The sequence below is a fragment of the Varanus komodoensis genome, unplaced genomic scaffold, assembly GCF_004798865.1.
Source record: "Varanus komodoensis strain SLA01 unplaced genomic scaffold, ASM479886v1 scaffold15, whole genome shotgun sequence".
Taxonomy (NCBI): Eukaryota; Metazoa; Chordata; class Lepidosauria; order Squamata; family Varanidae; genus Varanus; species Varanus komodoensis.
In genome coordinates, this window is record NW_025335440.1 from 10,214,309 (window position 1) to 10,358,487 (window position 144,179).

A 144,179-nucleotide genomic window follows, 5' to 3' on the forward strand; every position below is an offset into this window, starting at 1 on the left:
AGAATGTTGCCTGTGTTGCTAATAACTTGAAGCTTGGCGCCTGGTGAGATCTACCAATGTGTAAAGGTAGTCTTTGAGCCATGACCATGACCATATATGCCCAGCCACCCCCTGAGATCGGCGGGAGAGGCCCTTCTCCGGGAGCCCTCCATGAAAGAAATCAGCAGGGTGGCTACTCGGAGGAGGGCCTTCTCTGCGGTGGTGCCCCATCTGTGGAATGCGCTCCCCAGAGAGGTCCGCCTGGCGCCGTCGCTATTTGTTTTTCGGTGCCAGGCGAAGACCTTTTTATTTAAGCAGCATTTTAAATGTTAATACTATTGAATTTTATCTGGCCAGGGTGGCTTATTTTATATTGTTTGTGTGTGTTTGTATATATTATTTTAAATTATTATTATTATTATTCTAATGTATATATTTTAATTTTTATTTATGTGGTTCTAATTTATTGTTGTAAGCCGCCCCGAGACTTTGGCGAATGGGGCAGCATAAAAATGTTTTAATAAATCTTTTTTTTAATAAATAAATATAGCCCGGAGACAGATGTAGTCTTCACTGAGAAATGCATTGTTTTTGTAAGAGTTCAACTGTTGTGGTGTCACACCAAGAATCCTGGGAACTGCAATGTGAAGAGGGTGCTGAGCATGCAGAGAGTTCCCCATGCCCCCCTCAGGGAACCACACTTCCCAGGGCTCCCTGCTGGAGAGGGAGGAAACCAACCACTGTAAGTCTTCAGTGCTGATATACGGCCATAGCTGCAACATTTGCAGCAAGAAATACAGTTAGAGATGAGAGGGAGATGGTTTGCACCACGCTCGAGTGGAACTGACCTCTCTCGAGCTTAGCCCAAACACCAAAGAAACAATGGAACTGACTATTTCTCTATATTCAAAATGCTGCTTGCATTCCCTGCATGAGGGAAATGGCCTTCCAGCTCCTTGCAAGCTCACGTGACTGGAACAAGAGGATTAGCACCAATTCTGCACTTGAGAAGCTGTTGCCCAGCTATTCCTGCCCCCCCACCAACGCCCTCTTGCCTGTCACCCACTGCATGTCATATCAAGCCCTTCAATGGGGCTGCGAAGAACAGCATGTCACCAGGCAAGCAACCCTTTGGAAAATATGGCCGTCACTTATCTGAGCCCAGCATGGTGTGGAGAAGGTGCTGGCTGATGGGAGATAGGAGCAGGCGTGCCTGAAAAGATTTTGGAAGGAGCTTGTCCTCTGCTAGCAGTGAGCACACAGTGGTAGCTGCAGCCTTCCTGGCAAGTTGCTTTGATATTTAGCTTTCATGGATAACTGTCAAAGCAAGTATGGCAATTTCAGAAAACTAAAGGATGAGCCCAACAGACGTGTTTAAATGCATGCCCTACCAGATCGAAAGAGTAATGGGAAAGTAGTTCTAATGCAGCTATAATACACAGACATGTCTCTTGTTTATGTGTTCCCCGGATGTTCTGTTTTCAAACTGCCCCAGAGCAAAGATGTGGGCTGGGTGACCCTGCGGATGTTGTTGGATTGCAGCTCCAATCCACTGCAGCTGTTGGGATGATGGTAATTGTAGTCCAACAACAACTAGAGGGTTGTATGTTCCCCAGCACTGCTCTGCAGCAAAGCAAGGACCAGAGGATCCAAAAGCAGGCGAGTCACTCACAAGTGAGAAGAGGCTCAGAAAAAGGTCTGAGACGAGGGCTTAACAGGGGCTGCTGTCCAGGGAATGGCCCTTGTGTTCAGCTGTCTGAGCCTTCAGATAGCCTTGGGACAGCCCAGAGTATGGTCTGAAGGCACATAAGGCATCCACCGTGTTGAAGCTCAGCAGGTCTGGAGCTGGCCTGAGCTCAGAGGGGAGACCACCTGGGAACCGCCTATAGCCACCTTAAGTTCCACAAGGGGAGAAAGGAGGATATAAATATAATAAATAAAATTTACTCATCTCCAAATAAGGAAACAACAAAACAAATAAGGCCACAGATCTGCCTGAAAATATGCCGATTAGTATGCAGAGATGCACTTGAAGCAATAATTACTATCATTTAAATAGAGATACACTATATCTCATCGTAGTGGGGAAAGCTATGACCTGACCCATGGATGCTGGTGGGAGGTCCAGGTGTCCGCTCTCAATGGCAGCTTGGAGGCAGCTGCTTGGTTATCCCTTCGCATATTCCTTTCTCCTTGGTTATGCCTTTTGCATATTTCTTTCTCTTTAAAGCAGACATTTTGACTGAATTGCCCATCACCTGCAGACACTCCTTTATGGCTGCCATCGCTGCTCATCTGCAGAGACTAACAACTAGGATTTGCAATGTTCAGTCCCTGAAAGTACTTTAATCCCACCCCTCAGACCCCACATTTCTGGCAGCAGTTTACATGCAACCGATAAAACAAGACCATCCCTGCCTGCAGTCTTACAGTCTAGAAAGTTTATAACTCAGTGGTGGAGCATACGTGTTCCAGGCAGGCATGAGCAGGTCCAACCCCAGCAGCAGCAGAGACTGGCAGTTCCACGGTCACTGGGGCAGAAAATGCCCCACAAGCGGCACTCTGAGCTTTATAGGAGTTGTCCGTGGTGCTGACCTTATTCTGGGGGGGCCTATCTAGTACCATGGATAAGAACATACAGCCCTGCTGGATCAGACCAAAGGTCCATCCAGTCCAGTGCTCTGCACACACAGTGGCCAAGAGCTGCCCCGAGGATCCTCCCAGCAGATGGGTTCAAGATCTCCGCTTTCACAAGTTCCTCAGCAGCTAGTGTACACAGCCATGTTGCCTCTGGTAAGAGATGTAGCTGATAGCCAGCAGGGATAGTAGTCCCTGATGCCCCCTCCTTCATGAATCTGTTCGATCCCTTTTAAAGGCATTCAGTTTGGTAGCCATTTCCACTTCCCATGCCAGCAAATACCATAGTTTAACTATACTTTCTTTGAAGAAGTACTTTCTTTTATCTATCCAAAACCTCCCGCCAACCGATATGGGACCCTGTGGGACTCCACGGGTTACACCTTTCAACTGGGAAAGCTCATTAAAAGTGTGCAGTGAACCCTGGAAGGGATCCATGCTCTGGAGGGGACCCACCACCCACCGCCACTCCCTTGACATCTCCAGTTTTCGGGGGAAGGCTGTCACTCAAAGTTAGCACACCTGTTTTGAACACAAAAACTCCAGCATTGAATTGCTGGTGACTCAAGGCAGGACTGAGAAAGACTTGGGTCTGAAGCTCTGCAAAGCTGTGACAGGACAAGGTAGTTTTCTAGAGCTTCAGACTGATGGTTAAAAAACTTTTGACGGCCTCTTTCAGTGACGGTTGGTGTCCAAGGCAACAGGGTAGGGCTAAACTAGCAAAAAGATGCCTGTGTTTAGCCTAAAGCTCCCAGCACCAGTACCTGAGCCTGGCATTTAGAATAGGGGAGAAAGCTGCACAAAAGCATGGAAACGGCACAATGATTGGTAGTTGAGGGGAAGGGGTGTGGCTAAGGAAATCGATGTCCATGGCCATCTGAGGAATGCTGGGGGCTGGATTGGAACCCCAGGTACGCTGGATTTGACCCATGGGCCTGAAGTTCTGCAACCCTGTTCCAGAGGTGTCTTGGAGCACGGCGTTTCTCCCCGCAGTGGTTATGGTCTTCCTGAGCTGGGAGTTTGGAAGGATGGCAACTCTGCCTCTGCCTTACTACAATGGCCGTGGGCAAGTTCATCTCTCTCTCTGTCTAGTTCATCTCCTCATTTGCCTACAAGATCTCTGAGAGCAGCAAAGTGCCAACCAGGTTGCAAGGCCAGGAGGACCTGCGCATGGGTTAGACTTCCGAATGGGAAAGTTGGGCAGGGGCCCTGAGGGGAAAAGCTTGCCTCTTTATAGGGTGTTGAGGTGTCTACTTTACAGTGGACATTCTTCTTTTTGGGTGTGTCCTTTGTTTGATCAACTTTCCAGTCCAAGGCTGGTTTATTTATTTATTTGAGGTTTTTGTATACCGTCTGACTACCACTGTCTTGGTTTAAAGCCTCAGTTTAAAGTTTTGTCTCGGTTTAAAGTCAAAGAACCAAAAGCAGGGAAAGCCGCAGGGCCTTGAAGTTGTCCATCAACATTTAGCTCAGACACTGCATTATGGTGAGATGTCGTATACTTCTATTTTAATTATATCATATTATTATGTTATTATATACACATTCATATGCAAATATTATTCAGATAGGCACCTTCTTTTGTCCTCTCCTTGTGGGGATGCATTTCCTCTGTTTTGGTGATATCTGAGTGGCTGTCCTAATGATGCAACTCAAGTGACTTGCAGGTACAGGAAAAGGAACAGGCAGTGGGGAATCCTTAAAGATTTGTGAAACGGACCTGGTATTATTGTGGCATTTTCCTAAGGGGGATTCTATTATGGCATTGCTCAGGTAACTGGTGCCTCCTGGATATTTCTCCATCAATCCATAGCTGCAATGGTTAATTTGATTTCTGTTAAAACTATGGCGTCCAGATGCATTTTCCAGCGGATCCGGCCTTTTCCCTTCTCTGCCATAAAAAGGCCTGAAATGAGCACGCTATTACTTAGCAACCAAAGCAATTAACGTGACGTTGTTTCCCTCCAATGGGGGGGGGGGGGTGAGGGAAGAAAAGGTATTGTTGAGAATGTGTAGATTGCTAGAGTTTTGTGCCTTTTTTATCATTATGTTATTTCACAGGGTCACGCTGACATGCAGGTGATCTGTTAGGCATCCAGATAGGTCTTTTCCACCCTCTTGGGATAGATAATGGTGACTGCATTTTTAGCTCCATTACTGAGAAACGTCAAGAATCACGTTGGACCAGAAACACTACAGATTTAGAAGTGCCCGTTTCTGCTGCTCAGCCTAACCCTTTAAATAAGCATCTTTGGAAATGTGTTGGGGCCAAGAGCACCCAAGGCACAAAGGGAAGAGCATGATTCATTTATGAACTCTGTTGCCACACGCTCTTGATGGCTGGGATGGCTAGAAGGGATCTGCGCGTCCAGGGGGGTCGAGCTGCTAACCATAACAGCCAATTAGGCGATCACTGCTCGCAGAGGGGACTACCTTCCTCTGCCAGGAGATCCTAAAAGCAGGCAGGCACTTGGGATGCTCTTAGCAGCTTGCAACACTCAAATGGGGAAGTGCATGCAACTGCCAGGTTCGCAGCGGCAAGCGGGCCATGGAGCACCAGTGTGGGAATGCCATAAAGCACCAATTCGTCAATAGTATTAATCACAGGATGCTGCCTCATGCCAGGCCGGTCCATCTGGACCAAAACCAGCTACTTTGATAGGTGGTGGCTCCCCAGGGCATCCGCTTGAGAACTTCTGCATGAGGCAGAAGGCGATGCACCCTGCTGTGGGCTCCCAGCCTCCCTCCAACAAAAACGGACCAGAAGAGTTTCTTTCTGGGCTGGTGTTCCTCTTCCTAATTTCGGCTTGAGGCCGCATCTGGAAGTCACCACTTCCTAGTGTTCGCACAACTGAACGGAGTGCTTGGGGCCATGCTAACCCTTCAGAATGGAATGAATAGACCATTTTATCAGTCCAACAGGTATTTCACACCTGTGCACAGTGCAATCTGGGTGCAGGCAGACTCTGTCTTTGTGAAAAAAATATAATGCAGCCTTGCAAAAGCCATAAGGGCACAAAAGTATTAGCTCACAAAGTGTTTTAGTGGCCTGTTAGGGATAAGTAGAGGAAAGACGGAGAGCCCTATCTCCTGCAGCATCCCATGGCATTTCTAAGCTGAAAGCGAAGGAAGGGATTCCCTGCCACAGCCTTGGGCAGCTACTTGGTTTTTAGGGTTTATCCAGGGAAGAACAGGAAATCCCATCCCTCTTCTGCCAACTGCTTCACTTGCAGGCAATTCTTTGTCACCAATGGCCGTCCACACTCAGATCCCATTATTGTGTTGTTGTGCCCAGTCATGCTTTCATCTGAGCCAACATGAATCTTTGTGGAACAGAACAGAGGAACACAGAACCAGCGTTGGAGGAGTTGGTGCTATGAAGCTGTTCCTGTAACTGAGCACTCACTTGCTTTTATTATTATTAATACCGCCAAGAACATTGTTATTCAGTGGTGGCGGTGATCAGTGTATTAATTGCCTTTCTACAAGCCATACTCAAGGTATCATTGGATTATCTTTAAACAATGGCAACTTGTAAAAAGAGTTTCTTCACACAAAAGCATTGCAGTCATATCATATCATATAGGGACATTGTGACCTAGTTGAATAAACCTTTAGAATGTGTGTCCACAAAGCTGGAACAAATTTATGGAGTGCTCCATACATGTCAACTCTCACAAGCCTCTGCAGAGGGCTACTGCAGTGGGAGGCATGGCCCGGAACCAGATGGACCTGGGTCTTTGGGAGGGTTGTTCTCCCCACAGAGTTCTGTGTCAAGTTCTACACAGCCAGAATTTCAACCTAAATTCCAGCTCTGGCACCTAAATATTGTCCCATACTGAACCACATCCCTAAGCCCAAAATGCAAATAACAGCTGAAAATAGAGTAACCAGGACACATGTCCCATTTACATCCAAAAGAGAAACCCAAGCAAACATTAAATGCTTCATCTTTTGGCAAAAACCCTGAGAGAGTGCAGCAACAATTAAAACTGAATGCTTGATGGCTTTCAACATGCTTTCATTTTTCTAGATAGCATTAAAATATGTCAGTGTTAATTGTAGCAAGCTATATTTCTCCCCTGATAGTGCTTTTCACTTAGCATTTGATGAAAGGGTTTGTGTTTTTTTAATCTTTTTTTTCTTATGGAATGAGCTTTTCCTTTTTCCCTTTTCGACTCTCCTCTGGACCACAATATTGTTGTATATTTCCTTGTGGGTATGCTTGCTTAATTTGCTGCAATTCATAATCTTGCCACACTCACAATCTTCTTTAAATGGTTATTCTCTTTAGCCAATCATGCGCACAGACCACCACACTAATGTTTGCATTAGAAGGAGCACAGCTATCCTGAACCTTGATGAAGCTCCTTAATAACTGGACAGCTTCCATCCACAAATGATTATATAAACTGAGTAAAAGGTAAGCCAGGATGAATCAGTTGCTACCCTGACTGTGCTGGTTTTGCATACATTCCACTTATGTCTGTTCCATCCAATTTCTGCCTCCAACTGATATTTTGAAAAAGACATGAGAATTCACTTTTTTTCAAAGACATTCACATTTTTCTCTAAAGTACTTGTTTTTGGATGTTGCTTTCCTGAACACATGCATTTTTGTATGCAGTTTTTGAGCTGATAGTGGAAATTTGGAGCATTGCAAAATGTGGAGCAGTGTGCACTCTGAAGCATAATTGTGTTCTGACTCACATACAGGTCTGGAAAGTACTAATTAGGTCAATTCATTTAAAAATGTGAGCCAAATAAAATGTTTCCGCATCCCTAGCCAAAAGAAAACCTAGAATGGCTATATTTTAATTAAGTTTCTGCCAGATGTAGGGCAGCATATCTGGAAGATACCAGACAGGGAAGACTGGTCCAGACTAAGAGATGCAACATTTAAAGAGTGATCCTGTCATCCCTTGACAATATCTTGGGGGCCACAGAATTCTATGAATTCCATGTTCCAAGGCTGGAAATGGAGCTCCAACCTCAGAGTTGTGGATCCACAATCAAATGTCTGGTGTAGTAATCAGCCATCTTACAGGCTGGCAGGGGATAAGAAGCAAGCAGGCAGAGTTCATCTCTGCTGCTGTCTCTGCTTTGCAGAAGATACTTGTAAATCTTGAAATTTGGAGGCTTATGAGCACAGAAGGTGCAAGCCACTGGATTGTGTCCAAATGAATGACTACATTTTATGGTTCTCCTTTTTCAGTAGCAACCATCTCACAAGAGGCTGAGTAGAATTCCCCCCATGCCACAACCTTGCTAAACATCTCTCGCCCCTGCCTTCCAAAAACAAGGGATGCTGAAATCATTTTATTTGCAAATTCTACTCCAAGCTAAGGCAGTGTGCATCTGGACTGGCCTTCCCTATTCTGGATCCCTGCTTTGGACTTCAAGCCCCACCAGCAAGGTCAATGGTTGGAAGGCATCAGATGGGAAGAAAGCTTCTAGTTTAGCAGTGCAGATCACAACTCTAAATATGTACCACAATGCATAGAAAGATGTGCATTGTGCACACTGTAAGAGAAAGCACATATAATGCATACATCATGCCCAAATAGACATTCAAAAGCACGTGCTTAAACAAAATTTTCATGTGGATTTTTTGTAAAATCACAGATTTGTGTGGAACAGGATGGAATTAGGAATGTACATCTGCAAAACTGATGCAGATGAGAAACAGACTGACTTGCCTATCCCTAACCAAAACTGCTAATGGCTACATCACTATCAAGCAGCACATTTAATAAATTCACTGGATGGGATCCAGATTTTGGCACATACCACTGTACAGGCAGGAGCAGATTTTCCTGCTCCTGCTCCGCACAGGAGCTCCTCTGGTCCATCAAAACGCTACCTCCTGAAGGCCAGGAGAGCTGCTGAATGAGGCAGGCTGCCCTGCAGGGAGAAGGGGGATCCCTGGAAATCAAGCAGAGTCTTATTCCTTGAGTGGCACTCTCAGACAGCGCCACTGCGCAGTGTCCGGGGCTCTTCTGGCCCATTCTGCTACCTGCCGTGCAGTCAATCCCTCAGGTCACCCACATCATCCATGCGGACACCAAGGTGTGCACAGACCCCCTCAGCACCTGGCAAGCGCCTCCCACTCCTGTTTATTTTTATTTATCTTTTGTCTAGATTCATTCACATTTTTTTAAATGTGCAACCAACTGGGAGGCAGGCAAGCCACACTACCTTTATTTCCAAGTTCATTTCCACAGCGTATTCTTAGAAAATAAAAATGAGACTGGGTGCTTCCTTTGGAGTGTGCCCAGCCACTGGGTAATGCAGGGAGGAAGGCAAGTTGTGGAGAGGTAGGGAATGTCACAGTGGGCTAGATGGGCTTGCTGGGAGCGATGGGGATGTTTTAGGAAAGCAGGGAACTGCCTGAAACTAACGCAGCCCCTTGGTCCATTCAGCCCAGGATGGTCAACACTAACCGGCAGCTGCCTTGCAGAGCTGGAGGCAGGAGACGTCAGGAACCGCAGCTGTGATGTTTGGTGCATAAAGCAAGGGCTGCACCATTAAACCATGACCATCTCCAACATGTGGGGTGCATCATGTTTGCCTTCGAGAGTTACCTCATTTGTAGCTTCTGGTATAGGGTGTGTTTTGTTTGTGTGGGTTTATTCTGTGTTTCGTTTGGGTTTGCAGTGTGAGAAGGGTCTGATGTGCTCTGTGCTTTGCACCAGGGCAGAGATGCTCAAAACAGCTTGCCTGATGCTGGTGGGTTAGCAGCGGAGTTAAGATTCAACCCAGGAACTTCCCAATTCATGACTTACTCTCATACCCACTATAATAAGACAGCTAAATGCACACATTCCCTGCCCCCACCCCAAACCAAGGTTTCATCTGGCCAAAACTGTCACTGTCGCCCTATTTTCAGGTTGTCAAATTAACATTTGCATCAAGTTAATTTTCACATGAGTCACTGCCAATCTGTATTTGAACAGCCTGGAAATGGAACCAACCTTTCTGTTCGAGTTGCAAGCACAGGTAAAGGTTTTAAAGCAGTGTGTGTGTGTGTGGGGGGGGGAGCTACTGGCACACACAGGGGCCAAGGATCAAACAGCCAGCGTGCACACACAAATGCAGAATTGCTAGCACCCCTCTGATCTTTCGTAATCCACTGGCTACCTTTTCAACACTACTCCTAAAAGCATTTTAGACAAACAAACACAATGGCAGGCTTCAAAATGTTAAAAGTATGCTTTGGGCAAGCTCCCGCACAAAACCACACACAAGCATGAGATTGGCATAAAAATGATAACATCTGTTTCAAAATTATGATTTAGTGCAGTCCGTTCCTTTTCATGGGGAGGGGGTTACTCTGAAAAGGGCACTGGGCATGGAGTTGCCAATTTCTCTGAAAATATTGAGAGCCAGAAGCTTCCTCTGTTTCATTATTGTTTCATTAAAACAAGAGGAAAAGAAAGAAAGGGCGCCCCTAAAGCTATTGTAGAATAGTAAAGTGTGCCCTGAAAAATTTCCCAGTAATTCAGCTCGGATGGAGAAGGCAGAAGCTAAGCATGCTGTTGAGTGGGCTTCAATCTGTGGTCCCACTAATGCTGCAGAACAGTTTCTTAGAGGACACTATTTATTTTCCAGAATAATATATCCAACAACAGCCTTTTTAAGCCTTGTTGACAATCTTGACTTCCTGTTACCGAGTCATCTCTGCCCAGCCTATGAAAAATCTGAAATCTTGTTGGATCCCGTGTTGCATTCCTAGTGAACTCCCCCAAAAGGCTTGGAAACTTTATTCCTGACTAACTTCCAACTAGCCCCAGGGAAGGTCCCTGTTGTGTCCTGTTAACTGAAACTTTGCATTCTGGGCCTGTTTTCAGAAGTTTGTTCACTTAGGAAGTGGGGGATATGGAAATGTGTAGAAAGGAAGAACAACGAGAGCTGGAAACAGATCAGATGAGCTCCCTAGGCGGCATACAACAATAAAATACAACACCTAATCACAGCGGCAAGGATTGCATTTGCTCAATATTGGAAAAGTGAGGAGCTGCCCACCGATGGAGTGATTGTAAGAAAGATCTTGGACTGTGCAGAAATGGATAGACTGACTTTATCGTTGAAGGAGAAAGAGGATACTGACTTCTATCAAACTTGGGACTCTTTCTATAATTGGCTGGAGAAATGGGACTTGGCGTAAATTTAGAGATGTTTTTCAAACTATGATAAATTAATTTGAATTTGATATTAGAATGTTAAAAAATATGTAGTAGGAGGTTGACCCAGTGAATCCAATGTTTGTGATGTTTGATTTTTTTAGTGTTTGTTTAAAAATTTAATATATATATATATATATATATATATATATATATATAAATAAACAACCAGCCAATTAAAACTTTCATTAGAATAACAGATTAATAATAATACTAACATACTAAGATAGGTCAGATCAATTCCAAGAAATCCATCCAGGTGAGATGGACAACCACATACAAAAACACAGTAAAAATTTAAACATCTAAAAACCCATTAAAATCAGCAATCAGCAACAAGAAAAGTTCAAGACCATATTAAAACCTTTTCCATTGTTGCCAAAGGCCTGAGAGAAGGAGGTCTTAATCCACCATTGAAAGAAAAGTAGTTTCAGGCCTCACTGGGGAGATCAATCCACAACTGGAGGCCAGTGTTCCCCATTTCCACAAACCAATCATGGTCTCCAGGCCCAGGCAAAACAATGGTGAAAAATGTTTCCCCTGCTTTCAACCTTACATCTGCTTTCCCTCTGTCCTGCATCTAATGCAGATTCCTATTTTGCAAGGAGATATTAATTGCAACCCTGAGGAGTTGCCTTCTGAAAGTGGTGGTGGTGGAGCTTGGCCAGAGATGGTCTCCACGATGGTGGGCAAAGCTAACTCTCCCAGAGTGCTGACTCCAAGCTGAAGAACCACTGAATGGCCTTTTTCCCTCAACAAATGAATAACACCGAATCTCTCAAATGTGAAGCAATGCTGTTATGATTTGGGGCTAATCTAGTTTCTTCACCCTTGTGATCCCAGGCAGTAAGACTCAATCTGTGCTTGTTTATCAGTTACATTTAATTCCAAATTCGCCCAAGGAGTCCACCCACCGCCGCCATATCCTTACAACAAGCTTGTTCTGTAGCCTGAGAGACAGAGGGAAAAACGGGGTGGGGGCGGAAATGCAAGGTTTTCCAGTTGGCTCCATACCTGCTTGCCAACCTGAACTTAGATTTCCTTGCTCCCAGGCTAGACCTCTCGAGCAATATACTGCATTGCTTCTCAAAACAGATATTTGCAAAGCATTTTTTAAAATGTTGGGAAACATGTACTTGTTATTTCTGAGGGCTGTGCTCAGTAAAGAATCCACAGGTCTCACCATAGGATGTTCTGCTCCTGAAATCTTGATAACAAAACCATCTTATTCCCCCTCACCCCCAACCCACCCACCCCGCATGTTCTTTTCTACAACACAAGTAAAGCTCCTTGCCTAGAGGCGCCCTTCAAGGACAACCCTACTGAAAATGTCAGATAATAAAAATCCCCAGGAAAATGTGTCTCCGACGCATGGCATGACAACTGCCTAGCAGAAACCAAAGGTGACCCGGGGGTGGGAGCTAGGCACCAAAGTGCAGAATTTGCAAGCCCTCTGGATGGGAAAACAAAACTGATCAATGTGCGCTTTGAGTCTCTGCTCTCACAGGGTACCAGAGGCCAAGGAGAGCTCAAAGAGACATCATCCATCGCTTTATCTTTGTTAGCTAAAAAGGGAGCACCGCAGCTGTCACTGCATCCGGCAGTCAACGTGTCTGGGGGGAGCTCCACACTGGAGCCCCTTCCACTTACGAGGCAGCACAATCGACATGTTTATGCAGAAGGCATTTTTCACTGTTGAAGCACCTGCTAACACACGCAATGTAGTTTGCACGGTCTTGGAAGTGAGATCTTGTGCCACACACACACGCAGTTGCTGAAGAAGCTAGCCCAGCAGGAAAGGGGAGGTGCGCAGGGAAATCTTGTCTTTGTTTTAAATCTGTTGGCTGTGTGCAAGGGTGCACAAGTGAAGGAGCAGAGACTTATATCAAAGAAGCTCCTTCTGCCCCTCACAAAAGTCATGGAGGAGGAGGAGGGCAACGCAAGGTGGGGGATTCGTGTTACTTGCTGTCGTTCTCTCACTTCCCACAGGGCAAGGCTAACTGGTGCAGCCGCTCCACTCAAAAGCGGAAGAGCAAGCGAGGGCACCCTGCCTCCCACGCTTCCACTTCTTCGTCATGTGCGGATGTGACGAAACCACAGACACGTGCAGATCACATTGCATCGAATCCAAGATCTGCCACCCAAAGTGGATGGGCCCAGCCCAGTTGAGGATGGTGCCCCCCCCGCCCCAATTCAGTAGGTTCTTTTGTGTTTGTATACTTTTTCCAGGAGGCCAGAGTGGCTACCATGGGAAGGAGGGCCAAGGAAGTCCACTTCCCCCAGCACTGTTGATCCAGTGTAATTTGTTCATCCAACCCTCCATGTATGAGCTTTTTTACACAAGGCAATTATCACGAACTCATCATTCACTACTCTCAGTTATTCATGGGTTCATTAGAGAACATCAGGACCCTCCAGTTTTGCTTTTGCGTCTAATCACTTTCAGTGAGCTCTTTTTTAGAGGAAGGAAATGTGGCATGAAGTTATGAAAGCGAAAGGGAATGCATTATTTGTGTGTATATTTGTGCAGTCTGATTATAGCAGAGTGCCGCCTAGAGGTTATGTAGCAAGAAAGCAGGAAAGGAAGCGCTCTGCTCTGTGCCAAAACGGAAAGTTAATGCAGCCAATTAGCAACCTTGTGTGGAAAAGTGGAAACTCAGTGAACTGTTTGAGGGGTTTGAGTTTCAAATGCACAGGCAGGCATGTGTGCTTGCATGCGCACGCGCGCGCGTGCACACACACACACACACACACTCGCTCACTGGAGTCCTCCCTCAAATCTTCTCTCAAATGCTAAAACACTAATCAAAATTTGCTAAGTTCTGATTGTCTGGAAGCTGGATTTCATATTTCCTTTCTAGAAACGTTCAGTGCAATTATACCGCTAACTCCCAAATTAATTTCATTAATTACTTTCCACTTCAGCTTCAACAACATAGCCTTTCAAAATCAGTATCTTTGCACGCTCCCTTTTCACTCATGCAGGAAATGTGATCTCCCCCCGCCCCCACCACACACACACACACACACCCACACACACACCACAGCACTTGCTCATTCAGTTATCGAACTGGGGAAAAGAATGGGGGCAGGGGAGACTGGCATACAACCGCACCTTGCAGCAGAAATCCTGTTGCACTGGGAAGCCGCTAATGGGGCTCTCTCTTCATTTTAGGATCAGCACAGCTGCTCAAATCCATCTGGGAGAAAAGACTCTTAATGCAACATAATGAAAGGTGATGTATTTCCTTTGCTGGTCCCCTGTGTTTGTTGCCTCGATTGTTTAATGCACTCAAATGGCCCACAACTCATCATCAGCGGAATCCGTGCTTTTTCATAGGGAGATCTTTCGAAGCCAACAGAGGTAGCGCTTCAAGAATTGTGCTTTCCTGGCTGAACAGTTCGGCGTAACCTTGTAGAGAATGACTGGGTTCACACAACATGCCAATTCATGTTTTTTAGTGGGTTGTCCCAACCCAGCATAATACTGAGTGGTTTGTAAGTCAACAAACCATGGGTTATTGTAGGGTTTACCTGATCCTGTCTGTCTTGAGAAGAGAAGACTGAAGGGGGACATGATATTCCTCTATAAGGACCTCAAAGGATGTCACAAAGAGGAAGGTCAAGATCTCTTTCTCACTGATACTAGATGGTAGGACACGGAATAATCGATTCAAGTTGTGACAATCCAGATTCAGGCTGGACATCAGGAAAAGCTTCCTCACTGTCAGAGCAATATGGCAGTGGAACCAGTTGCCTAGAGAGGTGGTGGACGCTCCCACACTGGAGACGTTCAAGAAGAAACTGGACAGCCATCTGAGTGGGATGGTGTAACTTGGTGTCCTGCAACAGCACGGGGTTGGACCCGATGGCCTTCTGGCCCCTTCCAACTATACTATTCTATGATTCTATTACAGGGCAACATTCTGTTCCTCAGACTTATATCCCCTTGATTCCATGGGGCTTACTTGGAGTGAAGGGTAGCCTAAGATTAAAGCTTAAACCTTCCCCAGTGTCATGAGCTGGACTTCAAACTGGATTGTGCACCTAATATCAAAACAACATGTAAAATAATCAGGAATCAACTAAATTCATATTTTAAAAAATAACTTAAAATAGCACCCTAATAGCAACATTTACCAAAAGTCGATAGAGGAACAGGAAAGCTTGCCTAAGGAAGAAAAACGCTGGGCACAAATTAATTTCAAATCACTATTGCAATTTTGATTTGTAGTCTGTATTTGAAACTGGCCGTGTTCATGTAGGATGGCTCACAGAATCAAAGAACAGAAACCATTTGTGAAAATGGCAAATGTCTGGATCAAAAGACACAAGACATGGATGCCACAGATTTAAATAAAACTTCCCTTTTCAGCACTGCCATAGCAACTGATAGTTATATCTGCTTGATAATGCAGTGGCTCTGTCTATATTTATTACACTTAGGCAAACTGTTAATGTTCAAGCTGCTTTCCGAAGGGTTTTAGGAAGGATGTGTGAAATGGAAATGAGGGGAATCCTGTGGCGAAATTCCTTTTCTTAGGTCAGAGCACCCAATTTTTGCTTCGGAGGACTGCTAACAAACAACTTACTCATGTAAATGGCACCCTTTCCAGATGTTTCCATACCTGCATCCACAGCTCTGTCACATCATAAGCACTGCAGTTTGAAGTATGCTGTTCCTTGCACACGGATCGTTTGCTCATGTCACAAAGCCATGTGGGATTTCTACGCTTCGCCTGGAATGCAGAGCAGGTCTGATTAAATCGGCCTGCCTTCTGTACTAACAGGAGCAGACACTGTGGTCCAAATACTGCTGCAGGTGGGATTTGGCTGCAGTCAGGGGGCTGTCAGGAGCAGGTGTGGTCGGGCACCTGAAGGGCCCCTTGTTCTTGCAGGGGCCCACAAAGGAAACCTTCCTGGAGTTGCGTCTTCTCTCAGCACTGCAACCTGCTTGCTCTCTTGCCTCTTCCTCAGTGGTCAGAAGATGGAGCAGAAGATGCCGTGGCAGATGTGCTTGCTGGTTCCCCGTCATGCCAGCAAGTGGCAGCAATTATGGGAAAAAGGATGAGGTGCAAGAGCTGTTGGTGACCATGGTGGCCAGAACGGAGGCCAAGGGAGGCCATCCATGCAGGCCGTCTTGCCCCCAGCCCCTGAAAAGTGCAGCTGGCTTTGCCGCAGTCCTGCTTTGCAATGGCATGCTGAGACCCCGAGAGGGCGAGCAAGGGAGTGAATTAGCAAAAAGGCGCACGAGTGGGGCGGGTGGCTGGACCTGTTTTGTTTGATGTGCTATGCTAAAGTTCCGCGTTGATTGTGCACTTCCGCCGTCTCCTGAGCTGGGCATTCAGCAGCAACCCGCACCTCCACTCCAGCCTGAGAGCATGAATCCGGAACCCCTAGAGCAGAGGTGGGGAACCTCAGGCCCAGAGGGCAAATCCAGTCTCCCTGGGGTGTCCTAGGTGGTGACATCCCCCTTTCCCCTGGCCTGACCCACCCTCTTTCCCCCCACTGCAGATGGGTTGCTAGTTTCCCAGTTTTTATGCAGTTTGTCTCCTGTATTTAAAGGCTGGAATGTCTCTCATATGAGGCTGAGTTCCAGGCAGGAAAAGCTTTTTGCTACAATTAACTGGCCTTCTTCGATTTTTGTCACCACTCACTTTGCCATGTGGCCCCTGAAAGCTTCTCCAAAAGGGAATCCAAATCAAACTTCCCTCTCCTTGCCCTGGGCTCGGTCCCATTAAAAATCCCGCCTCCTCGTCTTCAGCAGCCTCACATCCCGTCAAGCTGACTTCCCTGGAGATATGGCTGTGTCCCTGGATCTGCTCCAAAGGGCCACCCCTTTAGGAGTCTACACTCTTCAACCGGGAGGCAAACCCTGCGAGGAGCAGACTGAGCTGGGAAGCATAAAAGGGCTGAGCATTTGCCAGAACGAGCCATCTGCTCCCTGGACTCTGTTTGTGGTCCTGGCAGACTTGCCCGGGATCGCCCTTGTCTTTGGGACCTTTGTTCCTTCTCAACCTCTGCCTTGCTCTTCCCTGCTTGTCCTTTCTCTCTGCTTGGCTAACCCGCCTGTGGGCTCCAGCTTTGATGGGACTGGACCCTTTGAGTGGATTGCTAAGCAATTCCACGTGGCTATTCCCCCTGCTCGCCTTCTTACCAAAATAGATGTGGCAATGTGCTAGTCCCTAAGGAAGGAAGTGACACCTGTCCCTAAGTGACACCTGAGCAGGAACTGTTCCAGCCAGTGCTTGTGGGACAGTCACACGTGAGTGAATGTCATGCACCCCACCAGGGGAAAGCCGCTCCGGTGTGCTAAAAAGATCATGCAAGAGGCACACAATCAACACACACACACCAGAGTTTCCTGATCTGGCGTGTTCTTCACCTCTTCCAGCCACACCCTTTGTGCTACTTATTAAATCTTGATTGAATTGGAGAAGCATTTCATACCAGACACAAACAAATGGCCGGGCCCATTTCCTCTGCTCTGTCGTAATCTAATCACGGTCGGGTAATTAATGTCTCCCCGCTCCCCGTCCTCTTTCTGGTGTGTTGGGCTTTAGGCATGTCCCAGGGTGCAGAAGGGCACTGGCTTCCTCTTACCAGCCTGGCTTGTTAGCCACATCTGCATTGCAGTGTCACCTCTGTGCATAGTATTTCATCCTACAGCTTTTATCCTTCTCATTTTGCATTAAACTGACCCAGAGATCACCTTGCAATCCAGAAGGAGGAAGCACATTGGATATTGCAAATACATGCTGGGGTGGGGTGGGGTGGGGTGGGGGGGAGATATTATTTTACATTTAAAAAGAGGGACTTGGTAGTAACCCCCCTCCCCTCCCCTCCCCTCCCCTCCCCTCCCCTCCCCTCCCCCTGCTGCTGCCCAAGTTCAGCCCGCACACACTGCGGAAGGCTTCACTGTTCACAGTGCAATGGCTGGTTCTGAATAGTTTTAAAAGTAAAGCAGCTGTTTGGGTTAAAGAAATGCTAGAAAAACACAAATGACCTCTGATCTATTATCAATGATTCAAAATGAGACTCAACTGCACGTGAAAAGAACCCTGATTGCGCTGCTTGGCCTGTTAACATTCATCCACGTGAGGCTACCTACACACACATCTTGTTATTTTATTTGGCTGTCTTTATATAGTTGCCCCATCGCTGTGTGATGCGCTGGGAATTAAAAGAATGAAATATCAACTAATAGGGAGCAGCATTAAAGGTGTTCATTCTAGCAGAGGAAGAACACAGAAATGTTGATCATCAGGATACGTGATAAAGTAAAAACAGGTGTTGTGTAAAAGGGCTAAAACGCTATAAAGGTCAGGCCTGGCAGGGTGCCACCAAGAAGAACACCCTTTCCCTCGAAGCCACATATTTTGTGTCATTTGATGGAAGCACTTAGAGTGGGACTCGTGAGGAGAGAGGGCCACTTTAGAGACAGAATGGAAACGATTCAGAGATTTTACTTCCAGAAGGAAGTTTCACAACACACACTAACAGGTCTCCCACACCTTCCCCACACTCAAAGGCAAAACCAGGAGCAAAAGTGGGATAGTGGTTTACCCAAAGCCATGCTGGCTCTGGCAAATGGGAATTAGAATCCTACCTAACCAGGAACACAGGAAGGCTTTATCATTTCTATATCACCCAATAGCCAAAGCTCTCTGGGCAGTCTGCAACAGTTCATAAAAACTGAACGATATAGCAAAACATCAAATTACAAATATTGTAAAAAGAAAAATCAGAAACAATTAAAATGGCAATGAAGAGTAGCCTGAAAAAGTACTTGGGGTACAAAACCCTCAAGCCTCTGTCTACCTTTCAAAGTTCAGTAAAAAAAAGGGGCTGTCTTAAGCTGGTGCAGAAAAGATGGCGAGGTTGGCAACTGGTGGACCTCAGTGGGCAGGTCATGCCATAGGTGGGGAGGCACCGCAAAAGCCCCCCTGAGTCTCTTCCCACTTGGAGTTAGCGCTTGAGGCATCCAGAAGTTGAACATAGTGTCTGAGTAGATTGTGGTTCAGAGAGGCACTCCGTCAAATACTGTGGTTCCAAACCACGTAAGGCTTTATACTCATAGGTTAAAACAAACACCTTGAACTGGGCCTGCAAGTGTAAGGCAGTCAGTCCAAGCAGCCCAGAATCGCTCTGATATGTTCAGGTCTCTGGGTCCCAGTTATTAATCTGGCTGCCATATTTTGCGCAAGCTGCAGCTTTCGTACAGTCTTCAAGGGCAGCTCCATGTAGAGTTTATGAACCATGTACAGTTAATCTTATTGAGAGATTACCAGAGCATAGTTCACTGAAAGCAGGCTACCCCTGTCCAGAGAAGGGAGTAGTTGGGCCAGCAGTGGAAAATGGTAGAAGGAACTCCATGCCGCTGAATCCACCTGTGCCTCGAGTGGCAAAGATGGATCAGAGAGCACCCCAAGCTACAAATCTGCTCCTTCAAAGGGAGTGCAACTCATTCCAGAACAGGTTGAGCACCCTCCATCTGCTCAGAAAAACGACTCACTAACAGCACCTCCATCTTGTCTAGACCACATTTGTTTGTTAACCCTCATCCAGTTTATTTTCACAGCCAGGCACTGGTTCAGCCCGTGTCCATATCCATGTTCCAGTCCCATGGGAAAGCTGCTGCCCATGAGATTGAACTTCCTGTTCTTTTGAGAACAACATATTTTCCATACTCTTGGCTCCTGGGCAGCTGGCTTCCTGGCTGAGTCGACTTTTCAAAATGTCCATCTTTAATCTCTCCTTTGTTAACCGTGCTGGCAAAAAACCTGAACTATTGTGCTCATAACATGCTGCAGCGAGAGCTATAATCTGCAGGCTTTTTGCAAGGCTGTCCTCAGCCTTCACTCATGTGTTTTCAGATGTGATTAAGGGCAGGGACAAGTTTTACTGCTGTGTTGCAAGGGGTGTGCGGGGAGCCAGTCTGAGGAAAGGGACTCTCTCCAGAAAAATCAATTTAATACACCTTGCATCTTTAATACATCATAATAAGCACATTATTTGCGCAGTCTGAAGGGTGAATGCCTGGAAGAGCTGAATCAAGACATCGAGGGGACGTCACTTAAGCTGAAGTAAATGGCCAGGCGGTTTTCATGTTAACAAGTCCCAGTGTGAAGATGAGTACCAGGTTGGCAGCTCCCCCAAAGCGATGCTTTGTATAGCTTCAGCTACTTAACTGGAAGGGGCTCTCACCACAGCTGGTCAGCTAGGAAGGAGTGCATTATGAAGAGCCTCTTAGCAGGTCGTTAGAACCATTCAGAACCAGAACCAGATGCCTTCGCCCACTTCTGATCCCCAGCCGAGAAGTGTGCAGGTTGCTCTGCACCCGTTTGCTTCTACCCTCTGTTAGGGTCACTATAACCCTACTAAAAAAAGTCCTTTTTTTAAAGAAAAATGTCTAGTGTCATAGGAATCTTATTTCTTTCTTTCCTTCATTTTTATACCGCCCAATAGCCAAGGCTCTTTGGGTGGTTAACAAAAGTTAAGAAAAATATTAAACAGTCCCACAAACTCCAGAGAAGATTAACCTAAAACAACAAAATGACAATAACAGTTGCAATTGAATCAGCATAAAAGCATAGTGGCAGTAGAGAACAAAATGGAATATTAAAAATGAAGCTAAAAATTATACTGTGAAAATGCTGGGGGAATAAAAAGGTCTTCACCTGGTGCCAAAAAGAATACCAAGTAGGCACCTGGAGCACCGCTCTAGGGAGCTCATTCCACACTCGGGGTGCCCAACCAAAAAGGCGCCCCCTGGTAGCCACCCACCTCACTTTGGAAGGAGCTCCTGGAGAAGGACCACCCGCCCCAAAGTCATTTCGATTCCCTGCCATGTGCCTGCCATCTACCTGCCTGCTATGATGTAGGAAAAGAAAGTCATAAGGACCTGGAACTTGATTTGAAGAGAAGAGACGAGATAAGGCAAGTCCCAACATGACCCAAGTCCCAACATGGTGGCAGCATATGTTGCTCCATCGGGTAGCCAGTAGTGTTGTGGCGAATTTTCAAGCACAGGGAGGTCATCGTGACCGTTTTGTCCCACAGAGAATCAAAAAATGCAGGTATCAACAGACCACTGACCCTGAAGTCTCTGCACAGGTGGCCCCAGAAGCCAGCTGGAATATCCCAGGCCCCATGTGGACGTTCCATCCAATTAGGCTCTGCGGTCAAAGTAATGTTGCTCACTTACTAGCCACACCGGTCTGGTCCTGACCTCATCCCCTCGCCACTTCTGACTACTTAATTCACCACCCATTAACAATTTTATTATCCTCAGTTGTGCCTGAGATTTTTCTTTCTTTCTTTAAGGGTGCCGGGGGGGGGGGGGGGGGCACACACACAAAGGTGGCAGCTGAAAAACATTTCCTGAATCATCACTGTGTTTTAATCAGAGGAAAGTCCTGATGGACATCTAGTCAAGGCTTGGGCTTATTTTGAGGCGGAGAAGAGTCAGATTGGAAAGGGGGCTGCTGCACCGGAGTTCCTCGGGGAGCTGTAAATCCAAGCTCCGCTCCAGGAAGACAGGATGTCTTGCACTTCACTTTCTGCCAAAATCTAATTTGAACTAGAATTAGACAGGCATTACTAATGTGTAAAGTAACTCAAATTGATTCGCTGGCTATTAGAAAGAGTTGGTTGGTGGCTGCAGTCCCCCCCCCCCCGTCCCCCCAAGAGCAAAATCTGGTACAGGAATGGATTTACCTCAAGAGGAAAAGGAACCCTCGGGGTTGTCTGCAAGTTTGAAAACATGCCAGCATTATGGTGGAGATCTTAAATTTTGCAATGCATGGGCAAGGGAGGGAAATAAATTGCTTGGTGGGGTCTCTTTGCCCTCCTTGATTAGCAGTCCCATCAGAGCAGGAGATACTATTCTCGGTGCATTCTCACCAAGGGTCTGCTGGTTCACTCCCATTCTGAGCACCAATTTCCTATTGCCAAAGGGTTAAAAATCTGCATTTTTGCAAGTTGCTCACATTCATAATGCAATTACAATCCCTGCCCCTTTGCTGGCCTTTGGTGCTATAGAGAGAGATGTAAGGAGCCAAAATGGGGTGGAGAGGAGCCCAGGCAGATTACCTGCAAAGGCATGTGGCCCAAGGCATCCCAATAATGAATTCCCGTAATAGAGTAGATAAATTCATGGAGGATAAAAATCCCTGTAGCAAAGTGGATAAATTCACGGACAATAAGGTTGTTATTGGCTCTTAGTCCCAAAGGGCACATGCCACATCTTGGATGGGGTCAGCAGGCCTTGGAAGGGAGTTTTTGGAGCTTGGATGGTGGTTACCATCTTATGTTCTGCTCATGGGCTTTCTGTGGGCATCTGGTTAGCCACTGGGGCAGAAGGAGATGGGCTACATACCTCTTTAACCTGGCCCCAAAGAGCTATTCTTTTCATTTGCAAACACATGCGAGACATCAAGCAGGAATGGGTACACTCAGTATCTTCTCTTTTCATACTTCAGGAAACTAACAGAAGGTGGGACACTTGAAGTGTTGCACATGCAAAACATGAGTGGGCCCATCAAAATTAATTTGCATACATCACAGAGATGAGCATAAGTATTTATGGAACCCAAAGGGGAAAAATTAGGAACAGTCCTCTTTAAGGCACTTGCCGCTCGCTTCTTGGTAGAGGAGCATGTTCTGTGGAGCTGAAATCCAGGATGGAAAGGGAATGAAGCCAACCAGCCTGCCTGCCTGATTTTGCCCCATTATACACATCCATCTGGTGTGTAATGCCCTGTGAGATCTGACCTGCAGCTGCCCGCCTGCTTCCTCACTTTTCTCATTAGCTCAGAGCTAATGAGGCTGACTCTGTCTCACTTTCTCAGGCAAAAATTCAGCAAGGCTTCCTCAGAGCTCTACACCCTGCTGGAATTTATAAAAAGCATTCCCGAAGCCTCCCAACCCTCATGCTCACTAATGCTTTAGACTACATCTCCCAGCATTCCTGACCAATGACCCTGTTGCCAGGGTGGTTCAAGTCCAAAACATCTGGAGGACATCAGGCATAAGGTCCAGGACGTGGGTGGCAAGCCATGAAGGCTGGAGCCAGAAGCATCCGCCAGGGAGATGGCAGATCCAAGCAAACACAGCCCAAGATCTTGCAATCCAAAGGCACAGTCCAAAAGCACAGTGCAAAGGTCAGGTTCCAGAAAGACAGTCCCATGGAAGAACAAGGTGAGGACTGGTGCAGGTACCTGGGTCAGTCTGAAGACAAGGATGGACGCAGGAACAGGAAGGAGTGGGCTGGAGCAAGGCGGGCAGGAACTGGGATTCAGGCAAGGCGAGTCAGAGCACGAGGGAGTCATGAGGGCGGCTCGTGCTGCTGCGGCAGAGCAGCAGTGCAGGGAGGCCTCTTGCGCTGCTTGCCAGGCCCTCCAGCTGCACCGCACAACGGCTCCTCAGCTGCTCCCTGCAAGCACCTGCGAAGGGGTTGCTGGTTGTACAGGTGTTTGCAGGTCCTGATTCTGTCACCAGGGTGGCTATCATGCAGCATGGATCCTTCCTCAGCTTTGACTGGGCCCAGTGACCAATATAATCAGCACAGGAGTGGGCATATTCTTACCCACTGTTGGACCAGGCAGAATGTGGAGCAAACTGAATTCCCCTTCCTCCTTCACAAATTATGCCCCAAGATGAAGGGAACTTGAGGTTGACAAAAGTAGCTGTTGAGCAGAAGCACTGTGAGAGCTATTCAGTTCTAGCACTCAGAACAAATTCTCCAAAACTTTACTTCCTTTGGCGCCAGCCCCAGGAAGTGTGCCTGGTTAGCGTTTTCATGAAAATAGCATGGATCCCTTTAGCCTGAACTGACCCACTGCTGCATTACAAGGTGGACGAGCATTGTGTCACAAATGGTATTTGGTCAGCCTTGGTGCTCACCAGAAGTGCTGGACTACTACTCCCATAATGCCCAGCTAAGCATCCCGTAATTCTTGTTGTAAACGAACACATTTGCAGGAAACAGGCTCGGAAAGCCTATCCTAAAAAGTATAGGAGGAAGAAGGCAATGGCTGATTCCTGGAGTGGGGTCATGACTAGACTGCCTCTACACTGCTACAGGCTCATTCAGGGAGGCAGCACATGGAGAAAAGGCACTTTCGAAATCGCTTTGCAAAGCAGCTGTTGGTGCACAATGGCCCGACGAGTGGGAGCAATTCTTACCTGTTCAATAAGCTGTCTGGAGTGGCATGGAGAAAGCGACTGCATTTGCAGGCTAATGCTACATTTCCATGTGCTGAGATGTTTGTTACGCTGAAGAGGCCACTCAAACAGGTACAGTCTTTGTGCATCACAAGCGGAACTCTGACCTCAGGCGGGTTCATCAACACATGGGCTTCAAACTTGCTTTGTTTCTGAAAAACTGCAGAATCAGACAAAGCTAAATCCATGACAGAACGGAGCGCGAGCGAGAAACTGACCTAACCCGTGGCAATGATATAGCTAGGACAATCCACGCCTATGCTTCAGAGATTCTCCCAGGCTAAAACTGCCCTAGTTCAGAGGCGGTTGGTTCTTTCGCTGCTCCTTCAGCTTTGCAATGGTAGCGGCAAGGACAGCGACCTCAGAAGAGCACTCTTCACTCTGAAACATAATGGGAACAAGGCATGGTGTGGTACCAGGACAAGGGAGGGGTGACACCACTGCCCTCAAGATGGGGCCCGGGTGAATGGCTGCAGTGGGGGATCCACGGCTGCGTGACAAAGTGCAGACAACAACAGTGTGGTTAAAAGCAAAGAGCTAACCATGGAATAAGAATTTCACCTGGGAATAAGAACCCTTGCTACTGCAGTTAGCAGCATCCAGCGCCCCCTTTCAGGTGGGTTCAAGACAAGAGTGCAAGCCTGCAGCAAAGGCGGGATCCAGGTGAGGATGCTCAGGTCTGAGTGCAGCAGCCAGGCAAAGTCAAATCCAAAGGCAGGTTTTTAAATGGTCCCGGCACAAAGTGGGCATGTCCAGGGAAGTGAGTGCTGCAGGTGGGGGACACACAGGGAGGGTCCAGAGCGGATGTCCCACCCACTGTCTGCCTGAGATGCAGTCTTATGTATGAGCTCCCAGAGCCCCACTCAAGGTTCAGCTGCATGTCAGAGGTACTCTAGAAAGGGGCCTACTCATGAGAAAAGCCATGCTTACGAGCTGCTTTTTTTACTCAGAAACTCTCTTTTCTTAGCAGGCTCTTCTTCATTTGGTTGCCACCCTTGACAGAATCCTCTAATGCCAGTATTTCCAGAGGCTTGCAGTAGCAACGTTTACTTCCAAATCAAAAACAGATGCCTCCACCCAACAGATGTCCCATGAAGTAGCCATTCCTGGGGACATCCACCTCAGGGGTGCCTAGATCATTCTCCAATGAGGGATCAGGAGTCTGTCGTTTTTTGTTAAAATAAAATATTTAAATGCATTTGTAAGAAGTTCTAAAGAACACCAATGAGTCTTCAACAGACAAATCAGATTTTCTTCTCAAAAGTTGTGATTGTCAACAACAAACTAGACATTGCTGTTTCTCAGAGTTAGAAGTTGTATTTACACCCTAAATGCAAACCAGTCTGCTAATCATTTCCTCGCCCCCTCAGGAGCCCTCAAGACTAGTTTTGTGAAAAGAGTTCGGAATCTCTGGCAGAGGATTTTCAACACCTTCATTCAAATTCTCTCTCTCAAAATTCTTTGTGGGAAACTTGACATTTAAACTGGCATAATGAAAAGAACATGCATTCGTATCTCTTTCTACCCAGAAGTATCTGATTTGTATCATGGAAATGTTTAAGCTACATTAAGCTGTAGTGAGAGCCAGTGTGGTGTAGTGGTTAAGAGCCTGGGACTGGGACTCAGACAATCGGGGTTCTAGTCCCCGCTCAGCCATGGAGCCAGCTGGGTGACTCTGGGCCAGTCACAGACTCTCAGCCCAACCTACCACACAGGGTTGTTGTTGTGGGGATTCGATGGAGGAGGAGAAGGATGTAAGCTGCCTTGAGCCCTTCGTAGGAAAAAGGCAGGATATAAATCGAAAAATAAATAAATTTCAGCTCAGTTCTCCCTAAAGCAGCATGTGACGATATAAAATATGCTAAAACAAACTGTCCAAGCTCAAAATACGTAGAATCAATCAGAGCCAAACTTACAAATGTGAGGAAGCTGAATAGCCAGTAGTGAAGGCCCAATGAAGAAGAATATTCTTCACCAGTTCGCCAAAGGTGAACAGGGAACAGGCCCGACTGGCTTCCCAAGAGAGAGTTCCAAAGTCTGAGCCACCACCTTTATATCAGACAGCAATGGAACACAGACAGTCTCCCCTGAAGATTTCGACAGACAGGTACGATTGTGGAGAAGCAGGCCTGCCTTTTACATGCTTCGGCCTGGGCTTGGCATACTCACTGGTCTAATCCAGAAAATACACCGCACACCTATGTATCTATACTGCACACCAGTGCATGCAGAGCGACCTGCTGGGTTCAGATTACACAACGATCCAGTATGGGTTATTGTTGAATTGTGGGGTTATTGTGGAGTCTGAACCCAGTCAAGAGCTTTACTTAAGACAAAGACAAGGGGACATAGTAATGGAAAAACATGCAGGAAGGAGTTACGAACTAGAGAATAATTTCAGGCAAACCCTGTGATAACATAGAAACAGCGCGCATCAGAAGGGGCCTCCCAGGCCATCTAGTCTGACCCCCGTCTCCAGCCTGCTCTGCTCACGATAGGCCCACCATGTGCACGTCCAGCCTATCCTTGAACACCCGCACCGATGGGGCCTCAGCCACCTCTCGTGGAAGCCCATTCCGCACCCTCGGGGTCCTGACTGTCAGGAAGTGCTTCCTGGCATCCAAATGGAACCTTGGCTCCCTGAGCTTTGCTCTGTTGGAGTGCGTCCTGCCTTCCTCTGCAGGGGAGAACAGGTCTCCACCCATAACTTTGACTTGAAAACCCTGTGATAATTTTGAAATGCCTTAGCACACAACTCCTTCTGAAACATTAATGGTGTTTCAAAAGGAATTTGCCATGTAATAGGGAGGGGCTGTTGAAGAAGTGCATGTTTAACAGTTTGGGATGTAAAACCAGCAATGTGGCGCACCAGATTGTGTCCACTGGACATCGCCTTTCCAGAAAATCCACTCTGACTCATGTGCACCATGCGGCTGACTGATGCAGTCCTTTTGGGTGGCGAAGCTTTATCAGTTGATGACCTGATGCCATGGTATCATTTCCAGAACTATAATGCTGATGTGAGGTAGGTTCTCTAGGACTGAGGTGACTCAGCAAAATTGGCTGTTTATTAAGGAAAAAACGCCACACTTGACAGCATTTTCCACGAAACAGTTTAGGATTTTGAAAATGGCTGGATAGATTAAGGGTCAAATTACATGTGTTTGGCTTAGGCCATTGTCCATCTGCCACCATCTTGTTCAAAACCAGCCATTTTATGGGTGTCAGCAGAACATGTTGTCTGCACGTCTTGTGCCTTGCTGTTTTTGTGCCTGGATCAGGAAAATGAGCTAAGCAGAAGGGTCACCACGTTCCCCGCACTGCCCCATCTAAAACGTTGCAAGAGTAGAGTGAAAACTTTATTTTCCTTCATTTTAGGTTAAAGCTGTAGTTGGTGAAGCATACATATTAATCAATCACCTTATATAACAAAAGGGTGTAACTGTTGGAGCAGAGCTGGGCAACCTTTTTTCTGCTGAGGGCTGCATCCCCTTGCTGGTAATCTGTCAGGGCCACATATCCACTGCTGAGCCAAAGCCAGGAGCGGGTGGGTCACCTCTTTTCTTTGTCTGCCACTCTATTTTTCTTTCTCTCTTTCTGCCATCCCCATTTCTTACTCTCCCAATTCCTTCTCTGCTATCTAGGAAGAGAGAGATCGCTTTTGTCAGAGGTCTGAACTGGTCTCATTTGCAAAGTAGCCTAAGGACGGCACAAAACAAGACCCAGGGCCTTGAGGAACTGGGTTAGGTTTCTGCATTTGCTTGAGCAAGAACGCTCATTTCAGTGTGAATCGGAATCCCACCAGAAGGTCCACGGTCACTGGCCAGCACTGTTGCCTCTTACAACACTTGATCGGTTGTTACTGGTGTTGAGTTTCACAGTCGCAAAGTGATTCAGTAACCATGAGTGTTCAACAGTGCACATTTTGTCTGGAGCAGAACTTCTAAAGGGCAAGAGAGACTCCTGGCTTCAGTGGGCTGGTGGCCTGTCTCAGCATATCGTCACTTCTGGTATTCATAATTGGTGCAACACATACCCGGGCCAGTGGTCTCCAACCTTTGGGCTCAGCAGGAATATCTGGAATGTCTCAGGGGTGCTGTCACAAAATGGCTGCTATGGGGTGCATTGCCCAATCATCAAAGGGCTGTCATGGAGGGCTTGACCAGTCACACGCATTTCCCTAAAGACAAACGGGTGAGAGTAAAGGCAGGTCGGTTGCCCTAGAACCTGAGGACAAGGCAGAGGCTGAAGCTGAGTTCCAAAACACAAAACCACTCTCCTCAACCGAAACAAAAATGATGAGTTTATTAAGAACACATAAATGAAAAGGTCTTGAGAAAAAAATTAAATCTGGAGGGCAGAGTCTGCTAAGCGCCAGGCACTATGCTCCTGGCACCCAGAAATGCCACAGCAGCGACTAGAGGCCTAGGCTGAAAACTGGCCTGCACTCTCAGACCACCTTGACTTATTTGGCAGTGTCAGATCCTACGAGAAAAGAGTCCAGCCACCTCGGAGGGGAAAAATCAAGCCAGCAATATTGATCAGGAATGGCTCAACAGCAAGGCAGTCGACAAATTACTGCCCATGCAAGATAGAACACCTGAAGGCTCCAAGTGGAGCTGACCCTGCGGAAACATTCCTATTATTTTGCTTCCTTTTTCTTATATTTATTTATTAGATTTTCATCCTGCTCTATTAGTCCCAAGGATCCTTGGACAGGTTCTTCTCTGTCTCTCTCTCCTTGAGAATTGTCCCCAAACTGTATCAGTGCAGGTTGGATCCAATCCTTTTCCTAACTTGGAACTGGAGGGAAGGCAAAAGTCCTCCTTCAAAATCAGAGATTGGGAGAGATTTCTTAGCAGAACCTGTGCCTGAGAAGGTGTAATATACACTACATATTTATAGGATATAATATGTGCTTATTAATATTATCCCCCTTAGAACCTGTGGCTGGAGCCCTCCGAAGGCTGCTTCCGGTGTACGAGTCTCCTCTAGAATCATGCTCTTGGGGAAGTGCTGCATTGTTTATATTTAGATGTTGCCTATGCAGCAGCATTTTTGAGTTCTCTGCATCACAGCAATTCTGGGTGCAAGGAAAACACTTATCTCTGACACTCAGTGAGGCACGGCGACTTTTGCTAAGCGGAGGCTGCAAGTATTTGACAAGAGTGAAGTAGATCGTGAATGACTGTTTATTTGGCCTCAAGGCAGATACAAACTCCCTGTCTGCTGCGATTCTTTACTGCATGTTTCTTTTTCTTCCTTTATCATGGTTTTGCATGCAGGCTAGGTCATAAGTACACCCACTGAAATCCATGGGACTTCAAATAGTATGAGTCAGACTGAAGCTGGCCCAGGGTGTGTTAAGAACTTGTATCTTGCATCCCTTGTGGCAACTATCTGGTGTTTCGTATTGCCACTCTCAGGTTTCTTGGTCAGTTGCAGCTGGAGCTGATGGGAGTTGGAAGACAAGAGGCTGGAGCAGGCTTCCTTTTCAGTTGTTTGCTCAAAAATTCTGCTAACTGGATCTGAGCTCCTGCCCCCACTGAGAAATACTGTTTCCTGAGGATCTTTTGGCATGTCCTGCATAATGTGCATCTTGCTCCTAGCTATCTGGTGTGCAAGAAAGAATGAATTCCTGCCCGAATCCCCAAGGGATCCTGAAGAAACTTTAGAATCAAGATAACAAGATCAGCCATTGGTACAAATCCGTATAACTCCAGCAGATCAGCTCTGGCCAAAGTAAGAACCAGACTGAAACCAGCTTGCCCAAAATTATGACCCAAGTAAATATGACTGAAGTTTGGTGTTACTTTTCTCAAAGTTTCTTTAAACCCAAACACAGCTTTGGCAGGTTTTCCATCTGAAGGGCGGGCAGGGAGAGGCTAAGTCATTCATTCACTTCCCACCATTTCTGCTGAGTTGCTCTTCTCATGCTGCAGAAAAAATTCTGGAATCCATCATTTCATCCTCCCTTGAACCCCATGAGTGGGAAAGCAGTTTGAAGGACGTGAGTTTGAGTGGACAAGTGGGAAGGTTCAAGCAGCTTCCCCTTCTTCTGTTCTTCTTGATTAAAAGCCTCTAATCTGTTTTTTAATTGAAAGAAAACCAGTTAGGGGAAAGAGAAATGGGAGTGCCCATCATGAACTACCTGGGTCTCCATTGTAGCCAATTCCCTCCTCGTATTTTAACCTCTCGGAGCTTTTAACAAGATTTCTTCATCAGTCCCTTGCAATTCAGCTCCTTGTCTTGTCTATGTTACAACAGACCCATTCTGCTTCCGACATGGGACGGAAACGTCGAGGCTTCACCAGCTCTACTCCTTGCCTGGTCGTCTTTGAGCAGAGGAGGAATCCAACTGTTGCTGCATGTTCAAAGTGTCATGGTTTTCATTCAGGCTTTCTTGATGTGATTATTCTGGGACCATTACTGTTCCACAACTGTTAATTTTGCCCTCCCCAAGCACCAGGTGGGAGAGCACGTAGATGCAGCCGTTTGAAGAGCGCAATGGGAGTGCATGGCACAGAATCTCACGGAACTGGAGAACAAGCCCAGTGTGTTTCTTATTTGACTCCCTTGACCTAATCCACTGAGTGGACTCTCCAGGTATTTTTAGACAAAGATCTGGAGCCATTGTTCAGCACATCTTTGCGACTTATGCAAGCGCCAGGTATTCCATTAATTATGGCAGTAGATGGCTATTAAGAAATGGCACTGCTAGAACTGTGTGTAGGTGGGCTTGATTAGACAGACCTGAATCAAAGAAGGTACATTTCTTCCGTCCCCGCTGATTTCAATTCTTAAACAGTACAGCAAGGAAAGCTTTCCCAGTGCACTTACAGGAGGAGCCAGTTCAAAAATAACTTGACTAAAGATTGCTGCTAGTCTCCCCAGCAGAGTCCAAGCCCCTGCCGAGCACTTTCTGTGTGTGTGTGTGTGTGTGTGTGTTTGCATGCTCTTTCTCTCATGTACACTTATTGCTAGGCAACGAATGTTGCCAGAAGAACAATTAAGCTGGGCAATACATTTAAATGCAGATGTCTTGGCTTGGGCTAATGTTTCTTCAGATTTAATCTCTGTGAATTAACTGATTAGCTTAAGTAAAGGTTGAACAGAAGGATCACTGAGGTTCAGAGACAACATGCTACGGAGTATCCGTGAAGAGCATGGGGAAATAAGGAGCGTGGTGCCGGAGCAGACCATGGGCCAATCTGGCCCAACCTCCTCTTCCCACCCTGAGCACTGAGATGCCGACGGGAAGACCACAAGCCTGGCAGAAATGCCACAGTACTCACCCAGTTGGGTCCTCCAGCAACTGGAGCACAGACATGCACTTCCTTTGACCAGAGGACATGCAAAGCCATCATGGCGCTTTCTTTGTCCTTAGGGTTGGACTAGAGACCCGGGAGATCCAAGCTCTGGTCCCCACTTCACCATGAAGCTCGTTGGGTGACTTTGGACCAGTCACAAATTCTCAGCCAAGCCTCCTTCATGGGGCTGGTGTTGTAAGGATACAGCTATACACACCTCCTTGGAGGAAAAGGGCTGGGTATAAATGAAATGTTACAACAATAACTAGTAATACTAGTGATAATGTAATCCACTCTTCAACACAATCCAGGGCAGTGTACAATATTTGTTAAGAACAATTAAAATTGAAATTAAAATCCACAGTGAAGCAGAAAATCTAACAAAGCTAGGCAGTAAAATAAACATAGGCTTACTTAAACAAACACAACTTCCACAGGCGACAAAACATGATTGAGCTTGGCACCTGTTCCATTGCAAGAATGAGAGAATTCCTAAGGTGGAAGCCACAAGCAGAAGGGCCTCCCTCTGGTGCCGTGTGCAGGTGATGCGCAGCCAGGAAGCCCTAAATGGACAGGTCGATTTGGGAGAGTCACCAGAGGCTACTCGATTCCAGGTTGCTTGCGGTGTGGTCAATCACATCACCAAGAACTAGTAAGTGAAGCCTCAGAAAAAAGCCAGAGAAAATGAGGGGAGAGATGGATACATTTCCAAAACACTGGAAAATGGAAAAAATGGATGATGGAATCTCTTCTTTCAGAATGACAAATAAATCATTTCAGGCAAAGGTTTCATATGTTCACTCCCTCAAAATGTTTTCTAAAAAACCCCCCAATGCAACAGGTGTTCATGTAAGACTATGTCCAGTGTCAGATCATGCCAATTCTCCTGCAGTGAGGACAAGCGAGTCCTATCCTACGGTGCGCAAGGACAAGGTGTCCCTCTCCCTCTGGGAGCCCTTTGTAGGAAAAAGGCAGGACAGAAATCGAAAAATAAATAAATAAAATAAATTGTCACACAAGAAGGCAGAGGGCATCCATTTCTTCTTTGCTGGTGGGCTTCCTCTTGTTGGCAACCTGTTTCTGGCTTCTTGATGAAGCAGCAAAGGACTGGGAGAAATTACAAAGCAACCAAAAGCAACTGGAAATATCCCTGCTGGAAAGCTAGGAGCATAAATTTATCTGAATTTAGAATCCTTAAAATGCATTAGTTTATCTCCATGTCCCTTTTGTAAAACCTAATTAAATTCCTATGGATCTAACGCTTTGTTGCAACCTTTCCCTGCCACAGTTTAGTGTGTTCATTGGCAAGCCACTCACTAACTTATTTTTTCTCCCCCCCCCTTACAAAATATAGCATATGGAGGCATTTGCACACTGCAAGTTCTGAGAAGAAAAAAAGTAATTTGCAAATACTGTCAAATGAAATATGCATTTCCAAATGCTACTAGGATGACAAAACATATCTTTGTCCCATGTAAGAAATGCCCGCAGACATTAAAAAACTCTTTCATGGATCTAAGTGAGGATGGCCATACTGATGAGAGGGGCCTTCCCAGATTCTTTTGTTCCAGAAGCTCTCGTTCCGCACCAGCAGAATCTCAAAGAGTTTCTCATCAGCAGTGACACCTTCAAGTAAGCAAGCATTGCAAATTACGACTTCCAAAAAATACTCAGTGCCTTCATTTGTAGAAAAGATGCAGTACCTAAAGATTGTGAAGGGAGAAGGACCCATCAACTTGGTGATCCTAACAGGTCAACCAGAATTTTTCAGAAGCACTGAAAGAGGAGAGAACAGACATCCTGCACAGTGTGACAGTTGCAAAATATGCAAAGTCCTACAAAAATTGAGAGTGGTGGAACATTTGCTTCCAAATATGAGATTAACTCATTAAGGGAAGGCATATGCTTGAATTTGCAAGAGCTGAGTAAGGCTGTCAGCCATAGGAAATTTTAGAGGGCTTTTGTTCATAGGGTTGCCTTTTGTTCATAGGGTATACATAAGAGATGACTTGATGACACCTAACAGCATTAAAGCATTTGCTTTGCTGACTGACCAAGACATGTAACACGAAAGCAAACAGGGGAAATCATAATGTATAAGTATCTACCTGAGCGGAGCCAGCTGGAGCCAGGGGTCAGACTAGATGGCCCGGGAGACCCCTTCTGACTCGCTCTGTTTCTATATTATTGCAGCACACGTGTGTGCCACAGGTTCAGCATGCTTCACAATGACATCATGAAATTGGACATTTGCCAGAAGATCTATAGAGGAGCAAAAGAAACATGTGAAATAATTCCTATTACATTGCATTCATATTCTGCCTTTTTCTCCTTGTAAGGAACCCAAGAAAGCTTACACAGACCTCCTCTACTCCATTTTATCCTCACAACAACAACAAGAGGTGGCTCAGGCTGAAAGTGAGGGACTGGCCCAAGGTCATCCAGTGAGTTTCACGGTCAAGTGGGGACTAGAGCCTGCATCTCCCAGCTCTGCAATTCAGCATGCCACGTTAATTGCAGTCTTCAAGACAAAGCAAGAAGGGGAAAAAATGCAAGGAATACAATAGTGATGCTGAAGTTCTGTAGTAAAATTCAAGTGTGATCTCCTCAGAAAGTTTACTAAAAAAACCAAAAACAAAGCTCTTCAGGAAACAGTAATAGCTGAGGATCTTAAAGTACTCATAAGTGTAAGGACCTCTGTCCTTGATGAGGATTCAGCTGCATAACTCCCTAAGGATTCTAAAGCCAGTTTCTTTAGCAATCACTGCCTCTGAATCAGACAGTGCCCTTTTGTTAGAAATTCCTGACCAAATGGCCCAGATAAAAAGAAGTGATTTTGAGAATCTAAGTGTACCTCCACTTACAAGTACAAAAGAAAGTGAAATGAAAGATTTTATTAAGAAACAGGAAGAATTTTGTTGCCATCCAATTCACGCTGTTGGAAATCTGTTGGATCCAAGAGTCAAAGGCAGAAATGTCCATGAAGATAGCGCTGCTGCTGCACCCCCTGATTGGATTGCAAAACAAGCGGCACATTTAGGACTCGATGCTGGAAAGGCTGCAGAGCACAGAACATTTGCAGGGGTTTGGTCCAGGGATGATGGAGGCCAGGATCCTGCCAGACATCTCCTTCCTGCAACATGGTTGTAAGGTCTCTGCACAACTGACTCCACATTCCACAGTCTTCTGTGCAAACTGGTTAATGTTTAGAAATACACCATAGCAATAAATAAACTGATGTGTCAGAAGCTTTTAGAAGTTTATGATATCTGTGATGAAGACAAAGTAGAAACTGAAACTGAGAGCAATAACTCAGAAAATGAAACTGATCAATTTCATGTATATTTACTGAGTATTGGTTTAATCCTTCCCCTTTTTCTTTGTCAGTAATTTTTATGGGAAATGGGAATTAGTCTTATATCTGTGAAGGAGAGCATTTGAGGAATGGCAAAACTAATGAAGTTCCTTACAGTTCAGGTCTTCTTCTTTACCATTCAGCTCACAAAAAATGAAATTATTTTTTTTAAAAAAGTAATTCCAGTTTGTAATTACTGTCTGAATAAACTGTACTTAAAATATGCCAAGCATGATAAGTTTATGCCAAACCAAGCTATACATAATACATAATGTAACAAAGGGTGCAATCCAATGCCCTCCGGCTTGGAAGTACAGAACTTGGAAGCTCACATGCATCCAATCCACAGTACGACGTCTGATGTGCCTTGCACCCTGCATTTTATCTGGGTGGCCTGTCTTGGTGTTTTCTCTTCTGTTTTCCCCCTCAAACCTCTCAATCTGATCCTTTAGCAGGTTTGCCAGAACAGGAAATTTGCCTTAGTCCCAGATTCAGGAACTGCTCAACCGCAAAACCTATATCTTGTCATGATTCAGGCTCATTTATTGGCCCTCATTTAGCCCACCAGTTTCTAGCGAACCAAACTTTGCTCGGTTTCACCTGACTCACATGTCACAGAGAAACAGAGCTGAGTGTCAGGACCACAGACGGTGCCTTGCATCTCCTTACGGCTACTGCCAATGTCTTCCTATATATGTTAAATGGCACTGGGGACAAGACAGGACTCCCTATGGTTTTCCCAGTTGCAATGTATGGCTGCAAAAGTTGGACCATAAGGAAGGCTGAGCGCCAAAGGATTGAGGCCTTTGAATTGTGGTGCTGGAGGAGACTCCTGCGAGTCCCTTGGACCGCAAGGTGATCAAACTGGCCAGTCCTAGAGGAGATCAACCCTGACTGCTCTTTAAAAGGCCAGGTGCTGAAGATGAAACTCAAATACTTTGGCCACTGAATGAGAAGGAAGGACTCCCTGGAGAAGAGCCTAATGCTGGGAACAATAGATGGCAGAAGAAGACGGGGACGGCAGAGAATGAGGTGGCTGGATGGAGGCACTGAAGCAGTTGGTGTGAGCTTAGGTGGACTCTGGGGGATGGCGGAGGACAGGAAGGCCTGGAGGAATGTTGTCCATGGGGTTGCGATGGGTCGGACATGACTTCGCGACTAACAACAACAACCCTATAGCACAAACGTCAGCCGACTGACCTGGCCACCCGATGTAGCTCCCCAAAACCTGTCCTACAAGTAGGCTTGTAACCATCATAGCACAGTGCTGTCCACCCCAACTCACAGAGCTGGTGAGTGCAAAAGGATACCATGGTGGAGGATGCCAAACGCCACTGAAAGATCAAGGAGAATTGACTGAGCCGTGCTCCCCACAGTGAAGGTTCTCCATCAGTGTGACCAAGGCGGATGCTGCTCTGAAAGCAGGCCTGAACCATACTGGAGTAGGGCTAAATAGCCTGCTTCTTCCAAGAACAGGAAGACTTGAGCTGCCACCACCTTCTCCAGAGCTTTAGTCCAGAAGGGGATGTTTAATCCATTATATACAGCTGGATCTAGGGTAGACTTTTCCAAGAGATAATGTACAACCTCTTTCTTAAGGTTGGAGAGGGCCATTCCTTCATGCAAATAATCATTTCTCACACTCTGGACTACCTGATCAACCTTCTCCCTCAGCTTGCTCAAACCAGCCCATACGGGCAAGAGTCAAGACAGCATGTGGCCAGTCAGACTACTTTTTAAAAACCTGATGCATGAGAATTTCACCTCATATTGTCAGCTCACCTTTTCTCAAGTCTTACATAAGAAGCCAGGACAAAAGCATTACTGCAGTCAGGAAGGCGTGAGACGTAATTATTATTGCATTGCATTTATATCCCACTTTTTCCCTCTTGTGAGGAACCCGAGGCAGCCTACACCACTCTATTCCATCCTCATAATGACAACCCTGCGAGGTAATAAATTGCGTATGTAAACACCACACCTACTTTGAGGCTTTTCAGGGATAGCTCAGTCACGAATCTGTTCTTCCATACAAACCCTGGCCAGTTTACATTTGGGGTTGTCTACAAGGTGTCTGACTGTCAAACCCCCCCAAGAGGTATAGAGGAAGAACCGGCTGGTTTGGCAACAGCTTCTCTCTGGCTCCCGCAGAACGTGCTAGTGCGGATGCCGTGCTGTGGCAATTAACGCTGTGCCTGGTTTGCAGGATTGCTGTGGCGGAACGGAGCAGGGCAGAGGCTGCGCGCCCGGGAGGGGAGCCCAAGGAGAGGAAGAGCGCTGCTGTAACCAGAGCAACATGGCACAGCCCTCTTCTCTCCGCCCAGCAGAATGGAGCTACCGTGTCAGTGGAAGGCTCCAGCTGTCACTGCTGAAGTCGGCAAAGAAGTCTAGTGGGATTCTAAAAATACCCAAATGGGTTTTTTTTAATTTACAAAACTAAGATACAGATTGTTACTTACAGTTAAGGCTTTGAGTATTCCTGTCTGAACAGGCTTGCCGCAGCAATGTGGGATTCCACATCTGGCACAGCATTTGACAGGTTTTGAGATTCCTTTCCAATCGTGAACGCTTAGTTTTCAAGTCTTTAGGCTGCCTGTGGAGGCTAGTCTGAATAGACAGTGAGAGTCCTCTAGTGAAATTTCAGAAAATAAAGCAGGATTTTTGATCACCCACAGGGTAGAATTAGTGGGACACATCTCTTGGTCTTGCCTCCAAAGCAATCGTAAGAATTTCTTTCCAACGCAATCATAAGAATGGTTTCTTCTTTTGTTGTGGTGGGAGCAGGCGGATATCTGTGTGAGCACGGCTGCACATACAGGCCTACATTCAGCTGGTCATGGTATCACATAGATAGATCCACAGTGCCAGGAGATGCGTTTCTAATAAATGAATTAAAAAGTCAAAGGAATTTGGGGATGGAGGGGGACAACAAACAGATTATTTCCTACTCTACAGACCAAAGGACGATACCATAAACTTATGGCTGTTGCCAAAATCTCATTCCTCCCTGCATCCATTCTGGCTTTTTTTCGTTGGAAGAGATGCATGATGTGACACAGTCTTTCTGGGCACCCCATATAAGGAGCAGCCAATGAAGCAGAACAGGGTGAAGACACTGAGCTCATGTTCTTCATGTTGTGCATCTGGCTTAGCTAAGTATTACCAGGATGTGTAGGGAAAAGATGGGCATCCACAGATTTAAGCTAATGAGGAGCAGCTTGGAGCAGCAACAGATGAACCAGTATCTCCACATTCTACTTCAGGCTTCCCGGAGTCATCTGTTCGGCCACTGAGGGAAACAGAATGCCAGGCCAGATGGACTGATCCAGCAGGGCTCTTCCTATGTTCTTATGCAGTTTGGTCTGTAACAAACAGACCCCTAAAAGAGTTAGGCACATGGTCTCTGAAGTTTTGCGGCTCTGAAGTGCCCTCTACAGACCATGTGTTTGAATTCTACATCAAATTCCTGGCAAAAGGTAGAAACAGACCTAGAGCTCTGCTCTTCCATCTTTCAGCTTGCAAGGTTGCACTTTGCTATTGTTAAGGTGATATACACAGTCTCTGACGAGATGCCTTAAGGGAGCAGTGCAGTTAGTTTTGGGAAATTGAGGAGTTTGACTGTAAGTTGTATTTTTAAAAAATCTTGTTGCCATGGAACCCTCATGTTTCCAATCCAAAGAAATGATGCAAGCCACATCTGCCGAGCTTTGATGCTGCAATATCATGTGCTACCAGGTGGCCTCAATATTTTGTCCTTTTTCCCTCTTTTTCTAAGGTACCAAAAATACAGACCTGCCAGTCACTCCTACAGCATGGAGTTAAATATGCAGTGCCTTTGACCAAAGTTCCCCTTTCCTGTCACTCCTTAATTCTTTCATTTCCTCTAAAGGCTGAATTTAGTATTTCACCCAGCCTTTCTAGAACAAAAAGTATTTTATTTTTATACTAATGGCAATTAACCACCTTTTAATGCAACAAAAAGACGTTGACGCTCACCTTGTGGTTGGAAGCCCAGGGTTGGCACTGCTATATTCTGCAGATCAGCCCTGTGAGCGCGTAATTGAAGACCTCGGGCATCTTTGTGCTCGGGAAAGCATGTGGCAGTGTAACGAAGGTATATCTGAGGAGGGACAAAAGCACTAACCAAGTTCATACTAACCAAGAGCACTGCATGATTCCACCTGCTTCTTACAGGGAGAAGGAAGCGCTCTCTCACTATGCTCCGGCCAGCTGTGAAGTTCACGTGAGGAGCTAGACTCAACTCTAGCCAAAGAGGAGCTCCTGGAAGGATGAAAGACATAGACTGAACCAAGCACAAGATACTAGCACAAGCAAGCTTTTCATTTATGAAGAGGGAAAGCTGAAGGTCTTTTTAATGGAATGGTTCTAATGAAGTTAATGCTTTAAAAATAAAGGACTACTATTTGACTAACACTTGACCATCATCAACATCTTTTTTGACCGGTCAAATGTACGCCTACCACCAAATTATTTTTAAAAGACGCCCTTTTGGGGTCTTCATACATGAGGTGGGATGCAATAAAATAAAATAAAATAAAATAAGGGGGAATTACCTTCTGGAGGGTGGGCCACTTGTAGCACATGCTTGCCCTGCTAGGTGAGTGTTCTAGGAACCCATCTGCATCCATGTACCCGGCTGGGTTGTTGTGAGAGGCTGCGTTTGGCCTCAGGGAGTTATTTTTGGAGACTCATTCAACACGTTTGCCTGTTTTGTGATGGCTGATTTACACAAACAACGTGCGGTGATGAAATATTGTTCAGCTGAGTGTTCAGCAGTTTTCGACCAAAAATGGCATGACCCTTGTGCCCCACCCTCCCTAGTCACCCGATCGTGCCCCACGTGACTTTCCTCCTCAAAGTCCTCAAAGGGAAACGTTTTGCTGATGAGGAAGAGGAGAATAAAAAGACGGCAGAAGCACTAAAAGGCATCAAAATCAACAAGTTCAAAACCTGTTTTGAGCAGTGGAAAAAATGTCTCAATAGGTATATTGCATCAAACTGAGAGTACTTTGAAGGTGACTGAGGTTTGAACATGTAAAAATAAACACATGATTTTTTGTAAATAAATTCCAGCATTTTTTGCCCCCCCCCCTCTCTCTCTCTCACACACACACACACACACACACAAAATTGGTGCACAGGGCTTAAGAAAATGTTTATTGACTGACTGGAAACATTTCTTTTAAAATATTTGCCACTCAGAAGTTGTACATTATAGCCCAGAAAAGCCCACAGCTGTGATTCAGAGAAGCACAAGAGTAGAGCTGAAAACACCTTCTAAGCATTCTCCCTGAACTGCAGTCCTGATTGTCTCCATCTTTGTGTCACAAGTTTGGTGAAGTGGCTTTGGAGGAAAAAAGGAAAGGGAAATATTTCTGTGCAAGCATGGAAGGAAGCAGGGCCCTCATGCAATGAAGCTCATCCTGCATTTCTGAAGAAACAAACAATACAATTGAAGCCTTGTGGAAATGTGCATTAAAACTCACTTCATTTATCAGAGAGCTTCTCAAGGCATATGGAAACAGAAGCTTTACAGACATTTGTTTTCAAACAAAGAATATCAATAAAAGTAAAAGCACTGATAAGTTGGGGTGTTATGGGGGTTTTCTAATGATGTGATAATAGTGGAAGGAAATTAGAGGCTTTGTGTCAAGAACCAATACATTCTAGGGAGGTTTAGTTCAATGAAAAAAATTAATAGGGTGCTACAACAAAGAAAAGGTAGCCAGACATCTTGAAACATAACATAATGGCACCAAATAAATAAAAAAAAGCCAGGTACATAATGCAGGTACTTAGAAGTTTCACTGAAGGGAAAAATAATAAATAAAAATTATTATTATTTCTATACTGCCCATGGCCAAAGCTCTCTGGGCGGTTTACAAAAATTAATAGAAACTAGAGGTTATCAGAGAGATACGACACAATCCTATGGTCTCTGAACACTGCCTCTGAGGTCAGTGCCCCCCACCCTGCCCCTCACAGCTGGTATGGAAAGACCCTTGCCAGACGCCCCTTCAAGGTCGCAAGTGAGCCGTGGAGTAGGGGAAAAGGGTTATCCTGGTGGACGAGGAAGGGAGGGAGGGAGGGGCTATGGAGCTGTGCTGTTTCTAGTCAGCTGCTTACTTTTCTACCCTCCCCCTTGCCAGCCCCAAATCTATAGGGCTGCTGACAGCCATCCAGATAAAATGTAGAGCATGCGGTACGGAAATGTTGGAGCTTGCTGTTGCTACCCTGCCTTGCAGCTTGCACTAGATACTTGTCAGCCTCCTAGGTCGGATGCATCTGCTGCAAAGGCAACAGGAATGTACCCTTATTCTCTTTTAAAGATACAATTAGGTTTAACAGCTGAAATGTTTCTTCATACAATTATGATTGAGTACATACACATTAACTAACATCACTTCTAAAGCATCAAGTTAGAAAATGAAATCAAAACAAATTCTACTCATATTCCTACGGTAACTATTTTTTACCTTAGGTAAAATAATGTATAATACAAATAATACATTTGTATTATTCTTAGAACAGGCTCCAAATAAACCCAAAATCTGATGACTGATTTGAAAAAGGACCCAAACTAGTTGCCGAAAGTCCAGCTGCCAAACCGTGCTTCAGGGGTTGTTTTAATTTATCTCAGAAGAATGCTATGCTTTCCCCAGAGAAGCCCAGCCAGTTTAAAAGCTTGGCCAAGATTGCTTCTTAACAATACCAGAATCACTACATAAAAGCTCTTTACAGAAAATAAACACACAGGCTTGTTGTTTTTAAATAAGACATTAACCAGCTCTGCCTTCTCTCAGTTCAGTTGGCATCTGCATTTCTAATTCTTCCTTCTTCTTCTTATAAACCTTTAAAAGATATTCATTGGGCTTGATTCCTTTTTCCTGTAATTCAGACATGATCTTTCCCAAACGCTCCAGCGTCCTAGCATTCTGTAACTTGCGAGTAGTGATGTACAAAGTAAACTCCTCGAAATTCATTAGTTTACAAGTATCAACCTCACAAATATTTCTAACATCTTTGGATTTATCTACTTGTGGAAAGAAAATAAGGCCTGCCATTTTCTCTAGGTCTTCAATGTTAACTTGGAATTCCAGCAGCTGGTGGTCAAAGCCAATAGGGATGTTGGGCACTACGAAGGCTCCAAGTGCCAACGGATCTGTGGAAGCTTCACTTTGTCTGGCAAGAATCACTTTGTACAGATGTGAAGGTACAGCCACATCATCTTTTCCAATTACCTATCAACAGAGCAGAGAGATGGTATCGTTCAAACTCATTTGAAACTAGGCTATAATCCCCCTACATCTAGAAATATCTTCCATGTAATGCGCATTTGCCAAACAGATGAAAGGCATATTATATTGAAGACCACAGTATCAAACTAGTTGTTACTTTCTCATGCAGAGTTGCCAAATTAGACTCAAACTACAATGATCCTGCTCACCAAACAAACATGCTAAAAGGAAAAAAGTACACAAACATATATATTGCAAAAAGGTTGTAAGAAGAGTCCTAATTCCCTGGAAAGGCCTGTCTGTCTATACAGGAACTGATTAAATGCCCATGCCCGCAATCCTTTCCCAGGAAATCCCAGAAGATGTAACTCCATCAGGGAACAATGTTCCCAAATACACAGAACAAGTGGGATGCACAGCAAAATGTTGCCTTGTGGAATGGATCTACTCCGTGTTCTAGGCACGCAGGCAGGTCGGCTTCCATGACGCACCCCCCCCCCCGTACGCACACCATCCTAGCACAAACTAAACATCCTATGGTAACTGAGCATACTCAGTTCTCATTGGGTTGATTGCAGCTCCTCCTTCCACACCCTGAAGTTTTTTGGGGGAAGAATTCTCTGTGCTTCTGCAAATCTTCGGGTTCCACCCAAGCCTGCCAATACTTTACAGAGAGTGCTGTTTGGGCTAAAAAGGGATGGGCTGTTTGGGCTACAACACTTGGAAGACAAGTTGGTGTATATGATTCTCTGATCTTTTAGGAAACTGGCAATTCTCAGGCTGGATCAAAGGAAACCATAGCAATTAAATCATTTTATTTCATGCTATAGAGCTGAGAGAAAACAATCTATGAAGACCATAGTGGGTTAAACAGATGCTGTGTAAATTGACACTGATGTTGGTTTTTGCCCAAAGTTTACTCCAGCACACTGATTGCACAAATTCCCTTTTGTACTCTATACAACTGATTTGCCATTAAACTGAACAAAACAAACTGGTGTTAAATTTAACATGATTGCAAGAACAAAAAAAAATCTCAAAGACAAGATCAACTTTCTTCATTTATATGTGTGTGTATTCTTTTCTCTACAGTACTAGATAGTTATAACAGGCGACTTTAAAGTAGTTTGAGAAGAACAATAAAAAGTCAAAGAACTATGATGAACAATGCACATATAGAAGTAGTCCCTGAGTTACGAACATCGAACAAACTGCCACAACACCTATTAATATTTTTAAATTACCATAGAAAATTGTCATCATCATAGAGAGAGGAAGCAAAAAGGGAGAAGGGGAAGCCTCTAAAGCAGGCCTTCCTGGCCCACCCATCTGAAGAAGGAAATCTCTCCAGCGCTTTGCTGCAGAGAAGAGGCACTGGTGAGTTTGCAGAGGGCTAGAGATATTCAGCTTTTCCACTTTCATGGAGGTCCTGCAGACTCAACCCTGTAAATGCAGATGGCCAACTATATGTGAGCTGACTTACAAATATGATTTAAAGACAAAATTCCATTTTCTCAGGACCAGAACTCATTTGTAACCTGGGGACTGCCTGTACAGATTATGGGCACATGAATGGGAAGCAAGTTCTTACCAATTATGAAACTCCTTTTATCATAGCCACTGCTTAAAACACATATATGGAGATATCACAGAAGTGAGTACACCCCTCAACATTTTGTAAATATTTTATTATATCTTTTCATGTGACAACACTGAAGAAATGACAGTTTGCTACAATGTAAAGTAGTGAATATTCGGCTTGTATAACAGTGTAAATTTGCTGTCCCCTCAAAATAACAGCAATTAATGTCTAAACCGCTGGCAATAAAAGTGAGTACACCCCTAAGTGAAACTGTCCAAATTGGGCCCAAAGTGTCAATATTTTGTGTGGCCACCATTATTTCCAGCAATGCCTTAACCCTCTTGGGCACGGAGTTCACCAGAGCTTCACAGGTTGCCACTGGAATCCTCTTCCACTCCTCCATGACGACATCACGGAGCTGGTGGATGTTAGAGACCTTGCGCTCCTCCACCTTCCATTTCAGGATGCTGCACAGATGCTCGATAGGGTTTAGGTCTGGAGACATGCTTGGCCAGTCCATCATCTTTACCCTCAGCTTCTTTAGCAAGGCAGTGGTCATCTTGGAGGTGTGTTTGGGGTCCTTATCATGTTGGAACACTGCCCTGCGGCCCAGTCTCCGAAGGGAGGGGATCATGTTCTGCTTCAGTATGACACAGTATATGTTGGCATTCATGGTTCCCTCAATGAACTGTAGCTCCCCAGTGCCGGCAGCACTCATGCAGCCCCAGATCATGACACTCCCACCACCATGCTTGACTGTAGGCAAGACACACTTGTCTTTGTACTCCTCACCTGGTTGTCGCCACACACACTTGACACCATCTGAACCTAATAAGTTTATCTTGGTCTCATCAGACCACAGGACATGGTTCCACTAATCCATGTCCTTAGTCTGCTTGTCTTCAGCAAACTGTTTGCGGGCTTTCTTGTGCATCATCTTTAGAAGAGGCTTCCTTCTGGGACGACAGCCCTGCAGACCAATTTGATGCAGTGTGCGGCGTATGGTCTGAGCACTGACAGGCTGGCCCACCACCTCTTCAACCTCTGCAGCAATGCTGGCAGCACTCATACGTCTATTTCCCAAAGCCAACCTCTGGATATGACGCTGAACACATGCACTCAACTTCTTTGGTCGACCTTGGCGAGGCCTGTTCTGAGTGGAACCTGCCCTGTTAAACCACTGCCTGGTCTTGGCCACCGTGCTGCAGCTGTTTCAGGGTCTTGGAAATCTTCTTATAGCCTAGGCCAACTTTATGTAGAGCAACAATTCTTTTTTTCAGATCCTCAGAGTTCTTTGCCATGAGGTGCCATGTTGAGCTTCCAGTGACCAGTATGAGAGAGTGAGAGCGAAAACACCAAATTTAACACACCTGCTCCCCATTCACACCTGAGACCTTGTAACACTAACAAGTCACATGACACTGGGGAGGGAAAATAGTTAATAATGCCCAATTTGGACAGTTTCACTTAGAGGTGTACTCACTTTTGTTGCCAGCAGTTTAGACATTAATGGCTGTGTGTTGAGTTATTTTGAGGGGACAGCAAATTTACACTGTTATACAAGCCGAATATTCACTATTTTACATTGTAGCAAACTGTCATTTCTTCAGTGTTGTCACATGAAAAGATATAATAAAATATGTACAAAATGTTGAGGGGTGTACTCACTTCTGTGATACACTGTAGATTCAGGTCTAGCTAAACTATGATGTGGCTGTAGCTAACCTCACTATAATTGCCCTTGTGCTTTGGGAGAGTGTAGGCAGGCTTGCGACTTCATGGTTTGCGACTGACCGCAAAGGATCAGAACGGGATTCATCTTACTCTCATGATGCCTTCCCTAGTACTCGCCCATTCAACTATCACAGTTCCAGGGCCAGAATCCTCTCCCTCCAACTAGCTTGTTGCCTTGTTTGCCCAGATATGTTTGTGTTGTCTCGTGTACAGAAAGAGCTGTTTCTCTGGTGACGTGCCCACTGAACCTTCAGGCCAGGTTCCATGCGGGACAGAATCACCCTGTGAGCTGCCTGCGTTGCCATCTGGAGCTAGACACTGCAGCATTGAAACGATTTTCTGAGTCGGAGTTCAATATTTGAATGTACAAACAGGGAATTTGGGTAATATGTTGAGGTCGTCACAAGGCCCTTCGTAAAGCACAATATCCTTAGCCACACCTTTAGCATTTTGGTTAGTTTCCCCTCTTTGCCTCTTTCCCATTTCCCTTGCTGGGTTTGTTATTTTCTTTGCAGTGGTCGGGGCAAAGAAAGAACCTCATTTTAATCTATCACTCTAAATTCTCTTGTGAATTCATGGCCAGATGTGGAAGACCAAAAGGTATCCTGTACCCTCTTTAAGTTTCCCACTGTCTGTGGACCCACCAGGAAGTGAAGTTCTCCAATCCTTCTCGCCTGGCTTTCCAGACACTGTCACCTTTCTATTGAAGAGGCCCTCACTGTCCAAGGGCATCTCAACCCTGGGCTGAGCCTCCTGCAACAGGCTTGCCACTCCACAGCCACGCATGTCGCCGGATCGCCACTGCACTGACAAGTCGACATCGTGGCAGGCAGTGCTGATTTCCTCCTGGAACACCCCATCAGTTCACAAGGTTGTTCTGGAAAGGACTCAGCTAGGGCACGCAGGTTCCCCCACAGGAAGAGCTGGTATCTCCCCATGGTGGCCGCATAGCTGGAGATGTGGAAGCCTAGTCCATTGCCCACAGACTCCTCACCACAGTGCTCCCACAGCATCCCTCTCGCTCTGCCGGAGTGGAGTGTGTCCCCCGTACTGCTTCCACCATGAGCAAGCCTGGCTGCAGAGGATGCTGTAGGAACAGGATGGCCCTCTCTCGGACCCGGTACGGGCCGTCTGAATGGTGGGATGTTGGCTGCGGCTGTGCCAGCACATTGCACAGCTCCTTCATGGACTGGAGCAGCATGGGAAGGAATGAAACAGCAACTGCCACGGAGTCCTCCATTTGAACGTCACAGGGAGGATCCACCAGCAGTTTGGTGAGCTGTTGGGTGTCCTGCCCAAGCAATGTCACCATTTAGAGGACCTGTACAGAGAAGCTCCCCGGGTGTTTGGAGTGGGATCCCAGACCTTGCACTGAGATGGCGTTTTCAGGTGACAAAGGTATCTGGTCATCATAGATCGGCAGCTGGTGTGAATCAGATGCATAATTGGCAGTATCTGACAATGATGACTGGTCAGATGGCGAGGAAGTTCACTAAGGGTATGGCTGCACACCTCGGACTTGAGTCAATCCACTCAATTTTTCTGGTCCTTGGATTGGAATGGATCTTTATCTTGTTAATGACGAGTGCCTGGCATTGCAAAATATCCCAAAGTTCACATTTCCCTCACCATTTCCAGAGCCCATGATGCTCTTTAATCCTCACCCATCACCCAACTTACTAGTTGATTACTCCTGTATTCTCCTGAGAATATTGCTGAGACACCTTACAAGTAAAGACTGGCAGATCTCCTAAATTCCTAGCCTTGAAGCCTCCTCCAAAATACCAGTTCACAGCAGCTGGCCCACTGCTACTGCAAATGCAAACAAGGGAAACAAAGGAAAGCTAGAGAATGAGTATAACTAACACACACGCACACGCGCGCACACACACAAACACAGGGAGGGAGGGAGGCATTTGAGGTGACTGGGGGCAGCTAGTGGCCCTTAAGGCTTTGCACTGAAGAACACTGTGCTAGGGGGATTGTATATTAAGCATTTTTCTCTTCTGTAAGGTGTTTGTTATAAAATAAAGCTTGTAATATTTATGCTGAATAACTGTTCTTGAGATAATTCTCCCCACTTGAAGTAGTTTTTCCACTTTGATGGAGCATAATCTGTTGAAACATTCTGCATAATCTCCCATATGTTCACCACATCTCTAGGAAAGATACTTCCATCTCTATGTTCATTATGATGTCCCTGTATATATGAGTTAATGCACATATGTAAAAAATATAAAAGTGGCCACCAAAAACAAGAGAGCCAGTGTGGCGTAGTGGTTAAGAGCATGGGACTGGGACTCAGACGATCTGGGTTCTATTCCTGGCTCAGCCATGGAGCCAACTGGGTGACTCTGGGCCAGTCACAGACTCTCAGCCCAACCTACCTCACAGGGTTGTTGTGGGGATAAGATGGAGGAAGAGAATGATGTAAGCTGCCTTGAGCCCTTTGTAGGAAAAAGGCAGGATATAAATTGAAAAAAAAATAAAAAATAAAAAATAAATAAATTGGCCAACTTTAGGGAGGATACAGTTATCAAATGCTACTAGTCTTCATGGTGATATGCTACCATTAGTATCAGAAGCAGTATGACCATACACAGAAACAGAGCAAGTCAGAAGGGACCTCCCGGGCCATCTAGTCTGACCTCCAGCACCAGCCGGCTCTGCTCACGACATATATACCAGTCCCTTGAGAACATGGTGGGAACGTGCTACCATTGCCCTCATGTCCCATATGCAAGTTTCCCATGGGCAGCTAGTTAGTCACTGTGTGAATAGGATGCTGCACCAGATGGACTCTTGGTTTTATCTCACGTGGAGCTTCTTTTGTTCATCAGGGGACATGTGGTAACAATGGCTCCTAAGAGGGAACTGGATAGCTCCAACACCCTTGTATTTTCAGCAAAGTCTTCTTATTTACAGTAGGAGGCAAGAGCATCTTGCACAGAAGTAAAGAATCTAAATATTAACTTACTGGCAACAAGAGTGTTGCTTTTACTTTGTGAACTGATGGGTAGCAGACTTTTTATGATTATACTGCTTTCTTTGGACAAGTAATGCATACTATTCCAAATGATTGTTCTGACCAAGCAAACTCAGGGCAGGGAGGGGGTGAAATAAGCATGTTATTAATAACAACTTGTATCTTTATAGGCTTAAAGGCCCCGTCCTCATTCTGAGAAACCATACCAGGAAGTAATGGAACTTTGATTCCCCAGTGCCATCTAGTGGATCTTCTGATCTAACTGTGCCATTCTCAGAACTTGTGCATCAATCTCCATTATTCAGAACTGACACACATTTCTCTTGCTGCTTTCCTAAGACAGAGGGCATATTCCCTTATGGTAAAGTGAACAGAAAGCATCTTAGGACTATCCATGCATACACGTCTTCTTTGATGTGTGATCATCTATTCACATACAAAGAATGATGAAAGAGTCACCATTTGCTGTAGAAGCACTAACATATTATCCAAAGAACAGCAGAGGCCCTGTATGGTAACAGTAACTTGCTGTGATTAAAAGCTAACACAAATCAAGCTAAATGAAGAATTATGTGGTGTAATTCTTTCCCTCATCATGCTTTAATGGCATGCTGAGGTACACTAAACAGTATGACACAGCTCACATTTAATCACAAGTCTTTTAAAGTCTCCTCTTTCGAGAGCCATTCCTTTTCTCAAGTTCATAGTGTTTACAATTCCCTTCCTAGTCAAAAAATGGTATGCATACAGCAGCCTGGAAATTTTTTAAAGTATTTTATATATAATTTGTTATATAAAACTCATTCTTCTGGAAATACTAGTTCATCTGAATTCATATAGGTTCTCTTGTTGATCCCATATATCTGCATGTCAACCTAACAATTTGTACAAATGCCAGCATATGTCTAAACCTTTGCTTATCCAGTATTTTGCCTGCCCTCATGGGCTACTCGAAGATGTGAAGCAGCATGTAACCCTTCCTATCTTGTATACACAGAGACACTACATCATGGCAAATCACAAAACAAAATCTATGAGTCCATGTCACTTACACTAGGGTTTGTAAGTATAAATGTAACAAATTAGAAGAAAAATTATATTTATGGGTTAATGGCTAGTAAAAAAATAAGGGCAGGGAAACAGGAATGGAGATTGTGATGTGTATGGTATGGTAGAGGGCTGTAGAAGAACAGTCTGATTTCTCCTCTTATAGTTGCCTGACATGTACAGTTTCCCTGGGTGTAGCTCTGGCTCGTTCCATCTCTCAGTGTTGCTGTACGTGGAAATGCATGAGGTACTCTGATTTGCTGAAGTGATGTCTTTTTCTATTGTCCCCACAAAGAAGAAAACTGTTTCTCAATCTATCTCCACTGAGTGCTGACCTGCAAGCAGAATCTTGTTGAGCGTGAATGCCCAAGTATTTCACTCTTGGAACTGTCAAGCGGTAGTGTAGCTAGGCTGAAGGTAGGGCCTCACGGCCTGAGGGATCTAGGGACGCTGAGTGGCTGGACTGAATAGGCTCAGCATCAACTCTTAGGCCAACACAGGCAAGTTGGGGCAGATGATGGTTGCTACAGCATCATTTCTTTTTTAAAATTATAGTGAGGAGGGACCCAGGAAGGCATCATGTGGTTACAGGGAACACATTTAATTATTTTCAGCTGAGATGTACACTATCTTTCTCTGCAACAAAATGATGCTTATACTTAAATCAGTAGCTTTAGCTTCATGAGAGTAGAGGCAAACTCCATTTATTTCTGTGGAGTCATGATGGTGATATGTTTAAGAATGTTTAAAATATAAAACTGCACATGCCAATATTATTTCTTTTTTAAAACCAGGGTTGGTTTGGATTTTTGTTGTAGCATATTAGGAAAGTAGGGACAGTTATATAAAGAGAGAGACAGAGAAATTTTAGCTGTGTGAGTCACAACTGGAGCAATGCACTGGACTCTCTAAAGGGGAGGATGTCATAAGACCATTAAATCCAAGGTCTAAAATTGCCTAGCTGCCCCATTGCTGTCAGGAACCCATTCAACTCAGATCCTGGACAGAGGACTGGGACCGTGCAGAAAACCTCCCTGTGCGGAAAATCAAAGGAACCTGAAACAGATCACAGGTAGGGACCTCGGTCGCTGACTCCTTGTCACCCCCTGGGGCTTTAGCGCAAAGGTGACAATAGACATAGCAGAACACAGTGTCACCAGCAAAGTGCCCATCTGGCTGCCAGAAGCCTTTGCCACTAAGGAGAAAATCCTGTTCAGGAGAAAGGATCAACTGGGACATGGCTGTGAGCAATGCACCAGCAGAGGGCTAAGAGAAGATGGAAGCACTGTGGATATTAGCCGTCATCCTTTATGGACTTTTCCTAGGTTATTAAAATTATTTTATTTTAAAGGTATGGAAATATTTTAGCATTTTGGGGGCATGGTAAATGTTGGGCTTACTTTATCTGCTATAAAGTAGTCAGCTGCCTCAGCAGTGTGCAATAACAATTAGATGAACCTGCAGATTTTGCCTCTGGCTAAGCTGCTCCAATGAAGCAGGACACTGGCAACCAGACTCTGGTTCCAAGGGCAACACTGAACTGGAAGGCTGGATGTAGAGACTGGAAAAAGCAACATACTGCACTAGCTTTTGCACAATATGGCTGTGCCACCCACAGTAACTTGGTTTGCAGGGAGATCAGTACAATTATGTGGTTAGGGGGAGGGTGCTTTGAAAGTGCTGATGGAACACATCTCAGCCCTCCCTGCCAAAACTGTATGATCATTCCCCACCGAACTTTAGAGAGAAAATGCATTTAGTACAGCTGCTTGCTCTTCAACCCATTCCATCTCCAGATGGCTGAGTGGAGCTTACTTTGTGACTTCTTCATAGCAGCTCAAGTATCACTCGTTTATTCTCCTCTGCAAAAGACCCCTGTGTTCACAGTGGCATGGTATGTTCTCTTCTCAACCAAAATTCCTTCATAGTTGCAGATTCCTTAACTGAGTCTATGCTTATTGTCCCTGCTTGTCTACAGAACTGTTATTCTCTTCTTTGTTCTTACATAGTCTGTGACACTTCAGATTTCTCTTTTCTTTCTCATTTAGATAAATGATAGGTCAAGCTGTAATCACTCTGTGAGTCAGTTCTCTTAAGGTGACCAGTTTTAAAAAAATCTGAATTAAACAGCAGATTTTAGAATGGATAACAATGCCTGGGAAAGAACAGTGTGTGTGTCTCTGTGTGTGTGTTATAAACAGCAAGGCTTAAACAGATAATAAAAGGACAAAATTAAACATGTACCTTCCGAAGGGGCTCACACTGCATGCAAATCTGAGTACTAGGTGCAGGCATGGAGAAGAATTGAGGGCAACATTAGTATCCAGAATTTGCAATGGCAAGCCACTGTACATTGGAAACATAGTTAGAAAAAGGAAGGAATACCTTAACAGGGTAATCCTATGTATATTTATTCCAGAGTAAATCTCACTGAGTTCAATGGAGCTTATTCCTAAGTAAGTGCAGGTAACATAATGTCCTCCACTTACTTGACATCAAGTTAAAAGCTGGGAATTACTGTCCAGTAACAGTCCAGGAAAGTGGGCTGTAAAATGTTCACACAGTTTATCAGTCCCATGGATGGAACCCTGAGATGTTCACCAAACTGAAAAACTAGCATTGCACAGCATAACTGTGGTAACCCATAAGGTATCATGTTATCCTTATTTTCCATCTGTACTAAAAGCATAAGGAATAACCATAGATAGGACTAAGTGTAAAAATATGAGTGAAAAGTTCCCAGTACCGATCTCACCTCAAACACCAATATATTAGGTCATCTTAGAAAAGCCACTGTTGATTGATCAACAGTTGATTGACTGTTTTATTGATCTTAGTACCCTTTACCCAGCCAGATGGTAAAAAAAAATAATAACCCATGATATAGGAATACTGTGCAAATGCTTGAAATGCCTTGTATAAATGCCAGGTATGATTATTATTCCATACCCCAAAAGATGAAAATGGGAGATGGGAATGGTGTAAAAGAGCTGCTATGACTTCTTGCCAATGCCTAATTATGTGGCCAAAACCTCGTAATACTAAGAGTAAGCAAGTAAAAAACGCGTCTCTAAGAATTCCAAGTCTTACCACATTCTGTAAGAATTCCAAGATAAATTGAAAAGGCAGAATTGAAAGGCCTCCACAGGAGACAGGGATCTGGTGTCAGGAGCCTTTTGCACCCAGGGTATGGCAAAGATGACTTTTCTCAAGTAGATTGTGACTTGCATGGGAATTCGCTTCGGTTCATGTGATGTTGCAAACACACAACTGATGGTGACAACAGCAGTTGGACATCAAGCATGAAAAGAGTGCCTCAGGGACACAGTACATGAGAAACTAAACCTTAACTTTACTGAGGGGATAAACCAAGACATGTGATTGAAAGTTTGTAAACTCATTGATTAGGATTCATACACTGTTATTCTGAACTTACTATATCGCTTTGCTGACACCACTGAATTGGTAGGATGATCCCAGTATAGCATGATAGCATAGGGAGGGGCTTGCATTTTCATTGACTAGTTTTGCTGAAATGTGTATGAAAAGAACAGGTACTAAAGGGATACTTCTAAGCAAGAACTATCAGACACAATTAACTCCTTTTGGATTCTAGTCCTAGACTGTCTGCCTAAACCTGTTTTGGACAGACAAAAAATGTCCAGAATTTGTTACCCTCTGAAGACTGGAGGGTCTGGCCATCTTACTTTACTACAGGTTTTGAGTGTATGCAATGCAATTACAATTCTTTTGGGGCAATTATATTTTGCAAGTGGAATTTTGCAAGTAAATTTACTATAGTGGGACACTTTAGGTAGTTTACTTACACTTAAATAAAATAAATAATGCACTTAAATAAAACTGAGTTCTAGCTTTCCTTCTGTGATCTAGATACCTGATCTCCATTACACAGTCTGTTTACAAAGCAAATGCCAAAATTCAGCAAACCATTCTAAATACTTCACATGCATGCATTTTCTTAATGCAGCTGGTAATCAGGGTGCATGCTGGCAAAACAATGGGGTTTAATATTCAAGGTACAATATAAATAAAGTTGCCCCTGCTTATAATTATCTCCCAAAAGGACAGAAGCCCTCCAGTAATTATGACTACAACCCAGTTTTAACCTAGTTAAGACTATTTAGATTTTGTTGACAGCAATGGGAATGGCCATAGCCCAGTGGTGGGTCCAGGTTCTATCACTCACATCTCTGGCTAAGGCTGGGAAAGTCTCCTGTCCAAGACCCTGGAGAACAGCTGCCAGACCATCTAAGTAGGCAGTATGAAACTAGATGGGCTCATGATTTGACAGAATAAGGCAGCTCATGGGATTAAAACAACATAGCTGTATAGGACTACAATCCTGAATCCCATTTATTTCAATAGAACGTAAACATCTCCAGTTTTTCTCTAGACAATGGTTATAAAGGGTATGGGAGGAGTTTGGGCTAAGAAACAATCAAACAATCTTTAGCTGAATCTTTGAATCTACTACATTTAGATTAACCTGCAGACTAGCAAAACTTCAATTCAGGTGTAGTCCTGAAAGCAAAAAGACTTAATATAATAAATGAAATTACCATTCAATTGTTTGGATCTAGAATTATTCCTATTTAAAGCAGGCCTATTGAAATGAATGGGATTTAAGTTAGGCTAAAAACAAACAGGTGCATCTTTAATTTACAGCACTACCAATTAAATTACTTTGCTTAATCAGTTAGTTCTTTCATGAGGAAATATATCAATTAGTTATTGTGATCCTAGTTATTCTTAACCAAAGTTAAGAGAGAACATTGGGAATATGTGAGCTAAAAATCCTTTAAAAAATCTAAAACAAATAAATAAAATGACTTGTATTATCAAGTCATTTTATTTTGTCAATTTTGTATTCTGGCACAAAAACATGAGTTTTTTTAAGGTACTAAACTTAAGGTATTTTCCTCTCTAAAATAATCAAGTTCAATAATATAAAAATCAGGTCAAATGACAAGCAGCGCCACACACTTCTGAAAAGGGGGTTAGAGCATGCTACAAAGAAGTTACCCACTTGACCTTGAAAGGAAAGTTCATTTTCTCACAGGGACTAAACATTCATTAGATAAAATATTCTTGGCATTTAGCCAATATTGCATAATCTTCCATTTGTAACAGAGACTGTCCAGAAGAGACAAACAGCAAAAGAAAATTTAAAAGGAAGGTGCTTGCTCTGTTGCCAACAGGAACAGGCAGAGTATAAAAATAAATTCATCAAGGTCTTATGCAGCCAGTACCCCCTAGTGAGGGGACACTGCAATGCCAACACAGTAAACCACATTAGCAGAGCTCACTGGACTTCTGTCAGACAGAGATCTGCCTCAGAAATGGCAATTACCTAACATTTTTGCAGGATACAATCAAGAGAAATAAAATTCCATCAAGATTAAGCTGCCAGAGCACATTATTCAGCTCTGCACAGTTTTCTTGCATCAAAGGCAATACTGTCAAATACATTTTTAAAAGCATCCACAGAATTTCTCTATGTGCTCCATTGACTCTTCCCTTCCTGAGAGTGCGTCATAACTCTTGAGATCTTGGTAGAATTCTCTAGACTAGAAAAAGTAAACTTAACTCACCTCAAACAATGTTACTCAGCCAAAGTTGAAGCTATACCATAGTTTCATGTCAAATCAGACTAAAGAGCCATCTAGTCAAGTTCTCTAATGGTGGCTAGACTGGTATTCCAAAAATGCCTACAACTAAGGTGGGACAGTGATAGCAATCTTCTAAGTATCATCTAATCCATTTTAAAGCTTCCAGTACTAGGTCTATCAGAGCATCCTGAGGCAGGGATGACCCCCATAAATGAATTATGCATCGCCTGGACAACATCATTCATTGGTCTAATTCCCTTCAATGTTATTTGAGGCTTCAAGATTCTAGCATTTTAAAAGTGTGTATTTCATAGGAATCATAATTTTCAAAGTGAAGTGCATTGCCAAAACATCTTTACTGATATTCAGCTTTCAGCGAATTAGGACCAAAAATACTGGGGAGAGGGATGTCTTTTTTTTCTTTTTTTACTGCAATCTTCTTATGTCAGGACTTGCAAGTATGCCATACTTCTTGCTTTAGATTATGGTCGTAGCTTCCTTTGGCTCAGTGTCTCAAGCAAAGTACTTCGCTTGCCTGAGCTGTTACATGAGCAATGATGCTCACCATTAAGTATCTTCCTACATATAACACTATTCCTACTGATATCACCTCAGGCCCATTGGACTTTTATTACAAACATCCTTTATAGAAAGGGAACTAGCTGCAGGGTTGTATAGGGTTCCTTTGCTCACCGGACTTATTTTTTAAAGGTGCAGTTGTCTTGAACAATATGAGGTGTTCACTAATTTATCTCCATTACTCTTTTCATTATTATTGTTCCTGGGTACCTTCTGTGCTGTAAGCACACAAGCAGTTTTTCTAACTGAGAAAGCTCAGACATAAGGAATCTCCATGGAACTTTGAATTATTATTAAATGCAACATGATTCCCAAAGGCTTCTGTATTCTGCTTGATGTATTCTCAGAATCTGCTTTTGCTTTGATACATATCAAAATACAGAAAACAATGAAAGCCTGTGGAAAAAAGGACAACTGGGTAGGACGGGACCTTTAGAATGGCCAGAGCTGGATGCACTAGTAGATTTCTAAATGAGTCACAGTAGTTTAGAAGACATATCTAACTTGCAAATTTCTTGACAACAGCTGAAATAAAAGTACATCCTTTCTTCCCTAAATTATACTGTTGATTTTTTTTTAAACCAGAATAACCAGGAGTAGATTTTAATTTACTTTAGCACCAGGCACCATTGATGAAAAACAGAGTAGATCCTACTAGCATGAAGTCTTTTCTGCATCTTATGTTGTTGCTGTTGCTGTTGACCCATCACAACCCCATGGACAACATTCCTCCAGGCCTTCCTGTCCTCCGCCATCCCCCGGAGTCCACTTAAGCTCACACCAACTGCTTCCGTGACTCCATCTAGCCACCTCATCCTCTGCCGTCCCTTCTTTCCTTCCTTCCTTCCTTCCTTCCTTCCTTCCTTACTTACTTACTTACTTACTTACTTATTTGGAGTGCTTGTATGCCACCCCATTTGCATAAGCCTCGGGGTGGCTTCCGACAAATAAATAACAATATACAAAAATATACAGAATTGGAAACATCCCGGAGTTAGACAAAAGCAATTTAATTTATAATTTAACAATCAATTAAAATAACATTTAAATAAAAAGGTCTTGGCCTGGCACCGAAAAGCAAATAATGACGGCGCCAGGCGGACCTCTCTGGGGGGCGCATTCCACAGATGGGGCACCACCGCAGAGAAGGCCCTCCTCCGGGTACTCACCACCTAATTTCCTTCACGGAGGGTTCCCAGAGAAGGGCCTCTGCCACTGATCTTAGAGGGCGGGAGGGCAAGTATGGACAGAGGCACTCCTTCAGGTACCCAGGTCCCAAGTCGTTTAGGGCTTTTGCCATCTATTGTTCCCAGCATTAGGCTCTTCTCCAGGGAATCCTTCCTTCTCATTAGTTGGCCAAAGTATTTGAGTTTCACCTTCAGGATCTGGCCTTCTAAAGAGCAGTCAGGACTGATGTCCTCTAGGACTGACCGGTTTGATCACCTTGCGGTCCAAAGGACTCGCAGGAGTCTCCTCCAGCACCACAATTCAAAGGCCTCAATTCTTCGGTGCTCAGCCTTCCTTATGGTCCAACTTTCACAGCCATACATTGCAACTGGGAAAGCCATAGCCTTGACTATACGCATCTTATGAGGTAGACACCAATACAGATTTTTTCCTTCCTGCCTTCATTGTTTAAAGGCAATTTTCTATGAAATGTTAACATATTCTTAGGATCCATTTGCTTTTCTATTCTGAATTACCCAGTTTGCATTCTTCTTTCAGAGACAAAGTTCTGTTTAAAAACCTTATTGCCATTTTTGGAGATGATTATTATGCCAATTTTGTGTGCTAAACAGAGAACCTGCCCAACCTATTTTGATACATTCTTGCATACCAAGAGAGGTATCATGTTAAAGAACTCTATAAAGTTAATTTATTTAGAAGAAACACAGTTTGTGACTGTTGGTTATATATTTATCCACTCCTTTATGCTTCTATAAAAGCTACTAATACTTTAGGAATCTTGTTTAATTTTTTTCCCTAAATGCTCAGATATTGGCAGGGGAAAATACCAGTACTATTATTTTAAAAATGCTTTCCCAAAGTGTGTGCATGTGTGTGTGTGATGGGGAATTTCTAATCATTTCTTGATCAATAAAAACATAAGTTTAATTTACCCCACAAGCATTCAAATTGTAGATGGGACAGTTAGCTCTTCTAAGATTTCACCCTGGCAGTTTGCAATAGCTATCATCCTTATGTCTTCCACATTTTAAAATTAAGTGAATTAACTAATTCAATTATCATTAAAATGGAAAGATAAACATAACTGAATATAATTGAAGAACAAGCAGATATTAATTAATGTGTGTGCTTAATCAGCTAATTCACACCTCACTTAGATTTAGGCTCTGTAGAATAGGAAAACCCTCCTAACCATAAGGACAATTCAGTAACTCAATGACCTAGTGAGTTTGTATAATTTCCTTCTTTTTTCTGACTTTTTCTATCTAGCATAAAGCTATAGAAGAATAGAAAAGAGTGGAAATAGCAAATCAGCACATTCTCTGATTCCGGGGGGGGGGGGGGAATGAACTATTCAACCAAAGAAGCCATTGGTTCTTTCATTGCACAAACACATTCTCATGTAGTTGGAGCAGGAATTTTTAATACACTGAGGTTAGCCTCCAAACATGTTTTAGCCCTCATTAATGAATCAACAGCAAGCACCATGTTTCTGATGTACAATGGAGAAAAACTATCTTCTGGTGTACTTTCTATGTCAATGTGCATATTAGAATCAACCTACAGATCATTTTGCTCGTACCGTGGTGTTTTATGGTAGAAGTATGTTTAACAGTGTATTTTTATACTTGTCTACTTAAAAGCATGCCCCTGGGATTTCATGTTGCTGAGATATGGCGACCCTATGACTGAAAGCCCTCCAAAATGTCCTATCCATGACAGTCCTGCTCAGCCCTTGACAACTGAAGGCTGTAGCTTCCTTTACAGAGCCGGTCCCTCTCACATCCGGTTGCCCCCTTCTCCTTCTGCCTCCAGCGTTCTCTAGCATGAGTGTTTTCCCCAGCCAGCCTTGCCTTCCCATGATGTGCCCAAAGTATGACAGACTCAGCTTTGTCATTCTTCGCTTCTGGGGAAAGCTCTGGCTTGATTTTATCTGGGACCCACTTGTTTGTCTGTCAGCCCAGGGTATTTGCAAAACTCTCCTCCAGCACCATGTTTCAAATGAATCCATTTCCTTTCTGTTAGCTTTCTTCATCACTCTGCTTTCAGACCCTCACACAGTAATCAGGAGTAAAATAGTATACACGAGCTTGGCCTTCCTCTCCATCCTTACACCTGATGATCTTTTCTTGTTCCTTCACTGCTGCCCTCCCATGTCTCAATCTACTCATTTACTCCTATTAAAATGATGTGTCACCTTTCCTGAACACTTCCTTTTAAGTTCTTCATCCATCTAGTCATTTTTGTGCGTGTTAGATTCAACATGGTTAGGTTAAAAAGAATAAAAAGATGTATGGTTATCCATGCACTCTTCAGCAATGAAAATCCTCAAACATATGTTTTACTAGTAAAGAACAAATATCAGGAGACTATCAGAATGTAGCAGCTTGTTGGAGACCACGTTCTAAATTATACATTTAATCTGAGTTAAATTTGACTGAAGCATAAGAAGAAAAATGATTACAGAAAGATACATCTAGAAACAAAAATCTGCTGGCAGACAAAAGTCACTAAACTGACATTCTCTGGAGAACAGCAATGTATAAAACAAGATGCTGTCATTTTGATTTGCTCTGGACAAAGATGGAAAACCTCCTCCTTTCTCTCCAGTGACACAGAACAGATTCTTCCTGCTGGCGTTCTCTTTTACATTTCCAAACATATATTTATATTCTCCAAATGTTTCTCTCAAGTACCAAGTGTGGTCATCAGTTTACATCTGCAACGAATGCCTTCACCAAGGCAGACAAACTGATGGCACATGCCCTGAGATACAGCAACTTCAGCCAACTTTCAGGTTTATTCCCCTCATAATGAATGAATGGAGCGAAAGAATAATGCTATCACCAGTAGTTTTATTTTGGAGGGGGATACTCTACCCAGCCAAGAGATGTAAAACTATGTCCATAAGGGGAAAAAACCAGCCATCTAAAACAATTAATGTTATAGCTGATGTTTAATATTAATAAAGTGCAGTTTATTAAAACTAGAACTGTTTTTGCTACTTGGCACAAGCACTAAAAATAGCATTAGTACAACATCTGCCCTCCTGACATTCTCAGGTTCTGTTCGTGGGGGGAGGGGTGTTTCTAGCCTACCTATGAAAGTAGGCTCAAAAGTGGAAAGGCAGTATTTAATGAAATCCCTGTTGAACAGGAAAAATCAAAACAAGGTGGTTTGACAGCTTGCAACCTTCTTCACAACTACCAGTAGTATGATAATCCTATTATTTTAAAAAGCTAATTTGTGCAATATCTTCATTTATATCGCCTTCTCAGAACTGCCACACAGCGATTATATCATTTCAACAAATCACACAACAGTTTAAAAACTTACTGATTTCTAGTGTACTGTCCTGCCTTATTTCTATGCTCAGTTCTCCCTGTTTGTCAGCAAAAGCTGCTATTGCTCTTCCAGCATAAGAATGAAATTTAAAGACTCAGCTTACTAGTCTACCCTATGCAGACAATCCCATATTTGCTTTCAACAGCTGAGGGCAGCAGAGAACAAAATCAAAACAACAGCATGGGCAAACTGTTCTTCAAGCCATACTGTTATGCTTTCTTCCCACTGTATTTACATCCCTCTTATTTCCCTCAAGTGGCTTACAGAAGTGCATTCACCACAAGTGCTGGGAGAACCTGGCTGCCTGGCAGAAAGTGACCATGACACCCATAGGCCATTAGTCCAAATAAGATGGCTAAGTTTACAAGGGTACCAGTGCTTACCTGATAGACAACTCTTTTCTTCCCATCATCATCTATCTGAGGTAACATCAAAGGTCCTGAAACAATCCAGACATCTTCAAATCTTTCAGTCAGTTCCCGACAATACATTTCTATTCTGTAAATATGCCAAACAGACTGGGTAAATGGATGGGATGGGATATGGAAGGAGGATGAAATTCCCATCATCCCAACAACAAAGGAAGGCAAGTGGGCATTTTAGAAAGGGGAGGGTATGATATTTTCCAATCTACGCATATGAAAATAAGTCTGAATGGTAAACCCAAGCCAGAAATTGGTAAACATAATCTATGATATTTAGCTTTTTCCCATGTGAAGTTATAGCTCTGCATCCTGATCAAAATTTAGTCTCCAGTTTGTTTTTCATCATTCTTAGAAAATTATTTTTTATCACCATCCCTAGATAATGCTGTTTTCCCTTCATTCGCAGGTATCTTCTCATACAGGCCAGGCGTGGCTGTCTGAGGTACCATTGTGCTACAAAGTATCATAATTCAATTGTATTTTTCCTACTAAGTTTTAAAACATATTTCATTTTTATAGACCAAGAGAGGCAAATTTAAATTTCTAAACATTTGCTCAAATGTGCCAGAAACTTAAATTTTAGAAATGCAACCACCACATGCTAAAAAAAACCCCCTCAAAAACTGGTGGTGTGTACCAATTGTGTTCAAGGACTCAAAAACAAACTTTAAAGGGGATCATTGTAGGAACTGCAGCCTCATGAAGCAATCCTGAAACACTTATTTTTCCAGCGCATTCATTCCTAATCCGAGATACGTATTCAAAATGATGATTTCTGTTTAATCTTTGCTATATTCAGAGGTGTCCTTGGTAGTCAAAAGCATCTTTCATCGACTTAGAATGAGACTTTCAGGACAGAAGGCACTCAATAAGCTACTGATTGAGCAAAGAACAAGTACAAATAGCACTGCTGCTAATGACACAACTAAATCAAGGCAAAAGGGAAGCTACTAGCCAACATGCACAGAGGCAAAGGGGAAGCTGCATAACACAAACAAGTAAACGACAGAACATGAGAACTAGGAATCGAGACAAAGTTGAAACCTAATTGAATAGCTAAACATCACAATACTTGCTGTGAGTAAACTAAAGTAGACTGAAATGGGAAATCTTCAGTCAGTCAAAAACACAAGGTGTTTCACTCCAGGAATGACATACTCAGAAGACGCTGAGTGGTTCTGCTGCTGAGGCCAGGTTGCAGCATAAGCAGAACGGGGCTATAATGCAATATCTGACCAAATTGTATCAATCAGAATTTGGGGAAAACCTATCAACATAACCATCATTCAAGTCTACACTCGAACAACAAATGCGAAACAAGAAGAAACTGAAAACGTTTATGCAAGCACCTAAGAGGAAATTGATAGCACGCCAAATAAGACCTGTGGTACATTGTAAGAGACTGGAATGCAAATGCAGGAAATAAAAGTAGAAACAAATGTTGTATGAGAATTTGGCCTATAAATTCAGGAGGACAAATAGAATTCTGTGAATCCACCAGTCTTTTTTAGTTCAGGCAACTGATCAGATGACTGTACACACAGACATCACCAGATTGCCAATAGAGAATTCAAACAGATTACATAGCTGGAGTAATAGACGCAGATGTGCTGTATTCTTGGAGCAGATTGTGGTAGTGGCCATGAACTATTAATATTAAAAAACAGAGTAAAGCTGGAAAAGATCACCAACAGTAGTGCCAAAACTCAACTTACATAACACTCCTGTAGAATTTAAAGTCCACATAAAGAAGAGATTTGCACCACGGTACTCAATTAACTATGAACCAGAAAAACTGACTTGAAACCAGAGATATTATTTTGGAAGAAGGCCTTGTAGAAAAAAAGAAAGAAAAAACCTAGATGGATGATGGAAGAAACTTTCACAATTTCAAAGGACAGGCAAGAAGCAGAAGAACAAGGTGACAGAAATAGGTTCAGAATACTGCAACTTTTCATCAACTATCACACAGAGACCAAAAGAACTATTACGATGTCCAGTGCAAAGAAATGAAAGAGAACAACAAAAGAGGCAAATAAAAGTCCCCTTCCAGAAAATCCAAGAAATCAATGGGAAATTCAAACCTAGATTAGGAATGCTGAAAGACTAGCAGGGGAACATACTATCTAACAAGGATAAAATAAAGAGAAGGTGGAAAGAATATACAGATGAACTATACAGAAGATATGAAAGGATGCTAGACTCCTTCAAAGAGGAATCCTAGAAGAACTTGCAATATCAGAAAATGAAGTGAAAGCTGCTCTGAAAGCACATGAAAGGAATAAAGCGCCCAAAGGAGACAGTGGATCAACAGAACAATTGCAAGCTGTGGAGATTAAATTAGTCCTAACAGGAATATGCCAACAAATATGGAAAGTAAAACCATGGCCCACAGATGGGAAAGGTTCACATTCCAATATCCAAGAAAGGAGTACAGCAACTGTAGGAGCATTATGTTTGGGAGTATAAGCAGGGCAGTGAAGAAAGCTGAGAGGAAGAAAATGGATGTTTGAAACATGGTGCTGGAGAGCTTTGTGAATTCCCAGGACCAACAGAAAGGGAAACAAGTGGCTCCTAGACCAAATCAGGCAGAAAGCAAAAATGACAAAACTGAGGCACATCATGAGAAGGTAAGGCTTATTAGAAAAGACAATCATGCTAGGGAAAATCAAAGGCAGAAGAGGAAGGCCAGTTATGGGATGCTGTGATTCCATAAAAGAAGCCCTGTGCAGCTTTGAGCATACAAGTGCCGAGCAGGGTTGTCAAATATAGGGCATTTTGTAGGGCATTATAATTCATAGGGTCACCATAACTCAGACAACTTCACAGCACCTAATAAACATTTTAGAAATTGAGTTCTAGATTTTATGGCTATTTTATCTATTTGTGTTGTATTGCATGTTCTATTGTATTGTAATCTTTTAAATCCATAGATCGTGTTTTATATTTTAAATTTCTGTACAGCATTGTAGTGTTTCAACTGTTTGTAATCTGCCCAGAGAACATTGGTTACTGGGCAGATAACAATATAATAAATAAACCATTCCTTGATGGCTTCATGCTTGTGTTATTATTTTGTTTGCACCTTGGTTTGCACTTTATATCCCACTGAGCCACTGAAGATATCAACACCCTCTTTGAACCCTTTAGATGTGAGAAGATAGCACCTTGTTTTCATTTTAATGAATAATAGAAACAGTACTCTGTGCATTGCTGAGTGAGCAGAAATAAGAGTATTTGTTTGCAAGTAAGAGGCAAGGGACCTTTCATGAATTCACCCACATTAGTAACTACCAAATTAACAGAAACCATTTTCATACTGTTTCCCCTGCTTGAAGCAAGCTAATTCTATTTCTGTGGCACTATGTGTCTAATTAATTGAATTTTTTTCCATGCACTGGATTTGTATGCTTTAAACTGTTGCTCTATGAGCCTTCAGGATATAAGAGATTATAAATCTCAATAAATAAATATCTGAACCCTGTACAAAGGCTTAACATGCCTATCACTTGCCCTGAGCAATATTATTCTCATTGCATAAACTCACTGCATAAACACATTGTAGCCAGTGTTCTGGCTAGACCATCAGAATACCAATAATATGTTGTTCCTCTTCTCCTAGAGACAAAAACTGTCACACTTTTTTCTTGCTTATTTCTCCTCCTTTAGCTTTGAGATGTTTCTTTATGTTTTATAATTCTCTCCATTTTTACTGAAACATGATTAAGAGTGCAATTCTATGCCTGTTTAAAAAGGAAAAAAGTCCTACAGCTTCCAGCATTCCACATTCAGCATGACTGGCTGTGTTTGAATTTTACAGTGTACTTAGTTGATCTAGCAAGAACCTACCTATTCCAGAATCCAGCATTATTCTCATAGTTCTGAGGTACTATGTTGGACAGATAAAACGTTTCTGCCATGGCTTTCTATATGAAAAACAGAATTGCAATTGAATTTTAGATGGATGTCTAGGCCTACTTAAGCACTTAGAATTAACCAGAATAAAGTGATTAGAATAATGTTCTTTCAGAGGCAGCAACCAATAAGAACAATGAAACACAGAACAGCAATGGCATATCATCATTTAATTGTATGTTGCATAATAATTCAAAACTGGATTCCTCTGTCTCCTTTTGCAATTACTTAGTCTTCTCCTGCTCACTATGAGCTAGGTAAAAGCTGAAATATTAACCCCTGACCACAAAGCACTTTGACAACCCTGTGATAGAATCAGGTATTATGAATGCTTTTCCATTCCCATGTTTTTGAGTACTACCTTGTTCTGCTGAAAATGTCATGGTGCAAATTATTTTCAGTATACTCTCCCCCCGCCCTTAAAAAAACAAGGAGAGAAAAAAAATAAGCAGCAGTCCTACTGGTGAGTATTTGTTATCCCCTGCTGGTGCCATATGGCCTCGTGACCAGCCACTCCCGATGTAGTCTTCATTCATGGCACTGAACATTGGAGGGATGCTAGGATCAGGTCTAAATTTACAATGTTTTCTGTCTGCATTGCCTGAGGAACAAGATAACAAACAGTGTGGTAACCTTTCAATTAAAAAGAAAAGAAAAGCCTGCACAGAAAACCACTTTAAAAACTTCAGAATGAAAAAGGAGATTCTGTGCCCTATTCTAGGATACACATTCGACTGACATTGAGCACTTGCTATGCTCGTTGAGCCTCTTTATTATTCTGTGTGAAATGAGGTCGTGTACCCAAGACTTTTATGCAACTCCACAAGACAGGCAAGACTGCAGAGACAGTAATCCGCTTTTGAGGGAAAGTTCTCCTCTATTACTCATGTTTCTCACTGAGAAACCTGAGAAGCTTTAGATGAATTGGGGGTTGCCCTACAGACTTTGGGGCAGGAAGACTCAATAATTCATCTCGAGCCTTTCAAAATATTCAAAGAACCCTAGGCTTGAAGTATCAATATCCCAGCTGCATTGTCACAAACATATACCTTATGATTCCATAGGCTTTCCATATTGATTACATGTTAGAATCCCTTATCTAACTCACGCTGAATTACTTATGATGAAAGATTCAGTGCATATAAGTTGCCTTATATTTTAAGAACTTGAGACTTAGAAGTGTAAGCGTAGCAGGCTTTCAGATCACACTCTTTTACTAATAGTCTGCGGCATTGTGCTGGTGTAGCACGATATGAAGATAGCTGTACCCACTGAAGCTAAAGACAATGTTATTACAAAGTACAGTTGCAGCATGAATCAGAGATTCACAGGAAAAGGTATGGAGTGGAAGTGGTGACATTACGTGTATCCTATGCAGGCCAACAGAGTCAGGCATCCCCTTTTAGTGGGTAATGTCGAAACCACAAAAGAGGTTATTAATAAAACACCAGGCGTTTCAAGTGACAACAGCAATAAAGCAAACGGGTCTCACAGAGCAGGACACACAAGAGAAAATAGGTAAGTTTGCATGTTCAGGGAAGAAAAATAAGCCACTGTATCTCATTTTCCCATTCCCATTGTGTCTATCCGTGGGGAATCATCAGGATGGCAGCCAGTAATGAGCGGAGTCCCCCAGGGCTCAGTTCTGGGACTGATTCTGTTCAACCATTTTATCAATGACCTGAAGGAGGGGATAGCCGGTCTGTTGACTAAACCTGCGGGTGATACCAAAGTAGGGATGGTGAGCACAACTGAGGAACAGGTGATCTGGATCAAGAAGAGTCTAGACAGGCTGTGGAATTGGGTGGGGGACATTCAATGTGGATAAGTGCAAAGTCTTGCACTTGGGACACAGGAATAGGTGTCACGGGTACAGGATGGGGGACAAGCAGCTGCAGAGCAGCACCTCTGAAAGGGATCTTGCGGTACTTGTCGGCAGCAGGCGGAACATGAGCCAGCAGTATGACATGGCGGTTAAGAAGGCAAATGCCACCCTTGGATGTATAGCCAGAAGCGTGGCTTCCAGATCTAGGGAGGTGTTGCTACCACTTTACGTGATTCTGATGTGCCCACAACAGGAGTACTGCAGCCAGTTCTGGACTCCTATAATATGGAGACATAGTTAGGTTAGAATCAGTTCAGCACAGGGTCAAAAGAATGGTAGCCGGGTTCGGTTCGGAGGGATGACATATGAGGAGAGATTGAGCGAACTGGGTCTTTTCAGTCTGGCAAAGAGGAAACTCCGAGGGGATCCTTTAGCAACTTATAGGTGTATGAAGGGATGTCATGTGGAGGAGGGCTGTGGCCAGTTCTTCCCTGGAGGGCGGGACGCATTCCAATGGGGCAAAGCTCAAGAAGCCATGCTTCAGGCTGGATGTCAGGAAGACCTTCCTGATGGTTAGGACCCCTAGGATATGGAATGGGCTTCCAAGGAAGGTAGTTGAGGCCCCAACAGTGAGGGTGTTCAAGGAAGGAGTGGACAATCACATGTTGGGGATTGCATGAGTGCAACTGGAAGTCAGACTAGATGGCTCAGGAGGCACCTTCTGACTCACTTTGTTTCCATGTTTCTGTTCTGCATGCGCTAGTCATATGTGGCTGAACTATTATAATTATCTTCACCAGGCATGGTTGGTTATGTTTTCTGAAGCCAGCAAAGGTGGGGATAATTTACAAACCACCAAACAGCAAACCACCTACCCCCAACCCTCACCAAGCTCAAACAACACACTGAACTATTTCTGGCAAAAGTTACTGTGATAATTTGGCAGCATGCACAGCTATCTTCCTTCTCCAATTGTGCCAATCTGAACATTGGATTCACACAACAACTCACCATGAGCAGCCAGCCATGTTTGGCTGTCATGGTGTTTTAACCCAGACCATTTTTGTAGCATGACCTAGTTTTGGGGAACAAGTCAGAAACGCACCCATGCTTGTAGGATTTTTCATGACCCCAATGGGTTTTGTTATCCAACCCAAGGAGACCAATTGCAATGTGATTTCTTGGGACTACAGAGGCTACAGTGCCACTTGACAAGAGAAGCAGTAAAGCTGGTACCACCTGCTTCTCACAGTTTTCCAGTCACTGCTCTTCCACTGATGACTAAATGGCTCTTTCAAAGGATCATCACTCATTCTTTAGCTTAAAAAAGTGCTCCAAAAATGCACAAGTGGGGTCTTACTTTTGTTGACCCTTTGCAAGTGCAGACTCTAAACCATCACACTGATGTTGCATCCCAGCATAAAACATGGCCTGATCCTATTTTGAGAGAGACAGACTCCCTGTCCTTATTTTGCTTGCAGCTTAAAGATATTACTCTTAAGGTATTCTGAAGAATTTTCTTGATTATAACCAGAATTTAATTTCTTGTTGCCACTGCCAACTCAATCTGTAGGAAACTGTGCTTTTAAAAGAGCAGAACTGTTATCCATCAAAAGCTTGTGTATGTGGGCACCAGAATTTATCTGCATGGAGAATTTGCATATTTCCTCAAAAGTAAGTTCTACTGTATTCACTGTATTTCACTAATGCTCACTCCCATATAAGTGTAGACAGTAATGCAGCCTGAATGCAGTGATTGCATGATGAGGATAAATCTTCTTATCAGTTATTCACATGTGACCAGCAAAGTACTTCTAACAAACAAGGAAACTGTAATAATAAGGCAGACAAATACAAAAGTACACCTACCCAAGGTTTTATGTTTAGAAATATGTTCAATCACCCAACTAGGTATCCGCTTTGCCTGATCATAAGACAGTGCATGATTAGTGTAACATTTGATCTGGGTTCCAGATGCAGGAAAGCCATACTTTTTCAAGACAGACTCTGTCACAGGTTCTAAGAGAGAAACAAACATAATAACACCCATAGAAAAGGTGACAAAAATGCATCAAATTCCTAAGAAGCAGAACTGCATACATGAGTTGTGCTAATAATAACAGCAGTGTCTGAATTTTTCCTTCAGATTTACATTGTGCTTATGTTTGTTTTAAAAGCTATTGCTGCCAGTCCTAAGCCTTCAGGATTAGGGCTGGGTATATATATATGAAATACTACCACAAGTTTGGGGTTAGGATTAGGAACATGGAAAGTACTTAAGAGTATATTTAAATAATAAATAAAGTTGGAAGTGAAAAAGTTATACAAAATAAATAAATTACCCTTTAAAATGCAAGATGGCCATTTTTTTCTAACAAGATTCTTGTGCCTTTAGTTCAGGGATACAGAATATGTAGCCTTCCAGATGTTGATAGACTGCAACCTCCATCAACCCTAGCATAATGGGAGTTGCAGTCCAACAACATAGTGCTTACATGTTCCCCATTCTTTGGTTGGTATGGGTGTGTAAGAAATCAACAGCTGTTACATTTCCCATCATGAAAATTATAGAGATGGAAAAACTATCAACTGGATCATTTGTTTGTCATGCAACTGATAAAAACTAATGCACTGTCAACCAAAAAACTTGGTAAAAATACTGCTAATTCTCGTGTGGGCAAAATTCAAAGTGAATATGATTACCTAGGCCTGAGCCCTTTAAGTAAAACCATCTGCTTCCATGCCAGCTTGCCCACTTAAAAGATCTGCTGGAGAGCATTTTCTTCATGCTTTAACAGTGGCTAAGTCATAACTGACTGGGGCATGGGAAAGGGCCTTCACTGTAGCTGTACCTAGATTATAGAATTCACTACAATGGTCTATTTGGCCCACTCTCCTCTTATATTTGCAAGATGGCTAGGGCATTGTTATTTTGGCAGATTTCCTTTAAAGTTGAAGATTCTTTTCTGGCTGCCGAGGTAATTATTCTTTTGGGGTGTTTAAGACTGGTTTTATCTGTTGCACCTGTCTCTGTTCATTCTGTGTATTATTGTTTAATTTATGTTGGATTTTATTGATTTTAAAATCTTGTAAGCCATCCTGAGTGCTGCAAATGCAGTGGAAGGGTAGAATGCAATTATATTCATCATCATCATCCTCATCCTCATCATCATGTAGTAATAAAGCAAAGAAACACAGAAAGTTACCTTATACCAAGTCGATCATTGGTCCATCTTGCTCAATACTGCCTATCTCAGGAGCCATTTATTATGGATTATGAAAATCAGTTTTTTAATTAAATTTATGCATCCTTTCCCACTGCAAAAAGCAGTTTCAAAGCAACTCACAAATACAAATACCAAAATCCATGATTATAGCAGAAAAAACATAAAATCAATAATCCATAATCAGCACAATAATACAAAAACACAAAATCTAAACATAATGCATTATGAAAAGTGTTCATCCCCAACATACAAAATCTCTCCCCACTCTTCCCACATAAACTCAGTCAAGTTTGAACAGCACAGTTGGGCCATAACTTATGTCCAACTGCCTGGAAAAGACGTGTGTCTTTCCTGGTGCTGAATGCAAGAAGAGCTTCCTAAGGGTTAGCATTGCATTAATATCTATATTCCATCTCTACTACAAGGCACTCAAGGCAGCCTGCTCTGTCTCCTCACCCATTCTATCTTCAGAGGAAACCATTGAGGCAGATTAGGCTAACAGGAAGTGATTAGCCCAAAGTCACACAGTGAGCACATATCTGAACCTCCATCTCCTCATTTCTTCTCCAATACTCTAACCACTATGTAATATGGACTTATCCCAAGGCATTGTGCATAGAAAACAAAGTACAGGATGGATGGACTTTTGGTGTGATGGGGCAAGTCAGTTTTTAGGCTCTAATGGTAGAGGATGGCAACCCTAAAAGATCACCCAAACACCAAGAATTTTAAAGAGAGTTTGCTAAGAACTCACTTCACTTTTCACGTTTTTTTAAAATTCAGTGTGTTGAAAGTGACAAATGGACAATTCATTGCATACTATAATCTTTTGCCCACCACTTCAGATTGATTTTTATGATAACAGTAATACAAATACACTTAAGTTACCATAAAATGAAAAATATGTCATCACTAGCAATTAACTACTGGTGTGACAAGAGCCAGAGAAAACCACTTCCCCAATACACTGTTGATTGATTTTCATTGTTTGCAGGGAGAGAGGAGGTGGATGTTATTTTTAATTCAATTTATATTTAACAATTTATGAATAAACCACAGGTTGCTTTGATTTTATGCCATAGTAAAATAATTTGTTTGCCTTTCAAAAAAAATGTTACTTTTAATATCTATTTGCCTTTGTGCAATACAAGTATGTTATTTCAAACTGGAACGCATAAACCTATTCTCTATTCTGTTGTACACAATGTTTTCAGTGTGTGCTTTAAAACATAAGTAGTATAACTCCCATGGTTTTTAAGTAACATAATTCCCATGGGCCTAAAATGTCATAATAATGCAAGAAATATTTCCAGTAGAGTTTTGTATTTTCTTTAGAAACTGGTGACAGCATTCTATGAAAAGTGTAGGACAGTGATTCTCAAACATTCTGTCCCCCACCCTGCCTGTTGGCACAGACCACTTGAAAATTGCTCGCAATATCAGCAGAACTCTTAAATGTTTTATTATACAAATCAAAGCACACACATAATCCATATTTTAATAACATCTTTCCATCTGCAGGGGCATCATCTTCAAAATCTGTTTAGTATGAAAACCACAGGCCCTAAACCAGGACATCATGAAGTGTCCTTTTAAATGATACATATATAGGGGGAAATGATGAGATTGCATCCATGTTGTGTTATATCAGTGAGGAACCCTAGGCCTCAATCAACGTGTTTTGATTTCTCTTATTAGAAAAAAATTAATCAAGTCCAGTGTTGAGTACTTTTATTTTTTACCATAATTTATTTTTCATTGTTCCTCAGCCTTTCTGCAGATCACTTAAAGAACTTGGGAATCACAAGCTGAGAACTTCATGTACTTCTGAGGCTGCAGTGCTGCTGAGACTGAGCAGCCTGAATGGAAGATCCCTCAGCCTCAGCTAGGAGCGGGCTAAAACCCAAATTATTATTAAATTTAAAAGTAATCACTAAGAGGGATCTGTGTTAGAAGAAATGTTCACGTTTATATCACTGATTGGATACTGTAGAAATCCAAAAACTGAATTAGACAAACTTTTGGTCTAATTCAACAGAGCTCTTCTTATATTCTAATTACATCTACATATAACCAAGACAATAAAAACTAAAAACACTGTTTGGAGCAAATTAAACTGTATGAACAATTAAAAAAAAAAACAGATGCCACTGACTGTTCACACAAAATGCTCCACCCACTACCTAAAAGTGAGCAAAATGTGTGGGAAGGAGAGGATGCACCACAATCTTGAAACTGTCAAAATCAGGCTGTTACTTGATCCTTCTTGACAAATTTCCTTTTTTTTTTTTTAAAGATGTCAACACATCGCCAGTCTGTGATTTTTGACAGATTTATGTAGCACACACTAAATGCACACTCTCACAAGCATCTACATTGGTTCAGAGGCCAAAATGGTAAACGACAGAACCAAGCAGCTAGAGTTGTTAACATTTCTACACAAGGTTTAAAGGCCTACAAAAATGATACACTAATGCTTCCCATACAGCCCACAGACATCCTTCCTGACCTTGTGGCCCCACTATTTACTGTTCTTCTGTCCATACCTGTGTGTTTGAAAACAGGCCTATAGTTATCTGCAATAAAACTGCAAGAGGTACAAAATGCTAGCAAGTGAACTGAGGCATACTATGATTCGATTTCATTTATAGTCCATCCTCTTTAGCAAGGAACCCAGGTGGGCTTGCAGAGTCCTTCCCTCTTCATTTTCCTCTCCTATCTCACAACGACCCTGTAAGGTAGGCTCGGCCAGGAGACGGTGCCTGGCTCAAAGCCACCTAGCAAGTTCCAGGGCCGGGCGGGGCCTGGCGCCCGGACCTCCCGAGCCCCGGGCCAGAGTGACCCTGCGGCCCGTGCCGCTGGCGCTCGAGGGCGTCTCCCCCGCGTGAGCTGGCACGGGCCTGAGCACAGGAAGGCTTCTGCGCGACTACTCGGGAGTAAGGCGCTCAGGTGTCAGAGCTCGGGCCTGCATCATTCTTTTGCTGCGGAGGCAATAACCGCGCACTGGAGTACGCGCCGCCCCTTCATGCGACGCGACGGGCCGGGCCGGGCCGGGCCGGGCCGGCACCCGCGCCTCGGAGCCCCGCTTTCCCGCCGTTTCTCCCACCAACGGCCGCCCCGCATGGCGCCTGCGCACTCGCCGGCTTACCCTCGGCCGCCGCCGGCTGCTCGCGCGGGCGGGGGCGCTGGTGGGGCGGCGGCTGTTGGAGCGCCGCGGCGGCCAGCGCGGAGGCCGCGGCGCCCAGCGCCGCCCCGTACACCAGCCCGCCGAAGAAGCGGCCGCGCAGCGCCTCCGCCATGGCTGCTCCGCGGGCGGCCGAAGGAGGCGCCGCCCCCGCCGCCGCCCCGCCTCTCCTCGGCCGCCCGCTGCGAGGGGAGCGGAAAGCGCGCGAAACCTGCGCTCATTCATACTCGTTCCGTGGATTTCGCCGAAACAGGCGCGGCCGTACAAGCAGAAAGTCATGTCTACACTTTTCGTGAAACAAACCGGTCCAGAGGAGGGCAACAAAAATGAGCCACGGTTTGGAAACGCTGCCCTGTGAGGAGAGACCGAGAACTGTGCACGTTCAGATTTGAGAAGACTGAGGGCGGGCATGGTATCCCTCTATAAGTCCCTCAAAGGCTGTCACAAAGAGGAAGGCCAAGATCTCTTCTTGCTGATGCCGGAGTGTAGGACACGGAATAATCCATTCAAGTTGCGAAAATCCAGATTCAGGCTGGACATCAGGAAAAGTTTCCTCACTGTCAGAGCAATGGGGCAGTGGGACCAGCTGCCTGGAGAGGCGGGGGGCTCCCCCACCCTAGAGACACTCAAAAGAAACTGGACAGCCATCTGAGTGGGATGGTGTAACATGGTGTCCTGCAACAGCAGGGACTTGGACTCAATGGCCTTCATGGCCCCTGCCAACTCTACTGTTCTATGATTTTGTGAAATCACTTATGTGGCAATCCTAGGGCCGTTTGGACAAACAAAAGCCCTACAAGCTGTTTTCCTACAGGCTTGCCACCATCATCAGAGGGAAGCCCAACTACGGGCACAATGGGAGGAGCAGAGCCATGCCCGTTTTCACAGCATGTCTCCTCCAGAGACAAGACACAGAAGGGTTCATAAGGAGGGCTTTGGGAAATGAATGGTAGGAAGCCCTTCCACCTTGTGTATGTTCAGACTCTTATGTTCCAATAAAGATCATTAAGCAAAGAAATGCTGGTGAGACTGACATTGCTCAGTGGGGGAAACACAGGTTGTGACACCAGACCCTGATGAACTCCATCCTAAAGTCATAAAGATGCTAGCAGAAGAACTCTCAAAATCACTGCCTATTATCTTTGAGATGACAGTGAAAGTACCAGGTGATTGGAGAAGGGCTAGTATTGCCCCTGTCTTTGAGAATGGAAGAAGGACCTGGGAACCACAGAACAGACAGTCTGACATCAATCCTTGGGAAAGTAATGGAGCAGATTATCAAGCTATCAGTTCGCTAGAAGCCAGCATGGATTTGGAATTGCAATAGATCACAAGCTGAATAAGAGTCCTCAGTGTGATGTGGCTGCAAAAAGGGCAAGTGCTGTTCAGGTTGCTTTCCAAATCATGTGACATCCTAGTTCCCTTTTACTCAGAACTTGATAGGCCTCACCTGGAGTACTGTTTCCAGTTCTGGCCACCACAGTTTCAGAAAGATGCAGACAAGCTGGAAAGGGTTCAGAGGAGAGCAATAAAGATGATCCTTGGTCAAGGAAACAAAGCCCTGTGATGAGAGATTGAAGGAACTGGGCATGGTTAGCACCGAGAAGAGCAGATGGAGGGGAGTTACGATAGCACTCTACAAATACTTGAAAGGCTGTCAGAAAGAGGAAGGACAGGAACTCATTCCAGTTCATCCAGAGTGCACGACACAGAGTAATGGGTACAGGTTACAAGAAACCAGATTCTGGCTAGATATCCGGAAGAACTTCCCGACAGTTAAAGCAATACAACAATGGAACTGTATACCTAAAAGAAACGCCAGCTTCTTATAGGATAGGCATGGAATTAACACCATCACTCCACAAGCACTAGGTTGCAGAAAGTTCTTGAAATGAATTTGCTTGGTTACCATTCCTAATAGATAAGAGAGGCTTCCTCAGAAAAAAATACTCAGTAGGTTTTTCTTCAGACCACGTTTTGCTAAGCTCCACCCCAACCTCTTCCTCACAAGCAGAAAGAATTCAAGGTGCAGAATGTCCAACCCCCTGCTCAGTGCAGCACTCCCCATTTCCCTCCGAGATGGCTGTCCAGAATCATTTTGAATGCATCCAGTGTGGAAGGACCCACAACCTAAGTAATTAGTTCTTTCTGGCCCACTGGAGGGCACTTTGAGTGCCATTACCCAGCTTTGAGGTTGGAGCTATTTTCGAACTCAGGACTAGGAACCCAATCTTATGGTTCTTCAATGCTGTCTAACGATCATATACTTGCCTGGGGTTTTATTATACTAAGCAATACATAAGCATTGATAATAACCACCTGTAGGAAAACTGAGCATAAATCAGTGTATCCCTAAATGTATATCAGTAAAAGAAGCATTAAAGTGCAATCCTATGGTTTGCAACCTCAAGTCCCTGAACTAACAGGCTTATGAGCAACCTATGTGTGGTGGGAGGAGTGGCAGGAGCCTCCTCACTTTCTCATCCTCAGTTTTGGTAAGATGAGTTTTTTTGCCTACTGAAAGCATTTTGGAGGGGGAAGGTAGGAGGCTGAAGGGTCAAGACTGATCATATTCTGGCCTTTCCAGTTTCCTCTTCTCTGCACTCACTGAAACACCTGAAGTTGTGTTCCTAACCTTGGAGGGGCCTGCACAGTTCTTTGTCCAAAAGCTGCTAGGGTGAGTTGACTGGAGCCCTGACATTGGAACAATTCAAGAGCCACCTTTACAAGAAGAAAGGTGGCTTCTCAGGGATGGCTTTCTCGACTGTGGCACTCCAGCTGTGGAACCAGTTTCCCAAGGAGGTTCACCTGGCATTGACACTTTTATATATTTCGGTGCCGGGTCTAACCCTTTTAATTTTCCCAGTATTTTAATTGCTAAATACTGATTTACCAATGCCTTTTATTCATATTGTCATTGGCATAACGTGGATTTATTTTGGTGTTATTAGTATTTGGTTAATGGATGTTTATGATGTTGCATTTTGATGGATGTCCTATTGACATCATTATATGTTTTTCTATAGTTTTTATCCTTGCTAATTGAATAGTTTTAAAAAGCCTTAAATAAATAAACAATATATCTGACCTTGGAGCTGGGAATGCAAACTATCCTATGGTACCTTAGACACAGTCTAAGGGACAATGGGTTTGCACTCCCTCTTAGATTTCAAAACTTCCAGGAATTTTCTCTGCAGAATTTCCTATAGATCTTCCTATTGTACAGAAGTTTTTTAAAGGAATTATTTTAGGAGAGAAGAGGCCGGGCAGCAATATATGCCTTTCTTGCATGCTTTGCCTTCATCTTATTCATTGTAAAAAGAAATACAAAATTCTTTTTCAGAAGAAAACGTATTTCCTAAATCTTTCTGGTCTTTTCTTGGTCTCTCACATCTTTAGTCCTGGGAAGAAGCTTATAAACTTCTATAGTGACATCTTACAGAACTCCACTGAGAGGTAAGCCCCACTGAGTTCTTACCAATTTGTGTATACAATGACAATTTCATTGCAATTAGCCTGCTCAGGGTTAACAGGTTTTCTCTGGTAACAATGTTATTGGGCCATAGAAACAATAATGGTGCATCTGGATGTAAAAGACAAACAAGAAAGTTGTCTCTAGAAGTCACAGTGGAGACTGATATTTGTAATTTATTGTTTATTTTAATATACAAAAAAGATAAATTTGAAATAGTTCTTTCTAGTTTTTTCCCTCCTATTTGTTGGAGTGGAGCTGCTTTGCACAGGGCAAAAATACTACATTCATACAGGTTTATTCAGGCTCCCTGTGCTTAGCTGAAGCAGCAATACCCAAACTTGGCAGATCTAATTTGAAACATGAGACTCATTTCTAAAATACCACAGTAAAAAGAAACAAAGATCCATTGCAAAGTTATGAATTATGGTACAATGTTTCAAAACAGTTTCATTTCATAACTGCAATACAGTGGATGTCTTCTTTAGGCCATCTTACATATGTATATCTATATTTATATAATATATATATATAAAAATCAGCACACTTTTCAATCCGAAAGGGGTTACAGCAATGAGCTCAACTCTCTGTATACTTTTTTAAAAAGTGGATACTTTAGTATAAGCTTTGTTAACTCAGTAGTACAAGCTATCTCTGGTCTACACTTTTTTTAAGCTACAAGAGTGAAATATAACCTACAACATTTGCATCTCACATATCTTGGTATACAAACAGTACATTGGAATTTTAGCCAAGGACCAACAATCTTTTAAATTATTTCACCATCTGGTAGAGCTTTCTGCATTTAGCAATATCCTAAACTAGTTGCTTCTCATTTCTGGAGTTTGTAAAGAATCCAAAATGGAAATCTTGCAGAAGCAAGTTACCGAAAACCCCTGTTGAGACCTTCTATGTACAAGTTAAGTAACACAGCTTAATAAGACAGCTATTCATCATAAAACTGAATACACACATCTATGCTAGACTAGTTTTAGGACTTTATTTCAGCTTCCTTGAACAAAGCATACCATCTAGAAGTAGCTGATAAATTGAACAATGACCAAAAACTGATGAGTTTTTCTTATTGGTGTTCTTATTCCTGAATTTTGTTATATACTGTTTTAGTATAAGTGTCGAATGGTATAAAACAATGCAGAAAGCTCTTTCCACAAGAATTGACAAACTGTACTTAGGTCAACTTTACAGTAGAAAAGTCACCAAACTTAAGGACAAAATGTGACAAATATTCACAGGTGAAAGATTGTAGGCTTCAGTTCCTATTTTCAAAAGTGGGAAGATGAATGCCCTGGCATTGCAGAAAAGTAGGGCATAGGATTCGAGACCAAAAGCCATGTTTTGAAATCTGCAGTAACCATCCTTTTGAGATACCAAGCATCACAAACTTATCTGATGATGTATCTGAGGAGGCTTGGTGAGGGGTGTATTAAGTTCCCCTCCTGCTATAGATACTCAAAAGGTTTCTGAAATATTGAACACAGTGATGCTTGAAAATAGAGTCAGAAGTGGGGAAAATTGATCCACACCCTGCCATTTTATTTAATTCTGATGGTAAAATCACTCTTATATTGAGAAAATTGCAGACTTTATTTTGATGCATCAATGACCAGAAATAAAATTTGTAGGACTGGATAGATTCTTTTAAAAAATCTAATTTTCCCACTTCCAACAAAACCAAGATTAGTGAAAATAATGCTATAGATTTTTATTCCAGAGAATATGGTAGTGCTCTAATTTGCTGCGTACAGGCTAAAGGGAAAGATCAGTCTTTATTAGGAGGGCTCGACAAGTTTAGCCCTGTGCTCTGTCCAAGTTATACCCCCTGGAAATTATCCACTTTTTATAGAGTCATGATAACTCTTGGCACCCATTTGCCATCACATGTTCAAAGTAACTTTGACCAGATAACCAAGAAATTTCTCCCAATAAAACGCTGAAAACATTAGAAATACAAAGATCAAGGAAAGGAAGCACTTTTTAGTAACACCCTCTTGCTGTTTCATACATCCAACACAATCGAGGGCTTGACAAAGGAAACCTTTCGGTTCAATCCTGGTGTGGAAAAAACCACAAGCTTCTCTGTTTTTAAGCTTCAGTCCTTGGGGATCAATTTCCATTTCTCTATATATATTATATATATTATATAAACACACCCATGTGTAGCATGGTTCCTTGTCAGTGTATGTTACAATCTTGCAGTATGAAGAATCCAGAAAGCAAAATATTTAACGTGAAATTTGAGGTAACTGGTTTTCGAAATAGCTGGATCTCAGACTGAATCCAGAAATAACAGGGTAATGAAAAGCAATTTGTCCCCCACCCCATCCCCTTATGAAAAACAAAAGCTAAAAGCATACAGCAGTTGCTTTGCCTGAAAATAAGCGAAGGCACAATTAGCATTAGACTTCAGAACCAACAGACCTAAAGGAACCACCTCTCTGTAGATATGATCTAATGATTACCAATCATCACTTATGATTAAAGAGCATTGACTTCTGCCCCAATTCAGGTTTGCTTTTTAAATGTTTAGGAAGAGAATATGTTGACCCAATAGTTGATCCAAAAATATATTGGATACCTTTTAATGATGGAGCAGCAGATACTGAAGTTGAGTATCAAGCGATGGGCCTACACTCAGTGCTCAAGTTTGGCAACAGACTAAATATGGGAAGAATATCTTCCCATATTTTGAAAAGTGTCTTTTGAAAAGACTGTGAGCACATTCAGAGTTTTAGGCCACAACACTCTCGTGGTTGAAGCACTTTGCTGAGCTTCAGAAGGGAGTTCAGTAATAGAGGACTTGCAAATTTTAAGTTACCAGTAATTAAAATGGCACATGAAACACATTTATACATAATGGTAACAGGAGGTAGGAAAACATTACATCACCCCCTCTCTGCTGCCCTTCAAGGTGGCAAAGATGTATGCAGTTGACCTTGTTTGTAGAATCACCATTTGTACACGCCTGGGGAGGTCACTGGATTTCTCCTTAGCAAAGCACTTTTCAAGATGTGGACTCACAAAGTAACCTAAGGTAGTTGACAGGGGTATGTGAATGTTTCACCTTGAAATTCCCTGCTTTCAACTCCTCTATATTTGTCTTAATTTGATAAATTCTTAAGAATTTCAGGTCTCCATAATCAAGCTCCTTGCACTGATTAACACAGGGATTTTATGTCAGGCATGCTGTCTGAACACACTGTACCAATTCACAAATAGATTTCCCAGTCCCTTGGTTAAGTGCCAGACCACCCACAGGGCTTGTAGACTCTCTCATGATCTTTTCCTGCCTTTCCTTCTCATCTTTTTAGCATTAACCGTGTTTCTTGATTTTTTTTAAAAGGGAGTTATCATTAGTGTGAACTTCTCCCAAGCCTAACACTATGCCACATTGAAAAGGGAAGTGACACGAGAACGTGTGAAGGAGAAAGGTGAAGGGAGTATGGATGTCTGTGGGATGCTCTTTATCTCTTACCCATGATTTAAACATTGGGAAATGTTACTGAGGAACTTAAATGAAACAAAGCATATGACCAAATTCAATTGTGGCAGTATCTCCTTTATAGTATATATAAAAAGGAAGATCAGTTCTTCACACTGCCCATCAGGTTTTAGATAATGAAAACAAAGAGCTAATTTTTGTAGTCTAGAGAAATCTGACTTGCAGATATTGGTACAGTTCACAACATAAAGGCCCACCACAAACCCATTGCCAATGGAATGCAACAAAAATTTCCTTACAGATCATAGTGTCAATGTAGCACATGTGGTCACTATAAAAGGGCACTGCTACTATGTCAGAAAAGCAAAACCAGTGTTTTTTGTAAATGCTTAATAGGTAAGGCTACGTATATGTATTTCCCATAAGGTATTTTTATGTAGGTGAAAAATATTAAGAAGGCCAAGCAAAAGGAATCACTTTTTGTTCTTGTAAGACAAATATATGCTGCAGTCCCCAGAGTATTTTGGCAATATATTCAGGCCACTATTTTAACATTTCAGGCATTAGACAATACACAGGCAAGTGTCGCAGGATTTTTTTTTTCCATGGGGCTTGTTGTGTATTCAGAAAATTCAGGCCAAGATGGGGGTACACCACAGTTTGCTATGTGTGGACATGGTACGGTTAGGGTGGTTAACAGGCTGCCCAGAGCCCATGGCCTGTTACAGGGTTGTGGATGGTTTACTGTCACAACAATGCACCCTCACCAGATTCACATATAATGAGAAACTGTGAAAGGCCTGCCACCATGACTGTAATTTTCTAAACGGCAGCCAGTACTGCAAGGAGAAGGAGCACAGAAAAATTCACCCTCTGTGTTTTCTTGTGGCATCTTTTTTTTTTTTTGCACTAATTACACACACTTGTTTTTTCTTACTCATTTCCCCTACAGAAAAATATTCAACTTTACAAAAATAATTTGTGGTATGAAATAAATTTTCACAGCAATACGATTTTTATCTGATGATGTATCTCTATTATATAAGTAAAAGAAATTGAAACGTTTCCCAACTTCTGTGTAGATCATTTTAAAAAATAAACTGCATCTTCAAAGTATGCAAAGCGTATGGTGCTGGGTGCTTTTTCTAACTTTACAGATGAAGTGCTATTACATTATGATCATGGTTTTAGACTACATGAGCACCCTTTGCCAATTGAATGTCTCTCTTTCAAAAATATGAAAAGCTAGAGTACCAGGAAATTTATGAGTATACATATTACGGGCATGCATTCACGATGAAGAACTCAATCCTACAATTCCTGCAGCTATTTCAGAGGGAAAGCCTACACCTCCCGTTTTCAAGAGACTGCATGCAGCTGCTCCAATATGCACAACAGCTCTGATGCATGTATTTCACTGATGCTCACATTCTGTTCCACATCAGCAGATGCTGCTGTGCTTTTCAAAACCACAGAATTCAGCTGAAAAGCAATCAGCTGAAAAGCAAGCCCCTGCTGAAATGAAACTCCAAGTAAACATCAGAATCTCTTAGCTTTTGAGAACATCCAGGGATTTCAACCCATAACAATCGCTTCGCACAAGGAAGGCACATTCTTTTCAATGTGGCTTCTATGTGGAAGAACAGAGCCATCCCCAGAGGTGAATTTGGTACATGTTATCCTGTAGCTTCACTAGTTACCACATGCTTATTTACCATGTAGAATAAGATGCAATGGCCCAAACAATTGTTCAAGGGTATTGCTTAAGAGTTTTGTTGCATCATGGTTGCCATTTTTTAAAACAATCCTTATGTGTTGTCTTTAGCAGCAATATGAGAACAGATGACATATTTGTTGCCAAGAGATAAAGTTATATGAAGATAAAGTATGTAATTTTTTAGTAACAGGGGCAGTACCATGGATAACTGTTACTTTTTTTTTTTTTTTTTTTTGGCTGGTGATTGCAACATACCTCTACATTTTGCTATGTAGATTTGCGTCTAGAGAACCATTAGCACAGTTCCACTTACATAATAGGGCTTTCCTAACGTCTCCTTCCCGCTGCACTCCTTGAGTCACCTGCTATTTGGGAATCCTTCAAAATGGCATACTCTATGGCAGTGGTGGCGAACCTATGGCGTGTGTGCTGCAGCGGGCCCGCAGAGCCCTCTCTGTCGGCACGCAAGCCAAGTCGCCCCAGCATCGCCCCAGCAGCCAAGCATCGGATAAGAGCGCACACAGGGGCCTTGCGCATGCTCGGAAAGGAGTAGCAGCGCCAGGCGATGACGTCACGAGCCACAACTCATCTGAACTTTTGCACAGCCAATCAGTGTGCTGCCAAGGATATTTACATTTGCTTGGACTGGCGGCGAGTTGTTTTTTCTGAAGTAAAACCTCCGTTTTCAGGTTTTATTGCAGTGTTGGCACATGGCAATAAATAAGTGGGTTTTGGGTTGCAGTTTGGGCACTCGGTCTCTAAAAGGTTTGCCATCACTGTGCTATGGCATGGAAGGGAGAATGCAACTGGTGGGTGGGGGAGCAGTGGAAACCAGGAACCTCCCTTGGAGGAGGGTTCTCTGGATCCAAGTCAGTTTTATTTCACTGGGGCAAGACTGGGTTATAGGTTACTACTATTTATACTAATAGCTGTGGATCACAGAACAAAGGGGAATCTGATGTCCGTGTTTATGAGGTCTTTTAATAACAGCAGTTATATTTAGTCAGCCCTTTCTTGATTCTCCAGTGTAAGAATAGAAACTTCATTTGTAATGGTATTTAGGAGGGCTGCAATGGTTCCAAAAGTTAGAGCAAATATTTTAGCTTCCATCAGGTGCTGCTCATATGAAGGGAGTTCCATGTGAACAGCAAAGGTGGGGGAAGCAGCGGCATGTACCATGCAGAGGGGGAGCCAGTGGTGCAGCTTGGCTTCTCGGTCATCATGGAATACCTCCAAGGGAGGCTTCTTGCATGTGAGGCAAGGATATATTTTTTTCGTTCATACAAAATATTAGTCTAGTTGACATATGATTCTATTATTTCACAAAAAGGCAGTTTGTATCATATGCTACTATAATGCTTTGGAATGCTACAATACAGAAGTATTATGCAAATATGCCAGAGTTATAACATACTTTTGAAAAATAACACCTTTGAAACGAGTTACTACAGTCCATATTAACAGATTTCAAATTGGAAAAATTAAAAACCCACTCCTGATGTTGGTATTTGTATTATTCAAACCCTTAATGAGCGTAAATATGAGTGGCTATCACTGCATACAGTTTAGAAACCTCAGAGAACAGCCATGCTTTCTTTTGTTTTAAATTAAAGCAGTATGTCTAGGATAATGTCTTGAGGACCGATGCTGAAATCTTAGTGATACCAGAAAAAGGAAATGTGAAGCTGAATCCAGTGGCAAATACATTCCATTTCAGTGGATTTACTCAAACTAGGATTAACACTGCATACCACCCTGATCCTGCACATCCTGCAAGATGGAACCCAAGGTAATTTTAACCTCTGTAAGATTCTTCTATGTAAAACGTATCCATATCCACCATAAACCGAAATAAAACAAAGCAGGACAACCCTAAGTTGGAACATGTAGGAGTTTTTAAAAGTTCAGGTTGTAACACTTCATCCAATCAACCAAGAGTAAGTTCCACTGAACTCAATGGGATGGCCTTCTTAATAGGCATGTACAGGATTACACTGTAACAGTAGTTAATATTCTAGGAAGTGAAGAATTTTAAAACTACCAAAACCAGTATGATTTAATGTTAGACACAGGAATAGATTTAAGCCATATCCTATGGGGGGATTATTCTCCTGCGCAGATATATCTGCCATGAACTAGCTTACTGCCATGACAAAAAACGTATTTAAGAGAGTGTTACTAGGCAGCATTGATGAGGCTGCTGGATACTTGGATTCCCAGATCTGGACGAGAGACAGAAGGCCAACCCTAGAGCTGGAGATCAGCGCTCTGCTTCTCCTCCCAGTGGTATGGAAAGAACCATGCCTGCTGCTTTTTCAAGGTCAGAAAATTAACCTCAAAAGAGGATAAAGGGGAGCAAAGAGACTGGAGCTGCTACAATACAAAGCTTCATCATGTTAATTTAAACATATTTGCCATGAGTAGCTAAACATGCCTACTGCACACCCAAATTGTAATGTCATGCAATCCAGTACAATAGAGTCCAATCAAGGATTGGATATACATATACTAGAAAGAAAAGGCATAGTTAATACATGTCTTAGCAAGGGATATATATATATATATATATATATATATATATATATATATAATCTTATTTATAGCTGACCACAGAGTTTTGCTTAAGCAAGTTACAACAATATGATCTGTAAGGAACTGTAAGTAAGAGATGCCAACAAAAGGTAAGAAACCATTAATTTTGGTCAAACCTCCTACAGCGCCCTGCAGAAAAAAGGAATTCAATGCAATCAAGAGTGATTGGTACATATGAGCACAGACATGCTTGTCCCTTTAAAGAAAGGAAAGTTGAGGACACTGTCTAGTAGACTATAAAATATGGCACTTTCAATAAACACTTTAAAGCTTCTTGAAGAAATCAGGAGATCATGTGGTTAATTTTAAATACAAGCAAAGCCACTGCTGTAACAAGCCTGTTTTAGCCATTAGCAGGAAAGAAAAAAAAGGATATCCAAAGCAGCAGAGTTATTACAATTAAAATATAGCACATCTTTTCTTACTGCCATTAACAATTCAGATTTGTTAAACCTCACATTTATGAAAAGACAAAGTTTATTCATCTTAACTGCTGTATTTCACTGCATCCTCCCCAAAGCTTATTATGTTGTTTCTCTTTATAATAATCACAAAGATAAAGTGAAAGGTCTTTTCCACAAATGGCGAAGTTGTCTTAACCCAAGCTTACAAAACCTGCAGTGACCTACTAGGCCAAATATGGCCTACTAGCCAAATACGGGGTGCCCCACTTGATGCTCAGAAACCCTGCTTCTCTGGGGATTCAAAAACGAAGGGCTGTCAAACTTTTGACAAGCTATAGCAAAGGTGGGTCACAGGTTGTGCAAGCTCATCTTAATGTGCTTCCACACTGCAGTTCCGGACTTTGATACACGTGTACAACTCTGGTCACAACCACATTCTGCATTTTATGCATTCATCTAGTCACTGAGTTGACTTCCAGGATCTCCCTCTATTGAACCAATCCAAAGTCATGTTTGTACGTTAAACAAGTGCAGTTAATACTCTAATGCAGAAACACACTGAAGGGCAAGGGAAAGTCTTTGCCTGGAAAAGATATGTACATTTTTTAACTTTAACTTCTCGTGACAGTGTAACCATTAAAATGATCAACATATTTAATAATTAGCATGCCAAGTTAGATTTCAACATGATAATCATTAGGAATTATGAATAAGGGCCACTTGAAATTCAAAAAAGTCATCAATCCTTAATGAAGTTAATCAATTTACTTAAAAGTAAACCCCACTGGCTGCACGGGAATTTACTTCCAAGTAACTGAAATGTAAGACTGATGTGAAAGATGCACTTGTTAGTGTATATATCCTAAAGCTGCTTTGGATGTTCAGAAGAAGTAGCTAGGCAGGAAGTGTGAATGACCGGTGCTTTCACCTCCCATGCTTCTGGTTTCACTTGAAGTAGGAGAGAGGCATGTTCTTCCAAGGCAGGGATGGAATGCTAATTTTTCAGCACCTCTCCTTCCCCACCTCTAGACAGTCTCAAAGCATGGGAAGCAAAACAAAAGTCACTTGCATTTTCTTAAGCACAGATAATTTTGAATGTCAAAAGCAACTTTCTACTGTCTTGATGAAGGAAAAAGACCAATCTTTTGAGGGACACCTACTTCAACATATCCCTTTGACAATTCCTCCCCCCACCCGCCCCACACACGCACACACCTCCAATACGCCTTTGAATTATTTGTTAGAGGACATTCACACTGAGATTCCAAACTGCAACCCAGCTAATCTACAGTAGTCCAAGTACATTTAGTAGAACTGCCTTAGCATAGGTGGGATCAGGATTGCAGCCTGCGTATCATTACTGGATAATCAATTAAATGGGTACCTTTCCCTCTGTCAAGTGGCTGATTATAAGCCTAAAGAAAATGTAGACTGTTACTGTATTCAGGGGACAAGGTAGAAGTATTTCATGAAAAAATGCACTAATTTTTCTTCACTAAAACAGCTTGTGCTCCTACTACCCCAAAAAATAAAAGATGGAAGCGGCCTTCACAAATAATAGCGAATAATGCCCAGGAACCTTATATAGGCAGTTATTCTAACTGTTTACACTTATTTACAATGGTGCTTTATAAAACAAAAAGGAACAAACGGAAAAATGGTAGCACTTCCTAAAAGAATTTGCATTTTTTTTCTTTTTTTTCTTTTTTTAAAACTCCCTTGTCATAAAAGCCAACTTACATTAAAATATACGTACTACAAGACAACACAACTAACAAAATATATAATAAAACTCATACAATTAGAAAATTCTGAGGTATTTCTGGTTTGAGGTGGTCTGTGGTCATGAAGTTTTTTCAAAACATTTTTTTCTTTTTTAGTTTAAACCTCGGAAGCCACGTAATGTGTGTGTGTTCTAATTTTTCTTAAAAAAATCATTGCATGTTTTGCAAGTTAAAAAAATATTTAAATGTTGAATCAGCAGCATTAGGAACATTCACTGACTAGAGCGAGTTTATGGCATAATAGAATTAACTGTATTCAAACTATGCACCACTGTTAAGACGAAAGAGTTGGGTGACAGAGTTCAGAGAAAGAAGAATTAAGAAAAACAACCGGAAGGGGATGCCAAACTATGCACCCTCACCAGTGAAAACAGTGGAACTTACTTCTGAGTATCACACAATCAAGTGCACACATCTACACTACAGGTACCTATTTCAAATGGATTTACGTGCCATGGCTTTCCCAAAATAACTCTAGTGAAAGTTCTGTGAAGGGATTGATACTTTTTAAGATGTGGAAACCACTATCTCCTCTATAATTCCTGACATTCCATGGTGTAAACCTGATTTACATTTGTCATGGAGATATGCCTTTCCTTGGATGTGTGGATGTATCAAGACCTATGGATGAAATGCAGAACCTCTAGATTTCACCAGTGATGAATCCTGATCTCATTTACTTGGAAGTAAGTCCTGTTGATTTCAATGGGACTAATATTGAAAGCATGCTTTAGATCACAGTCCAAATTACCTTCTGTGTTGCATGATAACAGAAGCATTCTTTTTAACTTAGGTGCTTGCTTTCTTGTACATTTTTGGAAAATATAGTTTTGGAATTTTAACACTGCTCTATCAGACACTTTGTGGGAAATCTGCAGTAATTCAGTCCCAACACCTCATTCTCTGAACTTATAAATATAATATAAACTTTTTTTAACACTACTGAAGCCTGAGATATTAAAGAACCCATTTCTACCAGTGATTCTCTGTGACCCAACTTTCTCTGTACTCTGCAGCAGTTTAATACTCTGCCTCAAAACTTGCCCTTCCTCTCATTAACTGTTTAACTGAGAAGTAGCTCCATAGCAGATGTTTTCTCCAAATGCTGCAAATGTCCAACGTCTCTTTCTCCCCAGCCCTATTACTAAACTTTTCACTTTCAATTCTACCATCAAAGAGTTAACATTCTCGCCTCAGTTTCTCCCCCCTCCCCACCCTCACCCATGTTACGGCAAAACCCGTTAGACCCGTAAAAGACACATCTGCTTTTTTTAAGCTCACTGTCTAAAATAGAAAAAAAAAGAAAAAGGAAAGGAAAAGTTGGGAGAAAAGTCCGTTTTGAGGTGTGATCTTATGTAACAGTCTTAAGTTTGCAGCATGTCTTGCAGATGAGAAGGTTGTTTTCTTGATACCACTGATGCTCTGAGTAAAAAGACAGACCGGCAAAAGAGGAAACTCAGGAAACAGGATCAGAAAGGAAATAAAGTGAGTCCATTGAGGTTTTGAGGTACCTGCACCGTGTCTGCATTCATTAGTCGGCACCCGAATGCTTGCTGAGATGTCCGCTTTTTCTTTTTTTTTTTTTTCTTTTTAATACAGTAGAGCAATGTGCTGGTAAAACTGATCCAATTAAAATAATAATAATAATAACAATAATAATAATAATAACAATAATAATAACAATTAAAAAAGTCAAGATTAAAATAGCAGCTGCATTCATCTGTGTGTATGTATGTCTGTGTGTATGTGTGTGTGTTAGATTTGTGGTTTAACATCTTTCTTTTCTTTCAATCCACAGAGTCTGGAAAGACCAAAAAAGAAAAAGAAAGTGAACCAGAATTTAGATGCTTGACTCTTTGGGCAGCAAGTCCGTGTTGGTGACAGAGGTCACGATGGAAACGAGGCAGTCCGAGGTAGTTCCGTTTAACAATTTGCGTATCTGAGAAATACGTTCCTCCACACAACCTGCTGACAGGCGTGCCTCTGCATCGTGGTCCCAGCATTCTTCAATTGTGACACAAAGCTGTGCCAAACCCTGTGTACGCAGGAGGAAACAGGTATTTAGCCAAAAGGACTCCCCAGATGGGGTTGGGTTGAGCATTAAACCTAGAACCCACTCGCTGACATTGCTAACAGAAGCAGTTCCTTGCGCCGGGCTAAAAACTGCTGCTGCTTTCTTTGTTTGCAACACGAGACTCACGCCACCTCATGCGTTAGTGCTAGCAAGTGTTCTGCCTTCTATCTCCAGGAGAAAACATAACCCCGTTTCCCTAATTTCCTAGTGTAGTTTTTAATCATTTGAGTTCCCACCCTCAGTGTGAAGAGGGGCAGCCCAGTTTTATTCCTCCAGTGAAAATTAAAGGGTTCCTCATATCTTGGTTTATTAAACCAAGATACTCAACATCCAAATGCAGCCACTAACTTTCAGTAAATGCAAACAGCTAATAACCTTGGAGAGTTCTTTATGTTAATTTAGCACTTTCTTCAGCTAAACTGTTTCCCCAAGTATTCTTAGACTCTGTGACCACATATTAACCAAGAGTGTTCTGAATAACTTCTTTATAGGTAGCCTAAACTTAAGAAGGAGTATTTGGCTTCATATTTTGTTCTGTTTGGACAGCAGACCTCCTCCCATTCCTCTGTCGTATCTCAGACTGCATTAAAAAAAAAGCATTATGGTGTAAACCACCCAGAGAGTTTTAGCTACTGGGTGGTATAGAACCATAATGCATGAAATAGAATGGTAAGTTGTTTTGCTGTGTAGCAAGGGAAAAAAACCGATGTTAAAGAACTACATGTCCAAAGCCCCCATGGCACTCAACATTAATTGCAAGGTTCTTCTGATTCTGGTAATGCTCTGTCCTCATTATAGCTATATACTCATACAATAATTTCCCTTTCTTCTTTTAAACCCAAGTGAAAAAACCAGGAAGTCTTCAGCACATGTTAATTTCCTTCCTCTTGTTTACTCCTCTTTTCTATGCACTCTTAATGACAGTTCGTAACTCCCAGCAAATTAAGGTACTATACTTAATTTAAAGCACATACACATTTTACTCCGGGATTTTTAATGCCACCAGGGAATTTGTTTCTGTAAAATTCCTCAAGAAAACTATTTTGGTAATTGACATGAAGGGGGCCTCCAATATTGCTAAACAGCACTTCTAAGCCTAGTTGAAAGGGAAAACATTTTAAAAATATTAATGAAAAGCAACATACAGGATGTTTAAGCCACTGCTCCTTGAATACAGGGCGCATCTTCTTATGAACCACCACCTCCTGTAGATCCTCGAGGGATGGATGCTGACCTATCTCTTCTTCAAATGGGAGCATGTATTCATCCACTGGACCTGAGTTGCATGGGGAGAAGTGTATAAATCAACAGGACAGGTAACCCTGGTTTAGTCTGATGCGTGTCTCAGCAAGAAAGTTTTAAACCACACACTTCACAGTTAATCATTATTGCAGAAGAAATGCTTAAGACACAGTGATCAACGGGGCAGTCTATTTCCACTTTGTGTTACCTCTGCATAATTGCATTCATAACCCTATAATCTTTTGTTTTTTAAATCTTCATGAAAACTCTTATATAAGTATGTATCTCCTCTCAAAATGTGTATTTTAAATGCATTTTAAAAGTTTATTTGTCACGCCATTTGGAGATTTGCAAAATCTGCTACCTTCCAATATTCCTATTAGTTTGGATGGTGCAAAACAGATCAGCTCATTCTGGAATTTGTAAAGTTTGAATTCCTAAAGCATCCCTACTGAGAAGCACCTGTAATAAATCTCAGATTTTATACCACATCTGCCAGCAAGGCCAAATCTGTCCTCTCTTCCTTCATGGATCATATTCCAAATATACTCAGACATGGAAAGTTAGCATTTCATTTCAATTATTAAATTATTAACTTTCAAAAGGCCTGCCATACAGGCTTCAAATTTCCCTTTCAACCAGTAATGGAAGGAGATCAGAAGGATTCACTTCCATTGTCAATTATCTGCAGTAACTTGTTTGATCTAAATAAGAACTGTGATTATTATTAACTAAGGTATAGGGAACAAACAATATCATTAAAGTTTGTCTAGGTTTTGACAGAACCAGTCACATGTTCACTAGAAAATGAAAGGAAAAGCCTTTGTATCTCCTCCTCCTGGCCATAGTGTAGGTGGGGGTGGGAGAATGTGTCAGTCCAAGTCTCATTCAAGGTCATTCCTAAACGAGTTTACTGTTATGTAAGAATGCAGCCAGTGCTTTAAAGAGCTGTGAGCTTGGAAATCATAAAACTGTCTCTTCAGGTGCAATCCTATATATGTTTAAGCAGAAAAAAGGTCCAACAATTTGTAGCATCCCCCAGCCCCATGCTGGCTTAGGGTTCTTGAGAACTATAGGATCTTTTTAAAATCTAAACATGCACAGGATTGCTCCTTTTATTTATTGAGATTTTCATCTGGTTCTATTTGCATCAGGTATTCACACAGCCACTAAGCAAAACACAGGTATAATACTCTTATAGTATAATACTGTAAGAGAATACAACAATACTATAAGAGAATACAACAATGTTTACATTGAATCCAACTATTCAGTCATATTGTTTCTAAGTAAAACAATAATCTTAGAAGGCTGCAAAAAATGCACACTTGATCAGCACTTTTACCTGGTTATTAAAGAGAGCAATCCAATGCCCTCCCACACTTGACGCTTTGAGCCTCCTGACTCAGACGCTTACGCGAGTCCAATGCACAGAGCAGGGCATGGTGCAGCTGCTCTGCACCCTGTCGGGCGAACCAGTGTGGAGGGGGAGTAAAAGAGACCGGAAAGCTATCTACAGATGGCACAGGCTATCAGCTCCAGCCTCCTCTACTCCCCAGTTCCCTCCCTGAATGTCCCTTTGCTCCTGCTTGAGGCCCATGTGTGATCTTGGAGAGGCAGCCCACAGTGCTTTTTCCATACCAGCTGCAAGGGGGAACGGGCAGGTGCTCAGCTTTCAGGATTCTGTGAATAACTGTATGGTCCCTCAGACAATATTGGGAGGACACAGGATTGTGCCCCCCAAAAGCTCATACATTACTGTATTGCATATGAGTAAAAAATAGCGGTTTTACTTCAAAGTAAGAAAATTTAGTTGCATGTATTCGACGCAACAGGAGAGTAGGAATGGTCACAGTGATAAAGTAAATTAATAAAATACTTATTCTCTAAAGAAAGTTACAGTTACTTGCAGTCTCTCATGGCTCTTTTTGCAGCAGATAAGCTAAAGTTTGCTGTCCACTTGACTTGCTCACCTCTTGGTCCTGAAGAAGAGCGACCTTGTCTGGCTACCAGAGAGGTCCTGTGCAACCCCATTCCACTGTCATGCTTTTATGCAGAAAAGCTTTACCTGTTATCTGATTATCCAGTTATGCAGGAATTTTGCCAGTTAATTTGGGTAAGCAAAGACCTCATTTTCCTAAAGGGGTCTCATCCCTGCAGAAGGATGTGTCCATTATTTCTCAGAGAACTGCAATTACTCCTAAAGCTGTAGAAGTCTCAATACTCACCATCAGCTGCTCTGCATCTGGAGACCAACTCCCACAATACTAACCCCATTGCATACATGTCTATTCTTAGGAAAGCATCTCTCTGGAAGTTGATTGCTCCTTCTAACACCTCAGGAGCCATGTACCTTCTTGTTCCCACCTGCAACAGGAAACAAAATCTGTCACTGGGACTGAAAGACAGCCACTATAGATTAAATAAATATATACAGAGAAAGAAAGCAAGAGAAAGAAAAAGAGAAGTAGGGTTGAGTTATGGCTGCAAAGAAAGAACAAAGGTACTTGTCTTAACCAGTGTCAAATCAGTAGTTTCTCTCTCCACCACTATTTTTCAGCTTGAATACATTTATGAGCAGGAATTTGGTCATGAGGCTAGCTTCAGGTTCAAAGCTGCAGAAAGGTTATCAGGACAGAACTAGGCGATAACGCAGATCTCTCCAGCTGTAGTGAAGAGAAGCTAAAGAGCACGGCCAACCTGCTAAGCACTCCTTTTGAAAGATGAGGGTCATGCCTGAGATGCCATGCATAAGGGGCGGCATATAAAAGTTTTACATAAATAAATACCCTGAGGGCATCCCATCATTGTCACTGGAGTTGCTTTTACTAGGTTTTACTAGTTCACCAGCTGTGGTCTTTCCTGGACAGGGATAGCTTAACCATAGTAATATAGGCACAGGTAACCACTGCAATGCCCTTTTGTCCAGAAGCTGTACAGAATGCCAGCTGCAGACCTTCTCCACATGCAACAGCTTCGGGGGGGAAACGGCACTAGCTGACTCTTTGCTACTGGGTCGGGTTTAAGGTTTTGGTCCTAGCACTGTAAAGCTCTAAACATCTTGCGATCAGGACGTCTGTGAGAGAACCTCCTCCCTTACTGACCTGCACAATTACTGAGCACTGGGAAGACAGTCTTCTGGTGGTTCCACATGGATCTATGGCCTGACTGGAGTTCACCAGGAGAATGGTCTTCAGTGTGGTAACGCCATTTCTTTGGAACTACCTATCTCTGAAAGTCAGGCAGACACCAGTACTGTATTCTGGATAACACTTTTATTTCAGCAAGTCTTCCTGAATGAACCAACCACAGCTTTATTGATCTTGTTTTTAACATAGTTTTATTCTTTTAACTGTTTATATTTTATTGTTCGCTGCTCCAAGATCTCTGTTCCAGAATATGGAGCAGAAAATATTGAAATAATAAAATAATATTAATTAGGCAGTGGAGTGAACCTATGTGGGAGGAGTGGGCAGTCTACAGACAGAAACTAGCACGGTCTGTGGCTTAGGGCAGGACTGTACAATATGTGGCCCTCAGCCTAACCACAGAAGCTCTTTTCAAGTGAGTTGCCTATGGCACAAAAGCCTCCCACCTTCTGGGTCATGGCATAAAATGACAGGGGAAATAGGTGGTGTGATAATTCCTCATAAGCAAGAATAATTTCACCACTAGAGACTGCTAGAGAGTTTTCTCTGTGAGGAGGAGGAAGTGGTCAATAATGGGAGAAGCTTTACAATTTCTCCCATCCCAGACCCAAAGAAAGCCATAATAAGGTCAAGGGGGAAAGTCAAGGCGTTCTCTTGTCATAAACATAGGGAAATATTCACAAAGGATTCCAGAGACCATTAACTACCAAAAGACACATCTGGAAATGCAGGATACAAAAGAGGAATTACTGTACCTTACATGTGATTCAGTAACTGGGATACAATTTAATTTTACAGGGAAAAAAGAGTTAAGTGGGCATCTGTATAGCTGTGTAGCTGAAAGGCACACGCCAGTTTTACCCCCATCCTGCCTTTTCAAAAGACAGAATCAAAGCGATTGAACAAATTCTTGCAACAGCCATTAAATTACAGGGCCAAACTTAGCGTGAGTGGAACTGGGGTAGGCTGTGAATGCACGTGTGCGTGTGCACACTTACTGGGCGTGTCAGCCCTGCACATGATCCTGCCTGGGGACTGGCATCCCCTTCTCTCTGCCGCTCCTGGCAGGCAGCACCGCTAAGCCTTTTGGCAGCCATGTATGATCGGTGGACTATATTCAGACTGGAGGTTCACGATTTGTGCAGGCCTGGATTATTCTGGTCTGCATCCATGATTGTGAGAAGAAAGTCAGGGATCGAAGTGATGCTGGATCGACTGATAGCGGAGTCAGACCTTGGTACCTTGAATTGGTTGACAGTGACTGGCGGCATTTTTCCAGCCATGCCCAGCAATACTGGGGATGGAACTTGGGGTCTTCTGCATGCAACGCTCCTGCTGAGCTGCAGCCCCTTGTTCTACTGTTGCAGCAGAATGAGATGACAGAGTAAAAAGCACAGCCCAATTTTTTAATATTCTGGAAAAAGAAAAATCCTAACTGTAAGCAAGAGGAACTGCAAGCCATTGCAGATAGAAAGTTTTGGGCATCTTCTCACTGCTCTTTTAGTATTCTACTGAAAGGGAGTGTGCATGCGTGCTTGAGTATTCAAACCACAGGAACCTAATCTGACCTTAAAGGGCAGTGTGCTGCAGGACCCTACTGATAATGTGGACTAGCTGTCAAAGCACTAGGATGCAACTACATGCAAATGCAGGTGCATTTTCTTGGGAACTGCATCCTCTTCCATAGACAATAAGCAAGGAAATACAACTCCTGCTTATTGCTATGTGCTCTGAGAGGTATTGATAAATGAGGCAGCCTAAGGAAACCCTAAGCTGTAGCTGTTACCTGTCCGTGAGTATCTCCTGGAGGTTTCCCAGGTTCAAACCGTACAGCCAATCCAAAGTCAGCAAGCACGGCAGTCAAGTCATTTTTCAGCAATACATTTTTGCTCTTGAAGTCCCTACAAAAATAAAAAAGGAAGAGGAAAAGTAGAGGAGAGGGTCTCAAAATTACAGATTCTACCACTGGCCATGATAAAACATCTGATTGATTCAGAAAGCAACTCATTTATTATGATTCAGAAAACTCCTGAGTTTTGCAATCCTGATTTATCTATAGCCAATGGGAGTTTGGCTACTGATGTCAACATTAGGGGATGTGCACATATTAAGCAGGGATTTTCAGAAAGGGAAATATTGGTGAGCAAAGCCAAAATCAACTTGATACCAGGTCATCCTGTTTAACAAGCTTCCTGAAATCCCCTAACATTTTATACGCATTTAAGCTCTGGACCTGTGCTTTCCTAGAACGTTTATGCAGGTATTGGAATGCCAGCTCTCTGTCTGGTTCCCTTTAGAGAGACCTTGGCTATTGGGTGGTATAAAAATGAATGAAAGAAAGTTAAGTACACTTTCACCCTTACCTACCCCATAAACGGAAACCCTGCTTATGAAGTCTTTCCCAGACTTTCCAACATTTTCAACAGGGGAGAGGAAGAGAAAGGGGATGTGGTTGAATATAATTAAATTACAGACCTCAGGCAGCAGATGGCCAGCCCGTGTGTGCACAGCATTCTAATTCTCCTGCCATCAATTCAATTCACTGTGGTAACCCTGCTGGTCGGATTGCAGGGCAACCACAGGCACATACAATGTAATTAATGAGGGCAGATACCATTGTTTTTCTGAAATCTTCCGTCAGAATATGTTAGGAAGAGACACACTGCAGTAGACAAAAGCAATTGGGGCGGAGTACAAGTCAGTAAATTCCCAGGGCGCAAAATCCCTTGCAGGAGGACCCCATCCCCACAGTCCTCTGTTCGTCAGAGACAGAGAGAGGACGATTTCCTTACAGATTGCAATTGTTAAATTGCATCACAGATTGCAATTGTTAAATTGCAGTCTGAGGAAAAAATGCAACTAAGTCTTTGCTAAGCATTGAAAATGATGGGCAATGCATTTTTTCCTCCTCCTGGCTAACACTGCGATTGCTAGTTCAACTACAGTAGTGCCTGCAATTACCTATTTTAATAAAGATTTATTTATCATGTCTGGGGTCCCATAAGGGTCCCCAGGGGAGCTCACAACAATGCAAAACACATTGTGATACAATAAAAGTAGCCACCCATAAAATTAACACGCAGTTAAAATCCATGAAGCGCCTGGTGAAATAAAAGCATCTTGGCTGCCTACCTAAAAGCCATCGACAAATGGGACAGCCAACCCTCTCTTGGAAAGAGTTCCACAAGTGGATACTGCCACCGAGAAGGCCCTGCCTCCTTTGACTGCCAGCCACACGTCCCTTGTAAGATGGTCACAGAGGAAGACCTCTGATGATGCTGACTGCAAACCAGATTGGTCTGGTTTATGCAGCCCTTCACATACCCTCTCTCAGAGCATTCATGAGTCTATAGATAAGAACCGATACAATCAGTGCCAACTTCTGATGTAACTGTTAGGGATGGATGAAGAAGCTGATTTCCATACAGAGTCTCCCATGAACTGAACTGATCCATGCACCCCCACCCTAAATGTGTGCATTGGAACTATAGAGCTATACTCTAGCCTTTGAACACCTCAAATGTTCTGATGCAGATCTTGGCATAAAAAAAAAATCAAAAGAGATGTGTACTTTGAATTCAAATTAAAACCATTTTATGGATTCTTTACAGATTATAGATTAAAGCAGAGATGGGGCAGAATGGATTTATAGGGGAATACAGTTCAGTATTAAATACTTAGATAGTTAGAAGATGTGGTGCTCAGGACCAGAAAGACAAAATTACTTAACATTGTGTGTGTGTGTGAAACTGTTTCTTGCACACACAGACACATATCTATATTAGAGTAACTACAAAAGAGAAATAATAAAACAGCAAGCCATTTTGGCTTCTGCTTTCTTAAGTTGCTCTGATATGCAGCAATGCCTCAACTTGGCTTTAAGATTTTGATTTTTTTTTAAATCTCAATCTCTCTCTCTCTCTCTCTCTCTCTCACACACACACACACACACACACGATACAGAGATATGGCTATAATTAACGAAACCATTCTGAGATCCAGAACAAACTCATCTGAAATTCTGCTGTAAAAATGCTTTTTTGTTGCAAAATTTAGAAATAATTACTAGAATTAAAATTTTTGTAAGATAATTCAATTTCCTATACAAATAACCCCAAATAAATTCTTCAAATAATTTGCATCCCACTAAAGAGCAACTCTGAAAAGTTTCTCTTCAAATAAATTCCCTTTTTAATTAACCCCTATTCATGATCCCCCACAATAAAATAATGTGACAATAATTTAGTCATCGAATTTAACAAAAAGTGACTCTTTCTATCATCATTGCATAAATCCAGGTGTCCACAGTTAAAGTGGAATCTTTTGCCCCATTCACATGCAATGAGTTGCCACCATGGATGAATTTCCCCTCTATACTTCTTGTTGTGGTAGCTGCCATTTTGATCACCTGGGATATGCTCTGGTTTCTTGCCATGTACAAACTCAGCAAGGGTGAAAGCCACAAGGGTTGCGGGTAGCTAACAAGCCATGGGCTGTTTTAGGGGTGTGGGTGGCTTGTCAACCACCAATGACTCATCTGTGCCTAGTTCACATGTAACAAGATGCTTGCACCGAGATACCTTGCTCCAGAAAGATGCAAAAGAAGTACAGAGTCAAGCCAGACCCTCTCTTGGTTATTTCCTGGCCTTGTCTCTCTCTACGCTGAAGTAGACAAGTTACAGAAGGAGCCACACGGAAGCCTTTCCTTCCTTTGTCCTCCTGCCGGCATCGTAGAGCCCTCTCCACTCCTCCATGTCTTAGAAATAGCTTTAGCTCACTCTCGACATGAAAAATCCCCCTCCTCTTCCTTCCACCCCAGTGCCTCTGTGAGTGACCTCTCCTGTCCCTGGCACCATGGAGGCTTCTGTCACTTCCCCTGGGGGGTACCAGGCAGCCTCTTCTCCCCCTCATGAGGCAGCCACAGCAGGCAGGCACTGCGTCTCCTCCCATGCCCTCAGCTGGCACATGGCAGCTTCCAAGGATCCTAGAGCGAGCTGTACCTGAGGCATGTTAGCATTGCTACGATATGGGGGACACTATGCATAAGCATTAATTGCTCGCTAGAGTAAGGCACCTGGTCTAGCCAAATGACTTCTGGGATTTCTTCTGGTAACCCTGACTCTGTCTTTAAAGTATGTGGTGCTGAAATTAGCATTTTAGAAGAGTTCTTCTTAGAAAAAGCAATTTGCATTTGTTCAGGGACAAGAGGTGGAAGGAAGAAAGAGCACATCAGAACTGATTCTAAGAAACTGGGAGTATTTACGTAGGAAAAAATGTAATCATCTCTTCCCTGAAATTTATTTCTATATGCCATTAGAGGGCACTGCTGTACCAAAATGCTAGGATAGTTTTTTTTTTTTTTTAACTTTCTGCCTTCAGGGAAACCTTTCTGAAGGAGCCTCTCCTCAGGAAACCCTGTGCATCTGCTGTGTAGCGCTGTGCAAGTTGCAAAGAATACTGCACCATGTTCTCCGCCTGTGCAGCCATAATGGAGAGATCGGCAGCTTTCCTCACACGTAGAGGCGGCCCCCAAAAGAGCTGTTGTAGCCCACCTTTTGAATGAGGCAGGAGCAACGATGGCCTTCCTGGTACTGTTGGACAACAGCAGTTGGATTCTTGATGGCTGGCCATGCTGGAGTCCAACATCAGCCGAAGGACCACAGGTTGAGAGCGTGAGGGTCATGCTGGATCAGATCAAACATCTACCAAGCCCAAAATTCCGTTCACAGTAGCAAACCGTGTCCCATCGGGAAGTCCACAAGAGAACATGAGTGCCACATTTCTACTCATGTTCTCCCACATAGAGAAGTATATCGATTCTGATACTGGAGATGCTTTAAGCGACCAACCCTAGTAGCCCTTGTCCCCAATGAGTTTGTTTAATCTTTTTAAGCCACCAAAGGCGATGGCCATAACTATAATTTATCACAGTGAACTGCATAGTTTGACTGTACATTTTGTGAACAATTTCCTTTTATCTATCCTGGATCTGCTACCGATTAACTTCAAAGGAGAAGACAGACTTCTAGCATCGCAAGAGATGGAGAAAATGTCTCTCTATCCACCTCTTCCACATTATGTGCACACATCTCTGTAATTTCTCTTGTAGAACTCAGTCCTTCCTCACATACCCATTTAAACCCTCCATCCCCACTCTTTCTATATATTTCTTGCCCATTAAACCTACAACACAGCCTTCCACAAACAAGTGCCCTGTAGCTGTATTGGACTACAACTCCCACTGCCTACAGCCAACACGCTGACCATGCTGACTGGGGTCAATGGGAGTTGCAGCCCCACACATCTAGTGGGTACCCAGTTGAAGACAGCGGTTCTACAATATTTTCTCACTTGTTTGAACACTTTGAATAGTTCAGCTGGTAGGTTTAATCTAAGATAAGCAAAATGAGACTAGTATCTGGGCATCATGTATGGGTGGCATCTCTTTCCACATACAGTATTATTCTTTGCAACAAGTATGAAGGACTTGGGTGTTTCCTCCTAAAATTTCACAAGAGTTGGTCAAGTCTTGGGAGACTTCAAAAATTCTCATGAGCTCATTAATTCTACAAGAACACTGGATTACAGGAATGGAAGAATTTTCTCGACAGATTATTCCAAAGTGCAAGCAGAAAGCAGCTACCCAGATGCCTCCAAGAAATGCTAAAGCAGGGCAAAAAGGTCTGGTAACTCTCCAATTATTTGCTCCCCAGCATCTTGTGAAAAACAGAACCATCACTAGGCTCTGGCCCAAAGATATTTCTCAGTCTTCCAAATGTCAGCAGCCACACTTCAACCAATAAAGACAGCCAATGGTGGCTGGTCCTGCACCATGTATTCCATAACCAGCATCTAATTGAGCAGTGGTCTGCAGCAGAATGAAACTGAATGACACAGAGAAAGGTTTTAGCAAGGCCTTCCAAGTCTCATCAAAAATCTCCAAGATTTAGTCAAGTCTCATGAGGCTTGACCAACTCTCCCAAGATTTTTTCAAGTTTTCCAGAACTGCATCAAGAATTGTGTCTGAGACTATTCAGGGCCACAGACCCATCTGTCTGGGTTCAGACTATAGACTTGCCAGACTTGCTGGGCACTCCAGCAGCTACCCTACATGGCCACAGAGTACCTGGTGAGGTATGTCAGCAAGTCGTGAGTAGACCCCAAATCTTTTGTATGCTCCTTCCTTCTTTACCATCTTGCTCAGTCACAGAGGTTTTCTGAAAAGGCACTCTTTATGGCGCCACAAAGGCTGGAGATCTGCTTCAAAACCACTCGGAGCAGGGCATCTACTGTGGGGCCTCTCACCTTGCCGAGAATGGGAATGCAAGTATGCAACTTCATTTCTGTCAATTCCAGGAGGCCTTTCTTTTCAGGCAAGTAAATTCTGCCTAAACAGTAAATTCCAGCCAGTGTTTTATTGATTTGTTTGCTTTTGCTGTAAGTTTTGTATTTTACGTTTTCGTTTGTTAAATCCTGCTCCAATATTGTGCCATGTGCAATGGTTTATAGATTCTGGAATAAGTTCTTTGCAATACCCCTGTTCTGAACATACAGTTTCTATGCAGCTACTACAGCTAATACCTGGTGACAGATGTATAAAGTCACGAACAGGACATTTGTCCTGTCCTCCTTTAAAGCCATCAAAAGTAGTGGCCTTGACCATATTTCCTCTCTGCATGTTCCACGGCAGGTTCAGGATTTAATAAACCTCTGCTGTGCTCTTCTGCTCCTGCCGACTCCCAGCCCCCTTAAGATTGAACCGTCAAGCAGTTTAAACTCTGCTCAAAGCAAAGGCTTCCATCCTCTTAAGTATCTCAATTGCCCCCTTTGTTCACACAATTCACAGTAAGAACTAATCAAGCAAAGGTGTTTTTGCTGAATGATATGGACAAGTTTTTTACTGATAAGACTGCAGCCTCCCAAACCCATGAAAAGGACAAGAGAAAAAAATAGTCCACCAAAACCCCTGGAAAGACTGGGTACAGAAATGGAGCATGCTATATGGGGAATGTTTTGGTCTGACATAAGGAGAACATAAGGAAACTCTCTTATACCAGGTGAAGTCGTGGATCCCTGGAGCCCACTGCTGTCAAGAATGGGCCAGATGTTGCTGGACTACAAGTCTCATCATTCCTCACAACTGGCCTGCTGGTTCTACGCTACCTTCAGTGTCAGAGGCAGTGAGTCTATCTACACCACTTGCTGGGGCATTTGGGCAGGAGGGTGCCGTTTCACTCCTGTCCCTCTCAGAATTGGCCGCCTCCTATGTGAACCGAACATTTGACTAGATGGATGTAGGTCTGATCCGGCATGGTTCTTGGGCTCTTATCCTGCCTAGGACTGCTGCAACTTACAGCCCAGCAACCCATCCTTGACTTTCTAAAGTATTTTTTAATTCTGCCACTGGATTTCTTTTTCTAACTGAGATTCTAAATTGGATCTAAACTGGGACATTCTGCAGGCTTCCAGTAGTCCCTGCTATCTGTTTCCATTGACAGTGACCTACCGGAATCTCTCCTGAATGCATTATGCTGGGGGGCAGAGATAGTTGTGGACCAAACCAGGGACCTTTGGTCTGTATAGTGTAGATTCGGCACCTGGACTAAGACCCCTCCCCAGTATAGAATGGGTTGCAGAACGTTTCGTTCATCCGGGCCTGCAGTTTCACCAGCTTCAAGTAAGGACCCTACCTGTGTGCTATAGCAGGCTTGTGTCCTTCACCTTTACACCAAGGGACATCTTCATGCAGATAGGAGAGTCCACGTGCCATTGTTTCCGCCACATGACAAAGTTCATTCCAACTGACGATGTTCCCCTTCAGGTAGTCGGTTAGAGAGCCCTAGAAGAAATACAGCGTTGTTCAGGCTCCTTACTGTAGCACGATAATGACAAAAGCATCCGGAAGGGGCAGTCCTATGGCTCCTCAGTAGCCTCTGAGCAGCCACAAGTTTTTTCAGTTTTTCCCAGAGGCAAGACTGGAGACAGTGCACTGACCTGGAGACCAAGAAGCAGAGTTCTGACTCCCTCCACCTAGCAGCCAGTGCGGAAAGAACCACAACCTCCAGGAAGGCACTCCAGCCAGATGGGCAAAAATACAGCAAATTGTGGGCCGGGGTGGGGGTGGGGGAGATTGCCTCTGCCACTCCCTCAGTTCTATATAGGATGAATGTGAGTGTTTAGGGACTTACGGGTATTGCAAGGATTGTGCCCTAAGTTTACAGTGAGTACAACCCAGGCAAAGTTACACAGTTTAAGGCTGCAATCCTCTACATGTTTTGCTGGGAGAGAATTCTGCATAAACATGAATAGGATAAGGCTGCAAATAATATTCATTTCCATGGGAAAGCTGAGTGCATGCTGAAATCTCCCCTCACTGAGAGGGACTTAAATGTGCTTAGCTTTTGAGGTATAATGTCCAGTTTGGACTACTGTATTTATAGCAGCATACCAAAATCAAAATAGCCTCAAAAAGAACTCTGCTCTTAACCTGTACGACCACCAAGTAATATTTGCCTTCAGCAATTCATCAATTAAAGGTTTAACTACCTAATTACAGCCTTTTGCCCCTTTTCACTCTCATGTGGAATTTAAGAAGCTTGAAAGCAGGATTGCAGCCATAGTCTTTGGGATGGGAGGATGCAGCTGAATTTAAGGTGGGTTTTACCACCAGAGACAGAAAAGGGAGCTGGGAAAGATCTAGAGAACAGGCAAGGATAGTAAAGATAGGCATACTGTATTTTTTAAAAAAGTGCTCCCATAATATGGCTGGGATTATGTTTCAGACATCTAGAAAGACTGGAGGCAAGTAAACCCAGAAAGGATTTCCAGGGTTCGGAATAGTTTGTTTCCAAATTATTTACCATTCTTTGCAACAAATCCTGAATTATTTGCAAAAGTCCAATTGTATAAACTGAGTAAATTTGTCTACATTTAGAAACATAGAAACAGAGCGAATCAGAAGGGACCTCCCAGGCCATCTAGTCTGACCTCCCTCATTCTGATTCCATTTCAGCTCCCTCATTCTGATGCTGTTTTATGGTACTTGTTCCCACAGATGTGCCTTTTGCAATAGCATGAAACACTAAATAGCAAAGAGAAGAAGCACTCGGGGGGTGGGGACAAAGGCAAACGAACAAACAAACACCCAGAAACTCTGCAGGGGAGGGATACAGAGTTTTCTGTCTGAAGGTTCTACTAATTTCCAAAGTTGATTTCCCTTGAGACATTTCTCAAACTTTGTATCACAATCGGAGTAAAAGAGATATCCTTCTTGTTCATGTTTAAGTGCAGAATGCTGCGTTCACATTAAATATAGTGCAAAGCTTTGTATAAGAACTCTAAGTCAGCTCTGTCACAGCTCCCACTTACAAGTTTTGGCTGTTGTGTACAATTCAAGCTCCACCTGTATATGGGAGGATCTTGGAATAAAAAAGGAAAGGTTAACTAGATGAAGAATCCAGCATCACCTACCTTCTTCCTTGTGCATCACCTTTCTCTCCCCAGGAGTGAGAACACCAATATTCCTGGGAACCAGACAGCATGGGCCCTTCCCTGGTATAACTCTTGGCTTCTCTTGCATGGGAAGATAGGTGGAAGAGAAATGGGACTGAACTTTCAGCTCTTCTGCCACTATCAAGATGGCAACATATTCCCTTATATTTTACCTTGTCATGGAAAGCTGTGATCAGCCATAGTTCCGTCTCCAGGTTTGTTCCTCGCTTCTCTGCAGCAATAAACTGCAAAAGGTTTTCGTGCTTCATGCCTGGGGTATTGAAAATCTCCCGCTCACTCTGCCAGGATTGTTTATCCTATGAGGAGAGTGATAGGGCAGTGGGGAAAAAGAAGTAGTTTAAAAGAAGACAGACAATCCAATATTGTGTGTACAGCTATTCTTGTGCATTCATGGTATAATCCAGTATCCTATCTCTGAATTGAGAGAATTAAATTGGGCAAGATGCTGAGAATTCTCTGTCAGACATCCTACACTTTGATGTCTCCCTGTGTCTGACCATTTGATGTGTTTGCATCTGTGCGCATAGGTGGCTGGCTCTGATGATAGCTTTAGCATCAGGTACGGCCTTTAGTCTAACCCAACATGACTCCTCTTTTAAGTTCTTACGTTACAAATATTTGCACAAAATCCCTAACTTGAAAAATCAGTTGGAGAGGATTGGCTATCTTACTTCACTAAGAATTGGAGAAAAGCAAGAAAATTGTTGGGTCCCAAAAACTTCTATTTTCCTAATAGAAAGACAAAGAAAAATCATAATTTTAGGCAAAGTTACACAAGAAAAAGCCTACATACCCAACAAGGCTGGCGGGAGAATGCTGCGAGTTGTATGCTTTTTTCTGTATAAATTTGCATATGATTGCATCATAGGAAAGTGCTATGCAGTTATTAATAAATAAGGTTACACTCATACAGACTCTTAAAATGAATCCCATTGACTCAAAAGAGTTTATTTCCGCATACATATTACAGGATTGCACTGTAAATCTTTCCTAAATTTGTTCAGTGGAAGCACAGAAAAGAACAAGTACTGTGCAGACATTAACCAGATTTAAACCTTTTGTATATAATCTTAACAGTTACAGCTTTCTAATCTGGATTAGAATAAAATATCCCACTAGTTAGTCAGAGCTGGCCTGAACAGATGACATGAAAATCTCCTCCTTTAAATCCATGATGGCAAACAAATTGTGGGGGATTAAATAATAAAGCACAGTGCATCGAAAGCGTTCTCAGGGTACAGCAGACTTAAAACTGCTTCAACTATCATTCCTGCTCTAAGCTTGGACACGGTTGTACAGGAGTGATGGGAGGAGAATCTACGAAGCTCTAACAGGAAATTCTCAGCATCTTCATCAAACTCCAGGCACCAGAATCCTTTGGGAAGGTCACAGTGACTAAACTGTATAAAAATAATTGGTCTGTAGAAGCTTTTCTACTTGATAATCCAGGGCACAAGAATTCTCCAAACACAGTTTGAAAATTCTGCACAGAAGCAATTAGCAGGAATATAAAATCTGTGCACACACATCCTTGATTTATTTTTCCCCTTTCCCCAACCCCCATTCATCTGGTTTTGTTCTTCAATCAGTGATAAGCAAAGAGTTTGGTTTTCTTCAACACAGTATCACTGGTACTATCAACACTTTAGCACTAAATATTTCTCACTAATAGCTCACCCACAGGGCAAATAAAGTGCATAGTTGCATTCCATTTTCTGCTTTATCTGTACACAAGTCCATAGAAATATTTAGAAATAAGCAGATTTAGAATTAGCCAAGAAGTAACATTAGAGTGAAGCAACCAAGGGAGCTAATTGATTGCATGTAGAGAAAGAACTGACTTAAAATAAATCATTCAACAATATTCTAATTGTACATAGCCCATTTGAAGTTGCTAATTGCTACTGGTGGTTGTTTCCTTTTAGCATCAAGTCCAAAGTTCCAAGATACAAAATCCATAGTCCTAAAATGTGCACAACTCAAAGTTCTGGAATTCACCTTTAAAGTCTTAAATGGCCAGGGACTGGAACAGCTGTAGGAACACCTCCCCTCACATCATGTGGCCCATGCACTGGCATCTTCAGAGGTGGCCATGTGCTGTGCAACCACGAAAAAGGTGGGGGGGGGCGCTCCTCTGCAGGGCTGCCCTGACTATAGAACGGCTGCCAAGGAAGGTTTGATTGAGGCACCAACTCTGCGTTCTTTCTGATGTCAAATTAAAATGGTCCTGTTTGCCTAGGGATTCAGAGAAGCATTCTAAAATTTTAAAAGTTTAATATTTTAGAATTAATTCAATCTAAACTGTTCTTAACACGTTCCAAATTCCTAAAGTTTCAATAAACCAGAGCAGTAGTGTATTGCCCTGTGCTCACCTCCTTTCCTCATCTTCATCCTCCAAATGGGTTAGGAAAGCTATGGTCGTGCTACTCAAAAAATGCCAGCTTGGTTTTGATTTATAAGTGCCTGACCATGGCACTTAAACTGTATAAAAATGTATTACGTAATAAAATAGTTTCTCCCACAGGAACACTTCTAGGTCACGCTGGGGTTTTGCCCAGGCAAGAAGCGTATCCCTTCACTTGTGATTCCTTGTTCTTGACTCCCATCCAAGGGCTGCTCCACTGACAAAGAGGTGAATAAGAGCCCATTTGGAGTAAGACCCTCAACTACAGTTGAGGATTGCATGAACAAGCAGCAGGAAGTCACCAACTTGCAGGTCTTCTTTCAAAAGTAGCCAGAAGGAGACTGGAAACATCTGTTGCCTGTTTAAAACTCACAGAATTTATAGCTATATTCAAACTTGTGGGAACACTGGTTAGCTTAAGCAAGTCTGTTGACAAGCTAGGATCATGAACCATGTTTTGAACTAAGCTTGTGTCAAGAAACCATAGTTTTACCTAGGCAGAATATCCCCTATTTCCAATGTAATAGTAAACTTGTTAGTTAGAAACAAGTTGGTACTTCCAATCCTTTCCTTGTAGTTGGTCCCACATGGTCCACATGGGCCTGAGGTGCACTGAAACTAATGCATGCATCAGTAAACCATGGCTTAACGTTACGTCTCTAATGTATCGAACTGTGTCTTGGTCTGTGCTGGACTGAATCTGTAACTAGCAAACATATTGCTGACTCTAAAGTCCTTCCCCAATTCCAAAATGTGGCTCCAGTTAAAAAAAACCATTGCTTACCTATAACTTAAAATATCTTTTATCTGGAAGTTAAGAAGTCATTAATTCTGGGCAACATGCCCAATCCCGCACTTACCTGTATGGGAAAGATTTTCACTGCTACATAGTCATTCACCAGCTGAGCCTTCCAGACACAGCCAAAGCGCCCCCTAGCCTTGATTTCCAGCAACTGCAATGGCTTAAGTCCAACCAGGGGAGATGGGGGTGGCGGACCTGGGTCCTAAACAAGAGATGGGGGTAATGAGATAAGCAAGATGGAGTTGAAAACATTTGTTACTGTCCCTACCCATGGGCTGTCCCTACCCGTGTCTAACCCAGGCTGGCTGAGGATCATCAGTCTTTCTTAAGCTGCTAAACTGACAGGAGCCATTCCCAGGGCGAAATTAGGGGACAATACCCCAGGAGAGCACCTCCTGAAGCATAAAGCCTGTAGAGCACTGCACCTGTCAGTCAGACTGACTGCCTTCCTGGCGATGGGGGTGGTGCCCTGCATGTGTGCGCGCGCACACATAGGAATGACCAGCGCTGCCTACCTCCCCCCCCCCACCCCCCGGATGGTGCAGTCCCCTAAATTTACTGTTTGACATCAACGGTTGTTTCACACATTACAGAAAAGTAAACCCAGGTTTTCACCAGGAGTCTGCTCAGTAGCAGCCCTGCAGCTGATCACTGGTTGCTGCAGAGTGCACCTGTGTAAGTGCTTGGAAGTACATGCTTGTTCCATTCATGCTTTGCATTTTATCCAGATAGGTTAAAAAAAATGATGCACAAAGTGCTCAAAGGTAAAACTGTTGCTGGCTAAGCCTGGCCTTGGCATATGTGACTATGGTATGCTGCTGATCCTTCACTTGAAAAAGAATAAATTAACCTCAATTCTGGTGAATAACCTTAATGCTCTTGTCTGTCTAGGCAGTATCAATGCACACTTTAAAAATAATGGTACACATACGTAATTTCCCCCAAAGTCTGTCTCAGTATTTAGAGAGAAGAACAGAGAAATTTTCCTGAACCTTAATTAGTGCAGTCTTTTACCACATATTATTCCAACTAAAAGCATTACTTTAAAAATGAAATCAGGCTAATGTACTTCTCTAAAAACAAGCCATCATGTGGGAGTTCAGCAAACTTAAATGACCTTTTTTCCAGCAATCACAAACGTTTTTGAGCAGCACTATTCACGGTTTTTGACACTGACATTTCCATGGCCTTAATTCAACTTTTTTTCCAGTTCTATACTATGTTTGTAAGGAATGCAGAGTTCCACTTTAAAACAATAGAACAAAATATTATTCTGTAATTGCTGTCGCTCATATACAACCAAAACAGAAAGTCTAGAAACCCTTGGGAACTTTCTATCCCATTCTTACGATTTCTAAGTGCTATCAAATGGTCAGATGTGTTTGGGGTGCTAACAAGCAGGTCATGAAGCTGCAGTCACCCCCCGTATGTAGCCCCCAGAACACTCAGGATTATACTCAGTGGACTCTGGTTGTTCCTACATCAGTGTGGCAGGTAATGACTAGGTTCTGACAAGCCATTTTTGCAACCATTGTTGGTCTGCCATGTTGTCTGAATCCAGTCATGGTATTTCACCATGGTGAGTTTGGTCTCGAAAAACCATTCCTTGTATCACAACGGCTATCCTGATCTTTAAACCCAGGACTATGCTTTCCATGGGCATGGTATACAACTACTACAGGGTCCTCTGAAAAGAAAGACAACTGCAGGAGCCATTATAACCATGGTCTATGTGTGGACCAATGAGAAAGAGGCGGGCTACACAGGCAGGGAGTGGTGCATCTTGGGATGAATTTCAGGTACAGTGGGTGATGGGATATATACCAACCATGAAAGGAGGGGAGGATGTAAACCATGATATACCAACCGTGGGGAGGATGTAAACCATGATAAAGTAGCAACCACTCGATTGTCTATCAGGTAGATGATGGTAAAAAAAAAACCCCTATGAACTCCTGGCTTCCACCCAGGATTACTTGTATTGCTGTGTTAAAGGAGGCAGTCTGAATTTTACAGGAACTACCTCTGGTGTATAACCTTACTCCAAAATAGATGCATTACCATGGAGAGCTTCTCACCAGCTACAGCTGAGAGGGAATATACTGCTGTATTGACAGTGGAGGCAGCAGTCTCCACTGAGTATTTGGGCTTCCTATTTAGCCATTATGTCTAATAGACACTGGTGGATCTCCCCTCAATGAATCTGTTAAAAATTATGTAACACCTGTTCTACACCTGACAGCAGGTGAGAAGTAACATTTCAGAATGTATTTCCATGTAAAAAGAACCAACACTAAAAATACCATTAGTAGACCATGGTTCTAGCTTGAGCTAAGCCTGTTGTGCTACTTTTCAATTTGCAGAAGGGTAAGGGGGCATTGAAAATGTGATTCCCACATCTGCCATCTGAAGTGGCACAATCCATTCAACCACCTCCAGACTCTGCCACTTAATTCTGTTCTTGAGGAGGGAAGGGCTAAGCTAGGAACCAGCAATCAACCAACCACCCCTGTCCAGAAAATGCCATAGACTTTAATATAACTTGAAACTGGTCGTCGATCTCTTCACAATGTAGGTGAAGGCAATGGACAACCCTGTCCTTACGTGACTAAATGACCATAATGGTGACCTTCCACTTAGCCTCAAGGAAGGTCTAAGGGTTCATAATTTTCCTATACTAGGAAAGCTAAGCAAATTCTAGCCTGGACAGTTTTTGGAAGAAAGCAATTAGGAGTAATAGATAATATATATTTCCCCGTATTTGCCTGTTAATTTATGTAAATCTCTACTTGTAAGATCCACGAAAGGACAGGACTGGTAAAGTGAGAGATTCTACTTTCAGTGCCTTGGCAAAGTTATCATTCCCAGGCATTAGAGGGTAGCTAAGCCACCCTTTCCTCTCCTTTCCGGAATGTCGTACTGAAAGGAGAAGGAAGTCTGTAATGGGAGCCATGGTGTAAGGCAGCCTTCCCCACCCTGCTGCTCTTTGGATGAGGGATGCTGGGAGCTGCAGCCCAACACACCCAGAGGACAGAACACTGGGGAAGGTTGGTGCAATGGGTAGAACATGACAGCTGGGAATACTCCTCCTGACGGTGGCCTTTGCTTTTAAACAGCCGTCTCCGGATGGTTGCCAAAAGCTTGGTTCCCATGAAAGTCCACAGGCCACATCAGGCCACACAGTGCCGTTTAAAGCCAGCTTGCTGAAGCTGGCATCCAAGCCCACCACTCACTTTGGAGATAAATCCTGCATACCTCACTGATGTCAACATGTCCGTACGGTGGTTTGCGGTGGCGGTACATCCAGAAGGCCAGGAGTATGGCAATGGAGAGGGCAATAATTGGAAGCAAAGAATACACCAGAATGTTGAGCAGCGAGGGAGTCTGCGGCGGTGGCTCATAGACCACTGAAAAGAGAAGCAACGTGAAGAGTTAGACAACCGCATGTCCGCCCTGCGATTCACCACTGCATTCTACCTTCAAGGCATGATGGAAAATGAGCTCTCTTTCCGTGCTCCTCAGTATCTGGTAAGTGGAAGCAAAGAGCTTCTGAACGGGGCAGAATTCTGCAGAGGTAACTGGCTGCCTGGACCAGGCAGAAGGACAGTCAGCTTGGCTGACCATTTAATGAATGCATTTTGGAGTTACATTACAGGCAGAAGGCTAATTCCAGTATTCCACTTTTTATACACCTAATTGTACATATATTTGTGTGGCAGATGACAAACCATGGGTGGTAACCAAGCACCAGTTCTTTCTTATTTGCACTTGAGACCTAGAAATCCGAATTGTTTCAAAGCCAGTATGTAGTGTGTGGAAACTCTTGTGGAAGCCAAAGGATGATGCATCCATTTCTTCCTCTAGTTTACTCAATAAAAATCCACACCAAAACCATGAGGACTAGAACCATTTTGAAAGTAAACCTTAAATTCCCAGGATCACTATGGCAGCTTACAGACTTGTAAGGAAACTTGCTGTTTGGCGATCATGCTCCTCTCACCCCACAGTGCCCACAGGCATCTGAATGTCAGCTCGATGAGATATTTTGCTCAATCTGTATAAAACAGACAGTTACTCTTCTCTCACACACAGTCTGTCAGCAGCAATCCACCCCAAACTTTCCAGGGGAACAAGGAACTTATTCCCACTTTTTATGGCCTAGGAAGCTGCCTTGCAATTCAGTTTGCCCAAAAGACTGCAAAACAGCTAAACTACTCTCTGGAAAAACCTAACTTAACAGAACCATCAATTTCATGATCTAAAATGTCACCACTATAATTAAGTTCCATGTTCTCTTGCCTAGCCACCAATTCAAGGTTAGCAAAAACCTACAGAAGCAAACTTTCAACACAATGGTTTTTGTTCTCCACAAACAAAAGCCTCACCTTCTGGGCCTGTAACTTCAGGTAAGTGAGTGAATTTCTCATTGCAGTAGTTCCCTTCGCAACAGCAGAAAAACACTTGTGGACTCTCTTCTGTGGCCACACATTCCTGCCTGTATATTAAGACAGCATTAAAAAAAGGGGGGGAAAAAGTCAGTGAATTCTTGCATTGCCCTCAAAAAAGAAGCTGCTTCAGTATACAAGTGAATTGTCTTTTCCTATTTACTGCCAGCTCCTGTTTTATTTTCCTGATCCAAAGCACCTTTTGTACAAGAGATTTTAGATGCTGAAAACTCCCTGTGTGAGATCTCAAGAGCCCTTTAAGTGTACTGGAAGTTTACAAAAGGGCAAGGTATAGCTCTAATATGCCAGAAAGTATAGCAGCTCAAGCTTCAAGAACACATGCCCACACATTATTTCCCTCTTATATGTTGAAGAAAGGAAGCTGCGTGGCAAGGAACTTTTCCAACACCACATGTGGAGTCACTGTAGAAAGGCATCATGAGCTGCAAGGCCACAGCGAAACTTGTCGCAATGCCAGTTGCACATGCACATATTTCTTCATGCAGGCGAAAAGAGGGATGAGGAGTCCGGAGCCAGTTCCTCCATGATGCCATATTTTCCCGTTTGCGATCCAGAGCCACAGATGTCAGGATCTTTTTCTGCCAGTAACGGCCACATGAGGCTGTGCTGGCAAGAGACACCTACCTCTCAATTTGGGGCAAGTTGCACCAAAGCCACGTGGGAGAAAGGTCAACTGAGTGCCAACACCACTGTTATTCCACATGCACCTCTGTCTGCTTCTACAGCCATGCCGCATCAGACCACCCAGCCCAGCATGCTGTTCACATGGAGGCCAACCTGCAGCAGCGCCCTCTCCCCAAGCTCCCCAGCAACTGGCGTACATGGGGCAAGCTCCTTTCCGAACTGGAGGCAGCATCCAACCACCAGAACTGGCAGCCACAGCCAGCCTTCTCCTCGATGCATTTGCCCAATCCCTTCTTAAACCACCCAAATCGGTGGCCATCACTACATCTTGTGGAAGTGAATGCCATAGTTGAATTATGTGCTGCAGGATTTGTCCTGAACATCACACCAATTAGCCTCATGGGATGTCCCCAAGTTCTAGTATTAGGAGAGAAAAATGTCTCCTCATCCATTTCTTCCACAGCTTGCATAGTTCCGTACAACTCCACCATGACTCCCTTTTCATACTTTTTTCTGTTTATTATTATTTATTATTATTTATTAAAACATTTTTATGCTAAACATTCTAAGCTAAACAATCTCCGCTGTTCCATCCTCTTCTCACAGAGGAATTGCTCCAACCAGTTCAACATTTTAGTTGCCCCTTTCTGTTCTTTTTCTAACACTACAATAGCCTTTAAACTGCAGTTAGCAGAACTGTTCACAACAATCTAAGTGCAGCTGCACTGCAGATTTGGACAGCAGCAGTATGATGTTGGTAGTTTTATTTTCAACTCCTTTCCTAATTTTGTCAAGTAGGAAGTTTGCCTTTTTCTTTTTTTTTTTTTTTTTACAGCAGCCACACACTGGGTCAACAAAACCGCAAGATCTTTTTCCTGGCGTAGATCCCATCAGCTTGTACTCGAAATTGAAGGGTGGGGGGAGTTACCCCAACATGCATTACTTCACACTGCACTGCATTTGCCATTTCAAGGGTCCATTTTCCTAATCTGAAGTGATCGTTTTGGTGCTCCTCACAACTCTTTTCTTTCCAGAACTCTACACAATTAGTTGTCCCCAGTTAACTTGGCAGTATCACTGCTCACTCCTAATCCCAGCTCATTTATGAACAGGTTAAAAAGCACTGGTCCCAACAGACACCCTTGCTGGACCCTCTGTTTCCATCCCCCAGTGGGAGAAATTATCATTTATTCCTATTGCCTGTCTTCTACTCTAATAAGTTAGCTATCCATAATAGGCCCTCCCTCTTATTCTGGAATTTTTAGGAGTCTTAGCTGAGAGACTCTGTCAAAACCTTTTGGAAGTCTAAATCAACAATGTCTGCCAGATCACTCCAGTCCACATTTATTGACACGCTCAAAGTACTCTCAAAAGTTAGCAAGAATGAAATTGCTTCTATGAAAACTGTGTTGATTCTTTCTCAGTAGGGCTTGTTCTTCTATATGCTTTAATACGGATTTCAATCAACCCACCCAGAACAGATGTTAAGTTAACCAGCACAGAATTTCCTGGATCCACCCGACCTCTGATCCCTTTTGAAAAAATGGTGTTACTTTGGCCATTCTCCAGTTCTCTTGTAAAAAAGCTGATCTTAGAACATAGTTTTAAGGAATTCCTTATTTGAATTCTAGGATGGATATCATCCAGATTTACTAACTTTCCATTTGTTCGGTTGAGAACTTCATCTTTTGTCACCACTATTTGCCAAATTTCCTCAAATGTCATCCCTGAAAACTTCACTTCACTTCTGTCCTGTATCCTCTGCAGCAAAGACAGATGAAAAGAATTCTTCCAGCTTCTCCACAATCTACTTATCCTCCATCAATAGTCCTTTAACTCCATTATCATCCCATGGTCCAACTGCCTCTCTAGTTGGTTTCTTGTTTCCAATATCTGTTATTTTATTTTTTATTGTTGGTGATAAAATTGTTAGAAATATGCACCTTAACATGCTTTTTATATCTCTTATTTTCTGCTTGCACATCTTATGTTTTCTCAGTTGGGAAGACAACCATTTTGTGAAGGAGGGCTGCTCTCTAACAGGTTCCCTAGCACCGCTTGTTGACCATGCTGATGACCAACTGGATCCATTGCTATCTTTTCTAACCTGTGTTATGCACAGTATCTGAGTTTCTATTATTGTGGTTTTGAATGTCCTGAAAGCATTTTGAAAGAATTTAAATCTCTGGACTCCTCCTTTTCAACCTTCTTTTTACAGTTCCCTCATTTTAAAGAGGTTTCCTCTTATGAATTATATGTGATTGTGTTGGACCTACCTTGACAATCTTCCGCTTAAATATATATTAAATCTACTAGCACTGTAGTCACCATTCATCATCATCATCATCTTATTTATTTATCTATTTATTTACTTCTATACTGTCACATAGCAGACGCAATCTGGGCAGTTTACAACAATCCATAAAAACAAGGCAATAATATACAATAAAACTATCCTAAAATCAACTACAAAGTTCAACAACATTTACATCTTGTACTAGGTCCTTGGTGACACCATTCAGGATTAAATCCAAGTTCATCTCTGTTCTGGCTGGTCCCACTACCAACTGTTCTAGGGCACAGCCATTTCGGACACTGAGAAATTAACCTGTTTGTCAGATCTATGACATGCGTTCTTTCAGTCAAAGTTTATTAGCTGAAGTCACCCACTATTACAACACTTCCTCACTTTGAAGCCTCCCTGTTTTTGGTTAGTCACCTCAAGATCACCCTGAAAAATTTGGTTTTGGGGACAATAGCGTGTTCCTGGTACTCAGTTAGGTTTGCAGCCAGCTACTGACACCCACAGAGCTTCTGCAGAGAATCCTGAGCTCTGACATACAGAGCAAAACCTCCTCCAGTTTTCCCTTCCCCTTCCTAGAATTTAGAGATGATCATATTGCACTAGTTCTCTCAAATCCACCGTGTTTCTATGCTATAAATGCTATGCCTAAATGAGCTCTCACAAACAGACAGTGCCAAATATCTCCTGAGCTAGCTGACAATGTCCCCCTGGCCTGTCATATCTTTTATTTCCCCCCCTCTAAAATTTAGTTTGTTATTACCAAACTTCCAAGGAGTAAAACCTGCTTATACTATGCTCACTCATGTCATTTTGTAGTTTTTGTTGGCTTCTTGTCGCCCTTCCCATTGTCAGAAGCATTATAAAAGTTTAAATTGCTCATGCACAGTGTCAGTATAGATATGATAAAATACATAAATTAATCAGCTGGTTTTTTACATTAGCAAGTCAAGATGTTGTATGGATTTAAACAATATTTCAATCTGCTTTAGCCTGAGTTTGTACAAGACACTGATACACTGAATTTAAAAGATCATTTGCTATTCCTTGGGGAGAAAAGGAATGTTCTGCTAAATCTACAGCTCCAGTGTCACTCACTGCACATCTGAAACTCACTATGATCCAACTCCAAAGTAATATGTTATGACCCACGCAATGGCTTTTTGCAGTGTTTCCACTGTTTCATATATGGAAAGGGAATGGCACACAATCTGAGGACCATCTTGTGAACAAAATCAAACATCAGTCCAGGATTCCTTGTTCTGCAAAGAATGCTGCATAGCCTATTCTACAATAAACCTATTCTACAGTAATCTTTCTCTGTATGTGAGCTCTCAGGAGTAGAACTTGGATGTCAAATCAAGTTTCAGGCTTAAAGCAGTGTGGGTACTCTGGCCCCAGTTTCGAACAACTATCAGGGCACAAATCTAGTCCAAGACAACAGTACACATTGCAGACTATGAAGCTCATGCTGTATCCCCTTGTGTGTACATCGCAGAGGAACCTGTACAGGAAGCGAAATTGGATATTATGCTTCTAGACACAGCCTTTATCGCTCCATTACTCAGCCACACTCACAGAATTTTAGAGGAGTTAGACAGTATCTTCCACTTATTCCCCACCCCACAAGCTTCTCCCATCCATTGAAGAACAGCTCTAGAGAAATAGAGGGAACAGCTGTGCAGTGCCTTCTACTGATAACACCAGAATTCTCTGTCTGGAAGCACCCAAGTTCCAGGTTAGTTTAATTCAGGGATGGGAAGGTCTGCTTTGCTTTTTTACTAGAGCACTGAGAACCACCAATGAGAGCCTGGTACAAAAGACCCAGAAATAAATAATTCTGAGCCTAAGAATGTGTTTGCAATATCAGAACTGAACCAAACTCAAATCTGTCGTGCCTAGCTATAGCCTTCCCTAGATTTCTTCATCTCAGTGATACAATTCTTCTCCATGGTGACCCCAATGGCTCTGAAATGCCCTCTCTACAGAGATTAGTCTTTTATCATCAGCTGAAAGATTCTTTTGCTCTTCTAATGTTTAATTTTAAGGCTGCTGGGTTTTTATATTGATTTTCCTGCGTTTAATTTAATTATCGTAGTGTTTTAAATGCACTTGCTTTAAAAAAAATGGAATGTTGTTTTTACATGTTATCAAGTCAGACTGAGAGCCCTGTGACTAGATCAGTACAGAAATAATAAATTGTTTGATTGATCAACAGTGCTGTTGGTACATGCTCAAAGAGCTCTGTATAGATTGTCCCCACTTTCTTCAAAACTCTGAAACACAGCATTTCAAATCAGACCCTCAAAACTATTAGCACACAATTTATGCATTACTTTCCAGTCTCTTTGCCCTCTCTTACTTCTTTTCGACATAATCAATAGCCTCAAAAGGGTGGTGGTAGGGAAAATTCTCTTTTCTAAGCCTTCCATTACTTGGTATGACCTCCATAATCAACAAGCAGAATGGGTCTTTGCAAAGCCAGTGGTACATTATACCCATATTACAGAAAGCAATGGAGACTAAGGCAGAGATGATGGGTGCTTCCGGATAGAGGCCTGCTGGTTTAATAAGTCAGAAGGCACTGTGTAACTATTCCACCTTTTCTTACTTAATGGATTTTCTTTGGTTTAAAAAAAACGATGAAACAATGGGAAAACAATGTCACTGTCTGAACCTCTCCATAAAATTATGTGAATGAGACATGGAGCTGGCATGGTAACTGCCTCATCTGAAAGCACCTAACAGAGGGCTGGCCATACAATTAAATTCACAGCTAACTTACTAAAAACAAAATCTGGGTTAGGGATGTCTCCATTCCTGCTGTTAACCAGGATGCTACACCAGCCCTTTCCAGTTGCTGGGATTGCTTCCAGTTGTTCAGGGACATCTACCAACTATCCCCCCTTTGGGGAGGCACAATCACCTTATGACATTTTACTACAGGAAAACCACGACAGGTCACAGATTTTCTTTCTTATGTGGCACTTTGAGTGGCTTCCTTAGACAGGTGATAAACTGAGCCAAGATGATAAGAAGAGGGGATAACCATTTGTTGACCAACGCTCTCAAGCGATGAGCTTCGACTTATCATGCAGAAAGCTCTTTGCAAGTCATCCCTAGTGATTAATTTGCACAAGTAACAACTCACGCCCATGGTTAACACCTCAGGATGTACATGCATGAGTGAGCAGTATGGATGGAAAAGGAAGAGTGAAGACCAGTTTTACAGGAGAGTCCAGCAATTACCTCAAGCTGCATCCTGACTAAGAAGAGAAGCCATTAATCCGCATACACCATCTCCCCCTTACGTCAGAGGTTTGTCTTGTTTGTTATGTATGTTGAATTTGTTCCTTGCTATTACTTCCAGACAGGATGTGTTCAGCCCTTACCATATGTAATTAGAGGACAGTTTGAGGCAGATGGAGGGGAGAAAAAAGGAAGAAGGTAGGAAGGGAGAAGATGGCATGACGCACAGGGATAATATTGTCATTCTTTTGCACTTTGTTGTGGATGACTGTATACGTGTTCCCCTGACTGTCTATATAGGACATGATAGCCTCAATAAGCCGTGAATGGCAAAGGGAAAGCTGCTGCAGGGACACCCATAGGTTTACTTATCAGATATTGGGGTCACCACCAAAGCAATTGCTTGCCAGACGCAAGGGGGCAAATATTACACGTGAATTTGATACCCCGGGAGGGGGGGCTTTTCAGGTTGCCAACCCTGACTTGAGCCTTCAAGAAAGGGTGGGACATGTGAGGGGGGAACAGAACGTGACAGAACAAGTGAGGGGAGTTTCTGCCTCCCTCCTCCAAGTCTCAGATCTCTGTAACACAATGGGCCGAGCTCACCAATGCATGCTTACGACTGTTACCCACAAGCCCCCAGTCCTCCCTGGTTCTTGAGAGTCTCCACACTACCCACCCTCTTGAGATGCAGCAATTGTGTTCTGAAAGCTTTGTACCACATAATGCGTTCGTTTTCAATTAGTAACAGGTTTTAGGTTAGAATTCAAACCCTTCTCTTTCATTTCAATGATTGTTTATTGTTATAAAAATCTGAATCAAATTACAGATACGGAATAGAAGAATCCTTTTACATCAGTTTGCCCCAACGTAGCGCCTTCCCTGAGCTACAGAGGATGGGAAGTAAATTCCAACACATCCAAAGGACAGCAGGTTGGGGAAAGCTGGTCCACGTGTTTGGCTATGAGCCATCAAAAAGCTGAACAATCAAAGGATGATACATAACCGACATGGAGGTGTTACCAAATGCTGCATATGGTATACCCTTGCCCAGACAGCCCTGCTTAGGCACTGAGGACAGCTCTGGGAAGCCCTTCCAAGGTGCTACCGCTGCTGCAGGTTAAAAAACCCTGAAATTTATCAGGTCTTTCTTGCTAGCAGCCAGCCCAGCTATGGAATTCTCTCCTCCCAACTTTGGTTGGTACCTGTATTATCTATTTTTCAGTGTCAAATGAAGGTTTTCCTTTTTCGGCAGCTGCTTGAGTTGTTTTCTGGTGGTAGACTGTATCCATTTTTATTCAATTGCTGCGACCCAGCCCAAGGGGTGATATCAATGTGACTGATAAATCAATGCATTAGTAAATATGAGGAGCGAGGTCTATTACGGCACTACCGCCCCCGCCCCCCGCCAAAGACTCCAGTGTGTTCTTCTACCCTAGGATCAACTATGAATGACTGAGATTCCTCTTTCTGCAGCAAATGGCTCTTGGAAGAACAGCCTGCTCTCCATATTATGGTACCAGGCATTTTTCAGAACATGCCAAAAATTATCGACAATTTATTGCATAAAAACACCCAGGAGCTCCTTCACTTGCTGGGGCTCCAGCTACAAGGAGAAGTCCTTGCATTGTTCACTCTAATATAGAGAGACCAAGTTTGGGTCATACAGTAGAAACGTTCAGCCATTCCTCTCCTCCACTACCACTCTCTCCCTTGATAGTCAGTGGAATTTTCCTGCACTGAATGATTTGACGAGGCAGGTAAATGGAGGTAAAGCTATTTTACTTAGTTTAACCAAGGGAAGATTAGTCTTTTTGAGTACTTGCTACACTTTATCAAATAATCTTAAGGGGCAAGAACCACTGTCTCCTTTGATGAAGTGTGACTGCTGAAAGGGGAAATGCTGAAAACAGGACAGGGATGTCACAAAAAGGGAGGAGTTGATATTCTCATTTATTGCTAATTATAAAAGCACTGAATGTAGACGAGATTCCATACAAGAATAAAACAAACTTTCCTATCTGCAGGCTCAGAATTTAGAATAGGACAAAGTGTCCTATTCCATTAGCAAGAGAACAAGGCTGATGCTTGGTGCACCTTCTTGAGGAGGAGGAGAAGGTCCACCAACTAAAATTTCATTTTGCAACAGAGAACAGTTTAGCTTTGAGACAGAGTTCCTTGGGAGGGGTCAGAACTCCTTTGCTGTACCTGCATCTTGTAAAATGGGGGCTGTACTGAACATGGAGTTGCAGCAGTTCATCTCTCGTATCTTCTAACTCGGTGATTCAAAAAAGATTTGGAAACTCAAAGCAGGGGCCAGGGGCTACTAAAATGAATGGGGCAGTGATCTGAAAAAAGTGTGAAGGAAAAAGAGGTGGCCTCTTAGGAGGAATATGGGCATATGAGAAGAAAAGGTGAGAGAAAATGAATGAAGAAGAGAGGAAATGCTGGACCAACGTTCAGGATATGAGTTAATATGGGCAGTGGAACCAAGGTGAAGAATAGGGGCAGAAAAGCAAAGGAGAAGCACAGTCAAAAACATCAAGGAAAAATGAGTGAGGAAGAAGCAGAACGTGCCACATGGCAGCAATCCATAAACTGAAAGGAGCAAGATAAAAACAACACGAGCATTGAAATGAGAACATGAGAAGCACCATGCTGCATCCAACTAGTCTAGCTGTCTACAGGAAATGCACAAGCCGTTCGCGCAACAGCACCTCCTGCCTAAGTTCCCAAGTTCCCCTAAGTTCCCCAATATGGGCATAACGTCTTGGGCATAACGTCTCCAGATAATATAGCGCTGTCAGGACTTGCAGCTATGGATTGCTTTCTCCTCCGTGAATTTGTCAAATACTCTTTTACAGTCATTCCAATTGATGGTCATCACATCTGTAAGAAATAATGAGGGAGGGAGGGCGGACGGATGATCTTATATGAATGAGAAGAGTCATTCCAGCAACTGCCATACAACACTGGGCATAAGGGTGCGATGGGGAAATGGGAAAAGAGAGATGAACTGTATGACTCTAGAGTGGTTGCTGCCAACTGGCGTATTCCAGTTTCCATAACAGCATAGAGAGAGAAAAAGATTGTACAGCACAGCTGATTGGCTAACTGCAGAATAGCATTTTAGAAGACTGAGCACGGTGCAGAAATGACAACGAACATCAACTAAATTAGGAGGATAAAAGGGATGTGCGGAAGGGCCAGGCTTGAGAGCAGCACCAGCAACTGCTGACAGAAATGGGGAATAATTGAATGATGGCAAAGTAGGAGAACACCTAAACCAAGACAGATAAGGAGAAACTGCAGAAGGGGTGAAAACAGTGATCAATTCCAGATGTCAACAGGAACAGAATGAACCCTCCACGGCCTCGATGTTAACGGTCAGCCAGCCACTAATCTTTAGTACTGGTACTGGTGGCACCCATCTTCTAATTTCTTTTGTCTCCCTTTTTTGGTAAATACCAAACTGTTTGCAGAATAATGCTTAAGGGAATTATTTTTAGAATACCTAGAAGAATTTTGCCAGTTTGAGGGAAAGTGATCACCACCTGCCTGAATTCTTGATTTGCTTTCTTAAAGGAAGCAAAAACGGAGTCCAACAATGCTATACTGGGCTGCAATAACTTCCAACTCACATGAAGTACTGGCTCCCTTCTATTCAGAACCAGTTAGGTCTCATCTTCTGGGCACCACACATCAAGAAAGATGTAGACAAACTGGAAGGTCAGAGGAGGGCAACAAAGATGATCAGGGGACTGGAAACAACGCCCTATGGGGAGAGCTTGAAAGAACTGGGCATGTTTAGCCTTGAGAAGCAAGAGAAGACTGAGAGGAATTATGGTAGCCCTGTTCAAATACTTGGAAGGCTGTCACAAAGAGGAGGGGAAGGACCCAGAGTACAGGAAACGGAATAATGGGCTCAAAGGTGTGGGAAGCCAGGTTCTGGCTGTACATCAGTAAAAACTTTCAGACTGTTAAAGCAGTACAGCAGTGGTACCCATGACCTGGGGAGGTGGTGGGCTCTCCCACGCTGGAGGCAATGAAGAGGCAGCTGGAGAGCCATCTACCAGGGATGCTTTACCTGGAGTCCTTCCCTGAGCAGGCCCCTTCCAACTCTACCATTCCACGAATCTCTGCCTTATGGCCCAGTGTGCTTTCCAATCATTCTAAGAAGTATAAAGTGAACTGCAGCATCTCTGCCCTGACCAAACAGAGCTGGACGGTTGTAGGCATCCCATGCATGATGGAAGGAGCACAGAGGTAAAGGTTGCCTCCATGCATCTCCTCCCCACCGAAGGATTAAGACTCTTCCCTCAGCATGCAAGAATGGTGCCACGAGGCTACATCCCATCCTGGCTCCACAGAATACCCACAAAAGTTTGTCTCCAAGGTCAGCACCCTCGGAGATGCAGCTTGCCCAGAGATGCACTAGCAGCAGAGGAGGAGGGAAGGTGCGGAGAGGTCAAAAGCCCAGCTCCATCCTCAAAGTATATTTTTAAGACTGGAACTAGGTCTCTGACTGTTCCTATGGTTTGCTAGACACTGATTAGGATTGTCTCCCTAATGCTGGATTCGGCCCAATAATATAAAGTTTCCATGATTATAATTTTGAGCAATTGCTCATATTTCAGGGGTTCTGTCCGCATAAATATGTTTTTAAATCCTTATTTTAAAGTTTGCCTGAATTTTCTGCAGAAGAACTTCAATAAATTCTACAATCAGTTTTCAAAGCACACATTTGAAAAACAAAAAGAGAGGTAGAAAAGGCTTTTGGAGGAAATAAAGAGCAAGAACAACTATGGAAAGCAGTGTTTTGTAAAAATACAGGCTGCTATTCTACCTACCACCTCCAATGCTGGAAACCCAAATTACTGCATAGGACAGGAAAGGCTTATAAATCCTACCAGACATTTAGGAAGAGTTTTTCCTTCCATATTTAACCACTGAAAACACCAAGTAACTCTGATTATATTTCGGCCACTACATGCTCTAATCGTTTTGCCTGCTGATACAGCAAAGGTCTCATAATTTAGCAAATAAAAAGATGAACGCTATACCTTAGTTAGCATTAACTAGCCAAGGTTTGTTCTGTCACTGAAAGCCACCATTCAACCACATGTATTACACCTTCCCACTGGACAAAAGCGAGGGTAAATATCTATATTTCATGAACAAAGAAAAGGAATTGTATTCTGCAAGACACCAGGCTGAAGCAAATACTTAAAACAGTTCTCCATGGTTCTGCCCATTCCCATTACCTGTCATAGCAATTGAAATCATCGAGCCAGCAACCTTTCTTCACCAGTTCAATAGAACCAGAGTTGTTTCTCCAGGAGGCGTAGCAATGGAGGCGCTTGTCCTTCTCTCCTTCACAGCGCTCCACCCCACTCTGGTTGGTCTTTTCCAGTTCCCAGTTAGCATTGTAATAGATGCATTGCCTTGTTTCTGCCTCACCATGGCCTGGCCCTGGAAGAAGATCAGAAATGGAAGGCTCTTAATAACCAACCTGAGCAGCAAGGAAAGAAACCCAACATAGACACAGGCTGCATTCACACAGCATGACTAGCAACCCTATCCAGTTACCATGGTTTGCATCTTTTAACTATGATCTACCTGTGGTTTCTACTTCATTGTGGTTTCCATCTTCCCCACTCACTCCTCCCACTGTTGGCACATATCCCGTCAACTACCGTGCACGAATTCAATACCAAGGTGTATCACTCCTTGCCTGTGTAGCCTTCCTCTTCCTCACTGGTCCACACACAGAGGTTGGAAGGCTGGAGTTGCTACTGTTTCCAGGGGATTCTGTGGTAGCTGCAAACTGGGGCTGTGGAAACCACGCTTCTCAGTTCAGACAACACAGCAAGCTATCAAAGCATGGAGAAACCATAACACAAACTGTTGTTTCTTATCATGGTTTCTAAAGATCATGGTGAGGTAGCATCACTGGGTTCAAGCAACATGACAGACCAAGAATGATAAAAAGCACCAGCATAAAAAGTTAAGCAGAGGAACTTCCAGGTAACTGGAACAACAGAGACAACATCTTTTATGAGTGAAATGAGCGAACCTACATATTTCGGGCTCAGGCAGTCTTTATCCTGCTAGCCCCACAACACATCAAGCCATGATGAAATTGCTTCTGCAGGTACACAGGGTTCTTCTACAGCATGAAGCAAATACAGAACGTTTACATAGCTGCTAAGAGTCTAAGTAGAGTCATAAAAAGCTCAAGGGCAATGATCTCAGACATGAATTTAGAAGCTGGTCTTAGGCAAGTCTTTCATTCTTAGCTTGCCTTTGTCCCTCTGCATCTGCAGTAAAGGGATAATTCAATGAATCCACGACAGCACCTGAGCCCAGGTTTGTTGGATCCAAGATCAACCGTCTGAGCTGGTTCAAACACTGTGATATACAGGGGTTTGCTCAATGAGGTTTGCTCTCATCATGTTCAGCCATACTTCTTCTCGTCTTCTTTTCAAGCACCTCTTCAAGGAGAAGATCAGAAGCTTTCATTTCTTTAATTAACCCAACAAATTCTGGTTAATCTTAACTATGGTTTGAAATAGGCCAATTTCAAATCACAGGTTACAAAGCTGGCTTGTTTGAATAAACCATAATTAAGATTAATTATAGTTTAAAGCTTGGCCCTTCTGCTAAAGTATGGTTGAGCAAAAGCTTCTGATCTGCCCCTGGTAGTTGTGGGACATGAACTTGTTAAAAAGCTATTCAATGGATTTCCTATTGAAACAGGACATCAAGGATGAATGTTCCTGGCTCTTCCTTGATAGCAAGCATGTCTCCCTATGGACACGACTCAGTTCATGCCCACTTGAGTTTCTCTCTTACATATATTACTACATAAACTAAGCACTCAAAGCCAATAGCCAATTAGATATCTGAAGTGCTAGCACGGGAGCGCAAAGAGAGCTGCACGGTGGCAAATATCGTCCAATGTGATAGCTGTAAGGTGATTTCCTGATTCCTGTCTATAAAAGAGGCACACTATGACTGCTGATGCTACAAACCGCTTGGCTTATGTAGCCATTTGTCCAGAATAAAGTTTGCTCTAGTTGCTAAGAAGAAATTGCAACTGCTGTGTCTTATTAGGACGAGCACACCAGGAACCAACAAACTCTTGCCGTTAGCAGCAGTGTTCTTTTGGGAATAAATGGCTTTAGCAAGAGCATCCACAACAAGACATCTGGCAAGCATCGTATTATCCCACTCTGTCCTTCAATCAAAGGGCAAGGCCACTGGACAGTCAGAGGGTCAAGAGCGCCGAAGCTCATATTCTAGGAAAACCACACTATGTCGCTGGTGATTAAATGTGTTCAACATCAGAAGAGGTGATAAGGAGACCAGAGAAAACGGAGGATGCTTTGCACCACTGCGTTCCCCCACCCCACAGTCATCAGAGCGAGAACAGCCTTGCCCTCCCTCCCTTTCTCTTTCTCTGTGTGTATCAACCAGCAGCTGTTAACTTGACCTAAAAAGCAAAACCCTAAGCTGAAAGAACCTGCATGTGCTCTGTCTAGAGAAATGGAACCCTGCAACTCACACAAATTACAGCAATTTGCATAAGCGTGGCGAGGCAGTGCCTTTATTAGAACCAACTAGAACATCACTAAACTATGAACAAGCTCTCAAGTTCTGCAGAACTTTGTCAGGCAGGATCTCAGACAAAGCCAGGCTGGGGAGAGGAGTGAGGGGCTGGCCTGGTGCTGAAACCTTGGTGTCTGCATTTAGCCATGGGCTAGAAACTGGGTGGAAGGGGGCAGCAGTCTACCACACAGTCCTATGCATGGCTGGACAGAAAGAAGACTCACAATTCCTACCGCGGGTCTTGTTTGTCTTTCTAAACTTGTTTAAGATCATGCTGTTAATTAGATTAAGCGGCTGCTCCATAGGTTTCAGACTGTACCCAGGAATGATCCTAAATCTGCTCAGATGAAGAAGCATCCAATTGCATTTCCCCCATTTTTGAAAATATAAAATCTGGATCTAACTACAGCATTAGGTGAAACACAGTGGCTCCCCAGTAGATAGTAAAGATAAAACAGGTAGTTTAATGCACAGCTTTCTGCTTATTTTACATGATTTAGCTTGCAATCCTATCTCTGTTTAGACAAAATCCAACCAGCCCAACCTTGGCTTTGGGATTCAACTTACAATCAACACAGCTACTTACAATCAACACACTATTCTATTGCTACACGAGAAACTCCCATGAATTAGTATGCTATGTTATTTCTAAGTAAATCTAAGTAATTAGAAAAGCAGCATAAACATGCGAGACCCCAGTAACTTCTTTCTATCTCACAACATCCCTACAAGGTGGAGCAATTCCATTGCATCTGTTTGACAGAGTGTGAATTGATGTGCAGGAAAAAACCCTAAAGGATTTGTTCATCTTCTTGGAGGGGCAAACGACCATGACATTATTATAGAATGGCCCGGAGAACTGAAAGCAGAGGACTGATGGCCTTCTCACGCGTATCCTCCAATATTTTACAGATGGAAAAACACGGCATTCATACATACATTTAACAACCCTTAATTCCACACCAAGGATCACCACCTCTGCCTCCTTCCTCCCTGCAAGTTCTTTTCACCCACTATACACAGCAGTCATTTATTCTGGAATGGCTTGTTTTTTGTGGTCTCAAAAGCAAAACAGCTGTATGTTCATTGGGCTACCGCAGAAAAACATTAACCTCATTGTTCAACTGAACTTTCCAGCCAGCGGGTATAAATGAAATCACACTCTGCTCTATCCTTCCCCAACCTGGTTGACTTCTGATGGTTTGGGAGTACTACTTCCACCATTCCTGGGCTGTTCTCCTCCAACACACCTGGAAGGTACCAGATAGGAGGGGGCCGCACCATACAGCTACACGGTGTATTTATTTACCAGTAAATCTCAAGTTACGTTACGGCAGGAGCCCTACACATCAGAAGGAGCCACCCAAATGGGCCGTTTACCTTCCCCCTGAAGGAAGCACAGAAATGTAAAGGCTCCCTCCCTCCCTCCCTCCCTCCCTCCCTCCCTCCCTCCCTCCCTCCAAAGGAGGACTGCCCTGTGGAGGGCAGGATCACCACCCAGCCAACAAAACGGCACTGGGTTTGGGGAGTGACATCACCCATCCATGGCTTTCTCGCCAGATGCGAATTTGCCCTGGCAAAAAGCACAGGGGACTAGTGTTGGGTTTGGGGGTTGGCAGCGGCCTACAAGCCAGCTAAGGTGGCCAGGTGTCCTGCTTTACAGATGGCAGTCCTCTAGTCTGGAGAGCTGGCAGAGGACAGTCCTCTTTTCGGGGGTGTCCTTAATCAAAGGGCTGTCCAGCTGGGAAGGACTGGTTTAAGTCGAAGAACCACCAGGAAAGAGAACAGCAGTGGCCCGAAAGTTATCCACCAAAAGTGAGCGCCTAGATGGCAGCTGATGAGACATCTGAGCCCTCTAGTCTCCCTCTCTGCTACGGCAAGTTGTCTCCTATTTCTATTGAGGTGACAGTCTGCATTTCTCCACCGGCAGCTACACGCATGCCCCTGTGCATGCAAATACCGTGCAGGATTCTCTCCTCCTTTTCCGTGCCATCTGAAACCGGGCTCTCCACGTCGGGCTCTCCGTCACTGCTGCTATTCCCTCATCATCTTCCGAACTTTCATTAGTCAGGTAAGCTCAATGACTTGCAGACGCATGTTCAGACCACTTCCTTTGAAAAAAAGCTTTGCAGCTGAAGTGATACAAGGGCCGGAAGGCAACACTGAAAAGCCCTTGACTTGAGAGCAAAGAAAGCTGCAGAATCCAGGCAACTGAACCTGCGTATACACATCCACACAAAGTTAATGGAAAAGACTCAGACAGGCCAGCTACATGAGACTCAGGGTCAGTCCGCCCTCACATAAGCATGAATGCCACGCGTGGTTACAGCAAGCCCATCCCAAGCCTACAGGGCTGGAGCACCGGATTACTTGGAGAATAAAATAGGCAGAGACCCCATATAGCATCCTGAAGCCTCTGGACAAAGGGTTGTAATACAGATTTTACAGACATATATTGAATTTGATGGACAAGCGAGAGAAAGAAAATTCAGTAAACAGGTAGCAAGTTCCTTTGAAGAGTTTCTGATGCCCTGAATTGGGTTTATCCATGGGGAAGAAACCACTAACAGCCGGAGGGTGTACGGACTTTCATGTAACATGAAACGCTGCAGCTGGTGATGGGCTTGATAACAAAGTCTCCATTTCCAGTCTCCATCGTGCCATGACAGTTGCAAAACCGCCTTTGGAAAGCCCCTCTTCAGTCTGATCTACCATGTCACTTTGTTCTGGGGATCAAAGGTAATAATGACAAAGCAGCCATCCTCAAATGGGCACAGCCAGAGGAACAAAAAGACACTGTGAATAAATCCAGCCTCCTGCTTATGTACGTTGTTTGGGTTGGCAGTGAAGTCAGTGGCGTGTGCTCTCAGGTAGACAATACAGGACCACAGTTTGCCAAAGGGAGGTGCTTTTTTCCCCTTGCTTTTTTTTAAGGTGGGGGGCAGAGACTGAGTAAAGAGAGTTGTACTTTATGGCAACCTTATGAGAGCCAGTGTGGGGACATTGGGTGACTTTGGGCCAGCCCAGACTCTCAGGGTTGAGAGCCTACCTTGCAGGGCTGTTGTGTGAGGGTGCCACGGAGCTACGTAAACCGCCTTGGCTGGGTTCTGGCATGCAGAGTAATGACAGGATGGTCTGAGCACGCAACACCAGTTCGGGTCTGCTTGCACTAGCCGCCCATATCCTTCTGAGTCCAATTCAAGGTGCTGTTTTTAGCCTATAAAGCACTACATGGACAGGAGAACCACTGATTAAGAGCATCGCAGTCTTGTCTGGCTTGAGCTTGAGTTTGTTAGCCCTCATCCAGTCCACTGTTGCAGCCAAGCATGGCTCAGCACACCTATGGCCTCACCTGCTGAAGATGAAAGAGACCCACAACTGCATGTGACCAGCACATTGATGACAATGCTCTCCAAAGCTCTGGGTGACCTCACTCAGCAGTTTCATGTGGATGATAAACAACGGGGCAGGGAGGACTGACTGACCCTTGGGAACCTCATACTGGAGGATCTGAGGGCCAGACCAATGTCCCGCAGGTACCACATTCTGGAGCCTACCATCCAGGTAGGCCTGGAACCTCTGCTCCGCAGTGCCTCTCACACTCAGCTCAGGTCACCCACCCCAGAAGAATACCATGGCCAATGCTATCAAATCATCCCCGATTCCCAATGGACAGGTTCATCAGAATATCCAGTCATCAAACATGGGTGCCCATTGTATCCCAGTGTGAGTCGGTGTGCCTTCTTCAAACTAGGACATATGCCAAGATCGATACCTCATGGAAAGAGGGGCGAGTAGGACTCCCGCCTAAGCGTAAGCATCCTGGGGCATGCGCCTCAGGTGTCCATGAAACGAACAGCCTTGTAAGATCTGAGCTGAAGCACTCAGTCCAGGAGCCAGACCCAGATCCCCTAGAGAGACTGAGCAAGGAAGATGCTCAGATCCGCTCTCATCTGTGCTACGTCTACCAAGATTGTCCTCCCAAGAGATTCCCTATTGATTCTCCTTGACATTTTCAAATACCACAATTCCAAATTCAATTCACCAGTAATTGGGGGCTAGGGAAGGAGATGTAGGCAGACAAGAGGATGCTGAAGTCCAGAAGGTCAGACGCCAGGCAAACTATAATGCAGAAGAACTAAACCATGTTTGTTTCCCCTTCTTGGCACCCTCTTCCACCTGAATAATCAACGCTTAGAAGCTCCTAGTCTTTTTGGCAGGATTTAGCAGGGAAGCAAAATAAAAATGAACAATAAATCTCTTGACTGCCAAGAGAGATTGTGTACAACATTGTTTTAAAGTCTTCTGTACATCCACAATCCAAATAGGTTGGAAAATGTTCCAGAGATGCGATGTGAGAAAACTGTTCTATTACAAGCCATCTCATGGCTTGGCAAACTAGAACTCTATAACTTTATAAATTAGTTCCCCCTATAAATGGCAGGTTGTGATCTACCCACAGCTGCGTCAAATCCTGCAAAGCTCAATACAGCCGTGGGGAAATGGCCAGACTCCAAGTCGGAGGAGGCGGTGGGGCTCCTTCCTCTGTCATCGCCAGAGGGCGATAGAACACAGAGGGAACTGCAGGATGCTATTTGCAAATTGTGCCCGAGGCAGAGCTGTGAATAGGTGCTCCTGACCTTCCACTGATGCATGTTTTGTTTTGCTTTGCTTTGTTTTAGATAAAGAAGAGAAAAAAAGATGTGCTCTCATTTTGAATTTAATCTTCCTTAATTTAAACCACTTGAACCTTCTGGGGATCATCTAGTAATTTGCAGAGCCAAAAAGCATCTTTTCTTGCTCTGCCCCACTTTCTAAAAGGAGGGCAAGTTTGCTGTCATGAAATGACAAGAAAGGAAAGTCTTATGTTGCCCCATGGACCTTTTTCTGAACAGGCCCACCCTAACACGCTCTGAAATGAAATTAACCTTGGGCTGCAGCAAAGCAAGGAAACTGCCTGAAAAGGAGCCATAAAGAGTCAGGAAGCACCGCGGCAAGGTCTAGCTTTTGTCAGGTCGCACAGGCCTCCAGGGGTCCAAGAGGAAGCTCAAGGATTCCTGGGATTCCTTAGGAGGGATAAAGAGGCAACACCAGCAAAGGAGGGCCCGTGCTTCCAGCTACCGCATGCATTCCAGGGGAGCATTCTGAAAGCCAGCCTCCCTCTCGCTGGCTGGCTGGCTGGCTCGGGCCAGCTTCTTCAGCGCAAGGCGTTGTTTTCCAGGGGCCCCGCCAAGGAATGTGAAGGCAGCCCACAGCAATGGGGAGCTTCCCGCTGCAGCAGCATTGCATGACGAGGGAAGTGGGGAAAAGCTGGAAAGTGCGGAGGGCCCACTGACACTACACGCGAGCCTCCCTTCTGCTTTATTCGGAGGCACGGCCCTGGCTCTCTGCTTCTCCAGCTCTGACAACCCTGGCGGCCCAGCAGTATCCTCCTCCCTTCAGACAACTTGGCTCCTTCATCCTTTCTGTTCCTCCAGCCTGAATCTGCCTGAAAGGATCAAGAGGTCCAGTTTCTCTCCTTTCATTCCACCTCTGTGCAAAACCAGTGTTTCTATGAAACTTTTGGCTTGTATCCGTAGCCTTTCCTGGAAGGCAGGACTTGGGAACCTCACAGGCCAGATCCTGCCCTCTGGGGGGGGGGGGGCACAGCTGGCTCTGCCCCCTCCCCTGGCCCCACCCCTGTATACAAACCACCAGTACTGGTAGGTCCCCTGGCTTTTGCCTTGTTGCTCCCCAATTCTAGTTGAAGAAAGTAACAGTGGTAAAATGGCTTTTTTGGATTTTTGCCTCCACCCACCACTGGAATGACCCCCCCCCCCCACCAGCAAGAGCTTCTCCAAAACTGAACATAGCCTTGGGGTGAGAAAGGTCCTCCAGACCCTCCTTCCCCTCTGCCATTTGCAATTCTGCACGAAGGAAAGCTGCCACTTCTATGGAGCTTGGAGTCCGGTAAGTTGCCTATTAATTTCTGATCTTAGTCCAAAGGGCCGGTTCTGGTACTTTAAAGCTCTGGGCACTTTGAGGTGTTGGGATGTGAAGAACTGCCTTCTTCTGCACGTATCCCTCTGCACGGTCCATCCAACACGGAGTATCTGAAGTCCAGCAGAGAAGGGCACTCCTAAAATTCCGATGAGGCTTCCAGGACTTTGCAACAGGACTTTTCCCCAGCGCAGTTTGCAGTGCTCCTCATGGAGACATCAAGGGCCAGCTCTGCTGGAGCTCTCCCTGCATGGGCAAGTCTCAATGCTACACACACAGCCCCTTCTTTACAGAAATGGTGACTACACAAGGAGGGCTCTAGTTCACCACAGATTCCCAGCTCTTCCAAACCAGGAAAGTACCGTCACCAGCTTTGCAACAGACCAGAATGTTAAGCCAGCATCTAACCACACTTTAATGCCAGGGCTTATTCTGAGGCTGGCAACCAACCATCCCTTCCCCGTCCAGCCCACATGCCCGCTTGATCTCCCCCTCTCAGGATTCTCCCAGAGCAAGAAATTTGCTGGGTGGGTGCAAGGCTCTCCTGAAAGCTGGCCAGGCCCAAATGCCATGCATCTGGGGAGAGGGGGGTCTTTCAAACGAGGCATTCAGGGAGAGGTGGCCACGAAGGCTGTCACGGCACAGGCCAGCTCCAGGACCGTCTCCCCCTGAACGCCCCATCTTCCAGGAGCAGAGCGGACTAGAAGGGGGTGCAGGGCCACAGGAGGCGGCTGGCCGTGCGTTAAACCAGCTGCACCAGTTGTGCAAACCAACCACTCTGCTCCAAATGGCAGCTAGGAATGGGTAGAAACACAGCCACACCTTCCTTGGCTGGTGCTAAAGACAGCAGGCGGGATGCAAAAATCAAGCAGGCAACACACACCAGTGTGCAACACAAACTCAGCTGGGCAGAGTTTTTCCATTTAAGAAAAATAGCCACGTCTCTCTCAGGAGAGGCATTCTTTAAAGAAACACACAGGCGCGCTCTCATTCCAATGCAGCTTCTGACCTCACACGGCAACCTGCCGGAGCAATATATTTCTCTCGCACATACTCCACAAATTAACAGCCAGGGCAGTGTAGTTTTCCAGCTGGCTTCTGTGAACTTTAATAATGTACTGCAGTTAACTGAGGACAAAAGATGGCAAATCTGTGATAAGATGTCACATGCAAACATGCACGCACACACGCACACACAAGCAAGCTGAATCGGCCATCTGCTTCCAGAGTTCTAGCATGCGTGAACGGGCTAATCCTTTTAGCCATATGCGTGGCGGCCCTTCTTCAAATTCCATGCACTGTGCAGCGGTCGGTCGTGAGAAGTGAGGTGCAGCAGTAGCTTCACAATAGGTTGGTCACCCATCATTAACTTGTCTTTCTGCAAAGGGAACACAGTAATGGAGACAGATCTCTTACTCAGGCCCCTGTCCAAACTCTAAAGCAGCAGGAGGCCTTGGCAACCACCACCCCCTTTATTCATGTAATGTACACTCTGCCCTGCCTGGAAGGGGACAGAACAGGTGACACCTTTTTATTTTTGAACAAACCCCAATATACAGGGAGATGATTAAGTCCATCCATACAGGCATGAGCATTTCAGCTTCTGGGCCCTGATAGGGGATTAGCTGGAGGCCACGGAAATGCCACGCTCTGTCAGTGCTCCCTCACACCTCCAGCAGGTAAACCCCAGGAAGTATCAAAAGTCTCCTCCCTCCAATTTATGAACAGCCCATTTCCTTTCTGCTTTTCTCTTGAGGTGCCCCACTGAACTTCAGAAACTCCATGCATCACACCTACATATCCAACGTCATGCTGACAGAGAGGCCCGAAATACCAGCTGCCACCTTCTCAGACGCTCCCAGGACACAGCCAAAGATTTCCAGCACCGCACTCTGGTGATCGGAGGCTGCGACCAGAGGAGGGAGACTGGCCCTGGCTTGCTTGGCACAGGCGTGGAAAGGCCAGGCTGCCCACTCTCCGCCTCTGCCACACAAGTCCTCCACCCTAAAACATCCCCACCGCTCCACCACGTGCCCAGCTCTGGCTGCACACTGAATCTCTCAGGCACGTGGCTCCATTTCTTGGGAACGATACAGGCCGCCGGTAGCTAAAAATGTTTTAATAAATAATAAATAAACATTCCCCGTGGAAGAAAGAACAACGGGGGGCTTGCTATCGTCTTCAGCTGAAGCTCTGCTACCAACAGCACAGGCTGCATGACTGAACAGCGGCACTCAGAGCCCACCAAACGCTTCCCCAATTTCGGACATTTTGGACGCAACTGCCGTCCTTCCCGTGAGGACCGGCCGGGAAAGAGTTGCAATTCCAACACAGCTGGCAGGAACCAAGTTGGGGAAGGCGTATCTACCAGGTGCTTCTCACTGTCTCCCTCTTAACTTACACCAGAACGTCAGTATTATCCCCACACTGACGCTGGGAGCTGCGGCTACATCTGAGCTAACACTGCTTGGCGAGTTCACGGCTAGTGAGTCTTCAGTCAAGCATCTCCCAACATGTACTCATCCCATGCTCTAAAAACCGGAAGCCAGGGGTTCCCTGCACACTCAACCTGCCCGCGGCGGCATCTCTGGCTTCAAGTAATATAAATGCTTTCCACACGTGCTCCCTTGTCAAACACTCCAACTCTGGGAAAAAGGGCTTTTGCAAAATAGCTACTCGTCCCCAGCCAAAGTGCTCTGAGGAGGTAAAGCACTCAAGTGGAAAGATCCATCACCATCACCCCTTAAATGAACTCTGTTCAGCGAGCTGAAAATAGCTCACTGGATTGGATCTGTTGTGAGGAGGGTGGGAAGTAAACAAAAGTTGCTTTGGGGCTCTATTCGTGGGACCTGCCCCCTTCTAAACCATCCGTGAGACTCCCTGGAAGCCAGCAAAAGCAAACATCCCACCTATATGAAAATACAGACCCATCTCATAACCAGCCTAAGATTCTGTGCCTTTTCCCTGTAAGAAAAGCAAAAACATAGCTCAGAGGACACTAAGCTGGTGTGACTTCTACCGATTTTATCTACAGGTTATATTAAAATGAAATCTGCTAGTTCTTCTACCTTTCCCTGGAATCCATAGTATTTGCGCTGCTGCAAGGAGTGAACACGTTTTAAAGCATCCCTTCACTTCAAAAATAGGGGATGTTTCCCATTTAACATTAGGCTGTCTAGTTAAGGAGGGCTATTACTGCAAGGGGCATCCAGGAGGGCGAGGAGCGGTGTCCTGGCAGAAGGCATTGTGTTTAACCTTGCTAGCAGAGTCACGCCGCTAACTGGAGACCATCCCACTCGTCCTCGCGACGTCTCCAGTCCATTAATCTCCTCACTGCTTCAACTCTGTCATCCTAGTCAGTTGCTGGGGCTACGCAGGTGGCCCAGGGACAGCGAGGCACAGAGACACTCTCCTTCCCAGAAGAAAGCTAGGCAATTTCACACTCTGAGGGGCTGCCCAGTTTTCCTGGGGAAATGGTCCCTCTGAACTCTGATTTGTTTAAACGTTTGAGGGATCGCAGAGTAAAATGAAATGGAACAGTCAATTACCCTGAGCGAGATCACGTGCCTGAAGCATGCCTGTAAAGGCAAGGTGGATCTCTCCGGAGGGTGGAGCTTGCGGGTCTTTAGAGAAGCACTGTGTGGACTGAGAACGGCTGAAGCACCTGGGGATGGCCAGGTGTGTCTGAGATGCCTGGCTTCCGTCGGCAGGGTTGCTACTGCACCCCACATGTGCCAAGAATGTAAGAGTAGCTCAGCATATTCAAGCTGGACATTGGGGTATAATCCCCCTGGAGTCCAATGCAGTGAATCCAACACAATGTTGGGTTTGCATGGCGAAGAGCTGGGTTCAAATCTCTGGGCGCTTGGTGGCCTGGAGTCATTCCCCTTTCCCTTGTTGGCTAGCCTGCTTTACAGAATAGCTGCAAGGAGAAAACAGGATTATCTGTTTGGATTATCAGTACCGGAAGGCTCCGGGGCCAATCCACTATCAGTTTGCCCAGATGAGTGTCCGGGAAAGGATGGCCATCAAAACAGGTCTTTCTGGAAGTCTGCTATGTAGGCTGGGAGCGAGGAGAAAAATCCTTCCTGCACCCTCACGGCAGTGACCAACCTATACAAATGAGTTACGTGTACCTTATGGCAAACCAGAATAGTCTTCTTTGATTAGCTGTGGCTCACCAGGTTTCCCTCCCTACCTAGCCCTTTGAGCTGAAGAAGTCCGGGACTGAAACAGAAGGGATTTGAAGCCCCCTAGCTTGAAGAGCCACCATCAGACTTTTGGGGGCCATCCTGGTTGAATTTTCAATATTCTTGGGCAACCAAGAACAAGGAATGTTTCTAACACGCAACAGAGCTGTCCACAAACTCTTCCACAATGCTTGGATACAGGTCTGGTATCAGAAGTGGAGGAAGAGGAGGAGCACCCATGTCTGGTTTAGCAGCCACTTTTGTTCTGGTGTGTTATCACACTAGGAAATAGCTAATCAATAATAAACAGATTCTGCTTAGTAGCTATTCACACCTTGCCAAGTTATCGGGCGCTGAAAAACCAAGTCCTCTTTGGGAGATGATCAGATCTGGCAGCGCATGTATATGACCAGCGTGATCTTCTCTATTATCTCTCCCTTCACCCAGGCTGAGAAACTGCACTGAGCATCGTGCAACGAGGCCTCCTCCTGCCCACCTCCTTTCTTCCTCAGCAAGGCTATTTTGCCCACAGAGCAAGGCAAGGGCTAAAGAATATACGGCACGCAGCTTGTGTACAATTTTTCAGGCTTATTTTTTCCCTCGAACACTCAAGGCAACCCCCAGGAGCTGAAAGCTTCAGGCTCAGTCGTGGCAGTGAAAGAAACATTTCACCCTGCCTTTCCAGCCAGTTTTATTTTTCAAATAGCCTTCCCTAGCTCTTTTTCTTTTCATGGCAGCAAAGATATAAAAATGAATGCATTCTGGTTTATTTTTAAATGCAGAGTCTGTTATATACATGCTACAAGATTAAATCAATAGATCCACCAACTCCATCTTTAATTGGCTCATCGCATCTTAATTTGTGATGAGAGATTCAATTTAGTATATTAACAATACATGTGCTTGTTATTGCAGCTACGTTGGTTCCAGTATGCTACTTTAATAAGAAATGGAAAAATATACCAATGATATAATAAAGATCAGACTTTACCTTGAGCAAAGTTTTGTTCACTGTATGGTGTAAGTCATTTCAAAAAGGTTTCCTTCACTGAGGGTTTGACAGTGAGCAAGGCAATTTTAAACAGGGTGCACAGTTACACTCAAACAGTTCAACTAGCTGTTAAACAGGTCTGAAGGTTTTGTAAAGTGATTTTTATATATGGTTTTAAATTGTATATTGTCAGCTTTTAGTGATGTTTTAATATAGGGTGTATCTTGTATTGTTATTTTAATGTACTTTGTAAACCACCCAGAGAGCTTTGGGTATCCAGTGGTACGGAAATTAAATAACTATATAGACAAACAAATATGATTTACTCAGTGGTATACACAGAACTCATGTGGAAACAGGTCCTCAAAGTATCCCATATACCAGTGGATTTCTATGTCTCGCACCCCTAGAAAATGGCTGATTTATGTTCACATGTTCCTTAAAAGTAATATCACATTTAAAGGTGAAGTCAAATTTCTAATTTTTGACCTAAAAACTGAACCACATACACTACTGCAGGTGAACAAACTGAACTAAAAAAAATAAGCTTTTAACCCAGTGCATAAAATTCAAATATAAATTGAGCAATTAGAAAAAAAATTGTAAAGCGTAAAATCAAGCTGAGTTGCAAAGATAAAATTCAATGACGTCTTTGTTCCTGGTTCTCATTCATGGTTTTGTCAAAATGTGGAACTGTCTCGCCGACTGCGATTCGCAAGTCTGCCTGTGGATTCAGGCGATGTGTCTTGATTGCCAAAAGAGAAATGAACCCAAATGCAAACAAAATAATAACAAATAATTTTACTATTGGGATGATTTTTGGTGAAAAATGCCTCCCTTTTTGTCACACCCCCTGAAATGCCATCCCGCACCCCAGGCTGGGCACCCCTGCCCTATCCTAGCCTCACATACTGCCTGCAGTGTGCTAGCTCACACCATCCTAGGATCTGGGCAACAGCTTTTGTGGGTCTGTGGGTGTAAAAACTCCACTTCTATCTGACCCGGGAGACACTGGCTCTGCTTCAAATAGAGACAGAGCTAAATCTGAACTTGCAGCGCTCTCTCTCCACCTCTCCCTCACCATGTATGAGGGTTTAACAAAACATATGCTTCAGGTAGGAAACACGGTTCACTTAATCATTACGTGTTCCTCCAGATGCTGGCCTTGTAAAATGTCATAGTAAATCCAGGCTCTTCACTTCTCTCTAGCTGTGGATAATTTTCTGATAATGAGTCAGGTGCAAACTGGAAATTTCATCTGGGCAAGGCTGAATTTCCAGAGGTCTGTGTCAAAGACAGCCTCAAAGTGCACCGAACTGTGGGCAGTAAAAGAGGAAGGAAAAAACTCACAAAGGTTTCTGGAAAACTGTTAGAAAATTTGCCTTGCGGTGCCTTCCCACTGGAGCAACTTCCCCTCGGTCATGTCTCAGGCACCTAAAATCATGTGTTTTTGCAATTATTAACAATTACTAGTTTTCCCTGGCTTTTTCCAAACATCAACTTGTCTAAAAGCTGTTGTGCTTTCATAGGGATCCATCATTTCATAATTTGTTCTAAGCTGTTTCTAGATTTTCAAAATGGGAAGCAGTGTGTGTTGTTGTGATGTGTTGTCAAGGCATCTCTGACTTAGGGTGCCCCGAGAATGAGGGCCCTCCAGCCTAGAGAAGACTCAGAGGGGATCTGTTGGCGACATACAGGTATGTGAGGGGGCGTCACACGGAGGTGGGTAGAGACCTGTTCTCCCCTGCAGAGGAAGGCAGGACACGCTCCAACGCAGCAAAGCTCAAGGAGCCAAGGTTCAATCTGGATGCCAGGAAGCACTTCCTGATAGTCAGGACCCCAAGGGTGTGGAATGGGCTTCCCCGGGAGGTGGTTGAGGCCCCATCGGTGCGGGTGTTCAAGGATAGGCTGGACATGCACATGGCGGGCATGTCATGAGTGGAGCCGGCTGGAGCCAGGGGTCAGACTAGATGGCCCAGGAGACCCCTTCTGACTCGCTCTGTTTCTAAAATGTCCCATCCTTGATAGCCCTTCTCAGCTCTTGCAAACTCAAGGCTGCGGCTTCTGTGATGGAACTGACCCATCTCATAGCTCGTCTTCCCCTTCGTCTTCATCTTCGTCGGCGCCTCCTCCTCCTCCTCCCTTCAACATGTCTAGTATGATTGCCTTCTCAAAGTGACTTTTGCCTTCTTGCAATGTGCGCAACATGGGGCAGCCTCAGGTCCATCACTGCTGCTTCTAGAGAGCGCCCTGGCCTGATCTGATGTGGGCCGCACTTGTTAGCCTCTCAGTGCAGGGTATTCGCAAAGCTTTACCCCAGCACCATGTTTCAAAGACATCCATCTTCTTCCCATTAGCTTTCCTCACAGTTCAGTTTTCACACCCATAAATAATGATCAGGAATGCAAGAGTGCGGATGATCTTTGCCATGGTCTCCAGTGAAACCTCCTTACATTTGACAATGCTCTTTAGTCCCTTCCTATCGCTGCCCTTCTAAGCCCCCGTCTTCTAATTTCTTGGCTGCAGTTTCTGTTTGACTTGATGAAATTAAGGCATGCAAAGTCTTTCACAATTTCAGTTTCTTCATTGTTGACATTAAAATGCTTCCACAGTAATGATTTTTTTTGGTTTCTTCATGTGCTGCTGCAGTCCTGCTTTTGCTCTTTCACTTTCTTCAGTAGTTTCATAGCTTTCTTCTAGTAATATTCTATCCTATGCCAATCTTAAATTAAGGATCTGTCTGCTGCCAATTCCTTCTTCGCCCTCTGATCCTAATCCAGCTTCCCTCAAAGTTCTGCATCAGACTGAACAGACAGGGAGGTAAAATACACTCTCGTCTGACACCTTGCCCAAAGGAGACCACTCTGTTTCTCCATAGTCTGTCCTTACAGTAGTTTCTCGCCCGTGGGACACGCATCAGGACAATCAAGGGCTGGAGACACCCATGTCTTCCATGAGTTTCATGCCACTCAGAAGCCAGACTGTCCTTCTAGGCTGGTGTCCTAGCAGGGTCACACAAGGTGGAATGGCTGAAGTGAAGACACCTGACTAAGGTGCAACCCCCCCCCCCCAGGAGAAGCAGTCATATCAGCAGAAGAGAAAGGACCTCCCTAAAGGTGATGGGCAGGGGGGAATTTCTGAAGGACGACTCCTGGGCAGCTGCAGTAGCTGAAGGTGTCACTGGCGCAGGATCTCTTGCAGACCCTGGCAGTACCGCTTGAGCTCACTCAGGGTGACTGTGCGAGGGGGAACCGCTTCTGGATATTTCCTATCTTGTAAAACCTATGACGAAACAGCCAAAATGAAGCAAGCAGTGTGTGTGTGTGTGGGGGGGGGATAAATAAAGAAATCATTTGCCTGGCCATACACAGGGGTTTAACTTGAGGAGTCAAAAGGGTGCCTTGGGCTAGTCAACATAGCGCTGGGCTGCTAGCCAGGGTTCAGCTCTTGCATGAAAATGGGGAGGCCAGTATTGCATCCCTGCCCTCCACTGTGGCCACAGGGTCTCTTCTGTAGACCATCACTGCCCTGTTCCCCAGCACGGCCTCGGATGTGAGCAGGCAAGTCCATGAAGGGCACCTCCACAGGCCCACAAATCTTTATCAGCCAACACCAGCGGCAGAGCAGGGTCTTCTCAGAGGTGGCCTCCCCTCGGGAGAACTTCCTGCCTCTGAAAACTCTGTTCAGCCACTTCACTGGGGAGATCTGGGTTGGTAGGAAAGTACACACACATGTGTAGCCCAGCAGCCACTAGGCCAGGTGGCATCCTGCGCTTGCACACGGCATTGTTACAGTACAGGAAAGTTCTTCCATTAGTTTATCATTCAAAGGGTCTTAAAAAGCGTGCAGCCAAGACAGTAAAGGACAGAAACCTGCATAAAACTTGCAGATCAACTGCATTACCCAGAATTCAGGCCGAGGACCAGAGTTTTAGGAAGCAGGCGGAGGCCAGATGGAAGCTATTTTTGCAACTCAGGAAGGCTTTGGAAAGAGATGTCCTGAAGGCCTGCAAGGAAGAGGCCTGACGGACATTCAATGGAAGCAAATTGCAGGACCCGAACCCCCAGGGGCCTCCCAGTCAAACGCGAGAGGCGAGTGGGAAGCATTTGTGTAGCCGACCTCGGAGGCAGGTCGCTCCAGGTTAAGCCTATTTAGCATGCAGGATATTCTGACATATTCTAACTCAATGAATTTCAGATAAGATGGGATACAAATTAGGATACAAACTGCATCACTAGTAAGGGGGAAATGCAAATATGCTCTACGTGCAATTTGTTTAAAATATGCTGCAGCCAATAGGAGCTTGACCATGCAAATCGAAGATGTACTGTATTACAAACCACATCATCCCCAGATAGTGTGGGCATTTCTAGCCACATACATCCAGAGGGTGCTGGCTTCAGGGATGGTGCCCTACCATCTCTTCTTCCTAGGGTGAAACGACGTGCCATGAAAACTTTCGCAGAAGGGTCTTTGTGTCCCTTTCCCTCTGAATTCTCTCTCTCCTGCAGCTGGGAGGTATTAACGGGAGGGAATGCTCACATCCATGAGAAGAGGAGAATAAGCCGAGAGGGAGAGAAACGGCCATCCGCTCACACTTAGTCTACATATTCTTCAAACCATGTTAAGAAACTCAGTGACCTCCACTTAATCCAAGCAGCGCCCCTGCCCAGTCCGGCAAGCCATGCCTTCCCCTCCCCTGCCAAGCGAAAAGGCTCAAAGACCCTCTGGAAGACAGAATTTTAAAAATGGTAAGCATAAAGATAAAAGAAAGGAAGGGAATAATTTGTTCCGTTCCAAAACAACTTTTGAGCAAAGAGTGCCAGGCACCTACCCTTACTCTGAAATTTTGTTTTAAACTGCACAAAGAGCCAAACTTTGTGGCCAGCTGTAAGAAACGAATTGTTTGAAAAGTTAACCCCTGAACCACATTAATCCTCCTTTTGAACATGAAGAATCACCATTCGAAAAAGGGTTTTTACAATGTTAATGTGCCAGGGAAGCGTGGAATGATACAGTGACAAATCCTTCCCTTCTACATGCTAATAAAGCTGTTTTTCCCTTACCCCCAAAGGATTGTCTACAGAGACTTAAGCAGCGAGTTCACTCTGAAAGCTTCTCTTGTGAGGAAACAGAATGCGGGGAATATGTTCATGGCACCCCCTGACTCCGGGGTGACCCCGTGAATGGCGCTTTTATAAAAAGGAGGAGGAATCGGCGTGGAGGTCTTGAAGAGGACCTACAAGGGGATCCTCGCATTCACCTTCATCTCCATTATCTTTATCAAAGGGATGAAGCCAATTAGAATGCCTCCGTTCTAGTTCTATATTCCTAGGGCCAACGCAGACGTGCTGTAAATCTGTATATGGCAGGCCTGTGTCTTTTGCTGGGTTTTACTCTAACGGAGGGGTGGGGGGTCTGCTCTGGATCTCAAAATTCCCCTGCCTCGTAGCAAGGTCCTGCGTTCAATTGGAGGGATGTGCCTACTCAGGAGCAGAAATGAAACAGAGGTCACTCCCAATCACAGACCTAACGCCACGTATCTTTTGGCCCTTGGGAACGCAGGCTAACGGTTGGCCAGGCTCTGCAGAGCGATGCTCCAACTCCTGCTTCACCTTGCAAGTCCTTGCAGGATTCGCACTGCAGCTGCAGGCAGCTGCAGGGTCGGGGCCGGTGGGATCCTGCGGAACAGCTAGCTGGGAGCTCCGGAAAAGGCAGCTTCGTTGTGGTTCGACAGGATGAGTCTGTGCGGCGTGTGCTTGAGCGGGCCTCCGCCTCCATCCTGCAACGGCTTTATCTCGCGTCTCATCTGTTCCTGCTTTTATCTTGGTCTCTGCCTCCGGTCCTGGCCACGCCTGGTCGGCATCTGGCCCTCGCTTGCTCCTGACGCCACCTCTGCCTCTGGCCCGGTTAGATCTTTCCAAGGGCCTGGCCCTTGCCTGAGGCCCAGGTGGAGGAGGGATGCTGAGAACACCCAGGAGCTGCACCTCCCTAGTCCTCCACTCCCAAGCCAGTACTGTCTATTCTAGGACTGGGGAACCTTCGGCTTTGCAGCGATCACTGGGAATCCAGCTGCCATTGAACCCAAGCTGCACAGCCTTCAGTCAGAGGCTGAAGGAGATGGTACTCCATCAAATCTGGATTGGCTGCTTGGATCTACTCTGGCCGACAGCAGCTCTCAAAAGGTTGTGGCAGAGCGATTTCACTGTTTTCCCTGACATTGTCTGAAGAACAAACTACCTAGTGGGGATCTGCTGATGAGCTGCAGTCCCTCCAGTCAACAATTCCCTGTTAAATCACTTCCTGAGAGCTTCATGAGGTTAGGGTTAGGGTTCGGAAAAGCCAAATATGGTGGAAGCCCATTGTACAGAAAATGTGCATTTTCGTTTACAGTATCTTCTCACTTACTTGTTAATGCAAGAATGCAAAAGCTAACGTGGCTGGAACAGTTTTAGTATACTCTCCTATAGTATTTTGGTGGCTCGGGCAAACAGAAAGGATGCTAACTTCTAGAGAGAGCTAATAATGTGGAAGATCAGTGTAATAAATAAATATATAAATAAATACTGAAAATATACATGAGCCCAATTCAAGCTGTGCTTAGATCCAATTTAAACCTGTGGTGGGAAAATATTTGCAACAAACCTAAGTCCCATTTAAATCAATGGGCTTCAATGAAACCAACTTTAGCTGGATTAGCAACTTAGCGTAAGAATCGTTATCTAAGCCTGTGCTTAAGGACAGAGACGTAAAATGTGGAGATCTGGTAGCTGCTCAGACCTAGCAACTTTTACGACTCCATAATCCCAAAAGCACACTCCTCCAAGCATGTTTCCGCAGTTACAGAGCCTTCACAGCAGTCCATTACTGGCACAGTGCCAAGATGAATCCTAGCAGGATTGGGATCAAGGGAATCTTGCTCCACCATTCCTCTTGCACCTTTCCTGCTCTCTGTGATCAACTGCATGGAATTCTCTTATGCATTCAGGTTGTCTCCTATAAAGCCCTAAACTACCGGGGCCTCCTATACCCTTCAAAGATGTGGAATTTTCTACCTCTAAGTGCTTGCGCAAGCTCTAAAGCACAGCATTTCCCACATGCTCTGGGCAGTTTTGGGCACAATCCAATCAGGAAGCCAATCACCCAGTGATCTGGGAAGATTGCTGGAGAAGATTGCACGAGGAGCGAGGGGTCAAAGGTTGCCTCCGCGCTCCTCCAGCCCTGCAAGACAGTGAAACAGCCAGCTGGATGGGGTCTGGTGGCCATCCATTTACACTTCCAGATAATATAAAACTAATCAGGTTGTCAATATACCCAGAATCAATGGAGAAAGTAGCACAGATGAGCATCTCGGGCACTTCCTCCATCACAACGTACTTGCTGAACTGCCCGAACAGGGGCTCTTGTTAAGCAGTGCCAACTATAGCTCCCTTTCCTTGCTGCTTTCTCCAAAAAAGTCACAGCGCACTAACAGCAGCTGCTGTTAGACTTACTTGAGGGCTAAAGGTTAAAGAAAGAATTCTTGCAACTACATTCTCAGTTGAAAGAGCGTGGCATTTGCTCAGAAGGAAATAAAATAGAGCGGCTTGGAAGCATTCACCACCACAAGAGATCAGAAGTTTGCCAGGCAGTGCCTGTAACCAATTTTTAACTGACATTTAGCGTTGCTCGGGCACCTAGAAGCCACAACCCAGCTGCCCTGCGATGCAAAATAAGCCATCTTGGAGAAAGCTTGTGCAAGAATTCCTCTCTTCCCATCAGCTGCAACACGGAAGAACAAAGCTTCCTACTCCTTCCTTCTATCCAGTTATTAGAGCTCTGGATCTGACCGGCAGCCAACGCTGTCTAGGCAATGCAGTTTAGAGGACTCTAAATGCAGAGAAATGCACCAATATCACCGATTCAACAATTTGCCCTGCATTTCTGTTGCAACAGGCTTCCCAAATAGCTGCCAGTGTTATAATCAAGCCAGATAATAAAACCACGACGACAATAATGGTAAAACCAGGGTAAAGCTGCATGCCAAGAATGGCAGCCATACTCTGAAAGGCAAGGAACCCTGTCGTAGGCGGTCGAGGTTTCGAATTCTGGAACGCTCACTGGAGCCCCGCTGAGCATTTTGCAAGGGGATGCACATTTGAATCATTTTTCCATTAGTTTTATTTTAAAAATTGGTCCATTTCATTCCCCATCAACTTGAACAGGTGCGCGTGCTGCTTAGAAATGTCATAATAATAATGTAATAATAATAATAATAATAATAATAATAATAATAATAATAATAATAATAGAGTGTTGGCCTGGAGAGCTGGGGTCTAGGCCCCACTTGGCCACGCAGCTCCCTGGGTGTCTTTGGCCCAGTCAGACATCCAACCTACCTCACAGGGTTGTTGTGAAGATAAAATGGAGCTAAGTTACCTGCCTTGGGTTGTTTGCAGGGGGGAAAGGCTAGGATATAAATGCAAGGTAAAAATAATACTAATAATGGTAATGGTAATCATAGTAATAAAAGTAGAATATCTGGCTTCCCATTTCTTA

At 43.7% G+C, this 144,179-nt stretch overlaps 2 protein-coding genes and 1 long non-coding RNA gene across 4 annotated transcripts in view; all 3 read right to left on the reverse strand.

The window, feature by feature from the left end:
- Positions 1–13,953: 13,953 nt before the first annotated feature.
- Positions 13,954–39,447, reverse strand: LOC123020726. 2 transcript variants are annotated; one of them, XR_006414198.1, is made up of 6 exons: positions 39,266–39,447; positions 38,688–38,972; positions 37,151–37,570; positions 23,988–24,186; positions 15,428–15,538; positions 13,954–14,211 (listed from the first exon to the last, which is right to left on the reverse strand). It is a non-coding gene; the product is annotated as an uncharacterized LOC123020726 (long non-coding RNA). The 2 variants fall into 2 exon arrangements; XR_006414197.1 differs by lacking the exon at positions 13,954–14,211 and having other exon boundaries at positions 15,021–15,538.
- Positions 39,448–39,842: 395 nt separating this feature from the next.
- On the reverse strand, positions 39,843–72,212 carry EXOG (exo/endonuclease G). The gene is made up of 5 exons (XM_044424914.1): positions 68,076–72,212; positions 64,843–64,982; positions 64,316–64,392; positions 60,425–60,539; positions 39,843–41,953 (listed from the first exon to the last, which is right to left on the reverse strand). The coding sequence occupies exons 1-5, from the start codon at positions 68,254–68,256 to the stop codon at positions 41,492–41,494; spliced, it is 975 nt and encodes a 324-aa protein (XP_044280849.1). The 5' UTR covers positions 68,257–72,212; the 3' UTR covers positions 39,843–41,491.
- A 15,361-nt stretch (positions 72,213–87,573) lies between these two features.
- The window catches only part of ACVR2B (activin A receptor type 2B), a 119,945-nt gene continuing 63,339 nt past the window's right edge, over positions 87,574–144,179 (reverse strand). The window contains exons 2-11 of the mRNA XM_044425242.1: positions 122,135–122,342; positions 110,615–110,724; positions 109,485–109,636; positions 106,288–106,431; positions 103,176–103,319; positions 101,202–101,350; positions 94,298–94,412; positions 91,591–91,729; positions 89,266–89,396; positions 87,574–88,081 (exon numbers count right to left, since the gene is read on the reverse strand). Of these exons, the coding sequence (XP_044281177.1) occupies positions 87,887–88,081; positions 89,266–89,396; positions 91,591–91,729; positions 94,298–94,412; positions 101,202–101,350; positions 103,176–103,319; positions 106,288–106,431; positions 109,485–109,636; positions 110,615–110,724; positions 122,135–122,342 (1,487 nt within the window). The 3' untranslated portion in view covers positions 87,574–87,886. The remainder of the gene's footprint in view (positions 88,082–89,265; positions 89,397–91,590; positions 91,730–94,297; positions 94,413–101,201; positions 101,351–103,175; positions 103,320–106,287; positions 106,432–109,484; positions 109,637–110,614; positions 110,725–122,134; positions 122,343–144,179) is intronic.

Excerpts from the sequence above, each read along its gene's own strand:
- EXOG (XM_044424914.1), bottom strand. The coding sequence starts at position 68,256 with ATGGGTGTTATTATGTTTGTTTCTCTCTTAGAACCTGTGACAGAGTCT. Across the intron at positions 64,983-68,075 it reads TTCTAAACATAAAACCTTGG|GCAATGCAGACAGAAAACAT; the intron begins GTAGGTGTACTT and ends CTTGTTCCTCAG. Across the intron at positions 60,540-64,315 it reads AATGCTGGATTCTGGAATAG|AATAGAAATGTATTGTCGGG; the intron begins GTAGGTTCTTGC and ends GCATATTTACAG.